The sequence below is a fragment of the Electrona antarctica genome (assembly GCF_951216825.1).
Source record: "Electrona antarctica genome assembly, chromosome: 5".
In the NCBI taxonomy this organism is placed as follows: domain Eukaryota; kingdom Metazoa; phylum Chordata; class Actinopteri; order Myctophiformes; family Myctophidae; genus Electrona; species Electrona antarctica.
This window is the reverse complement of record NC_136810.1, coordinates 55927514-56071692: the sequence shown is the minus strand read 5'-3', so window position 1 is coordinate 56071692 and position 144179 is coordinate 55927514. Positions and strand designations below refer to the sequence as shown.

The following is a 144179-nucleotide window of genomic DNA, read 5'->3' as shown; positions in this document are numbered from 1 at the left end:
CATGAATATGGCCCAGGTTGACTATAGAAGCAGCACCAGGCACCATCATGAATATGGCCCAGGTTGACTATAGAAGCAGCACCAGGCACCATGCATGGATATGGCCCAGGTTGACTATAGAAGCAGCACCAGGCACCATGCATGGATATGGCCCAGGTTGACTATAGAAGCAGCACCAGGCACCATGCATGGATATGGCCCAGGTTGACTATAGAAGAAGCACCATCATGGATATGGCCCAGGTTGACTATAGAAGCAGCACCAGGCACCATGCATGGATATGGCCCAGGTTTCCAGACACTGCTGGAACCACACTGAAATGACTGAAAGACGACTACAATGAATATAATAAGGCCAAGTTTTTAACACAATGTTTAAATGTCATCTGGGACAGCCAACATGTTATGATGTCGGATGAAAGCTGAATTACTACTAACCTTGTGGCCCTCTCCATTGGCCAGGTAGCACTGGCCCAGCATGAAGCGACTGGAGCCCACGTTCATCTGACACCAGGGCTGGATCAGCCTCACATACTCCTAAACACACATCACACACACACACACATTAAACCATTTTGACCACTTCTAAATCCTGACAGTTTTCTGAAAAACCCATGTTTCTATGTCAGTGGTTCTCAAACATTTTCATGTCAAGGACCCCCAAGATTATATGTAATTGGCTTCGACCCCCATCTGAAAATATGTTGTTCCAGGGACCCACCAGAAGCAAAGATTTGAGTTAAAACGTTCGCTCTGAAAGAATATATACGGTATATATATATATATTCAAAGATTTGCGCAACATTTTTCAAAAATAGCAGACCTACTATTAGGTAGATCTGCTATTTTTCAATAGCTAAAGTATAACAGAATGCTTAAAACACCAAAAGGGGTTCCCTCCCAAAATGGGTTAACCCAGTGGTTTTCAACCCTTTTCATATAAAAAGGTCCATAATTTATTCAGGATTTGAGCCACGGACCACCATTTGATGAATTCTATCCTCTCAGATCCAGAGCTTATGATTATTTTGTTGTCGTTTTATAAGATTGTGTCCATATTTAATGCAATGCTGTATTGATGTTTGGTACCATAGGAGAGATAACTGGCAAACGTTGATCAAAATAAAACAAATCTTCATTCTTTAATTGTGTAGACTTCTTATAAATGAAGTAATGCAGATGTTTTAACAATGATTTAACTCTTGGGATGTACAAGCTCACAGCTTGTACATCTGCTATTTCTGTAAAATCTTGAATAATTTAGAATTTCTTTGGCAAATATCTACTCTGATGGGGGTCCCTCCCTGGCACAAAACATTTTCAAATGGGCGTCCTTGGCATAATTTAGAAGGCATTTGTAGAATCCGATTTTAACCCATTCTGGGCGGGAACCCCTTTTGGTGTTTTAAGCATTAGGTATATGCTTTAGCTGTTGAAAAATAGCTGATCTACAAGCTCATAGCGCGCCACCGAGTGGTGCGCTATGAGCTTGTAGATCTGCTATTTTTGAAAAATAGTGAAAATGTGGTGCAAATTTGGAATATATATTCTTTCGGAGCAAAGTTTTGGCTTTTGTAGTATCGTCCTCAGGTCGAAATGGGTTAAACAGTTCACAGGCATACAAACTGTATAGATGGCAAAATATTACATGGCACGGGTCAAATTGTATTTCATGTTTTTGTGCTGGGGTGGGTCAAATGGTCGGTTTGGGCACAGTGAAGAGGCATATATAGAATAGAACATCACGGCTACTGATGGGTAAAATAAAAAAAGCTACAAACACACTTTCAACTTCATCACACAGACAATAGCTAAATTATAACGTAATGTTTAAAACACAACAAAAGGGGTTATTCTTCTATGGACGCTCCAATAAAACTAGGGCTTATGACAGGAGACCAACCTGTAGCTGTGCGTATTGGCAGTTGGCCATCAGACATTCAGGGAACTGGAATCCCGAGTTATTGGGCCAGCTGGGAAGGACCACTGGTTAAGGTTTATATTGTTAATGCAGAACACAACCAATACATCAACTGACAAGCGTGTATAGAATGCTTGAAAGCTGCAAATCCATAACTTTTATGTGTATAAGAAAAAACGGTCCACACGCCTCACTCTTCTCCCTCCTGGCTCCGAAACGATGGAATGAGCTTCCCATTGCAATCAGAACTGCAGACTTCACTCCCAATCTTCCACCGTAGTCTGAAAACTCACCTCTTCACTCTTAGCTGTAGCACTTGCACTAGCCTCGATAATAATGATGAATTGCATTTTTATAGCGCTTTTCCAAGTGCTCAAAGCGCTTTACAGTGGCTCATTCATACATTGGGAGGTGAAGCGGCAAACAGTCGACGCCAGCGTCCTCACTTCCCACATTCACACACCAATGGTGGCGAGCTCACACCGACCCGACTCATTGGAGACAATTTATAGCCTGGCTAATAAGCCAGACTCAAATCACACTGTCGTGTGGTATTTGAGTCTGGAGATGCTGTGTATGGATCTTGTTTCCCGGGGGGCGGGTTCAAACATTTTCTCTTTGACGCAATTGGTTAGAGGTACTGTCAGTCAAAGGTCTCAAGCATTGAATGTCACTGTACCAAAGCCCGCCCATATTGCATACCGTGTCCCGATTGGCCACACCAGTTCTCTGGTGTAGGAAATGGGCGTACAATTGAGCCTCTCCAGACCGTAATCCGCCGGCAGGCAATTTTATTTTGTGCCAACGGCTGATTCGGTCTGGCTTATTAGCCAGGCTAGGCAATGTAGGGTTCAGTGTTTTGTCCAAGGACACTTCGACATGTGGACAGGAGGAGCCGGGATTCGAACCGCCGACCCACGGATCATTGGACGACTTGCTCTACCTCCTGAGCCACAGCCGCCCCAATGACCGAATGACCTTACAGGCGTATGCAAAGGCTAAACTTATGTAACTTAGATAGCATTTTATGTAGACATAGCACTCTATAGTGTATACTCATAGTTTCATTGTACAGATGGTCATCATGGGCTTCTTACGGGCCTATGGGGCAATTCTAAAGACGTGTGGGGACGTGTTGGGCACACATAGTGTTAAAGTGACACTTTACCCTTTTATGTAATATTTCCTGGGGGTCTGTGTGTGTGAAATGTGTGGTTTTTTTTATATAGATATTTTAGATTTTAGCAGTATCCATGATGTCACAGACACTGGTCTCACTTCTTTCCTGGACTACTACTAAAGTTATACATTTCACTGATGCAAAGTGAAAATACACATGAATGCATTTGAAGCCATGGAACGTGACTACAGTGTCACAGTCCACATCGGTACAGTCATTGATGTTGAACAGTGTTGATTTTGTCGACTAAAACTATGACAAAGAATGTTCGTTGACTACCTTTTTTCACGGACGAAAACTAAATGAAAACTAAGCTATGACGACTAAAACTAAGACTAAATATATTGACAATTTCGTCAACAAATAGAAACTAGACTAAAATGTTAGGAAGGGACTAGTGGAGAAGAGATCCAGTCATTTTACACTTGCATGCTGAACATAGCAGATCTACAAGCTCACAACGCAGCTATCTGCAATTTTCAGAAAAGGAAAAAACAGCATCAAGGCCCGCCAAATACGTTTCAGTCGACTAGATCAACTGTAGATTTAGTGGTCGACTACAATCTTGTGATATTTAGTCGACTAAAACTAGACCGACGCTTAAACATTCCAAGGTGACTAAAATGTGACTAAAACTAAATGAAAACTATTCAAGAGACTATGACTAAAAAACTAAAAACCTAAAATGTGCTGTGAAAATCAACAGTGGCGTTGAAGGATACAGGAACTGTGCTAGCAGGTTGACGATGCTGGACACGATGTGGGGCCAGTGGAGCAGGGCGTTGCTCAGAGCCATGGGGCTCTGCTGCTGGCTGTAGATCTGGGAGATGATGGCCTTCCTGGCCACAGTCTGGTAGAAGAGCTCCACCACCGTCTGAGGACTCAGCACTGACGAGGAGGGAGAGAGGAGGGTACAAGCTTGATGGATTTATTGAAACCAGTAGCATTAACTAGGGCATTAAGCAACTAGTCGACTAGTTTACTAGAGCTAAAGTATAACATAATGCTTACAAACACCAAAAGGGGTTCCCGCCCAGAATGCGTTAATGCTAGGGCATTCACTTCTAGTCATTTTTACTAGTTGACTAGTTGCCTAGTTTACTAGTCGACTAGTTGATAAGAAAAAATATATATATATATATTTTTTTTCCCACCGATTTTGTAGGCCTCAAGATCAGGTAAATTATAGTTATAGTCACCAATGTACACAGTTTTTAAATGTACACATTTATTTCAAAATAAATATGTTACATAATAGGTAGTTAAACAACTAGTCGACTAGTAAACTAGGCAACTAGTAAAAATGACTAGAAGTGAATGCCCTAGCATTAACGCATTCTGGGCGGGAACCCCTTTTGGTAAGCATTATGTTGTACTTTAGCTCTTGAAAAATAGCAGATCTACAAAGCGCATAGCGCGGCACCGAGTGCCTATGCGCTATGAGCTTGTAGGTCTGCTATTTTTTGAAAAATTGTGTAAATGTGGTGCAAATCTTTGAATATATATTCTATATATTCATGCTTCTGGGAGTTCCCTGGAACAACATAATTTCAGTTGGGGGTCGGCGGCCAATTACATATACGTTTGGTGCTCCTTGACTGTTTGAGAACCACTGACATATTAGAAACATAAGGTTTTTCAGAAAACTGTCAGGATTTAGAAGACATTTAGTAGAATCGTCCTCAGGTCTGCGCTGTGCGGCGCTTGGGAATCATTTGATTAGTAGATTTGACCCCCAATCCAACCCATTGATGCCGAGTGCCAAGCAGGGAAGCATTGGGTCCCATTTTTACAGTCTTTGGTATGACCCGGCCGGGGATCGAACCCCGACCTCCCAGTTTCAGGGCGGACACTCTAACCACAAGGCCACTGACTGGTCTTAGGTGTGTCCATTACCTACCTGAGCCTGAGGTGGACAGGGCCGGAGAGTCTGACAGCTCCAGGACGGACAGGTGCTGCAGGTTGGCGTCTCTAAAGGAACAAGACAACTTACATTTAACACTTAATCCGGATGCAGGAATTGTGGGAACCTCAATGTTAAATTGTATGCATTAAAAAAAACATCTGTAGTTATCTGTGTGCAGTGTTGTTTTTGGCAGCAAATTTCTATTTTAGTTAGTCAGTGTTTGGAATGAAACATAATTTAGTTTTAGTCATATTTCAGTCACCTGGAATGCATTAGTGTTAGTCTAGTTTTAGTCGACTAAATGTCATAAGATTTTAGTCGACTAAATCTACAGTTGATTTAGACGACTAAAATGTATTTTGGCGGGCCTTGATGCCGTTGTAATGACTGATTTTACACTTGCTGAAAATAGCCGATCTACAAGCTTGCAACGCATTGTGAGCTTGTAGCTATTTTCAGCATGCAACCAAGTGTAAAATTACATGTACTGGATCTCTTATCCACTAGTCCCTTCCTAACATTTTAGTCTAGTTTTTATTTGTTGACTAAAATTGTCAATATATAAATTTTAGTCTTAGTTTTAGTCATCCATCGTAGCTTAGTTTTCATTTGGTTTCCATTTAGTTTTCGTCAGTGAAAAAGGCCAAAAAGGTAGTCGAACATTTTTCGTCATAGTATTAGTGGAGGAAATCAACAGTGTGTGTTCCTACATGGTGTCCATGGGGATGGAGGAGGCGAGGCTTTGGCTGATGTTCTTGAGAAGATGGTAGGAGGAGAGGAGCTGAGAGATGCGAGGGATCTGGTCCTGTTGGAGCTGCAGCAGTTGTGCACCACCTCCCGGGATCATCTGAATACGCACACAGGATTCATAACATGAAATTATGACAATTTGCCTGCATTTACTACTATACTCAACACACTGGCAGAGAACTAACATCATTTGAATAGCCAAGAACTAGAAGTTTTTAGATCCACCAGCCACTGTGGTGTTAGACTAGAAAGGTTTCACAAAAAGCCTTCTGATTTGGTCCCTGACCAAGCATTATGTTATGCTTTAGCTATTGAAAAATAGCAGATCTACAAGCTCATAGCGCGCCACCGAGTGGCGCGCTACGAGCTTGTAGGTCTGCTATTTTTGAAAAATCGAAGAACGACTGACATAGAAACAAAGCTTTTTCAGAAAACTGTCAGGATGTAGAAGACATTTTTACAATCTGATCTCAGGTCAAAATGGGCTAACCAGCAGGCTCTTCTGCCTTGTTCCGCCCTGGTTCCACCTAGTTTATGATGAATTTGCTAAAACATCATCTTTTGGAAAAAACTAAAAACAACCACTATATGCCCAGTCACCATGCTGCACCTGTGATGTTCCTTTTTTACTGACACCAAGTTTAAAATAAGAATTGAATGCACAGAATATCAATATGAAGCAACTGAAAAACATGTTATTTCAATGGTAGTGGATGGAGAGAGAGGATTTTTGTCCAACCACGAAACGGCAACCAATGGGTGCGCAGAGGGGCAGAACCACGGGCGGGACTTGACAAAGGGTGAATTATGATAAATGATAAATAAAGGTGATTTCAGTCTTCTCAGACAACTCTTAGAATGAATTTAGAATATATATGTATTGAACATACATTTTAATTTAGCATATATATGAAGCATAGTTTGGCGTCAGGGCACTGTCTCTATTCATTCCCTGTAGCATTCATAAGATTTTAGTTAAGTTAGAAGCCAAATAGAATTACAGGGAATGAATTAACCCATTTAGACCCGAGGATGATTCTACAAATGTATTCCGAATCATGACAGTTTTCTGAAAAACCCTATGTTTCCATGTCAGTCGTTCTCTAACAGTTTCATGTCGAGGACACCTAAACATATCTGTAATTGGCCGCCGACCCCCATCTGAAAATATGTAGTTCCAGGGACCCCCCCAGAAGCAAAGATTTGAGTTAAAAATGTTCACTCTGAAAGAATATATATATTCAAAGATTTGTGCCACATTTTCACGATTTAAAAAAAAATAGCAGACCTACAAGCTCGTAGCGTGCCACTCGGTGGCGCGCTATGAGCTTGTAGATCTGCTATTTTTCAATAGCAAAATTATAACATAATGTTTAAAACGCCAAAAGGGGTTCCCGCCCAAAATGAATTAAGACCCCAGGGGGATCTAGAAACAGCGCCTCCAGGTGGATGCTGGGGAAGCTTCATGAGCAGCAGGTTGAAACACAACACCAGCGACACACCTCAGCACGGCAGGAGAGAAGCCAGGAATGAGCGAGTAGGCAGATTAGTTTAAATAGAAATTCTGACCAGGCAAAGAATGCATGCGACGACTAGTCACCTGATCAGGTAGGCGCGCTCTTGAGTTGTCTGCCTGAACTTTAACCCATTTTGGGGACGGGAACCCCTTATTGGTGTTTTAAGCATTGTTATACATCAGCTATTGAAAAATAGCAGTTGTACAAGCTTAAAGCTTACGACATGAAAAGTCGGGAAAATGTGGCGCAAATCTTTGAATAAATATTCTTTCAGAGCGAACGTTTTTAACTAAAATCTTTGCTTCTGGGAGGTCCCTGGAACAACATATTTTCAGATGGGGGTCGGCGGCCAATTACATATCATTTTGGGGGTCCTTGACATGAAAATGTTTGAGAACGAGAAACATGGGTTTTTCAAGAAAACTGGATTTAGAAGACATTTGTAGAATTGTCCTCAGATCTAAATGGGTTAATCACATTTGTTAACGTCGGCTGTGCGTGCATGCATGCGTGGGTCTGTCTACGTGCGTGCGTCGGTTGGCCTACTCACGTTGTCTCCCAGGTGGAGGTAGAGTTTCTGAAGGATGAGCAGGTCTCTACAGAACAGAGCTCTGGTCATAGCCATGTGACAGACAGCCTGACAGATGACGCTCACCGCCGTGCTGCTGCCATACAGCTGGGACAGGCTGATCCGAACGTTGTGGCTGCTGTGACCTGCTGCCAGGAGACCAGAGGAGCAGACAGGAGGAAATACAGGTTAAAACGTTGTGGCTGCTGTGACCTGCTGCCAGGAGACCAGAGGAGCAGACAGGAGGAAATACAGGTTAAAACGTTGTGGCTGCTGGGACCTGCTGCCAGGACACCAGAGGAGCAGACAGGAGGAAATACAGGTTAAAACCCTGAACGTTGTGGCTGCTGTGACCTGCTGCCAGGAGACCAGAGGAGCAGACAGGAGGAAATACAGGTTAAAACGTTGTGGCTGCTGTGACCTGCTGCCAGGAGACCAGAGGAGCAGACAGGAGGAAATACAGGTTAAAACGTTGTGGCTGCTGTGACCTGCTGCCAGGAGACCAGAGGAGCAAAGAAAACATCTATGTCACGTTAGCTTTTAACCACTAACTATTTTTGAAGTGGGTTTGATATGAGTTTTTAACTCGTATCTTTGCTTCTGGGGTCCCTGGAACAACATAATATTTTCAAATGGGGATCGGCGGCCAATTACATATAATTGTTGGGGTCCTGTGGTGTAAAAAAAAAATCGATGGACGATAATTCATCGATTCCTTTCGTTTTAGCGATTATTTTCGACAGGGGGGGGCCAGGGCATTCGAACAAGTGGCTAAATATGTATTTATTTTACAAAATTTTACAGCGATTTCTTTATTATTATTTACTATAGTCCTACTAGACCCCAGGAAATTACATCTGGCCACAAAAGGTCGCGGGCCTATTGAATGTGAAGGAGCAGGTGACAAACTGATGATTGAGCCTACGACATGTATTGGAACCCCCTAGTAGTCAGATGTTTGTTCAGACACACGAAAAACACCTATTGTGGCCAGATGTAATTTACTGGGGTCTAGTAGGACTATAGTAAATAAAGAAATCGCCATCATTTTCGGCTATTTTCAGCCACCATGTTCGAATGCTCCCCGCACCCTGTCAAAAATAGCTAAAATCGCTAAAACGAAAGAAGCAGCAAATGAAAAAAAATTTACCTTTTACGTTCTCTAATAACCTAAAACATGAACCTTTGTTGAAAAAAACAAAACAAAGTTGTCCTTTAATGTTCTCTCGGAGTCAGAATCTCTGACCTATTTGGAAATATTTCCCACTGTTGGAATAAAACTTCAAGTACAATCCAACAACCAATATCCTAAAGAAAAAAGCTAATAATTATAATAGTAATAATAATAACACTCTTAATGGCAGATTAGGTACCTGGTGGTAGGGGCCCCTCCCCGGCACCCTCCGTGTCCGTCTCTAGGTCCATCTGGCTCGCCAGGACGAACATGGCCGACACCGGGTTCCGAACGTTCTGCAGTTTGTCCTGGATGTCACTTATCACGTTGTCACTGTAGAGACATTAACCCATTTAGGCCTGACGTCGAAATTAAAAAAACGTTCGCTCTGAAAGAATATATATTCAAAGATTTGTGCCGCATTTTCATGATTTTTCAATAGCTAAACTGTAACACGTTGGCTTTGTTAACACATTAGCAGGCAGGCCAGGCAGAGCCCACTTGAACACAGATTATCTAACTTTTTCCCCTTTTAAAATTTGACCCACAATTTTGCAGCCCATTTGTTCACCCAGTGTCAATTATCTAATGTAAGTCTGGGCGCTACACTTCCTCTACCAACCTGCTGGGGGGCAGAGGACTGATCTCATGCTTCCTTCTATGCATGAGGAGTCCAAGCTGCTTCTTGTCACCTGACAGGGGAGAGTTTCACCGGCAGGACGTAACGCGTGGAAGGAACACGTTATTCCGACCAGTTCCTTTCCCCTCCATCAGGCACACCTTCTAGCTGTGAGGCGACAGCAGATGATCTACCTTTTGATTTGTGCAAATTGAGCTTACATCCGATTTCTAACAAGATCAGCCAAAAATGCTATGGGTTAAAAGTAAAACTCCACGCGGCTTTTAACCCATTTCGGGCGGGAATCCCTTTTGGTGTTAGCATTATGTTATGCTTTAGCTATTGAAAAATAGCAGATCTACAAGCTCATAGCGCGCCACCGAGTGGCGCGCTACGAGCTTGTAGGTCTGCTATTTTTGAAAAATCGAAGAACCACTGACATAGAAACATAGCTTTTTCAGAAAACTGTCAGGATGTAGAAGACATTTTTAGAATCTGATCTCAGGTCAAAATGGGTTAAATTGCTTCCGTCTCCCCATCCCAAACCCTATTGGTCAAGGTTGGTGCGTCAATCCCTACATACTGACTTGTCAGTGGCCAGCAGGTTGTCCAGGACCAGCTCCGCAGCCCTCTCAGGAGACTGCAGATGTTCCAGGGCTTGTTCCATCTCGTAGGCCATGTCTCCGGTCACGGCGTCGCTCAGCAGACGCAGGCACTGCACCAGCTGCACCACGTCGTGGCCCAGCTCTGCATCTAGGGGGTCAGGACAGGACAGGAGACACAGGAGGGTGTGAGGAACGTGGTTGTAGAATGGATTCGTTGGACAGAAGTATTACAACAAAACTTAAGTGGTAATTTTTCAGCACCAGCCCAATGGTGACTGGTTAAGCTATTAAGAGTTACCTTCAGTTATGGGAGTGTCGTCCTCTGAGAAGAGATACTTGTCGTTGGAGAGGTACAGGTGGTCCACCGCAAAACATGGCAAGAGGAAGGACACGAAACCCTGCAACAAACACCAGTAGAAGACATGTAGCTGATCCAGACGACAACGTCCGTGTCACTCGTCTGAAAGGACCTTCATGCAGTGCCATTTACAGTGATGAATAATTAACACTTTCGGGGCCTTAGATTAATCTATCCATCCTATCTAGGCTGCCAGGATTGATCCATTGCCTTTGGAGCATAACGCCGAGCAGCTTTGATCGACGAAAATCCCATGGTTTGTTGTTGAAGAGAAAACCAGCCGTTCACTTGAACTGAACTCATTTTCCCTTAGCAGCCCAGAGCATGGCTTGATTTCCAATTTCGTCATCATAACGCGACGGCCTCGTCACCAGGTCCGCGACAAATCCTCCCTTTCTTTTTAATTATTAAAAAACAGCGAATTAAACGCATTAAAGGAGCATTCAGTGATTTGGGTGATTTGGAAAACCACCCAGTCCGCCCCGGTAACAAAATGTGCACATGCACGCTCTACAGTGGGGGGAAGTGCAACAGGCCAACAGCATGTGCACCAAGGCCCGCCCCCACTCGATCATGATTGGAGGAAGGCCCCACTCATCCTGATTGGATGAAGGTTTTGCCACCCGCCACCAAAACTGAAACTAGGGTTTTTTGACCCCAGGGGCTCACTGGGGACAGGGAGGAACTCCTTATATGGTCAGCACACTCTATAGTAGGGAGGATTATCCAGAAAAAAATAAAAAATAAGTGATATTTGAATTAAGTCAAATCACTGAATATACCTTTAAACAAATAGCGGGTTTAACGCAGTAGAGCTGTTAACAGGCGAGGTGTCTGGCTCAACAGGAACGAGCCAATGATCTGTTGATTATAGGACCACCTCTTGTCTTCAACCAAACGTACCTTCTTCAGCAGGCAGACCATAGCGGTCTGGGGGCTGACCGTGAGGCCCAGGGGCATGGACAGAGCCTCCTGGTACTGCAGGCAGCAGGCGTAGAAGCGCGACCAGAACTCCACCTGGAGTTGACGGTACTCCTCCTGGGAGAACTCAAACTCGGTCACACTGCTCTGCAGCTGGAAGAAGAAGACACAGAGGGGAGGGTTATGTGCGGTTGTTTTTTTTATATTATAAATATGGTAACAACAACATAATGAATATGTAACGGAGAAGAACAGGACACAGCAGACTAGGCGGTACCTCGTTCTCCACGGCTACGGTGACATCTCTCTTCAGCTTGTCCCAGGACACGTCGATGATTCTCTCTGAGCCTCGTCTGTAGATCTGGAACGCCGGAGTATAGTACATTTAGCCAGGGAGCCACAGGCCCAAAAGCTCAACGGTTAAGGATTAACCAAGTGCCGTACTTTTTATTTGTGTTTTTTCCAGACCCCCAGGAACGTGCCCAGGGGGCCGGGCCGGTTCCGGCATGCCGCCCCGTGTCCGAAACGGTTGAGAAATGACAGTTACGTGCAGGTCCCTCTACTGTACTGTACTGTACTGTACTGTCACTGTACTGTACTGTACTGGCACACCCAAAATCATCATATATACAGTTAATATGTGCGTGTGTGTTAGGTTGCGCACAGGTGGTGAAAAACAACCATGCTGTTTTCATGCTCATACCCAGCCAGCCAGGCAGGCACCCACCCAGCCACCCACACACAAGTCCGTAAGGGAGTGGTTGCACAAATAAAAAGTACGGCATAACATCACAGGTCCCTCTCAAGTTTTTGGTGCTGGCCCGGCTAATTAGTCTGACAGACACAAATAACACACATTCTGCGAGTTCATATGTGTTCTTTTGTGGTTTAGTACAACTTAAAACAAACATAGCCTAAAACATTCTGTTCTTGTCGAACTAGCACCATTGATCCTACAAGTGTGAACATTCTGAAGAGTGAAGAGAATCTTTTAACAATATAGCGTATGATATCTCTTCCACCTCCTGGCGCGGGTCAGAGTGACTCTCTTTACCTGCAGTGCTTTCACGATGGCGGAGGCCGTGAAGCGCAGAGGGGAGAAGAGCACCTCCAGATAAGTCTCCTGAAAAAATAAATTAACCCATTTAGGCCTGACCTCAACATTTTAAAAAAATCTTCTAAATCCTCCAGTTTTCTGAAATAAATATTTTCACGATTTTTCAAAAATAGCAGACCTACAAGCTCATGGCGCGCTATGAGCTTGTAGATCTGCTATTTTTCAATAGCTAAATTATAACAATGTTTAAAACACCAAAAGGGGTTCCCGCCCCAAAACGGGTTAAATACTACAAAACGTGCACAGGCCTGATGGCCGCTTTAAAACACAAACATTTGGTATTTTCTATATTTAAGAGGAAGGCTGAGGGGGCAAGGCTCAGGTGGGATTAGGATCTAGTAGTCCATTAAGGCCCCTTTTCCACCAAAATAACTTGGGTTCTACTAGAACTGGTTCCATTCTAGATTATTGGAACCATGGGTGCTTTCACGGAACCGGTGGCCATGTTTTTATGTTCCAGTTCTGAACCAACTTTTAGGGTTCTGAACTGGTTCAATATTAGGCAGAAAAGAATAACTGAACCGGTTCAACCCTGGTGGTAAAGCGTCCCTAGTGTTAATGGAGCGTCGCAGTACCGCCCCCTTTCATGACGACGCCAGGCCCAGGAAATAATTCCCAATGCATTTTTTACATTGACATTTCAAAAAGTATTTATTTAAAGACCTTTTAAGCGTACAAAGCCAACTCGAGTTGTGACAAATCATGACAACAAACAAATAAAAACAAACAAATAATTACAAAGAAGAAAAACAACAACAAAGTGTTTTTTTCTTCTAATTATTATTATTTGTTCAGCCCAAAACATTGTGTTTATTGTCATGATTTGTCACAACTCGAGTTGGCTTTGTCCGCCGCCCGCGGCGTAAACGTCTTTAAATAAATACTTTTTGAAAAGTCTGAGGAAAATGAACGGGGAATTATTTCCGGGTCTCTCGAGGGGGAGGGACTGTGACGCTCTATAATACTCAGGTTATAACAGTGGAAATAATAGTGGATAACTCATCAGTGGTTACAATGCTTACTGCAAGTCGTTTTCTGAAAAACCTATGTTTCTATGTCAGTGGTGCTCAACCATCTACAAGCTCGTAGCACGGCACTCGGTGTCGCGCTACGAGCTTGTAGATCAGAGCCCAATTGTACATGATGTGGTGGTACCAGGGCTTGCTTACCCTGGGATCTTGGTCCACTCCAATATGGACTTCATCCTCTGGTGGTGGTTGAACAAAGACCTGGTTCCACTGACCTGCTGTGTTACTGAACACACAAACACACTTTGTTATACTTCACTTTACCGTCGTATGTGTGCCAGAAACATCCCAGTGTTAACATTAAAAGCTCATACATGAAAGACTTCTGATGCAGAGAATATTATGCTTGTTTTTAAGAGATGCTCCGGTCGATTGGCCGATTATCACTCCAAATTATGTTATGCTTTAGCTATTGAAAAATAGCAGATCTACAAGCTCATAGCGCGCCACCGAGTGGCGCGCTACGAGCTTGTAGGTCTGCTATTTTTGAAAAATCGAAGAACGACTGACATAGAAACATAGCTTTTTCAGAAAACTGTCAGGATGTAGAAGACATTTCTAGAATCTGATCTCAGGTCAAAATGGGTTAAGTGGTATAAAAGTCAATCGGATATATTAGTATGATATCGTTTTGCGTCTTTGTGACAGGCCTAAACATTCTCCCCTTCCTCCCCCCACACACATATAGGAACAGTTTTGACATAATTTTGGAAATATTAAAATTGTCCCCTCGCGCACAAGGGGGGGTGCATACTTAGTTTAGACTAGTCATCATTGGTTAGACATGGGTTAAGGTTAGGTTTATGTGTGCTGCCCCGTGGGAGGTTAGGGTGAGGGTTTGAGATAGGTTGTAGTTGTAGGACTAATGACTGGTCTAACCAATGACTAGTCTAAACCAAAAACTGTCTAAACCAAGTACTGGACCCGCACAAGGTCGGTATCGGCCCCAAAGAACCTGTTTTTTTAACCTGTCTGAACTCTTAAGTAACAGTTTGGTGGAGTTTAACACACCAACTAGTTTCACATAAGTTTTCAGTCACAGGAAAACATAGAATATATAGATCTTTAACTACCCTGGGACCCCAACACTATTCTTGAAAAACTCGCAATGCCTGGTACAAAATATGTTTATACCGGTATTTCGACTCCCAAGTTCAGACTTACTGTTCGTAGTTGATGTATTTTACCACGGTGGTGTTTGCATCGTCCACCCACAGAGCCCAGATGTCCGTGGAGGTCAAAGCGAAGTCCACCAATGTCTCCTGTTTATAAAGAGACAGACGGTCAGGCAGGATGGGACAACGTGACAACCAGATAAGTGGTTAGGGCACATGGGTACAAAACGGCCTGATCAGCGAGTGTCCACTTTGATACCCGGCCTGTATGTACAAATTTGTCTGGCGTTGCCAGACAAATTTGCTTTTTCCAAACGCTTCCGTCACACAGCCTGGAGAACGGAAGCTCTGATCATGAGCGAGCGATAAAGCGGAAGTGAAGCCTCCTCACCACTTCCGTTTTGTCTTTAGAGTCACGCAGATTTATCCTAAATCAAATAAATCTAAGCATATACAGGTATAGCTTGCTGCTTAGATGGATATTATGGGTTATGGATATATTAACCCATTTTGACCTGAGATCAGATTCTAAAAATGTCTTCTACATCCTGACAGTTTTCGGAAAAAGCTATGTTTCTGTCAGTCGATTTAAAAAAAATAGCAGACCTACAAGCTCGTAGCACGCCACTCGGTGGCGCGCTATGAGCTTGTAGATCTGCTATTTTTCAATAGCTAAAGCATAACATAATGCTAACACCAAAAGGGGTTCCCGCCCAAAATGGGTTAATGGATATATATATTTTATAAGATATTATAAAATATATTTCCGGGAACCGAAATGGCAGCTTCCTTGCTCGGATTACGGGAGGTGCAGTTCCAGACTCTATATAGCATTCAGAGATTGTGGAATAGTTAGTTAGTTAGTTGGCTATACAAGAGTAATGTACAAATGTAACCAAATGGACAGTGGCCGCCTTACCTGCAGTTTGGATTTTGACAGCACATTTAGATTTTAGTTTTAGTCATAGTCTCTTGTCGACGAACATTCGCCGTAGCATTAGTCAACGAAATCAACACAGTACCTGCCCCACAGGTGGTCACGAGTGACAATGTTGGCATTAACGTTCAACCTAACCTTGCCTCACCAGGCTTTCCACCTCGGAGGAAAGCCTGGTCTCTGTTCCAAAAGTGCCGTATGATCCGGTCGGGAGCGGATGATATCGTTACGTCATGTTGTAGTATTGTTTTGTAGTCATCAGGCTGATATCGTTACGTCATGTTGTAGTATTATTTTGTAGTCATCAGGCAGGAACAATCAAACGGAACTTCCTTTTCCCTCACACCGGAAGAATAACAATAAAAGCTCTTGTAGCCTATAGCTTTTATTGAGAAAAATCGGTTTGAGGGAAAAGGAAGTTCCGGAAGAATGCTGACTACAACACAATACTACAACATGACGTAGCGATATCATCCTGATGACTACAAAACAATACTACAACATGACGTAACGATATCATCCTGATGACTACAAAACAATACTACAACATGACGTAGCGATATCATCCTGATGACTACAAAACAATACTACAACATGACGTAACGATATCATCCTGTTGACTAGAAAACAATACTACAACATGACGTAGCGATATCATCCTGATGACTACAAAACAATACTACAACATGACGTAGCGATATCATCCTGATGACTACAAAACAATACTACAACATGACGTAGCGATATCATCCTGATGACTACAAAACAATACTACAACATGACGTAGCGATATCATCCGCTCCCGACCGGTTCATGAACCCGAAATGGAACGGTGCCCAGGCTACATTCGACCTATGCGCGTGCGAGCGATGTATATCCAGGAGGTGTTGAAAACACCGCCCGCTTTGGCGGTCAGGTAGGTATGAAATGGAACAACGGTGTTACCTGCGTGGTGAAGAGCGAGGAGATGTGCTCCAGGCTGCAGCGGTTGTCTGCCCTGGCCAGCTGCAGCACGGTGAACTGTCCTCTGTTTGGCACGGCCAGGTAGACGGCCAGACACAGCTCGGCGCTGGCGTCGCTGAAGGACAGACGCAGCTTGTGGCCCTGACCCGCCACCTGCTTCACCCCTTTACAGGCTGGCATGTACTCCAACATGTCCACCTCCAGGAGACACGCCTGGACCTGCAGGAGAGAATATTACTACAGTTGGAGGCCATCGATATTGTCCTTTTCTTTTTGCTGAGGTTTGCGTGATCTGCGCAAAAGGACAGTTAACCCATTTTGGGCGGGAACCCCTTTTGGTGTTTTAAACATTGTTATAATTTAGCTATTGAAAAATAGCAGATCTACAAGCTCATAGCGCGCCACCGAGTGGCGCGCTACGAGCTTGTAGGTCTGCTATTTTTGAAAAATCGTGAAAATATTTATTTCAGAAAACTGGAGGATTTAGAAGGATTTTTTTTAATTTTGAGGTCAGGCCTAAATGGGTCAAATAATAAGGGACAATATTGGTGGCACCCAACTGTACATGATACTAACCCATTTAGGCCTGGCGTCGAATAAAAATCACACCCGTGTGAACTGAGTGGTGCAACTACACATTTATTGTTATAGTTACTGTACATTAGAACCAGGAAAGCATCTGTGTCGGTGATGTCAGTGACGTCACGTACTAACCATAGCAACCATGCTCACCCGTACAGGCACAAACACACACGGGTACTAACAAAGCCAGTTGTTGGAGTGGTTTGCACCACTCAAGAAAAAACGTCTTCTGAAAGAATATATATTCAAAGATTTGTGCCGCATTTTCACGATTTAAAAAAAATAGCAGACCTACAAGTTCATAGCGCGCCACTCGGTGGCGCGCTATGAGCTTGTAGATCTGCTATTTTTCAATAGCTAAAGCATAACATAATGCTAACACCAAAAGGGGTTCCTTCCCTACCATTTCTTGGTATGAAATCTTATACCCCTAAATCGAACAACACCCATTATTCATTGTATTAGCTGCAGATGGGTTGCTTACGGAGCTGAGCCAGAAGGTAAAGCTCTCAGTCTACCGAGCAATCTTCGTTTCCTACTCTCACCTATGGAGTATGGTCATGAAGTGTGGGTCATGACCGAAAGAATAAGGTTGCGAATACAAGTGGCCGAAATTAGTTTCCTCCGGCGTGTGGCTGGCATCTCCCTTAGAGATATAGGGTGAGAAGTTAAGAGACTCGAAGTAGAGTCGCTGCTTCTTCGCCTGGAAAAGAGCCAGCTTTGGTGGTTCGGGGCATCTGGTTAGGATGCCTCTCGAGCGTCTCCCAAGGGAGGTCCTCGATGCCACCGAGTCCCACTGGGAAGAGACCCCGGGGTGGCCAGAACCAGATGGAGGGATTACATCGACTCACTGGGCCTGGAACGTCTCGAGGTCCCCCAGGTTGAAAGTTACTAATGTTGCTCTGGAGAGGGAAGTCTGGAGCTCTCTGGTGGAGCTGTTGCCCCCGCGACCCGACTACGGATAAGCGGTAGAACATGGATGGATATGGTTGCTTACTAGCCTGCCATGTTTTTACCCTTCAGAGGTGTCTAACCTGGTAGACCCTGACGAATACCTTTTGGTCGAAACGCCTTGGATTTAGGGCTGTGGCGGTATGGGATTTTTATTACCGCGGTTATTGTCGGCCCCCATACCGCCAGTATGGCGATAATTACCGCTGGGTAATTGGGTCGTCCACTCGCAGTTAACAGTCTTTGTATTGAGTTGTGCTTGAAATGTAGGCTACTGTAATTCTGCAAACTGTTAATAAATAGTTCAATCAATCAATCAATACTAGTTTGTGCCGAATCTGGGTTGCACATGGTTTGTTGAACTCCCTCTGGTGTTGCTGGCATATGATTAGACTGACTGAGCCTCACTGTTTATTATGATACACTTTATTTCATATCAACCATATGCACTTAGGCCTAGAACCCAGGGTTAGGGTTAGAACTAGGGTTAGAACCTAGGGCGCCAGAACAGGTTCTTTTTTTTTACCGCGGTAACGAACCCGATACCGCGGTATGCGTTGTATACCGGCGGTATGGCGATATTGCGGTTATTGCACCCAGCCCTACTTGGATTCCCTTCTTTTCTTTTCAAGTCTGCAACTTACAACTTGACAAGCAGTACAACTTGGAGGAAGGATACCCTTTGTCTATATGGTTCTACCTGTATCACCAAAGAGCACCCATCTAAGAGCCACTAACTGATCCCTGCAGGCTAGCGCTTCCATCCCTCTATTTCTAAAGTGTCTAACCTGGTAGTTTTAATATTTAATTATTTTTAATATAATCCTGTTTATTGGTGTGTGTGTGCGCATCGGCCATACCCTGTAGGACCACACACGTAGTTTGTGATCCTGGCAGAGGGCAAAGATGAAGGTGTCGTCCTCGTACTCCCGGGCGGCCAGACTGAGCGCCAGGTCCCCGGGGCTCTGCTCCCCACGCATGGCCGTGGGCATCCAGCCGGCCAGACGCTGCATCACCGTGCTCCTCTTCAGCTCCACCACCGACACGCTCCCTGCAATGAAACCAACGCCACCAAAATGGACAAATATTGTCACAATTGTAACCACGGGGCACCTGCTTTAACCCAATGAGACCCGAGACCAGATTCTACAAATGATTTTTGGGAAAAAAACCTATGTCAGTGGTTCTCAAAAAATGTCAAGAAGAAGCCCCACAATTATATATATATTTGGTCGCCGACCCCCATCTCAAACTATTTTGTTCCAGGGACCCACAGAAGCAAATATTTGAGTTAAAAACCGTGTGAAAGAATATATATTCAAAGATTTGCACACATTTTCACTATGTATTAAAAAAAATCACACCCGTGTGAACTGAGTGGTGTAAGGTCTTAGCCTGTCTGACGTAATGAAATCATGTCTGACGTAATGAAATCACACCCGGGTGAACAGGGTGAACATAGCAACCATGCTCATTTTTTCTGCAAATCATGTCTGACGTAATGAAATCACACCCGGGTGAACAGGGTAGGGTGAACATAGCAACCATGCTCATTTTTTCTGCACAACAAAGCCAGTTGTAGGAGTGGTTTACACCACTCAAAAATCACACCCGTGTGAACTGAGTGGTGTAAGGTCTTAGCCTGTCTGACGTAATGAAATCATGTCTGACGTAATGAAATCACACCCGGGTGAACAGGGTGAACATAGCAAACATGCTCATTTTTTCTGCAAATCATGTCTGACGTAATAATGAAATCACACCCGGGTGAACAGGGTGAACATAGCAACCATGCTCATTTTTTCTGCACAACAAAGCCAGTTGTAGGAGTGGTTTACACCACTCAAAAATAGCAGATCTACAAGCTCGTAGCGCGGCACTCGGTGCCACACTATGAGCTTTTATATCTGCTGTTTTTCAACAGCTAAAGTTTAAAAACAATGGTTAAAGTGGTTATGCATGACGCACAATACATGTCACAGCCTAGCTTCAGTTGAGTTCCTGAATCCCAGCCAGGGTACACTCTTAACCCATTTTAGGCAGGAACCCCTTTTGGTGTTCTAAGCATTACGTTATACTTTAACTATTGAAAAATAGCAGATCTACAAGGTAGGTCTGCTATTTTTGAAAAATCGTGAAAATGTGGCGCAAATCTTTGAACGTATATAAAAGCGAACGTTTTAACTCAACTCAATGCTTCTGAGGGGTTCCTGGAAGAACATATTTTCAGATGGGGGTCGGTGGCCAATTACATATCATTTTTGGGGTTCTTGACATGAAATATGGAGAACCACTGATATAGAAACAGGAGGTATTTCAGAAAACTGTCAGGATTTAGAAGACATTTTTTTTTACGTCAGGCCTAAACGGGTTAAGTCTTACCCTGCAAGTCATGGGGCGGCAGGGTGACGACCAGGATGCCCCCAGCAGGCGAGGCCAGAGCGTACTGGGCGTCTCCCTGGCGACTGAGCCAGGCCGTGGCGGCGCTGGGACTCCCCGTTTGACCGGCCTGGGTGGGGATGACGAAACTGTGGGCCGGGTCCTGCAGGCTCAGCTTGCCCACGTCCGTGAAGATGGACTGCATGTGGCTCTCCGTCACCAGCTCCTAGTTAGTTAGTGGAGGGATTATGGACGGTGGAGGAGGAGAGAAGAAGTTTGAATGTTAGCCTTTTAGTGTTTTTGCCCCACAGGATGGTAGGCTGGCTGTGGCCGCCGCAGACAGACAAAGACAGGCCCCATTGCCACAACTATTGCTCATACAACTACAAATGATTGATTAACCCATTTTGACCTGAGATCAGATTCTAAAAATGTCTTCTACATCCTGACGGTTTTCTGAAAAAGCTATGTTCTTCGATTTTTCAAAAATAGCAGACCTACAAGCTCGTAGCGCGCCACTCGGTGGCGCGCTATGAGCTTGTAGATCTGCTATTTTTCAATAGCTAAAAAGGGTTCCCGCAAAAAAACGTGTGAGTAGAAGTGTGTGTGTGTGTGTGGTTGCCCTGCTGCAGTCAAACTTGCACGAGGAAGGGTCAGATCTTACTGGTTTGCACTACGATTATATTTGCAATCCCATAGTTGGAACGGTGGGGCGTTGCTATAGGAACCGGACCAATGTTACAGAGGGTGCAATCTGTGGTTGCTATGACAATGCATATAGCGTTGCTATAACAACAACACATTCAAACCTGGACTGGAGTCACTGGATCGGGGAACTTTCTACTGTATATAAATACATTACAGGTTTTCAGCGAGCCCACAGTTTCTGCAGGAACTACTTTTCTAGTTATCAACTTGCTGTTGATACTGCACAGCTACGACACACCATTATTAGACATTATATTTTTTTAGAGATAGTTTTTTGGTTTGATTCTGGCAGGACTGGAGGCCAAGAATATTCCCTGGTCTCGGGATCTCTCTAGTCTCTACACCAGTGTTGATTCCATCGACTAAAACTAAGACGAAAAATGTTCGTCGACTACTTTTTTCCACTGAGGAAAACTAAATGGAAACTAAATAAAAACTAATCTTTGATGACTACAACTAAGACTAAATATACTGACAATTTCGTCAACAAATAAAAACCAGACTGAAATGTTAGGAAGAGACTAGTGGACAAGAGATCCAGTATAAGTCATTTTACACTTGGTTGCATGCTGCAAATAGCCGATCTACAAGAACGCGTCGCAGCACGACGTGTTGTGAGTTTGTAGATCGGCTACAGCAAGTGTAAAATCAGCCATTACGACGGCATCAAGGCCCGACAAAATACATTTTAGTCAACTAAACCAACTGTAGATTTAGTCACTAACACTAAGACATTCCAGGTGACTAAAATGTGACTAAAACCACAAAAAAAACCCTACTCAGACAGGAACTCACATTGCGATACATGCGTGTGGGATGAGGCAGCACCAGACGGTGGACGGTCTGGTTGGTGGCGATGAAGACGAGGACATTGTTGGCCGTCTCCTGGATGGACACGCCGCCGGGCAGCACGGTGCACTGGCTGAACTTGACCTTCACGGCGTTGTTTAGCAAGTTTGTGTCCATAGACTGCTCCACCAGCCACACCGTGTCTCCTGACGTGGACCTGAGGATGATGTGGAAACAGAACCGGGATCAAAAACTGCTTCACTCACTGCTTGTTTGTTTGTTGATGTGGGCACGTCAGACATCATTGTTGACAGGTGCGTTACAGATGGCGTGGTAAAATGCATGAGCTCATTAAGTTGAAGGACATTTGCATGTGGTTAATGCTGCCCTTTCGCAAGCTCAAGCACCAAGTGCCGCACTACGAGCTTGTAGATCTGCTATTTTTGAAAAATCGTGAAAATGTGGTGCAAATCTTTGAATATATATTCTTTCAGAGAGAACATTTTTAACTCAAATCTTTGCTTCTGGGAGGTCCCTGGAACAACATATTTACAAATGGGGGCTAATTATATATAATTTTTGGGGTCCTTGACATGAAATATTGAGCACCACTGATATAGAAACATAGGTATTTCAGAAAACTGTCAGGATTTAGAAGATGTTCTTTTTACATTTTGACGTCAGGCCTAAATGTTAAACATCACCAATAGATACAGCACTGCACTGGCGCCATCAACAGCCATAATCAAAACTCTCACCAATGTACAAATCTGTTGCTGGTGACGGACAGCAGTTTACCACTCTCTTCATAGTGAAAACCTCCTGCACTGTCTGGGAACTTGACCCCTCCGGGAAGTGCATTGAGACCTATGGAAAATAGAAAATAATATCAACACATACCCCAAGTCAAAACAAGTGCATGATAACTAACTTAGCAAAAACTGTTTGATGGGTGTAAATAGTTTGTTGTTGTGTATGACACAGCAAGGATACACACAAGATACATTTTAGGGAGACAAAAATAAAAACAATACTTCAAAACTGAAAAGTATAATGAATGCATGCATTTTTATTTTAAAAAGAAAAAAAGAGCACAGTAGGGATATGCAGCATTGCGAACATGACATGCACAAATTAGTGACCCATTTCAACATTGCATTGGAAGTAAATGACAAGCAATATTATTGTATTTGTTTAAATTGAGTGGGAACAGGCGTTGTCGGACTGTACTAACTTAATTTGCATCCCACTTTCCAAATGCATTTTGTGGTTGAACAATCAGAAACACTTTTCAAAGAGATTGTTCCATCTTCCTGCCAGGCGAGTACAGGTGATGGTCCCCTCAGACCCCCATGAGACAAAGGCTTGCATTTGCATTCCTATATGGGTGAGGGTCACACGCGGGCAGAGGAGCTAATCTGCTGCCCACAAATAGTTCTGGTTTGGTGTTTTTCTTCTCTTTTTTTTCCTCAGTTGTATTTTTCAAATTTAGCATTTACCTCTATGGTAAATACTAAATATGCCTCTGAATGTAACGTCGTTTTTAGCAAAGTACATAGACAACTCTCGACCATAACAACATTTACATTGTCAAAGTATCTATTACCAGTATCCATGATTAACAATACCCTAGTAAAAAGTACAAATGTACAGCCAGCTACACAATAATGCTAAAGGAATAACACAAAAAGCCCTGGGGGCTAGTTTCCATTGTGGTTCATTCATGAGGGCTTGTTTCCAAACATAAGGATAAGGCTTGAACCTGACCTAGGAGGAATCATAATAATAGTAATACAATTTAACCTCACTTCTGACAGTGTTTTTGCCCTGATCTCCTCTTTGATTCAGTGACAAGCAGGTAAATACTTAGTCCCTAGGTAAGGGGCTAGTGAAAGGTATTCAGACACAACAATCAGTGCCAGTCTGCCAACTAGCTCACTGGACACTGGAATCATGCCCTGCATCCTTAGCTCTAGCTTAAACTAAAGCATGTTGGCTGGTACACCAGTATCACATACACACTATAATGATGATAATAATACACAGGGAAAAGCATGTAACGACAGCTAACAAATGGCTGTTATTATTATGTGGGACACCCGAGTGAGTGACAGCCTGACAGTACAGGGGATATTAGCATGTTAGCATGTTAGCCCCATTCAGCTCGCATGTGTGTGTGTGTGTGTCACGACCTCACTGCCTCGACTAACAAAACAAACACGCAAAACCTTCTCACAGGAAAACAAGGCCGCGGGGCTGGTGGTAAATGTCATTCGGAAAACCACTTTACCTAGGTTTACAGTTATTTCTCGGAACCGGTGTGGCGTTTCCCTCTCAAATCCACATATCTCTATGAAACTCCGCTCCAACACCGCCGCCATCTTTGCCGCATTGACTTTTGGGATTGACATCATGACGGAGGAGAGCAGCCGCGCGTTACTGGCCTTTCAAACCGTTAAAGAGGCAGGACGAATAATCCCCTCTCTCTCTCTCCCAAACTTTCTCACGTCAAGGACCCCCAATTTGACACTAATTAGCCCGCATTTGACCCCCATTTGAAAGGATATATACTAGTTGTGTAATGTATATTCGTGCGTCTCTAAATGTTTTGATGAATTGAAAATGGTGGGCCCTATTGTAAACAGGTTTAATGCGTTATGGTGTCGTCCACTCACAGTTAACAGTTTTTGTATTGAGTTGTACTTGAAAATGTACTGTAATTCTGTAAACTGTTAATAAATCAATCAATCAATCAATCAATCAATCAATCAATATGCACAATGGATCATATTGATTGATCCATTGTACAAATGGAACCAAATGGACCATTTGGTAACTCTCAGAGAGTTACAGACCCATAAGGGTCCATTTGGTTCCAACTTCCAAATTATCATTTAGCTGGGGACCCCCTGGAACTCCCTCAATTAAGCACCCCTGGGAACCAGTGCATGGTGGGAAAAGGGGTAGTGCAGGGGTCGCCCCTTTTCCATCTCACTGTAAATAACAAACATAATTCATGCTGGTGAAATGGTGATGATTAATATATAAAAGGTATTATCATATTATAATTGTTGAGTTCACTCTGTATATCCATGCAGGACATAATAATAGCATGATGATGCAATTACAAAACATGGGCTACATATGGAAGAAATGTGTTTAATAAAATTAAGGTGAGACATGGTAGGTGAAATCATGATTTTTCTTTTTCTTTTTCTTTTTGCTATTTTGCTTCCTAAACATGTTTTCTTTCAAACTAAAGCAAAATAAACATTCAAAACACAGATTTAGATGTTTATTTTAGTAGTTTATTTTAGCCAATGACAGCTCGTTTTGCTGGGTGAAAATCCACCCTCTCAATTTTCATGATTGGTTGTTGGTACAAAGGAAGTGACCATATTTGGATCAAACCACAGTCAGCTCGAGGTCCAGACCTTTCCAATGATATATGGCATTATATGTTGTTGCCAAGGTTTGGATGAGATATTTTGTCTCAAAATAGTGGCTTCAAATAAAACGTTTTGAAATTTTACAATACAATTCTTTAAAGGCCGTTTACTCAAAATGAGTTTTCCTCATACCTGGGACAAAGAATCTCCACTTCAGTTGCACTCACATACACCAAACTTTCCAGTCTTATTCATAACTATATTCTGCAGATATTTACAGATGGGTTTGTTGATATATCATTCACAGCCTGATTTACATCACATTTTATACATAAAAACATGCCGAAAATTGGGTTTTTTATACCTGTTGACACTATTTTCTGATTTGTGGAGTGATAATTAGAGATATCTAAAATCCCTTCTGTAATTTTCTTTGTCTCTAATATGTCAACAAAATATGAAACAATCATTTTGAACCTGGCTTTATCCGATCTTCAGATTTATCGTCCCGAAATGTATGCAAATTAGCGCATATAATGCCTAGTTTGCATATTTAAACATATCATTTCAGAAAACTTGTAATACAAAAAATCTTAGTTTTAATATAAGTAATCAACTGGAGAAGTGTCATTGTGATAGCTATTAGTTAACTTTTTTTTCCCTATTCACCTACCATGTCTCGTGGATTGTTTACACAGCACTGAAAACACCGTCTCCGTATATGTTTCAGATTTCAGCAGCAGGGAGAGGGAGGGAGGGAGTCAGTCAGATATAAATTAACTGTTAAAAATAACACTTTTCGTGGGGGCGAGTTGGTAAGGGACGCTCAGTTACTCAAATGTTTTTACTCAAGTAAAACTAAAGTATACTGCAATATAGAATACTCCATTACAAGTAAAAATCCGGAATTCAAAATGTAGGCCTAATTGAGTAAAAGTACAAAAGTATCGGTATCAAAATGTACCATAGTCTACCATATGCAGAATGTCTCATTTCACCAGGGTTTCACACACGTATCAAAAATCTTCTGAAAATAGCAGATCCGCTGCTCTTCCCTCGTCAAGCAACACTGCGCCTGAGCGCTCCCCTCCCTTCCACCGTCAGGTTCACGTTCACACCACGAAGTTCGCGAACTGCGATGATCGGCGTCGCCTAGCCATGGTCCATAGGTAGCTCTAATGTCTTTCAGCAAAGGGCATTAGGGCTATGGACCAGAAGCGTCGCCGGCCCGTGGTAACACGAAGCCGAGTTCTCTCGGCCAGTCCACAAAGACGAGTTTTCCAACGTTGCGCGTTTCGTTTTTAAAATGACGCACGGATGACGTTGCAGCAGATCGGCGTCGCCGTGGCAACCGTACCGCGAACTGTTGATGGAACCCTGCGCTGTGATTGGCCAGTTCCAGCTTAAATTCGTTTCCCAAGTTCAACACCTCATTTACACCTTTGACTTCGTCCAACACAGTGCAAAGGGAGACACACAGACAGCTTCAAGGCATCTCAGCAACTCATTGCGGCAGCAACTTTGAACGAAACATGAAGACCGCTGAGTATCTCCATCAGCCGTATCAGGTCCTTGCAACAGGCCCGTCCGTGTCTTACTCCACCCTGGATGAGACGCTGGGGTGGGACATCGCACCCTGCTGGCAGTATTATGACCAGCAGCTGCCACCCAGCGGCTACAACGCGTGGTCTCTTCAGGCCGGCACGGGAGGAGACCATTTAGAAGACCTGTCTATCGCTGCCATCTACGACAGGCTGCTTCACCCCGACGACTCCGGCCCTACTCAGGGGACAATGATGGACCCCATGATGGACCCCTTCCTCTGCACGCCCCGTCCTCAGACGCACACCACCGCACACGGCAGGTGGTCGTCAGCTGGTCCTCAGACGACCGCCGCCGGTGGGTGTAGCGTGATGATGACGACGCCAGCTGCCACAGGAGGAGAGAACGATGACGAAAGAACGGCTTCGTTACTCGAGCTGCTTTTCCCCGATGCCATCCTTCCTCCGGAGGAGACCGCGGCGGCGATGATGGACTTGGACACCGCCACTGCTGAGCATCGTCGTCAGATGGCAGCGACCAGCCCTGGCTCCTCAAGCCTTCCTCCTCCTCCTCCTCCGATGGCCGCCGTCAACAGTCCCAGCTTCATGGGTGTTCCACACGGGACGTTGATGGCCACCCGCAGCAGCTCAGCACTTCTCCAGGAAGCGATGACCACCGGCCGGCTTCCTCAGGTGTTCCCCACCGTGTACAACATCGTCCCCCAGCAGGGGACAGCGATGGCGGCGGATGCGGTGCAAAGAAGCCCCCCGCCCTGGCCGCCCAGCAGCGCGGCAGTGGGTCTACCTCAGAAGGCCGCCACCAGGCGCCGCCGGTACAATGTCACGATGGACGCCGAGCAGAAGAAGGAGCTCCGTCTCCAGCAGAACAAGGTTCAGGCCAGAGTGTCTCGACAGAGGAACAAGGCCTACGTGAAGGACCTAGAGAGCCGCCTCGAGGCGCTGGAGGTGGACAACAAGACGCTGCTGGACAAGCTGCAATACCTGGAGATTGTCTGCCACGTGCGTGGCATTTCTCCTCTGCAATGATCTGTGATAGACCATGGGGTGGGCAACTTTGAAGATGGACTTAAGGCTCATACATAGTCTGGATTTTCGGTGGTTAGGTGACCACCGAACTACAACATGACGTCACAAACCACTGCCACCACTCCAGCCCTTCTCTCTGTTTTTACTCACCACCGCTCAACGTTATTTCAGCTCCGGTGGTCAGCTCACCACCGAAAATCCAGACTATGATTGAGCCTTTAGATGGACACTATATAGTTCCACACTCACTCCAGAGGGCCACATTACTGTCGTATCTAAAATAGCAGATCTACGAGCTCAAAATGCGCTTTGAGCTTGTAGATCTGCTGTTTTGCTATATTTGAATTGAAATCCTGAAAAGTAAAATTTTTGTTTAATTTCAAATGCATTTAGTTATAGTATAACTAAATGCATTTGAAATTAAATAAATATGTTCATAAAGAACATATGTGTATGACTGTTATGCACATGTGTTCTTTAAGAACTGCAAATAAAAAGATATTAGACATAAAAGAGACAATAAAATTGTAATACCAGTCATTAATTAAGCTACTAATTTAGACTGAAGTAATTAAAGCGGGTTATGTTTGCATGTTTGGAACTGTAACAGCCACATGCGGCCGCCACCTTCACTTAATGCGGGTCACATTAAAAACCCATTTTGGGCGGGAACCCCTTTTGGTGTTAGCATTATGATATGCTTTAGCTATTGAAAAATAGCAGACCTACAAGCTCAGCTTGTAGGTCTGCTATTTTTGAAAAATCGAAGAACGACTGACATAGAAACATAGCCTTTTCAGAAAACTTCTGCTGTAGAAGACATTTTTAGAATCTGATCTCAGGTCAAAATGGGTTAAGTGAAGGTGGGGTCCACGTATATAGACTCTACTTCAGATTGTAAATGACTAGACCGGTGCCCGGCTGTAGAGCCGATCAATACCCGTTGTACCCGTGTCAGAGTACCCGTTCCACCCATCTGTCTGTGTCCCTTTTATGCCCATATATGGAGATTTCTCTCCGTGTGCCTTTATTCCTATATATGGAGTTCTGTGTCAGGCATGCCCAAATATGGAGTGTTGTGATGTCAGGCATGCCCAAAATATGGAAGTGTTGTGATGTCATAACAGGCTAGCTCCATATATGGAGCCTGCGGTAGAGGCCTTTTGTGGCGGTTCTGGACAACCGTGGGTCCGACCAACTCGATATCGGGCACTGCACTCCCTGTGGGGGTGTGGAACGCGTGTGTCGAAGTTGAAGTCGGTGGGGCGAACTGTCAGAGTACCCGTTCCACCCATCTGTCTGTGACTGTGTCCCTTTTATGCCCATATTTGGAGATTTCTGTATGTGTCTCTCTGTGTCCCTTTATTCCTATGTATGGAGTTCTGTGTCAGGCATGCCCAAATATGGAGTGGTGTGATGTCAGAACAGGCCAGCTTATGGAGTTCTGTGTGCGCAAATGCCCAAATATGGAGTGGTGTGATGTCAGAACAGGCCAGCGTATGGAGTTCTGTGTGCGCAAATGCCCAAATATGGAGTGTTGTGATGTCAGAACAGGCCAGTTTATGGAGTTCTGTGTGCGCAAATGCCAAAATATGGAGTGGTGTGATGTCAGAACAGGCCAGCTTATGGAGTTCTGTGTCAGCCATGCCCAAATATGGTGTGTTGTGATGTCAGAACAGGCCAGTTTATGGAGTTCTGTGTCAGCCATGCCCAAATATGGTGTGTTGTGATGTCAGAACAGGCCAGCTCCATATGGAGCCTGGGCAGGGGCCTGTCCAGGGCCTTTTGTGGCGGTTCTGCACAACCGTGGGTCCGAACGATTCGACACCAGGCACTGCACTGCGCGTTTGGAACGCGTGCGTCGAATTTGAAGTCGGATTCACGGTTCTCGATTTACGTGGATTACAGCGGTACACATGTACGTACAGACAGAGACGTGGTGCGTAGATATAGATTGTAAATTTTTTTGTATTGTTTTATAATGTTTATTATACACAATTATTATTACACATTGTTGATACATATAGTACATTTATTGTAAATATTGTAGACTATACGTTTATGTTGTAATGTTTATTATTGAATAAACATTTATTTTTATTTTAACGCAGTGAGCACTAACTATAGAAGATGGCCTAAACTGTCTGTCTGTCTGTCTGTGTGTGTCACGCTGTAACACCACCGGCCCGCCACCAGAGGGCGCGGCTGTATCACACACAAAAAACACACGCACACGCACACACACACACACAAAACTTAACTTAAAAAAACTTAACTTAAAACAAAACTTAACTTAAAAAAAAAACTTAAAAAGAAAAAACTTTAAAAAACAAAACTTGAAGAAAACTTTTTAAAAAAAGAACTTAAAAAAAACTTAACTTAAAAAGAAATCTTTAAAAAAAAACACTTAAAAAATTATAATAAAAAAAAGAGAACTTAAAAAAAACCTTAAAAAAGTACGTACTTTATTCTAATTGTTATTGCAATTTACGACTGCGTTGGCTTCCCGCGTTACATATTGTTGTACATACTGTTTTGGATTTGGTCAATACAAAATAAAGAAAACAAGTCATCTGTATTTTATCATGTTCAACTTGTACTTGAAACTATGTTTCTGTATATCTGGGCATGTCATCACATCAAGTTAATCAAATCAAACTTTATTTATAAAGTACATTTACAACAATTGAAATTGACCAAAGTGCAGGGTGTGCAGAGTGAGAACAAAACATCAACAATGAAATTATGCAACAGCAACAAAAGTGCAACAGTATACAACAAACAGATCGAGATCAGGACAGATGTAAACATTAAGTGCGGTTAAAAGAAAGCCAAAGTATAAAAATGCGTTTCAAGAAGGAATTTAAAAGACTTAAAAGTTGGCACTTTTTATAATATAAAAGGGCAGGCTGTTCCACCAGAGCCTATAGGAGCAGCAGCAGCAAAGGCGCGGTCGCCCATACTCCTCCTCACGTCATGAGAGGTGAGCATTCAGAGAAAATAAAACAGATCTATAAGCTCACAACGCATTGCCACACGTTTTGAGCTTGCAGAGTCACTATTTTCAGCAAAGAGATTTAAAGAGGGAAAAAATGAAGGGGGACCAAGTATATACTGTACCTCTTGGGTACAGTATAACAAAATATACAGGGTTTCAGTGGCTACATAATGTCTCATTAATATCACGCATGGTGTTAAAGATGGAGTGCCATGATCTTTAAGTGGTTACATAATGTCTCATTAATATCACGCATGGTGTTAAAGATGGAGTGCCATGATTTTTAAGTGGCTTCATAATGTCTCTTTAATATCACGCATGGTGATAAAGATGGAGTGCCATGATCTTTAAGTGGTTACATAATGTCTCTTTAATATCACGCATGGTGTTAAAGATGGAGTGCCATGATCTTTAAGTGGTTACATAACGTCTCTTTAATATCACGCATGGTGTTAAAGATGGAGTGCCATGATCTTTAAGTGGTTACATAATGTCTCTTTAATATCACGCATGGTGTTAAAGATGGAGTGCCATGATCTTTTCCCACCCTAAAACATGAGCATCAGGTATTATTGTAATATAAGGAGGTAGAACTTTTTCCAATAAGTGTACAGTATTTGTTAAAATCATGCTTTTATGTGGACACGCCCACCAGTTCATTAAGTATGCCTGGTTTGCCTGGTGGGTGGTGATGGGTGGTGATCCACCTGAACTGAAGCCGCACCCACAGCTGTAGTTGTATGATAAAGGTGGAGGGGTTAGGGGAGGGGCTGATAGTGTGATGTCACTATATTACTGTTTATTTCATTGGCCCGTTTGACTGTCAAGGGTTCAGCCTCCAGGAAGAAACCCTAAATACAAAGTGAATACACCATTGCACATAAAAACGACTCCAGGGTGTCTAATGAAGTACTGTCACCTCATAGACACATGAAATACTGGAAAAATACAAAAATCGTGGCACTCCATCTTTAAAGTTTTGATTATTAATTTCTACTGGTAATGAATACCAGTTCAGTTATAATTACACAAAAAACTAAAGACAAAACTACAACAAAAACACATTCCCATCACTGTCGCTAAAGGTATACAAATACTTTCCATGGGTTTCCCTTTCTCCATTGGTTACTTTGATTTAATACAATAAAGACATCTGTTTGGAGAAAATGCAATGAAGTTACAAAAAACTCGTACTATCAGAAGATAGCAAAACCTACTGAGGTACAGGAAACAGGTATCTAGTAAGGAATAGGTTACAGCACCTACTATTATCGTAGTTATGGTCATAATCAAACTAGTGATGGAGTAGAGGGATTTGTTATGATGTTGGCAAAAAACGGAATCCAAAATCCCTATTTTGTCATTGTAGGCAAACATTTTCACAAATAGTGAAAACAGATCAACAAGCTCACAAGAACAGCAAATTTGCAATGCAATGAGTTATGATCTTGTATACATCTTGCTATTTTTCTAAGTGACAGTCTGTATACATACGGTTTGTTGCTAGCAATTAACGATAACTACCCAATTGGAGTTGTAAAACGATGTAATTTCCCATGTCAATATATCAAAAACGTAAAACATTTGAACCATGATTTGAGGGTTTATAAGTAGTTGTAACTCTGGTTACATGCAATAATTCCATATTCTCTCTCTCCTCCACTCTCATCTTGTGTGTGCCACCTGTCAGTCTCCATCACCCTGTACAGCCCAGGTACTCGGGGTAGTTTGCCTTGGTCTTTGCCTGGAGTCCTTGACCTTGGGCTCTATTTTCGTCCATGCTAAACCCCTTATCCCTAAACAGTTGATTTGCTCCATACTCTTGAACGTGTAAAGCCCTTCAAACCTGTAAACATTTAAAAAATACAATGAGAAAGGAAATGATACTAATATTCATTACTTAAAAATCTTATCTTGGCAGATAATGTGGTTTATAATGTCTGACAATATTATCTGGTTTGTCATTTGCACTTATTTTCTGTACGTTAAAAACAATTGTTCAATTCTGTAAATAGAAATGACCATATCAAACATCTATAGTACATAATCGATGGGTAAATGCAACTGCGTATCTTGAGGTCGTTCTATGACTGCACCATTGAGAGCATCCTAACGGGTGGAACCGTCGTGTGGTACGGGAGCTGCACTGTCCGCCAGCAGAGGGCACTACAGAGGGTAGTGAAAGCAGCCCAGCGTATCATTGGAGGTGAGCTTCCCTCCCTCCAGGGAATATACGAAAGCCGATGCGTGGCCAGGGCGAAACGGATTGTTAAAGATGTGCATCATCCCAGCAACAGCCTGTTTGAGCCATCTAGGCGGCCACGGCCAGGCAACCGGTTCCTCAGCCTCGCCAGCCGCACACAGAGACTATGGAACACGTTCTTCTTCTTCTCCGCCATCAGACTCATGAACAGACACTGAACACTACAAGGCCCGGACTATATGGCCATATGTCTAAGGCCTTCTGCATTTTTGCACCTGTGATCTTGCACTTTCAGTAGTTGTGTACTTTAGAGATGTTAGTTTTAACCTGCACTTAGTTCTTTATACAGATTATTTGACACTAGACTGTAGCTGTTGTATGGTCTTTTAACGCACAATGAATTTCACATGCCTTTTACCCTGTAACTGGTATTGTTGACAATAAAGTTGAACCTTGAACCTTGAACTGAAGGTAATACAATTCATTCTGGATCCGGTTCATTTGGATGTTACTGTATGCAACCAGGAACAAGTTATCTATAGTTATGTTTGTCTAATGTCTGTTTTTTTTTTAAATGATATCATTGACTTCTCCTCCCAGCTCTACAACAAACTGAGGGACAAACTGGACGGATACCACAAGCTGGTGGAACAGACAAGCAGACGGAGAATGCCCCCTACCAGGGACGAATAGTTTTCATAATCCTCATGGGGGCCCGTGCCGCCCCATGAGATGCGGCACAAACGGGACGAACCGAGGCGAATATATATTCATGTCCAATTCCTCATGGGGGCCGAGATCCCTGGTCCAATTCCTCATGGGGGCCCTGGCCCCCCGGCCCCCACAGACTCTACGTCACTGCCCCCTACCTACGTGTCCCTGTACAGCGGCTTCTCATGAAGATGCTTTCTTTAGTGACATCGAAAAGGAAAAATTGCAGCAGTATATTTAAAAGGAATGACATTTCAAAAGGTCACTTTATGGAAGGAATCCGTTGCCCTTATTTCAGCTAAGGGGACTCTGCGGATTGAAAGCCTTATCTCATCTGTGCATTATATGGTTTAAAATGTATAAATATTGTCTATGTACACATGGCTAAGAAGTCAAAGGGTGTTTTTACCTCTATAATTATGTATTTTTTGTACTCGTCCGTGACATTTTACAAACAGGGTTGTTGTAAATTGTGCAAAGGCAATTTAAAGGATTTCCTTCCATGTCTGCGTTCATTGAAATGAAGCCTTTTTGCTAGTGTGATGGGTTAGATTGATTTTCTGCAGGTGTGTTCATTTTAGAACACAACCGAATGGCTGTCTTTGATGAGAACTGGAGACTTCTCCAATGAATCGCAAACAGTTATGAAAAAAGGGCCAAAGAGATAAAGCACTGTACAATTGGAGGTTTACTGGAGTATTTCCACTGTACAATTGGAGGTTTACTGGAGTATTTCCACTGTACAATTGGAGGTTTACTGGAGTATTTCCACTGTACAATTGGAGGTTTACTGGAGTATTTCCACATTTCAATGCGTTTACTTCTACTGCACTACATACTTAATTTACTTAACCCATTTAGGCCTGACATCGAAATTAAAAAAATGTCTTCTAAATCATCTGAAATACTTATGTTTCTATGTCAGTGGTTAGCGGTGCTCAATATTTCATGTCAAGAACCCCAAAAATTATATGTATTTGGCTGCCGACCCCCATCTGAAAATATGTTGTTCCAGGGACTTCCCAGAAGCAAAGATTTGAGTTAAAAACGCTCGCTCTGAGAGAATATATATTTCAAATTTGCGCCACATTTTCACGATTTAAAAAAAATAGCAGACCTACAAGCTCGTAGCGCGGCACTCGGTGCCGCGCTATGAGCTTGTAGGTCTGCTATTTTTCAATAGCTAAAGTATAACATAATGCTTAAAACACCAAAATGGGTTAATTAGGCCTTTAAATACCCTGAGGAACATAGGCCATTGGTGAAACTCTTCCATCCTCTGCGGTCTTGTGCTCCGGCTCCAATCCAGTTACAGGTCTTGTGCCCGGCTCCAATCCAGTTACAGGTCTTGTGCTCCGGCTCCAATCCAGTTACAGGTCTTGTGCTCCGGCCCCAATCCAGTTACAGGCCTTGTGCCCGGCTCCAATCCAGTTACAGGTCTTGTGCTCCGGCTCCAATCCAGTTACAGGTCTTGTGCCCGGCTCCAATCCAGTTACAGGTCTTGTGCCCGGCTCCAATCCAGTTACAGGCGTTGTGCTCCGGCTCCAATCCAGTTACAGGTCTTGTGCCCGGCTCCAATCCAGTTACAGGCCTTGTGCCCGGCTCTAATCCAGTTACAGGTCTTGTGCCCGGCTCCAATCCAGTTACAGGTCTTGTGCCCGGCTCCAATCCAGTTACAGGTCTTGTGCCCGGCTCCAATCCAGTTACAGGTCTTGTGCCCGCGGCTCCAATCCAGTTACAGGTCTTGTGCCCGGCTCTAATCCAGTTACAGGTCTTGTGCACGGCTCCAATCCAGTTACAGGTCTTGTGCCCGGCTCCAATCCAGTTACAGGTCTTGTGCCCGGCTCCAATCCAGTTACAGGCCTTGTGCCCGGCTCCAATCCAGTTACAGGCCTCGTGCCTTCATCTCCCGTTCTGTGGTCATTCTCCAGTGGGGTCCGTGGACCCCCAGGGGGTCCTTGAGGGAGTTCCAGGGGGTGCCCAGCAAAATGATAAGTTTGGAACCAAATGGTCCATTTGTACACTCTCAAGAGTTAAATTAACATTGATTTTACAATATAAATTGGGGGTCCCAGAGATAGAAATGCCATTAAATGGGGGGTCCAGCATAGACTAATGCATGTCAAACTGGGGGGTCCTTGAAATTAAACGGGTTGAGAATCACTGCGAGAGCCGTAACAATCTACTCTTATGGAGGTCCCTGGCATATCTTTTCAAATGGGGGTCCGCGGGGCTAATTAGTGTCAATTTGGGGGTCCTCGACATGAAAAAGTTTGGGAACCACTGATCCAAAGTCTTCCTCTCTTCCTCCTGCCTTGTGGGTTCCATGTTAGTGCATGTTTTGTTATACTACAAGTAAGACGCGCGAACGCGGGAAGCGAACGCAGCTCGTAAATTGCAAAAACAACAATTAGAATAAATTACGTAATTTTTTAAGGGTTTTTTTAAGTTATTTATTTTGTTTTTTTTAAGTTAAGTTTTTTTTAAGTTAAGTTTTTTTTAAGTTTTTCCTTTTAAAGTTTTTCCTTTTTAAGTGTTTTTTTTAAGTTAAGTTTTTTTTTAAGTTAAGTTTTTTTTAAGTTAAGTTTTGTGTGTGTGCGTGCGTGCGTGCGTGTGTGTGTGTGTGCGTGCATGTGTGTGTGTGTGTGTGTGTTTTTGTGTGTGATACAGCTGCGTCCTCTGGTGGTGGGCGGGTGGTGTTGCGTGACAGACAGACACACAGACATGATCTGCTGGGTCTCATAGTAAATGCTCACTGCGTTCGCAACTACATTTCAGAGGAAGATATTGTACTTTTACTCCACTAAGTATTTGAAACCCTTCGTAACTACTATACTTGCATTGAAGATTTGGATTATTACAGAACATGCATTAAAACCCATTTAGGCCTGACGTCAAAATAAATAAAAAGTCCTCTGAAAGAATATTATATTCAAATATTTGTGCCACATTGACGATTTTTCAAAAATAGCAGACCTACAAGCTCGTAGCGCGCCACTCGGTGGCGCGCTATGAGCTTGTAGATCTGCTATTTTTCAATAGTTAAAGTATAACATAATGCTTAGTTAAAACACCAAAAGGGGTTCCCGTCCAGAATGGGTTAACCACTACAACTCTATCTATCCTTTGGCGATTTGAAAACAGATCTGCAAGCTCACAACACTCACTTGCAGATCTATTTCAGAATACTTTTATGAGGATTTCTACATTGCAGCTTACTTTACATTACTCAAGTAAAGAAAAAAATAGTGAGTACGTTTTTCACCGCTGCCCAATGTCGAAAGAGCCAGTCGCTGTGCTACTATGAGACCACTTATCTGTCACTGCACTTGATCCTTTAAATTTAGTTTAAAAACCTCATGTTTCTGTATCAGTGGTTCTCAATATTTCACGTCTTGATCCTTTAAATTTAGTTTAAAAACCTCATGTTTCTGTATCAGTGGTTCTCAATATTTCACGTCAAGGACAAGCACTGTACAATTGGAGGTTTACTGGAGTATTTCCACATTTCAATGCGTTTACTTCTACTGAACTACATACTTAATTTACTTAACCCATTTAGGCCTGACATCGAAATTTAAAAAATGTCTTCTAAATCATCTGAAATACTTATGTTTCTATGTCAGTGGTTAGTGGTGCCACAAATTTAGTTTAAAAACCTCATGTTTCTGTATCAGTGGTTCTCAATATTTCACGTCAAGGACCCCCAAAAATATATGTAATTGGCCGCCGAACCCCCATCTGAAAATATGTTGTTTCAGGGACCTCTCAGAAGCAAAGACTTGAGTTAAAAACGTTCGCTCTGAAAGAATATATATACACAAAGATTTGCGCCACATTTTCACAATCTTTTCAAAGCTCATAGCGCGGCACTCGGTGCCGCGCTATGAGCTTGTAGGACTGCTATTTTTCAATAGTTAAAGTACAACATAATGCTTAAAACACCAAAAGGGGTTCCCGCCCAGAATGGGTTAATACATGTCACAATGACTCAGCCATACAATATAGTATATCAGAGTTTATCATTGTGTAAGGGACGTTCGGTAGGCCTGACCTCGAAAATTTTAAAAATGTTTTCTGAAATACCTCATGTTTCTGTATCAGTGGTGCTCAATATTTCATGTCAAGGACCCCAAAAATGATATGTAATTGGCCACCGACCCCCCCATCTGAAAATATGTTTTTCCAGGAACCCCTCAGAAGCAAAGATTTGAGTTAAAAACGTTGGCTCTGAAAGAATATATATTCAAAGATTTGTGCCACATTTTCACGATTTTTCAAAAATAGCAGACCTACAAGCTCTTAGCGCGCCACTCGGTGGCGCGCTATGAGCTTGTAGATCTGCTATTTTTCAATAGCTAAATTATAACAATGTTTAAAACACCAAAAGGGGTTCCCGCCCAAAATGGGTTAAAAGGTTTAGTTCAGATTTTTGGACTTAAAAAAGCTGTAGGAAATACTTTTACCAATACCAGTTAATAAAATGGTTGCAAAGATATTGATTACCTGAGTCGCGTAGTGGGAATTCTGGTCTGGTTTTGGTGAATATGAATGAAGTAGTTCCGGTCATTTGGTGGAGGGCACCGGGGGCCATGCATTAAAACACTAAATTGTCACTTGTACTGTTGACCCATTTCTACCAGTCCCGCCCCCTCGAGAGACCCGGAAAAAAATTCCCCGTTCATTTTCCTCATACTTTTCAGAAAGTATTTATTTAAAGACGTTTACGCCGCGGACAAAGCCAACTCTTGTCGTGACAAGTCATGACAATAAACACAATGTTTTGGGCCAAACAAAAAAAGTAGAAAAAAAACAAACTTCTTTTGTTGTTTTTGTTCTTTGTTTGGTCCAAAATATTGTGTTTGTTGTCATGATTTGTCACGAGTTGGCTTCGTACGACGCTTAAAAGGTCTTTAAATAAATACTTGAAAAATGCATTGGGAATTATTTCCTGGGCCTCGTGTCGTCATGAAAGGGGGCGGGACTGCGACGCAACTTTCGTTAAACATAGAATGCTGTCACGTGGAACTATTTTTTGTGTCAAGTATCACGCCACCAGCAGCAGCACCAAACCGTACCGTACCAAACCATCAGTACAGGCTTAGTAAACAGTTGCCAATTATTAATGGAACGCAGCTCAAAATTTAAAAAGTACTACTCACCAGTCACCACTACTAAGAGTACAAAATAAATACCAACATACCCTTTAGTATGTCCGAAAGCCTAGTTATAGTAGCTTAGCTACTAAATAGTACGTATGATGCATACTAAACGACTATGTAGTATGTCCAAAGCGAAAGCATACCGTTTAGTCTATACCAGAGCCATCTAATAGAAGAGTTACGACATAGAGGGGGCAGAAACAGAGCGCTCGAGCGCTGTTCATGCAGCCTGAACTGAGCCAAAAATGTGAAAAGCTGCCTCATGGTGGCGCTATAACAGGCCGTTCTGGAAAATGCGGGGCAGAGGTTCATCGTTTGCATCCAGGGAGTGTGTGTGCAAAGTTTGGCAACGACCAGGTTAACGGTGCCGGAGATTAGCTGTCCACAGACGGACGGAAGGACGGACGGACACACACACGGACGGAGTGCAAAACATACTCTCCCCATGCCTTCGGCCTGGTAGAAACAATAAAGCCACACATTTTCATTCAGGTCACTCTTTTGACTTAACTAATGAATTATGTCACTTTCAATAGACTAAAGGATAGGACATTTGGGACAAAAATTGTGCCATCAAATGTGATGTTAAAGCTACAATCCAGGACTTATTTTAAATTATCACATTGGTTAACCATTTTGGGCGGGAACCCCTTTCGGTGTTAGCATTATGTTATGCTTTAGCTATTGAAAAATAGCAGATCTACAAGCTCATAGCTTGTAGGCCTGCTATTTTTGAAAAATCGAAGAACGACTGAGATAGAAACATAGCTTTTTCAGAAAACTGTCATTTTCAAACAGACATTTTTAGAATCTGATCTCAGGTCAAAATGGGGATTAGGTATGCCAAAACAACAACTAGTAGAGCTGCAATGGTTGGTGGTGGTTTCTATTACCATTTCATTGGTACACTTAGACCCTGGTGTGGGTAGGTATAGGTCGGACAAGTGGTTTAATCCATTTTGACCTGAGATCAGATTCTAAAAATGTCTTCTACATCCTGACAGTTTTCTGAAAAAGCTATGTTTCTGTCAGTCGTTCTTCGATTCTTCAAAAATAGCAGACCTACAAGCTCGTAGCGCGCCACTCGGTGGCGCGCTATGAGCTTGTAGATCTTCTATTTTTCAATAGCTAAAGCATAACATAATGCTAACACCAAAAGGGGTTCCCGCCCAAAACTGGTTATTAATATCCAAATTTGAAGGGGAACACCGGACTGGACACACTAGACTAGACTCACCGCCATCTTTATTGTCGTTTGGCCTTCGTTGAAATGACCTACCTACCGCCATCGGGAGAGGGAACGTCGTCTCTCAAAACGTCTGGATTGTAACTTAAAGTTGGACTCAGCAGTGTGAACTGAGGGAAAAAAATAATGCGTGCAAGCTAAAAAAAAATGAATGAGGCCAATTTATTAGCAATATTTCTTTTTTTGAAAGTGCAGTAAATCTTGCTTGTGTGTCACCCAATTGCAATCAGTTGTCATACGATTCATACATCCCACTCCTGAGTCCATCTTAAAAAAGAAAAAGAAAAAAAAAAGAAATACTTACAGAAGCACTCGTACAATAAACTGACCTCTAAAAAGGTGGTTGCTCGCTGGACGCGTTTTTCGGAAAACAGACGGCGAAACGCCGCTAGAAATCCCGAAAAAACGCACTGTGTGCAGGGACCTTAAAGGACCACTTCACCACTTTTCAACCCATCTTCATATAATAGGTCCTCACTAATAATCATGAAAAAAAAATGGCACAATTTTTTCCTACTCTGTCTGTGTCTCATAGGAGGGCTGTGGGCAGTTCAGAAACCGTCTTCCAGTGACATCATCGATGGGGAATACAAGATAATAGAAACTGCAGGCTTGCGAAAATGGAAGCCATCGTTCTCACGATAATGAAAATCTAAACATTGTTGTAAAAAAAAAAAAATCTTGTTTAAAAAAAAATCTGCCTAATGATGATGTCACTGGAAGATGGTTTCTAAACTGCCCACAGCCCTCCTATGAGACACAGACTGAGTAGAAAAAAATCGTGCCATTTTATCATGATTATTAGTGAGGACCTATAATATGAAGATGGGTTGAAAAGTGGTGAAGTGGTCCTTTAAATCTTGCATCTCTGAAATCCTCCCGTTTACTTAGCCTAGGTCCCGTCACTACAACCCCCCTCCCCCCAAGGCAGCCTGCTGCATGACACGATAAGAAGTAACTGGGCAATCTCACTAGATAATGAGATAAAAAAAGAAAAAAAGACAGGCCTCTAATCGGGCTAAAGTACAAATAAAAACAGAACAGACATTTATTGTGCCAGAATCTACTGTACATAGTCAGAAACATAATGTAGTGTACCATGTCATCCTTAGATACTGAAATTACAGCAGCATGTAGTGAATCATATATATATAAAAAAAAAAAAGGCTAAATGGAATGCTTTGCTCAGTAATACTGATTTGTACCATATAAGGAGAGGGAATGGGGTGAGGAGGAGGAGGAGGAATGCAGTCCAGTCTTATTAACATAATAAACAAACCCAAAATGCACTGTAGAATGAGTGAAGGAAAAAAAGAGGTATGCAGATATTACCATAGGAATAAATTGGTATATGGCAAGTACCTAGGGTTTACATGTTTTGTTTTTTTCTTTTATCTTTCTTTTTTGGTCTACCTGAACTTTTCCTTTTTACAGGTAACCACACGCAAAAAAAAAAAAAAAAAAAAAGTCTGTTAACTAACTTAAGACTTTTTGTTTTCCCTCCTCGCGGAGTCTCTCGATATTCAGCATCTTTCAAAGTCTCTCCATTATAAGAATATAAAGATGGCATCCCGTTGTGTGCCAATCATGTGTATCGTATTTAGAGGCAAAAGTGTTAATTGGGGAGGGTGGGGGGTTTGCGTAGGTCAAACAGTGCTTTTGGTGGGCAGCTCCGTGCTGTTGTGCCGCGTCTTACGCGACGTGCCGTCGTCCCGCGGCCGCGACATCTGTAGGTTAGACATGGCGGCCGTGCGCTCAATGTCAATGAGTGCGTACAGCTCTGTGCGTCGCGTGGGCGTGCTGGGGTGCAGCGGGGAGGTGGGCGTGCGCGGCGTGTGGGGGTTGCTGCCGTCCGAGGCGGCACCGCCCTTGTTGCTGCTGCCGCCGCCGAGCCCGCTAGCCCCGCCGCAGCCGTCCATCTCCACCTCGATGTAGTTGAGAGTCTTGGCCGGCTCCGCCGCCCCCAGGCTGCCGAACGGCAGCGGCCGGCGGAAGTCGAAGTTGAAGATGGTGGGTCCCTCCGTGCGGCCGCGGCGGGCCGTGTCGGGCCGGTGGGCGCTGAGCGGCGCCGCCGACACGTTCTCCGTGTTCACGTAGTTGTGGGAGGGCTCCAGCGAGGCGGACAGCGGGTGGCTGTAGGAGTGGTGGAGCAGGCTGTGGTGGTGGTGGTGGTGATGGTGGTGGTGGTTGTAGCCGTTCACCGAGGGCGTCTTCAGGCCGCCGCGGCCGTTGTTCTCCGCCTCCTCCTCCGCGCTGGGCTTCCGGGTCTCCCAGACGGGCGGCAGCGCGGGGAGGTTCTCGTAGTCCAGCAGGGCCGTCCGCCGCTGGGCAGAGTTGTTGACATTCTGGACGACGTCGGCGGCGGGCGTGAGGGGGGGCGGGCGGTGGCGCCGGGGAGCCGTGGCCGGGTTGCAGGAGGAGGAGGTCGGGGTGACGGAGGTGGGGGAGGTTCTGGATGACGCAGCAGGGGCAGCGGAGCCGTTGGAGTGTGTGTGGTGGTGGGCCGCCAGTGGCGGCGGCGGCGGCGGCTCGGCCTCCGCCGCCACGGCACTTTGCTGAGCGTCCACGTGGCCGTTAGTCTCTGACCCGGGTTCCCCCCCGGCGCTCTCCTTACCCTCCTCCCCCTCCTCCTCCTCCTCCTCTTCCCCCTCCCCGGGGGGCTGGAGATGCTGCTCCTTCTCCTTGGCCATCAGCTGCCTCTGCACGGGGGTGGGGCCCAGCACGAAGCGCACCCCCTCTGGCTCCATCAGGACCTGGGGCTCCCCCGCCGGCGGCGGCGGCGGCTGCGAGGAGGGCAAGGCCCCCAGGGGCTCAGTGCGGACCCCCCGGGGAGGAGGCGGGGGGGTCGGGGGGCACTGGGACCGGGGAGAGCCGGGGCTCTCCAGAGGTGTGGTGGCCGTCAGCGGGCTGGGCTGATCTTCCAGCAGGCCCGTGGTGTTGACGTAGGTGTGTATCTGCAGAGGTTATTGCAATATATACACGTCATTATTCTTTCAGGTTCTTTATTTGCATGTTCTTTTGACTAACAAATCACATACACAATACTGCTGTTTATTTTCCAAAGCATACCCGCATTTTTTTTAGGGTTTTGAATGTTTTTTTTTCCTGCCTTCAAGGAAGCCAAAATCAACATTAATGACTTAATTTTACTGTATTTTTTTGTTTTCATAGTTGAAGGTACATATTTATTTTAAAAATTGTTCCAGAAGTTCTAACATCTAAGAAGACATATTCATGACTTTGAAGAAATGTTGAGGCAACATAAAAAAAAAAAAAGAACACACCCGTGTGTGGCCAATCACAATTTGCGTCCCCACTTTTGGCTTCAATGTTTGTGTTTACACAGACGCTCAAAGCTGGACATAGGGCGGGCTAGGCGCCCCTCAAAAGAAACACTGAATTTAACTTTGCATTTGATATTACTGCTGCTTTAACCCATTTAAGACATTTCTACAAAATGTCTTCTAAATCAAGACGGTTTTTCAGAAAAAAAACCTGTGTTTCTTTATCAGTGGTGCTCAAACCATTTCATGTCAAGGACTAGAGTTGTTCCGATACCGATACTGGTATCGGGTACTCGGGACGATACCACCCTAAAGTACTCGTACTCGGTATCGGAACCGGGCCCAACACGGCAGCAAAATGCCGTAAACATTATGTTATAATTTAGCTATTGAAAAATAGCAGATCTACAAGCTCATAGCGCGCCACCGAGTGGCGCGCTACGAGCTTGTAGGTCTGCTATTTTTGAAAAGTCGTGAAAATGTGGCGCAAATCTTTGAATATATATTTCAGGGCGAACATTTTTAACTAAAATATTGGCTTCTGGGGGGTCCCTGGAACTACATATTTTGAGATGGGGGGGTCCGTGAGCAAAGTGCCAAAAACAGCTGATCTACAAGCATAAATGACAAGTGTAGAACGGAGAGCCATCGGCATCTATGTTTATATTACACTATCAGATGAATAAATTAACATCTTGATAGTTATAGTTGTCCTTTCTACTCTTAGCAGGAGCACATTAAAAGTATGTATTTTATTTACATCACCAGGTCCAAAAAAAGTACTCCATGAAGTGTAGATTTGTGTCTGTGTATATTCATTATTATATGAATAAATGAGCATTGTAGATCGGCTGTTTTCAGCAAGCGTTAAAACAGCCATTACGACGGCATCAAGGCCCGCCGAAATACATTTTAGTCGACTAAATCAACTGTAGATTTAGTCGACTACAATCCTATGATATTTAATAGACTAAAACTAGACTTAACACCAAGACATTCCAGGTGACTAAAATGTGACTGAAACTAAACGATAACTATTCAAGAGACTAAAAAACAAAAAAATCAAAACGTGCTGCCAAAAACAACTGCTGTGACTGAACAAGTTAATCTGCGTTGTCACTGTGGTCTTACCGCATCGTCGGCCACCAGCAGAGGGTGCGTGGACTCCTCCCCCACCGAGGGGAGGCGGGTGCTGGCCACAGACGGGTGGCGGGTGGAGGGGTGGGACGGGGCCTCGCCCACCGACGGGATCCTGGTCACACCGTTTGGCACCGTGGGCACAGAGTAGCCCATAGCTACACACACACACACACACACACACACACACACACAAGCAGTGATGCAACAGTCATTAATGGAATGTGCACTCTCCTTTCCGCGTGTGTGTGTGTGTATGTGTGTATGTGTGTCTGTGTGTGTGTGTGTGTGTGTGCGTGTGTGTGTGTTTTGCCCGCAGGCGGGTGTACATGTGCTTTCATGTGTGCCTGCAGGAATGTATGTGATGAACTGTTGAAATATGTGGTATGTCTGAGTGTACCCAAGGTAGAAACTCAATCTAGTTTTTTTTCTTTTTTAGGCTAATAACTTTCTAAACTCACCGGCCCTCCCCTTGCACAATTGCCTTTAAATAAAAGCCAAGATGACACGGAAAATTACGGCTTCCAAAGAGGCATGTAGGACAGACAAATTACCCTCCAGACAGACAGACTAATGTACTTGTAATACCACTCTGGTGTACCTGCAGGTGTGTGACTGTAACGATGAATACCTGCAGGTGTGTGTGTGTGTGTGTGTGTGTGTGTGTGTGTGTGTGTGTGTTAGGGCTTTAAGCAACTAGTCGACTATTCAACTAGTTGACCTTGTTGGTACTAGTTGACTAGGGTTTTTTTGTAGGCCTCAAGATCAGCTAGAATGATAGATTACTCACCAATGTACACAGTTTTAAATGTTACAAATCCTACTATAAATGCGCCACGTCTCTGTGTGTATGGTTGTAATGCACGTAACTCGAGAACCGTTTGCCCCAACGACTTCATATTCGACACACGCGTTCCACACCCCCCGCAAGGGAGTGCAGTGCCCGGACTGCCACGGTTCTCCAGAACCACCACAAAAGGCCTCTGGTCAGGCTCTGCCAGTGGGAGTCGACCAACTAGTCGACTAGTAAACTAGGCAACTAGTAAAAATCACTAGAAGTGAAAGCCCTAGTGCGTGTGTGTGTGTGTGTGTTATTGTAAAGTAATGTTATTTTCTTAGTTTAATCAGCAAACATGTATAAACTGTTTGACAGTTTTGTCAGCACTATTATTATTTATTTTTAATATTTGGTTCTGTAAACCAATAGGGTAGGTAATTATAAGCTTTTAGCTTCAGCCTACACATTTTCGGGCCACTCAAGTGTCTGTATAATGTATTATGTATTGTTATACATGTGAAAGACTGAAAGACAACTGAGACTCATTATGGTCTATAAAATCTTAAAGGAAAAATACCCAACATATTTTAAAGGTTACTTCCTGTATGTCAACGAGTCCCATAGCTTGAATACAAGGGCGAGTGTAGCTGATCTTAAACTACCAAACCTAAAGAATAAGGTAGGCGGAAGCTCATTTAAAACGGGGGCGGAGGATTGGAACAAAATCCCAAGGGAAATTAAATTTGCCCAGTCCTTGAACATTTTTTAAAAATATGTTGAAAAACTGGCCGATGGGCAAGCTAGAATAGTGCTGTATTTATCTATTTATTATGTATTTATTGTTTTGTTTAGTGATCTATGATGCTGTCGTTGTAATGTCCTTATTGTGATTTTAGTCAACGCATGTTCTTCCTATACCATATGCTGTATTTATTTATTTGGACCTCAATGGAATTAAGTCTTTGACTTTTTGTGCAATCCTGACAATTCTTTTTTTTAACTGTATCTTGAATATATCAACTAAACTAAAGAAACACACCTGCAGGAGTGTGAGGTGTGTGCGCGGCCTGGTGGTTGGGGTCGATCACAGCCTCCTCCACGACGCTGATGCTGTTGCTGTGCATCACCTCCTGCAGCATGTTGAAGATCTCCTCGGCCCGAGCACACTTGAAGGCAAAGATCCCTACACGAAATAAAACACACACAACAGAGCGGGAATCGATGAGCGAGCAATGAGTACAGGGTCCCACACATCATCATCGGCTTTGTCACCCTCGGTGCTCATTTTGTTGTTGACAATTTTACATAAATATTCGAGGTTTGTTCCTTCGGTGCCTTCATTTATGTACCCCGTCATTTAAATATAATTGAACTAGACTGTAATAACAATATAGCCTTCTGCTCAAAAAAGGCTTATAAGCCTGATTTATACTTTGTAGCACAACAGTGTCACTCACACACGAGTCACGACAAACACGTTGTCACGCAGCAAAAAAAACAGCCAATCTACAAGCCTGCGATGCGACGTGTTGTGAGCTTGTAGATCTGCTATTTACCCATTAAGACCTGGAACGCATCTGTGTCACCTTAGCATTTAACCACAATTTTATACTTTAGCTATTGGAAAAATAGCAGATATACAAGCTCATAGCACGGCTATGAGCTTGTAGATCTCCCATTAAATGTGTGCGAAACTCGCTTTTAACTCAAATATTTGCTTCTGGGGGGGGGTAACCTAACTCCGCCAGATGGGACAGCAGAGAGTACACTGGGTTCTCCCCTCCTGCTCCCATCTGGGAACTCTCAGGCAGACTTGATGCTCCGGCCACCAAACGGCCTGGCCAATCAGCGGCAGCTAGAGGCGGGATCAAGGCATACACAGTAGAGGGCAGCACGGGTCCACCCGGACCCGAATACCCGAGATCCGAACCGAGAACCGAGCCGGGTCGGGTGCAAAATATTGACATGCCGTCGGGGAACGGGTCGGTTCCATTTCAAAGCTGCAGGCCTCGTTTCGGGCATCTGCAATGCAGAATACCCGAAATGCCCGTGCAGGACCCGATTTTTATTATATATTAAACCTTTCAACTTTAAAAATAGGTTTTGAAAATAGACATTATGGTATGCGTGCGTTCAACTGCGTTGTAATGATTATGTTCTAAAATACACGCCTCGAGGATTTGGAAATGGAACGTATCCACTGGTGGTGGGTGTGTCACAGTGTGTGCGCAGCGCGCGCACAGTCACACACAACACGAACAGTAGCTATCATCACCATGGCGGCCCCCTTCTTGAGCGAGGTGAAACGCAAACTACAATCAAACGATTACAGCACGCAATCTCCTAAAGGGAAGTCGGATGTCTGGGACAGTTTTGTTATCATTGTCGACGCGGACGGTAAAAATGTTGGTGCTGCTAAATCTTCACTGAAAAAACACATGAATGGGAAGGCGTGTAAGAAAAAAGAGAGTGCCGGCGAGGGTCAACAACCACAACAACAAAGTGCCATCACGTCTTTTGTTGCTATTCGGAAAGCAATTCCATCCAAAAGAAAAGCTGTCATTCTTGATGACTGCATTAAAGTGTGCGCCAAGGATTTGCGCTGCAAACTGTACTTAACCATGCGACGCATTGCGAGCTTGTAGATCGGCTATTTTCAGCGCTCCTTTGTAGAGGCGGGGGTGATGCTGACGTTCAGTCACAGTGTTCACTTCAGTCTCATAATCACAGTCACGGTGAAAATAAGCATAATATAGGATTGGACACACCACGGGTGTAACGGGTCTTTCGGAACGGGTAGGTTTATTTCGGATCGGATCCTGTTTTTAACGGGTCCGTTTTGGACCGGATCCAAAACTTTCGGGGCCGGGTCCGGGCCGGGTGCGGCCAATTAGAATGTTTTCGGATCCGGATCGGTTCTGTTCTGATATCACCGGGTCCGTTTCGGACCGGGTCCAATTTTATGGACCCGTGCTGCCCTCTAATACACAGTGATGCCTTGATCCAAGCATCAAGTCTGCCTGAGAGTTCCCAGATGGGAGCAGGAGGGGGAGAACCCAGTGTACTCTCTGCTGCCCCATCTGGCGGAGTCAGGTTAGGGGGAGGGGGGGGGGGGGGGGGGGGGTCCCTGGGACAACATATTTTCAGATGGGGGTCAGCGGCCAAATTCATATAATATTTGTGGACGTGAAAAAGTTTAAGCACCACTGATATAGAAATATAAATCTGGGCTCAGGTCTCAATAGGATAAAAAAAAACAAAAAACAAAAAAACACCAGGTTTAAAGTGCCAAAGGGGACAATGAGTGCAGTGCTATCGAACAGTCAGCTAAACCAGAGAGAACACACAGAACCAAGGGTATGGAAACACACCAAGGACAAACCAAACCACACACACGGTCCCGTCTCACTGGAGACCGATAATAATAATCACTGCAACTGCAAGGAAAGAACGCTTCACACCAGTGTTGTTTTGGTCGACTAAAACTAAGACGAAAGAAATGTTCGTCGACTACCTTTTTTGACGAAAACTAAAATGGAAAGTAAATGAAAACTTAAGTTATGATGACTAAAAATAAGACTAAATGTATTGACAATTTCGTCAACAGCTACAAACTAGACTAAAATGTCAGGAAGGGACTAGTGGACCACTATAAGTTATTTTACACTTGGTTGCATGCTGAAAATAGCCGATCTACATTGTGTAAAATGTAAAATCAGCCATTAACGACAGCATCAAGGCCCGCCAAAATACATTTCAGTCGACTTCAGTAGATTTAGTCGACTAAAACCTTGACATTTAGTAGACTAAAACTAGACGCAACACTAAAACATTCCAGGTGACTAAAAACTAAATTAAAACTATATTCAAGAGACAAAATTTGCTGCCAAAAACAACACTGACTTCACACTGGGAGGGGGGGGAAGATAAACACACGACAACACTATAAAAGAAAAATAAGGTAGAATTCCATCCCAGTCCAATGAGAACACACCACAGACACAACCAGCGATGTGTACAGTCAGGGATCAATACTGGATGGCAGCTCAACAGTATTGGGTGGTCATGTTATGAGATGGGGGGGAGCAGTGTTGTTTTCGTCGACTAAAACTAAACAAAAAATGTTCGTCGACTACCTTTTTTCACTGACAAAAAATAAATAGAAACTAAATAAAAACTAAGCTATGATGACTAAAACTAAGACTAAATATATCGACAATTTCGTCAACAAATAAAAACTAGACTAAAATGTTAGGAAGGGACTAGTGGACAAGAGATCCAGTATAAGTCATTTTACACTTGGTTGCATGCTGAAAATAGCCGATCTACAAGCCCACAACGCGTCGCGCTGCGACGCGTTGTGAGCTTGTAGATCGGCTATTTTCAGCAAGTGTAAAAACAGTCATTACGACGGCATCAAGCCCCGCCAAAAGACATTTTAGTCGACTAATTCAACCGTAGATTTAGTCGACTAAAATCTCATGACATTTAGTCGACTAAAACTAGACGAACACTAAAACATTCCAGGTGACTAAAATGTGACTAAAACTAAGTGAAAACTATTTAAAAGACTATGACTAAAACTAAAATCAAATTTTGCTCCCAAAAACAACACTGGGGGGGAGGAAAGGATTGGAACACAGACAGCGTGCCTGAGACTTACCGCACACAAGAACCTACTGAACCCCTTTACAAACCCCCAGCTCTCTCTCTCTCTCTCTCCACCTCATCCTTGAGAAAGCATGGGGTCCAAAAAACAATGGCAAAAAAGGTGTGTCATGGCAGTAGCAGAAAACATGTGATTGGTGATAGATTTTGGCTAGCTCGACAATGCAAAAAAAAAAATCACACCGTTGTTGTTGGGCTAGAAATAAAGTTATTTGAGCAGGTGGGATGTCACAACTACACCGACATCGAATAGTATATGACCAAATCAACAACACAAGTGGAATGTCCGCACACGATGTAGTTCTGCTCCCCATCTTTTTTTATTTCAACCTGAATACAACAACGTTTCGCCCCCTCCGGGCTTTCTCGAGGGATATTTAGGTTGAAATAAAAAAGACGGATTCCACTTTTCATTCAGTCATTTTTTGGGCCCAGCACCGTATTCTGAAACTGGGATGTGCATATCGTTTTCCTTCTTTACAAATCAACAACACACCCACTGAGGAGTGTATATATATAGTGAATGAGACCGCAAAGCTTTTAACATTAGTAAATTAATATGCTATCTCAGTGATGATGGTAAAAATGTTAGGTTTTTTTTACATTTATACACTGATAAATGAGTGAGTGGAGCTGAAACGCAGCAATGTTCCATGCAGTAACCCAGCAAGCCAAATTACGTCATGATGACGTCCTCCGACGTTCAGGACTAAGCCAGATCACAGCCCATATGGGGATGATCTTTATGTCATTTCCAGGACGTCGTCACCAGTTTAAATAATATAGCTTATTCTGGGCCAGATCTGACTAGTTATGATATGACTTAAGTTGATCTGGCCTCGATCAGACTATCTCTGATTCATCCAGGGATGTCTGTCTTAGTGGTCAAATTTATGTTGGTTGAAATCAAGTGATATTCTGGACCAGATCTGACTAGTCTTGGTTTGACTTGATTAGGCCCCAATCGAGACGTCACTAATTCGTCCAGGTCCCGGCCGTGCTTGCTGGGAAACTCACAACAATCAAACCACTTTCAAAAAGAAAGTCTAGTACAAATTGTCATTGTGATGATTGTGAATACCTAGGAGAGGCGACGCTGAAAACAAAATAGGGCTGCAACTATCAATGATTTTCTTAGTGATTATTCCAACGATAACTTTTCCAATTAATAGGCAAAGTGAGTTTAACGTCATTTAATGCAATCAGATAGGACTTTTCTGTTTGGATGTATATGGGGCTGTCAAAGCCAGAAAGTATTTTTAAAGTAGTTTTTTTTGCCACTCAGTGGACGTTCACGCATAACTTCTGGGTATGATGATTTCACGTGCATACCCTCTATTGAATAATCAATTATTTTATGAATTATATATCAACAATCAGTTAACCACCGAATACATTATATAGACATGCAGCAGCATCCACTCTTAAACCCCTAGACTCTGTTTATTACTCATCGATTAGATTTATTAGGGGTGATAGCTAATGGTACTCACCATTGTATCTTATATAACAAGGTTGGATGGTCCTCCCTGACAGAGAGACGAGAACTACATTGGCACCTGTTCTTGTATAAAGCCATGCTTGGAGATTGTCCTAAATACATCTCATCTTTTCTGAAGTGGGACTCTGAGCCCTACCACACCCGATCAAGTAATTACCCCAATTTCAAGGTACCAAAAGTTAACTCTGAACTTAACTTGGTAGATCTGCTTTTACCTTCTGTGGCCCTAATACATGGAATGACCTGCAAACTACATTAAAATTGACCCTTGAGTCGTTTTAAAACCTTGGTCAGCATACAGATCCCCACAATATGTAACTGTTTTTAGATAGTTTTGCATTTTGTCTTAGCTTTTTATTTTTGTAAACCTATGTAATTCACACTTTTGTTTTCCTTTTCCTGATCTTCTGATGTATTGTGATTTTTCTCTATATGATACTGTATTACTGTAGACACAGAAAATGAGTTTAATTACTCAGTGTAATTTAGAGAATAAATATAACTTGAATTAATTATTTTATATACTTCAAACAAACAATGGTTGTGAGCTTGTAGATCGTCCGTTTTCACTTTTTTTCCTTTGACAATTAACCAAAAACAAAAACCATGAACTGTTGCACCCCTAACCACTAAAAAAACACAGTGATTTCCAAAACGTTGAGACATGAACGTACCCTGTCCGGTCTGGCAGCGCCGGCCGCTCTCGAAGGAGAAGAGGTTGGAGTCGTAGCCATAGCGACGCAGGCACAGGTATGGCCACCGGACGTCGTCGCGCCGATGCGTGTGGAGGACCAGCTCGTCCTCCGTCAGCTCCATCACGCCCGAGCCCAGCTCGTTCCCATCGTCATCCACGTTGATCACCTGATGGGACACACACGACGCACACACAATTAATACCGCACTTTAACCCATTTAGGCCTGAGCTCAATTCTACAAAATGTCTGAAAAACCTGTTTCTATGTCAGTGGTGCTCAAAATATTTCATGTCAAGGACCCCAAAAATGTTATATAATTGGCTGCGGACCCCCATCTGAAAATATGTTGTTCCAGGGACCCTCCAGAAGCAAAGATTTGAGTTAAAAACGTTTTGCACTACATTTTCACGATTTTTCAAAAATAGCAGACCTACAAGCTTGTAGCGCGGCACTCGGTGCCACGCTATGAGCTTGTAGATCTGCTATTTTTCAATAGCTAAAGTATAACATAATGCTTAAAACACCAAAAGGGGTTCCCGCCCAAAACGGGTTAAGACCCGAGACCAGATTCTACAAAATGTCTTCTAAATCCTGACCAAGTTTCCTGGAGAAAAAAAAACAAGCTTCTATGTTGCTTCTACTCTGTATGAATCACACGTCGTGACGTGAACTTGAATCCTATTGTTCCGTTTTTTAGGATTGTGGCAAAAATTATATTAAAATGCTCTGAAATGAAAAGAAATCACCCTTTCATTTTGTGGCAGGCAGCCACAATTATAACAGACTGGTGGTACTTGGTAAAAAAACGAATAGAAAGGGGACAAAAAGTGAAGAGGTCGGGTCAAGTTTGCCCGTGGCTTGTTAAGGCTCATTCAAACTCCCCTTTTAGGCGATAAAAGACGTCGTGTTGTATTTTTCGGTGGTTCAGGTTTATCACCTAAAACTGGAGTATCTATGAATAGGCCTTTTAGTTACTCAATTTAATCAGCCACTTTAACAGGTAACCATCATCAGGAGTGCAATTCAATTCAACGACAAATCTTGTGTGCTGTCAATGATGGTGAATTTGGGGAAAGAACCAGCTACTGTAGATGATGGAGGGGGGATATTGTTTCCTGCCCTGGGGATTAAGAGATCAAATTAACCTATTTTAGGCCTGATGTTGAAATTAAAAAAAAGTTTTCAAAATCCTGACAGTTTTCTGAAAAACCTTATGTTTCTGTATCAGTGGTGCTCAATATTTCATGTCAAGGACCCCAAAAATAATATGTAATATGCCTCCGCCCCCCCCCCCCCCCCCCCCCCCCCCATCTGAAAATGTTGTTCCAGGGACATCCCCAGAAGCAAAGATTTGAGTAAAATGTTCACTCTGTAATAATATATATTCAAAGATTTTCACGACTTTTCAAAAATAGCAGACCTACAAGTGCATAGCTTGTAGATCTGCTATTTTTCAATAGCTAAAGTATAACAATGCTTTAAAACACCAAAAGGGGTTCCCGCCCAAAATGGGCTAAATTTTACACACAGAAAGCCATTTTAGTGTGGCCAGGCATAGTGGTTAGAGTACACTTATTTTTTAGACCTGAGATCAGATTAAAAAATATATATATCTTCGAAAATCCTGACAGTGGTGCTCAACTTTTTTCACATCAAGGACCCCCAGAATTATCTGTATTTGACCACGGACCCCCCCCCCATCTGAAAATGTGTTGTTCCAGGGACCTCCCCAGAAGCAAAGATTTGAGTTAAAAAAAACGTTCGCTGTGAAAGAATATACATTCAAAGATTTGCGGCACATTTTCACGATTTAAAAAAAATAGCAGACCTACAAGTTCGTAGCGCGGCACTCGGTGCCGCGCTAAAGTATAACATAATGCCTGAAACACTGAAAGGGGTTCCCGCCCAGAATGGGTTAAACATTACTGAACCACTCTAGTGTTAAGACCAGGGATAGTAGTTAAGCCATTCTGGGCGGGAACCCATTTCTCTTTTAAGTATTATGTTGTACTGTCTGTAGCTGTTGAAAAATAGCAGATCTGCTATTTTTGAAAAATCGTGAAAATGTAGTGCAAATCTTTGAATCGTTGAATATATATTATTACAGAGTGAGCATTTTAACTCAAATCTTTGCTTCTGGGGGAGGTCCCTGGAACAACATTTTCAGATGGGGGGGGGGGGGGGGCGGAGGCATATTACATATAATTTTTGGGGTCCTTGACATGAAATATTGAGAATAATTTCGACGTCAGGCCTAAATGTGTTAACCCATTTAGACCTGAGGACGCATCTGTGTCATATTATAGCTTTTAACCCATTTTGGGCGGGAACCCCTATTGGTGTTTTAACTAAGCATTATGTTATACTTTAGCTATTGAAAAATAGCAGATCTACAAGCTCATAGCGCGCCACCGAGTGGCGCGCTATGAACTTGTAGGTCTGCTATTTTTGAAAAATCGTAAAAATGCGGCACAAATCTTTGAATATATATTCTTTCAGAGCGAACGTTTTTTTTATTTCAACGTCAGGCCTGAATGGGTTAAAGAGTACAGTAAACTATGCCTATGCTGTAACGTGAACAACACATATGATAAAACATGTCATCCCAAAACCCAAAATGCAGGCCTGTCTAAAAAAAAAAGACACAATGTAAAACACACAATGTCGAGCAGATGGCCGTGAATTCACGCGTTACATTCTTGTCGCGTGTGGGGGGGGGGGGGGGGGGGGGGGGGGGTTTAAGGGCTCATCTGAAGCCTTCCCGATCGACCCCCCCCCCCCCCCCCCCCCCAAACAGTTGGGCCGCCGTCCGCAATGATATCAAATCAATGTCATGATGTCATGACAAATCTGAAAGGTGATCTTGTAGTTTTAGGTTTGCGCCATAGAGTAATACAAGGATAGAGACCGAACCGGAGCATTAGCCTCAAATTTGAGGTCCGGGGCTTACGCGCGTGACGTCATGAACGTCCGTCCACCTCCATGAAAGTGCTAGCCTGGCTAATAAGCCAGACTCAAATCACACTGTCGTGTGGTATTTGAGTCTGGAGATGCTGTGTATGGATCTTGTTTCCCAGGGGGCGGGTTCAAACATTTTCTCTTTGACGCAATTGGTCAGAGCTACTGTCAGTCAAAGGTCTCAAGCATTGAACGTCACTGTACCAAAGCCCGCCCCCTTATTGCATACCGTGTCCCGATTGGCCACACCAGTTCTCTGGTGTAGGAAATGGGCGTACAATTGAGCCTCTCCAGGCCATAATCCGCCGGCAGGCAATTTTTTTTTGCCAACGGCTGATTCGGTCTGGCTTATTAGCCAGGCTATGAAAGTGCTGCAATTCCACATTTCGCCAGTAGGTAGTGGCAGCTTAAACGTTGAGATAGCCTTACTGGGGGCTTGGTTTGCGCAGGTTTGACAATGTGTGTTCGAGGTGCTGCGGTTTAGAACAGATTCAGTGTCGAGTGCAACTCCACCCTGCCCATACATCTATACCAGTGGTTCCCAAAGTGGGGTCCGGGGACCCCGCAGGGGTCCTTGAGGGGGTTCCAGTACAAGGGGGTCCACAGCTAAGATAGTTTGGAACCAAATGGACTCTTATGGGTCTGTAACTCTGAGAGTGTACAAATGGAACCAAATGGACCTGATACTTCGATTTTACAATATAAATTGGGGGTCCCCGTGATAGAAATTCCATTATATATATATCGATTAATAAATACCGTAGCCTGATTCAGGTCAATCATTGTTTTCCAATGCCGGGGCGGTTGCGCAAACACCCGCCCGGCAGCACTGTTTAATGCAATTTGTGTGTGTAAGTAAGTATTTTTGTTGACAAAGTTGTACATGTCAAACGTATGTATATCCATAACATAAGCAAGCAGCACGCTAGCAGACAATACACTAGTTCTGTCTTTCAATCGTATTATTATTATTATTATCTTCTTAATTAAATACACTATAGTTTAAGCTCTTCACATGAAACTCTATACCGCCATATGCATACATCTGTCGCGCGACTTATCAAAGCATTAGAAAGTAGCCGGCATTTCTGTGTATCAGATTGTGAAAATATAATAATAATAAAATGATTGAAAGACAGAACTAGTGTATTGTCTGCTAGCATGCTGCTATACTGTTGACTTTTACAACTTTGTCATGAGTAATTCAACAAAATAAAATAAACGTATAACACACACAACTACATTGCATTAAACAGTGCTGCCGGGCGGGTCTTTGCGCAACCGCTCCGGGATTTAGATATAGATAAAATTACTGCCAGAGACGTAAAAACCTTCTCTTGTGGGGGTTCCTTGGCATACGGTATATTTTCTAATGGGGGTCCATGGGCTAATTAGTGTCAATTTGGGGGTCTTTGACGTGAAAGAGTTTGGGAACCGCTACTCTAGCGAGTGCACCCAACCCAATGACTTTGTTTCAGCAGCCCGATACTCCACCAATACACCTCCATCCCACTTTGGTTTATTTTGAAATATTTGTAGAAGGCGTGGCCTGTTTCTCTGGTTACTCTAACATTTTTTATAAGATCTTTTTTTTGGGGGGGGCAGTGGCACTCTTTAACATTTTATCCATTAACCAAAACGACAGGTCAGTTCGCCCTTTTTCTTTTTTTCCCCTTTACAAACCCTACATTTTAGAGAATAGAAAAGCACTATAAACAGTGGCCATGTTGCCACAATGGCTGGTCAAATATAGAATTTTAGTCAGCCACATCCAAAATTAACTAACATTTTGGTTAGGTGGCTGTTGCCAATTCCCACCCCCACACTTTTTTCACAAATGACATTTTAAACACAAAAGAGGGAGTGGAGGGAGTCTAGTTAGGTATTGGGTAAGCGGAATAAGCTGGTTTGGTGGTTGAAAGTTGAAACAAGCAAACCACAGTCATTAGTGAATAATCCTGGGTGTGGGTTGACAAGACTCCCACTCACTATGACGACGATGTTGAGACAGGCAACGGCAGGCACTCACCTTGAATTTGCTTTGATGATTATCTGGGATCGACTCTTTCTCTGGACAGCTTAAACAGCTACCCATGGCTTCTTCAGAGCACCATCAGATGCCTGAAATGTAAACGTTTTTTTTATCAAAATCACACTGATGATCCCAAAGCATTCTGTGGGTGTGTGTGCGCGAGTTAAACAAGAGAAAACATACAGTTTCAACCAATTTTCTATTAGAAAAAGTTATTTCTATAACTTGTTTTTATGAGTGGATATGAAGAGCTTGGTTGATTTTCACTGCATAACAATTCAATTCAATTCGACATAACAGCTGTACAGCATTTTGCCTGCCAAGTAGGTTCATGGCATAAAGCTATTTAATACTCTTTAACAACAGAAATTACTATATGAACGTTGAGTACAAAGTGGTTAAGAGTAGTAATCCTACATATTTTCCCCAATGGTCTTGAATACAATTCAAGCTTTCCCCAAGATCCTCAGTTGTATGCTATTCATTTGACTCATAACAAAAAAAGGTATTTAATGGAGATCTGCTCACCTAAATCCTGCCACCAGTACCCCTGGTTCCATCCTCAGAGGCTGAGGGACACTCATGATTTTTGACCTTTCCCAACATGAACAACAATTCTGTACGGGGGAGGGGAGACAAATCAGAGAGCTGGTAGCCTGTATAAATGATTAGCCAAATGTACACCCAAGCAAGCAGCAGACTCCGGACAAATGTACATCAAGAATTACCCGTTTACTCAAAACAGCCAGCAACAAATAATTTGTCTAAAAACTATTACTGGGAGGTGGATTCATTCAACTTTCAAGTGACCAGTCAGCAAAAGATGCAAACATTTTACGGAGAGAAAATACTTTGCGTTGACGGGTCTGAATGATGACAAAAGGGAGTCAAGGACCAAAGATGCTTACGTTTGTCTCTATGTATACTCATAAGATGGTCTATAATAACTGGCAAACAATCAATCTATGCAATTGAATTTATCTTCAAAATGTTAACCAAAGTGTTTCGCTGTTAGCCAGCTAGGGGTGTTTACCAGTCGTGTAGAAGACAAGATAAATCAGATGAACAACAAAAGTCAGACTCGACTGAGTCGCGCCGGCAGAATGTTATTCAACTTGGGAAAACTCTTGACACATTAACAAAAAATCAATTACTCTTTAAGGACAACTTTGAAACTTGTAAGTATACAAGTAGTGCTAGTGTACCATTCACTGCAGTGAGTGGTACGATAGTGTAATGGCAGCTAGTTAGCACACAGAGCTAATCTATAATCTCGCGTAACCACCAGACTGAAATGTATTGAAAAACGGAGGTCTGGTTGCGCGAGATTACAGCGGCTGGCTGGGGATACACCAACGCATTTAGCTTCTAGCTAAACGTCTGGCAGCCACCATACACATACATGTAAAAAATAATAATACGTGTAATAAGTGAAAACAGTTCTTACCGTTGTGAGGTTGAACGAAAGCATCCAAACTTTATCCCGATATATAAAAAAGACTGTTCAAATTAAAAAACTCCAAAGGTTATTGTGACAAAAACAGCTAGCCCCAGTCAGTCAACCAACCAACCAGCCAGCTAGCCACAGCCAGCTAGCGTTAGCCTGCTACTAGCTAGCTAGCTAGACCAACATATCCTCCATCTTTCCTCTGCGTTCGCTCGAGCGCCAAAAAAAAAACAATCACAACTTATTTCAAAAGGTGCCTAACGTTCACACTACGGGAAACAACGCGACGAAAGACGGCGTAAATCCATCAACGATCCTCCGTGGTCCAATATGTGGAGGAAAAAGTCGGCCGAAGTGCACTTTCCTGTCCGAAAAAAACAATTTTTTTGACTCTGGTCGGGTCGTCTTTTTCTGGTAAGCTAGCTCGCTCGGCTAAATCACTACAACTTGGGCTAAACTTCCGAGAGTTCCAGGCAGCAGGAATCTCCCAATGTGGTGAATGTGATGCTCAGTGCGCAGGCGCGGCGTGGTTTTTTTGGGGATATGATAGGGTAGCTTTTGCCCATAGTGCATATTTTTTTGGTAGACATCTTTTCATCCCCAATATTGAACATTGTGATGTATTTGAATATCATTTGTCTGTCTGTGTGTGTGTGTGACTGTGTGTGTGCAATATATTAGCAGGGAAGTTTGACCACTATCAAAGCCCCTATAGGGTCGCAGTCCCGACCCTGATGAGCGGCCCGGAAGACAATTTCCAATTAATTTTTCCCCATAGACATTTCAGAAAGTATTTATTTAAAGACGTTTACGCCTCGGACAAAGCCAACTCGGATCGTGACAACTCCTGACAACAAAGTGAACAAACACAATTTTCTGGACCGAACAAATAATTATGCTGCATTCACATGGGATCAGGCAAGCGGTAGACCGCAAACCGGAAGTAATTTTAGTGGACGGGAGGGAGCAGGATGGTGAACGGAACAGGACGGCACGGCAGCCCGTCAGCCAGAACCGGTAACGGCAGACGGCATCAATGATGTTAAAATATTTAATCTTTTTACCGTAACGTGCCGGCGTCCAGCAGGCTTTGCCGTTTGCCGTCTACCGCTTGTCTGATTCCATGTGAATGCAGCATTAGAAATAAAGAAGAAAAAAAGATTAGGGTACAACATTTTTGTTGTTTGTTGTTGCAAAAAAAATGTTGGTTGTCATGAGTTGTCACGATCCGAGGCTTAAAAGGTCTTTAAATAAATACTTTCTGAAACGTCTATGGGGAAAATGAATGAGAAATTCTCTTCCGGGCCGCTTGTCGTCATGAAAGGGGGCCGGACTGCGACGCTCTATTTGGGCATTTTCAAAATCTAGAAAAATAGCTAATCTACAAGCTCACAACAAGCGACACACTGTGAGCTTGTAGATCGACTATTATTATTTTCGAGGGGCGCTAGCTCCTCCCATGCCCAGCCTTGTGTGTCTGTTGTGTACCACGGGAATGATTTGATTGGCTGAGCACGGAATGTGATGCATGACGATGTATGATGATAAGAGCACCCCTCACCTCACACAAGTGTGATTTTTTTTTAAATAGGGCTCAAGTGTTTAATATACTGTAACGTTTAGCACCCTGAGCTGGAGTCGAACCCCGGCCTCCAACTCGGTAGACAAAGGCAAGCAACAAGCCGTGCCAAGAGAGCTAGCTCCCTTGGAGGAGCAAGTTACGGCCGGGTCTTTCGCAGGGTCGTTACACTAACCCCCTCCTTTCTGAAGCGCGCCCCCCACGCTTCACTCCTCGAGTCCCTCACGTCCCTCACGCAAGGGCACGCTTCAGCGGTTCTCGACCACTTCTGACACCAATGTAACGTACCCATTTAGGCCTGACGTTGAAATAAAAAAAAAGTCTTCTGAAAGAATATATATTCAAAGATTTGTGCCACATTTTCACGATAGCAGACCTACAAGCCCACCGAGTGGCGTGCTATGAGCTTGTAGATCTGCTATTTTTCAATAGCTAAATAATGCTTAGTTAAAACACCAAAACGGGTTCCCGTCCAGAAGCTGGAGCTGGAGACCCCGACCTCCAACTCAGTAGACAAGGCAAGCAACAAGCCGCGCCAGGGGAGCTAGCTCGCTTGGGGGAGCAAGTTACAGGGTCGTTACGATACATTATGAATTTGTATCAGTATGACATATGTTGCGACAAAACTCACAACGCTGCAACTTGTTGTGTTACGTATACAGATTGGCTATCGTTTTTAAGTTTTGAATTGGGCTTAAGTGGGTAACATACATTTTAATTTGTGTAGTTTAATATAGTATAAAATAAGTTTATTTTTATCGGATTACCTGAACTCTATCTGCGTGACTTTGACCTATTAAAGGGCCTAAAGATTAATATCAATGCAACCTGATTGTAATCATTAAAGGCAAAAGAAAGTTCCCTATGTTTTGGGACACCCAAGGCCTCTCCCAGGGGAGGCATAATGAATGAGTAATAGAAAGTAAATGGTGTGTCAGTCTTTCAATCTCAAAACACATAATTACATGTTTTATCGAAATGACTGCAGATCATGTGTCACAATGTGTCATTTGTAGTAGGTTGATTTATGTTGCAAAAGAACGTCAGCATATATAACAGTCCTATGGCATTGATTGGATTTTTCGGGGGGTGGTTTAATGATTACCATCACACATTCTTTGACAGTGCGTGCTGTGGTCATGTCGGAGAAGGTTGGTATGCATTGCTGATGGATTAAATGCGCATAGACCTGTAACATTTCCACATCCATGATGTTTAATTGCTCACACATTTGACACGGGTAAGTTAGACCAGGGGTTCTCAACCCGTGGGTCGCGACCCCTCGGGGGGTCGCCAAATTATTTTGGGGGGTCCCCAAAATATTAAAAAAAAAAAAAGATTTTTTTTAAAATTTTATTTTCACGATTTTTCAAAAATAGCAGACCTACAAGTTCATAGCGCGCCACTCGGCGCTATGAGCTTGTAGATCTGCTATTTTTCAATAGCTAAATTATAACAATGCTTAAAACATCAAAAGGGGTTCCCGCCCAAAATGGTTTAAGGTTATTGTAGCAGTCAATTTATATTGGGGGTCGGGAGGGGGTGGGGCGGGGGTCCCGAGACGTTGCCAAAGCATTTTCGGGGGTCCCCGGCCAAAAACGTTGAGAACCCCTGAGTTAGACACATGATAAAGTACTAAGTCCTTCACAACATAGGCTTATGGTTAAATTAAAACAAAAAATCCCCCTCATTTCGGTATATTGGCTATACAACGTCTAAAAAATAAATTTCTCATTTAGTCAACAAACGCACTTGAGTCCATTAAAGAAGAATTACTCTCAAGTCGGTAAGAACATGTATTTTAAAGTACTGTATCCACACACAAAATAAATTCACTCTGGGACTTCCTGAAAAGCCTACATAATATAAACCTTCCAGACTGACAGCTGCTAATGATATGTTTGGAACAATGTCTCGGTGCAAGAGCTTGTGATTGCCGTGACATACAGTTTGGTTTGCAGTGTTCTCCTCTGATAGAGACCCAAGATAAACGCGAGCAAAAAATGTATCGTTGCCAGGAAAAATATGCTGACCTCACTGTTAGTCATAATGAATCATCTCTCAACAGAGGCTAAAGATACAACAAAAAAAGAAATGTTTACTGTTACAGAAGTGAATTTGGTTGAAATAACCTCATAATTCCATACCGTGGTCTAAAGACGTGTAGTCTACTACACAAGTCTGCATGTTTTCGGCTGCGAGACCTGTTGTATGTCCGTTTAACATTGCTGGTGGTCGCGCGTTTACTCATTTAAGGTTGGGTTGTTAACCCATTTCGACCTGAGGATGATACTACAAAAGCTCTGAAAGAATATATATTCCAAATTTGCGCCACATTTTCACGATTTTTCAAAAATAGCAGACCTACAAGCTCGTAGCGCGCCACTCGGTGGCGCGCTATGAGCTTGTAGATCTGCTATTTTCCAACAGCTAAAGCATATACCTAATGCTTAAAACACCAGGCGGGGACCCCTTTTGGTCTCATTTGTGCCAAAGCAAATTTATGAACTTTTATGAACCTCATACTTGGCAATAAAGTGTTTCTGTTTCTGATGTAAGCCTAATTTACAGTATTACTCTGTACTAGTACAATGTGTCGCTTGTTGTCGATAAGATCAGTTCTCATCCCCCGGCAAGTGACATATCATGCGATGGGAGTCAAATGAGAATAGGCTTTGAAGAAAGCAGGTTTGGTGTACACACATATATGTATATAGTAGGTTTTCGTCTGTGATTTGACACAGCAATAAGTAATGTGCAAACATCGTCATTTATAATCCACAACAAAACTACAATATCCAAAAGTGGCCATTATAAAATATTCAAGCGGCATATATACAAACACACACACACATTAAATATATACAATTCTTGTGAAATTAACACACTGATATAATTTAATAGCCTAGTTATATACTTATAAAACGTATAATATCTGGCAAAGAAAGGAGGAAAGAAAAATCTAAAATAGTATAAAAATAAAATTGCCATGTCTCCCTGTAGTGCTTAATACAAAAATTAAAGTACAAAGTAATTCCAGTATTTTCTTTTCTCTCCCTCAGTAGTCAATACAATCTTTAACGTCTGGTGTACACCATATCTGTGGGCCCCAAAAAAAAGGAGGGAAGATTAATTATTACCGATACTCCGTTATCTAACTTGAATAGTTAGAACTATTTGAGTCAAGAAATAATGAGTTATAGACTAATTTATTTAACAATATCTTTGCAATGATATGATATAATAACATTATGAATGAAAGAAGATGCATACCTCTTTGGGCGTCCGGGTTCACATTCTCATAAATGGGGCAAAAGAGATTCTCCTGTTCGTTTCGCAGCTTCCTGGCTCGCAGCACGTCTCGCACGCACTGGTGTAGATACGCGTACTGGCACTGGGAAGGACATTAAAACCCATTTAGACCTGACGTCGAACTAAAACAAAAAACGTTCACTCTGAAAAGAATATATATTCAAAGATTTGTGCCGCATTTTCACGATTTAAAAAAAATAGCAGACCTACAAGCTCGTAGCGCGCCACTCGGTGGCGCGCTATGAGCTTGTAGATCTGCTATTTTTCAATAGCTAAAGTATAACATAACGCTTAGTTAAAACACCAAAAGGGGTTTGCCCAGGACGTCCCCACACGTCTTTATAATTACACCCGTAGAAGGCCCAAGACGTCTGGAGACGTCTTTAGGTCCTTTCTAATGATATAAAACACGATCGCTGAAATCCAGTTTTTGGACAGCGGCCGTTGCTAGGCAACGCCTTGCTCAGAGCTCCCGGACAGCAGCCATTCACTTCCTTGTTTACGGCAAGGTAGATGGGATGGAGGTAAGGTCACCGATTTTCGCTATCATGCAATTCCAGGCGGCAGTGTAGTTTGGCACCATGGGAGCCAAACTACACCCAGAGGTTTGGTGGAATGCATTGGAGCCCAGTGACCAGCTCATGAACAAACACTATTTCTGAATAACCGAGACCTTTTGTAAAGTAATCGCTTCTGGAAAATAACAGAAGACATATAATGCATTATTGTCTGCTGTGTTTCTGAACGTGCCAACTATCGTGAGACTGCCCGCCGTTTCCTGTCTGGCAGCCAAATCTTGCGAGACCTCCGAGACTGCTGCTGTTTAGATCCTCAAATAAAATGATGTACTGTGCCCTCTATGCACATCGAAGAGCAAGTGATTAGAAAACAAACTGTGGTATGTCTTCTTTTACGTTCCTGAACCGATTATACGACACAGGTCTCAATGGTTCATAAATAATGTTTGTTATGAGCTGGCCCAGCTTCCTCCATTCACTGCTTTGTATTCATGTAATTTCCGGTGCGAGATTTGGCTCCCATGAAAGTGTCATGGCGCGGCACAGCCAGTCACGTGACCATGCCATTTCCTTCTCTAAACCTCCTTGGTTTACGGGCCAACAAAACTTGCTATAGAGAGTATGCGCGTGACATCATCATCAAACCCGGAAGTTATGCAGGAATGCCTACCGAGTGGCAAAAAACTACTTTCTGGCCTTGACAGCCCATACATCCAAACAGAAAAGTCCTATCTGATTGCATTAAACAACGTTAAACAATGTTAAACTCACTTTGCCTGTTGCTTTGCCACTCGCTTTGCCACTCGATGTGCCATTCACTTTAAGCATGCGCATACCCTCTATTATCTCTAAAGCTACGGCGCTGTCCATGGTGTTGATCAGAACGCAGATGTTCTGTCCTCATTTCTGATGGGGTGCATAGTCTGCATACGTTGGTTAGACATACTAACAGTTAGGGGTGGCCAAATGGAGACATTTTATTAACGGGTTACCGTTAAGGTCTTGACGGTTAATTAACCGTTAAGGAAAAAAATGCGCTATTTTACCCATTAAAAAAAGACAAATACAACAGGGTTTTTTGAGTCCCAGTCTGCCTCGGACGGTGGCATTAGCAGCCACAACGTTATGAAAAAAATGTATTTATCGTGAACACATGCACTGTGATGCACACACTTTCCCAGTAGCCTAAAGGTGTTTCCAGACCACAAAATAGAATGAGCGCGGGTCCATTTAGTTACACTCCCAGTTAAATTACTTATCTAACAGTTTTTGTATTGACTTGTGCTTTCGTTTGAAATGTACCCATTCTACATACTGTGCAATAACAACAATCAATCAATCAATCAATCAATATAAGTATAGTAAATGGGAGATACAGTAGTTGCAGTGCTGTCGTGTAAACAAGTAATTCTGGAAAACAAAATAGTCTGTAGTACAATACTAACTAGCTGCTGATCCAGAGAGAATTTCCCTGCACCTCATGTACACAGAATGACTCTTTTGGAATTGTGTAAAAATTCACATGAACACTAACTCGTGATTGGTCGAAAATAGTTTTTTTCCCCGGAAATCCGGCAGATGTTTGCACAATTCCTACCGCCTCTTCTAGAGATTCTAAACAGACTGCCTCTGGCGTCAGTGACGTGCACCAGGGCAGGAATTTCACGGCGGCCACGGCGGCCATGGCCGTCGTTGCCCCTCTCTTTGGCCGTGTGCCCCTCGAAAAAGTATATGCCCATACGGCCACAGTGGCCGTGGTGCCCCGACCGGCGCCCACAGAAGTTCATTTTACCGTTTATCGCAATTTTCCAGTCATTACGGTAACCAATGTTCCCCTCACGTCCCGCGCAGAACAAATCTGTGTTGTAGTTGTGTTGCCATTTGCAAAGTGGTTTGATTATTTTGCGGTACTTTGCCTTAATAACTACCCCCGCTGCCGCTGGTCGTCATGACGCGCGCATACACACACACACACACACACACACACCCGCACGCCTCCTCGCCACACATACACGCACTGACAGAGTAAACAGAGGGCATTTAGCCCACACGCTGCCTACTAGTGTAGCTAATCTAGCTGTCCGGTCAAACTGCAACTATCACTCAAAACAAAACAATGTTTCCTACAGTTGCGACAGTGTGGCGGTCCTACGTCACATGTATTAACGTTGGTCGGACATGGTCCAGCTGATTTCCTTTTGTCTAATGCGAAACAGCGTGGCTGTCCATACAAGGAGGAGATCTACCGAATCTATCTAGCCCACCAAAACAAACATAAATGTACTTTTGCGTCGCATTATGGATAGCGACAGAAAGACACCATGGATATAATTAAACAATTGTTCCCCTGTGCACAGCACACACTGTCTCCAGGTAAGAACAAAAAACTGATTTGAAGCTGCACTTTCACTTTGTGTTGACTTACTGCAGAGTCCTCAGTCCTGCAGCGGTGCAGCCCCACAATGGAGAAATTATCTTATCTGTCACTAACCTCTCTACAATGCCATGTTATTCAATATATTAGTTTAGCACAAAATATAGGCTTTTCTAAACCAAGCCCTTATTCAAAAGTTATGTAGGCTGTCATTGTATTTTATGTGAATTAACTCACAGTTTAACCCAATGATCCTCAGCCATTTAAATTTCAAGGACCCCCAAATTAAATTTATATTAATTAGCCTAGGGTGACAGCCTGACAGGGTCCTAGGCCATTTCATTATGATTTTCATCTCTGGACTGGGTCCCCAAAACATGTTTACAATATTTTACAACAGTAGCTACTTATATTTTGTTATTTAAAGCTGTGATTATTTATTTAAGAAGCACTGTTCTGAACCAATGTTCATCGGAAAATCATTTTTTAATTGATGGCCTTCATGCCCTGGCACTTGGCCTTGTGCCCTTAAAAAGTTGACCACACTAAAGGCCAAGTGGCCTTGCCCCTAAAAGGATGAAATTCCAGGCCTGACGTGCACACATAGACATCAAACGGGGCTTCAGCCCCTGCCCTTTTACCCGTCTGTAAAACAACTGCCCTCTCCAGACCATGCATGCAGCATTTTCTGTGGTGAAAGAAATGCAAATGCCACTGTTGCCACACTCCTTTCCATGCCATGCCGAAAGGCAGCATTCAGGGTAATTGCTTTTTTTCCCCCGAAGTCTCCTGAACTTGAACACAGTATTTAGCGTTGAACAAATTTGTTTCGAAATCCATGTCGTACACAGCGCATCTCCACTAGCTAAAGAGTGCTGGGTTTGTGCCCCGAAAATAGCTGTTCTGCTCTATTTTTGTCCAAAAGTGCCCTCTTACGGGATTTCAGCCCCTGTACTGCCACCTCTAACACTCTCTGCCAGTGGCGTATCTACAGTAAGGCGAGGGCAGGCGGCCGCCTGTCCAAATCAATTTCTGCCTGGCCAAAAATCCATACACTGAGAAAAAAATCACACCTGTGTGAACGGAGTGGTGCAACTCCCCCCCTTACACCCCCCCCCCCCCCCCCCTCTCTCTCTCTCTCTCTCTCTCTCTCGCTCTCTCTCTCTCTCATTAGCAGGCAACAGTGCAACACTATCTCTCTCTCTCTCTCTCTCTCTCTCTCTCTCTCTCATTAGCAGGCAACAGTGCAACACTATCTCTCTCTCTCTCTCTCTCTCTCTCTCTCTCTCTCTCTCTCTCTCTCTCTCTCTCTCTCTTGTCACACATGAGTCACACACATAGGTTAACACGAGTCACAGACATTGCTGTTCCTTGGGAGTGGTTGCACCACTCAAAAAAAAGAGGACAAAAACCAGACCTGAGAACTATTAGTGGACAGCTGATTGGCCGTTGCGGTAGAGCGTGACCCTCAATCACCCATTGGAATGCAATGCATGCCTTTCAGCCTTTGTATCCTACTGTCTTGTCTGGCAGGTATATCACTTTGTGCTACTGATTGTGCGAGGGGGTGGGGGGGTCTCTGCACGTCCCTGTCTGGCGTTTTAAGATATAGTCTTGATAAACCAATAGTAAGGGCATTTTATCAGGTATTTGACCAATCTGGGAACTAAATCGTTACCAAGACATTTCTTCACCAATGTGTTTCTAAAGGTGTCTAATAACATATACTAAAAGTTTGAAATTCAACTCCTGTGGGAAATTGAGTTATTAGCATAATATGTGACCATACCCTTAACATCCTATATAAGGCAAAAAAAATTCCAAATTTCATCATTCTTTAAGTAGCATGTGACATATGAAACTAGGGGGTTTTCATGATTCTGAATCCATTCCAAGCATTAGTTTTGCACAAAAAACACTCCTTGAGCTAAATTAGGCCATATCCACTTGACCAAATGTGCTGACCTCATCACGTTTGTGAGGCTGTTTTCCTCCCAAGGAGTGTTTTTTGTGCAAAACTAATGCTTGGAATGGATTCAGAATCATGAAAACCCCCTAGTTTCATATGTCACATGCTACTTAAAGAATGATGAAATTTTGACTTTTTTGCCTTATATAGGATGTTATGGGTATGGTCACATATTATGCTAATAACTCAATTTCCCACGGGAGTTGAATTTCAAACTTTTAGTACATGTTATTAGACACCTTTAGAAACACATTGATGAAGACATTTCTTGGTAACGATTTAGTTCCCAGATTTTGATAGATTTCTCTTACTACAACTAACCTCTGTCTGCACCATGTGTGAGCGGTGGAGGCGCAGGTCAAAGATGGCCCCGTAGAGGTCCACGGTGTCCTTGGTGTCCAGCTGCTGCAGCACCCTGTCCAAGACTATGAAGGTCCCTGTGCGTCCCACTCCAGCACTGGAGACGGAGCCAGGGAGGACAGACAAGACAGACAGACAGACAGGGCAGATTTTGGCAGCACATTTTAGATTTTAGTTTAGTCATAGTCTTTGGAATAAAACTTTTTTTTTTATAAAACATTTTACTTTTTAGTCACATTTTAGACACCTGAAATGTTTTAGTGTTGTAGTCTAGTTTTAGTCGACTAAATAGCATACGATTTCAGCATTTATGATCTAAAATGCATTTTGGCGAGCCTTGATGGCGTCATAATGGCTGATTGTACAATTGCTGAAAATAGCAGATCTACAAGCTTACGTGAGCTTGTAGATCTGCTATTTTCAGCATGCAACCAAGCATATACAATGACTTGTCTTTTAGTTCTACTGGATCTCTTGTCCACTAATCCCTCCCTATAGTTTTAATATTTGACGAAATTGTCAATATATTTAGTCTTGGTTTTAGTCATCTCATCATAGCTTAGTTTTTATTTTGTTTTTATTCCGTTTTCTCCAGTGAAAAAAGGTAATAGTTGTAGTCGACAAAATCAACACTGAAACAGGGTTTCACTACAACGTGTTCTGCATTTTCTTTTTAATTAATTCATTGATTCATTGAACACTTACATTAGTCGCAAATGTAAACAGCACGTGGTACAGTAAGACGTTTGGCCAGGAAAAGATAACAAAAAAGTCCCGGGGACTTGTTTCCATTGTGTCAACATAGCATAAGAAATAAATAACACATTAATGGATGCCATCAACAAATGCAAACACTTTTTTACAAAGGAGAAAGAGGAAAAAACGCTGGCAGTGAATGACAAAATGACCTTTGACTATTATAAATATCAATAGCGTTGAAGTTAATCCCTAAAAGAGATTATACACATCAGCATACAGAGTGAATGTGAGCGGTGAGGCCTCGTCAATAGACCACCAATCAGTGCAGTGTGAGAGAGTAAAGGTAAAGTCATAGTTCAACTTGTCACTTGACAGGGGGGTGCGTACGCTTTTCCTGACATGTCAATAGTCTGACATGTGGAAAAACGACCGGATTTAAGGTTGGCGAACGAACATGCGTTAAGGTTGGCTACCGGATTAAGGTTGGGGAACATGCGTTAACCTATTTAGGCCTGACGTCGAAATTTTAAAAGTTTTCTGAAATACCACATGTTTCTGTATCAGTGGTGCTCAATATTTCATGTCAAGGACCCCAAAAATTATATGTAATTGGCCACCGACCCCCCCATCTGAAAATATGGGGGTTGTTCCAGGAACCCCTCAGAAGCAGAGATTTGAGTTAAAAACGTTCACTCTGAAAGAATATATTCAAAGATTTGTGCCACATTTTCACGATTTTTCAAAAATAGCAGACCTACAAGCTCATAGCGCGCCACTCGGTGGCGCGCTATGAGCTTGTAGATCTGCTATTTTTCAATAGCATAATTATAACATAATGTTTAAAACACCAAATGGGGTTCCCGCCCAAAATGGGTTAAGGTTGGCGTGCTTGCGGATATGGTTAGGATTAGGGTTTGAGGTAGGTTGTCGCTGTCGGACCAATGACTGGTCGGAACTTAGTACTGCACCCACTTGACAGTTGACACAGCATAGCACAACTTGACATTGATAATAATGACTAAATTGGGGAGGTTTTCTTTCCAGAATTTCGGGGCGGGGCCTTGTGATTCTGTGAAGGCGAGGAGGCTTGTATGGTGCACACTGAGGCTCATAGGGGGTTGTGGGTAATGTAGGCTGTTGCCAGATGTCAGTCCTTCGTATTGGGACGTGTGTTAGCTGCCGTTCGCGCCATGTTTTACCCCCTACATAGAACTCAGATGTCACCAGACTTATTGGTAGGCAGAGATCTGGCTACAAGAGTGATGAACTCAAGCTTGCAGCATCGTGAAGAAACTCTATACCACTTCACAGAAAATTGCGATTGCTAATTTGAGCACAAGTAAGACGCGCGAACGCGGGAAGCGAACACAGCTCGTAAATTGCAATAACAATTAGAATAAATTACGTACTTTTTAAGGGTTTTTTTAAGTTCTCTTTTTTAAGTTACGTTTTTTTAAGTTACGTTTTTTTTTTTAAGTTATTTTTTAGTGTGTGTATGTGTGCGTGCATGTGTGTGTTTTTATTTTTAAGTTTTCTTTAAGTTCTTTTTTGTAAGTTTTTTCTTTTTAAGTTTTTTTTTAAGTTAAGTTTTTTTTTTAAGTTAATTTGTGTGTGTGTGTGTTTTGTGTGTGATACAGCTGCGCCCTCTGGTGGCGGGCCGGTGGTGTTACAGCGTGACACAGACAGACAGACAGCCAGTTTAGGCCATCTTCTATAGTTAGTGCTCACTGCGTTCGCAATCACTACGTTCGCAATCACTCTGGCACTGCAGGCTATGACACCTCAAAGAGCATTCTTGTTACCCTACCTGCAGTGGACGACGGAGGGCCCGGAACCGGGGGTTCTGTTGATATAGTCTCTGACGGTGCGGACAAACTGGACCAGGGACTGGGTGGTCTCCGGTACGCCGTGGTCGGGCCACACCGTGTAGTGGAACTGGCGCACCACCCTGGAGTAGCTCAGCTGTTCTTCCTAATAGAACAGTGGTTGAGCAAATTGTTTTGTTTATTAAATCGTAATCTCTTGAATAGTTTTCAATTTAGTCACATTTTAGTCACCTGGAATGTTTTAGTGTTAGTCTAGTTTTAGTCGACTAAATATCGTAAGAATTAGTTAAGTTTAAAACCCATTTTGGGGCGGGAACCCCTTTTGGTGTTAGCATTATGTTATGCTTTAGCTATTGAAAAATAGCAGACCTACAAGCTCATAGCGCGCCACCGAGTGGCGCGCTACGAGCTTGTAGGTCTGCTATTTTTGAAAAATCGAAGAACGACTGACATAGAAACATAGCTTTTTCAGAAAACTGTCAGGATGTAGAAGAAATTTTTTAGAATCTGATCTCAGGTCAAAATGGGTTAAATGTGATGTATCACAGTAATAGGCTGCTGCTATTCTTATAGGGCACATAATGGTATGTACTCAAGTAGACAGACATGCATTAACCGGCATTTGCAAATGGCAATTATGCTTTTTTTTCTTTTGTGCCATGGTTGAAGTCTCAGATCATATGGGTGGGGTTTATTATAACAATCAGGACAAGTCAGATAGCGTGAGGGTGTCACGGAGGACATTCTGCACACGCAGACTTGGCATGGCGTGGCTTTCAAACATTCCCCTGTGACTCCGTTCACGTCGTTTCACCCGCTGCATTGTTTCATTTAATGTGCTGCGGTTTAACCCCACCCACCTTGTTTCTCAAGCAAATTAAAACAAACACTGCGAACAGATGCTACAAGTAATAACGTGACCTAGTTTTGAGTCTAGAGAGCGGTGGTTCTTCAACCTGTGGTCCGGGGACCACCAGTGGTCCTTGAGGCGGTTTCCAGGTGGTCCCCATGCAGCTAAATGCTGGAGAGCTGGGCCTCACTCACACGGTCGCAACAGATTGCTGTATGCTTGTTGTATACAAAGGGTGTGACACAGCTTGCCCCAATGCATTTCTAATGGGAGTCACATGGTTTGACACAACATTTGTGTTGTATGAGGGGGAGGGGCGCGGTCGAAACACAGCCGAAAGCCATACAACAGCTTGTAGTCCAAAATGTGGACTACAAACCATGTGACTTCCATTGGAAATGCATTGGGGCGGCCATGACACTCACAACATTCATACAACAAGCATGCATCAATGTTTTAAAGGTCTGAGTGAGGCCTTGGTCACCAAATGGACCCTTTAACTCTTGATCAACGAGAACAAAATATTCTTTTAGTTTTGGGTGAGGCTTAAATCTCATCAAATGGTGGTCCGTGGCTCAAATGTCTCGCGACCCCCCGCCCCACCCCGCCCCGCCCCCCTCACAACCACCGATACAAATTGACCGCTACGATAACCTTAACCCATTTAGGCCGGACGTCGAAATAAAAAAAAAACGTCCGCTCTGAAAGAATATATATTCAAAGATTTGTGCAGCATTTTTACGATTTTTCAAAAATAGCAGACCTACAAGCTCGTAGCGCGCCACTCAGTGGCGCGCTACGAGCTTATAGATCTGCTATTTTTCAATAGCCAAAGTATAAAATAATGCTTAGTTAAAACACGAAAAGGGGTTCCCGCCCCAAAATGGGAATAGAGAAAATACATCATAAATAAATACTGAAACCAGATATAATTAAGGAACGTTTATGCACTTAAGAAATTAAGAGTTGTACTATCAACTCTTAATTTCCATTTTCCAGCCATTCAATTGCAAAAAGTAGAGAAAAAAAGATTTTATTTTTCTAATAATCTGGGGACCCCAAAAAATTATTTGGCGACCCCCCAGGTTGAGAAGCCGTGGTGTAGACTAGACTAGAGTATACTTACGCTGCAGATCTTGAACTCTCTGATGGTCCACTCTGGCAGGACAGACTCGGACAGCATCTGGACGATCAGGTCTCCGTAGTACAGAGGGTCCTGGTCAAACGGCCAGTAGTGGTCACACTTCACCTGAAACACACAACATGTACAGGTATGCACAACGTTAGGCAAAAAAGGTCAGTACTCAAAGTACTCCAAAAAAAGTACTCAATTGTTTTACTTAACCCATTCTGGGCGGGTCATACTTTAGCTATTGAAAAATAGCAGATCTACAAGCTCATAGCGCGCCACCGAGTGGCGCGCTACGAGCTTGTAGGTCTGCTATTTTTGAAAAATCGTGAAAATGGGGCGCAAACCTTTATATATTCTTTCAGAGCGAACGTTTTTAACTCAAATCTTTGCTTCTGGGAGGTGGTCCCTGAAACAACATATTTTCAGATGGGGGTCGGTGGCCAATTACATATATTTCTGGGGGTCCTTGACATGAAAGTGTTTGAGAACCACTGACATAGAAACATGGGTTTTTCAAGAAAACTGTCAGGACCACTTCACCACTTTTCAACATCTCTTCATATAATTGGTCCTCACTAATGTTCATGATAAAACACCACCATTTTTTCCTACTCAGTCTGTGTCTCATAGGAGGGCTTTGGGCAGTTCGGACACCCGTCCACCAGTGACATCATCATTAGGCAGATTTTTTTAGGCAGATTTTTTTAAACAAGATTTGTTTTAAATATATTTAGATTTGTATTATTGTGAGAACGATGGCTTCAACTTTTGCATTGCAACTTTTCAGGAAAAGAAAGCCTGCCGTTTCTATTAGCTTGGATTCACCATCGATGATGTCACTGGTGGACGGGTTTCTGAACTGCCCACAGCCTTCCTATGAGACACAGACTGAGTAGGAAAAAATGGTGGTATTTTATCATGAACATTAGTTAGAACCAATTATTGGAAGAGATGTTGAAAAGTGGTGAAGTGGTCCTTTAAGGGATCATATCCAATAAAAGAGCTCCTAAACAGTATCTTTATATAATACCCACCCTGCCTTTCTCCACACACTGGGTCACCATGACGATGTTGTGCACGTTCTGCTCCCACACCATCTTCCAGAAGTCATCCTTGGTCCCTGGCAGAGGGCCCTGGGTGGCGACGTACTCCCTGCGGAAGTTGCTGCCCTGAAACACAACAACATGTTTCACGGTCATGTTTTCAAAAAATGACATTATTTACCATTTAGGCAAAGACGACACCAGCATGTTGTTGGCACGTGGCATGCTACGGCCGAACGGATTGCGGAGCGGTCTTGATACCGGAAGGTCGCCAGTTCAAATCAGCGGTCCGACACGTTAAAATTACCACCGCTGAAGTGCCCTTGAACAAGGCATTGAACCACTACGATGAAATGTTCTATGAGCAGGGCCTGGCTGGAAACAAGTTATTGAGCTTAGCCCAGATACCCTGGGTAAATATAGTAATCATTTCATTTCATGCTACAATGATCCAAGTGCAAGTGCACTTTTAATCTGCTTAATCAATGACCTCTTCCATACAGGAAAGGATTCCAAATAAGCCAGCTGGCTTCTTCCTTTCCTTGCATTGTATTTTTGTTCTTTGATATGTATTGTCTATTTTTGATACTTATGTGCTAAATAAATAAACCTAAACCTAAACCAAAAAAGAGTAGAACTACCATGGGTGGTATTAGGATCGGCCAAGAACAAACATTGCAGAGGTCAAAACAATAGCTCACTGACAATATCTATATCTATATCTATATCCTCTTTTTATTAGAAATGTGAAAACAGTGACCAAGAGGTAATCCTAGGTCATAATGTCTTACTTTGTACATAGATCTTTATATATAATGTCAGACTTTCCCCTGTCCGATCATATCTCCCAATATTCGTTATTCTTCTAATGTTTTGACCTGAGATCAGATTCTAAAAATGTCTTCTACATCCTGACAGTTTTCTGAAAAAGCCATGTTTCTGTGTCAGTCGTTCTTCGATTTTTCAAAAATAGCAGACCTACAAGCTCGTAGCACGCCACTCGGTGGCGCGCTATGAGCTTGTAGATCTGCTTTAGGAAATTACCATTTACCAAAATGGGTTCCCGCCCAAAATGAGGTTAAGCCTTAAAATACATTTGTGAGTCTTTCCAATCCATACAGTATTTAATTCATATTCTCCCAACCACTGGTCCCTTGTCACGATCTATACTTGCAACCATTTATGAGTTCTGTCGGTCCTAATACTTGACAAAAGGTATATGTCAATAAATATTCATCCTTGTCTTAACTCCATTCACACAAGTAAGACGCGCGAACGCGGGAAGCGAACGCAGCTCGTAAATTGCAATAACAACAATTAGAATAAATTACGTACTTTAAGGTTTTTTTTAAGATTTTTTTTTAAGTTACGTTTTTTTTGTAAGTTCTTTTTTTAGTGTGTGTATGTGTGTGTGCGTGTTTTTTTTTTTTTTTTAAGTTTTCTTTAAGTTTTTTCAAAAGGTTTTTTTAAGTTTTAAAAAAAAAAGTTTTTCTTTTTAAAGTTTTTTTTAAGTTAAGTTTTTTTGAAGTTAAGTTTTTAAGTTAAGTTTTTTTAAGTTAAGTTTTGTGTGTGTGTGTGTGTGTGTTTTGTGTGTGATACAGCTGCGCCCTCTGGTGGCGGGCGGTTGGTGTTACAGCGTGACACACAGACACACACACACACACACACAGACAGACAGACAGACATGTTCTGCTAGGTCTCATAGTTAGTGCTCATTGCATTCGCAATAATCTTATGATCAATCTCAGCGGTCACACCTCTCGCCAATAGCCCGGGTTGTGTGACTTGTGTTGTCAGACATACCCCAAAGAATTCGGTCAACCATTAAGGTTCTATAGTCTGATCATTATAATATTTAGATTACTCATGATGAATCATCAAAAACAGATTTAGTGCAAGGTATAAAAAGCATAAAGGCTTTTCATTTTGCATCTGGGGTTCGGTTGTGTAAACACAGTGACATGGAGCTGAATGCACAGTATAAGGGACACTTCACCCTTTTTGCTAAAAGATATATGTTAATGACGTTTAGGAGCTTTAGAACACTTTCCTGGGGGTCTTTATGTGTGTAATATGTGGTTTTAGATATTTAAGATTGTAGCAGTGAGCCCAGTGTCTCTGATGTCATGGACACTGGGCTCACTTACTTCCTGGACTACATGTTGTCTCAGTAAGACAGACCTCCCCTATCCACCTCCCCTATCCACAAGGAGGAGCAGTGCACCAAAGTATTATGGGAATTGTAGTCCAGGAAGTAAGTGAGCCCAGTGTCCATGACATCAGAGACACTGGGCTCACTGCTACAATCTAAAATATCTAAAACCACATATTACACACATAAAGACCCCCAGGAAAGTGTTCTAAAGCTTCTAAACATCATTAACATGTAGTTTTTTGCAAAAAAGGTGAAGTGTCCCTTTAAGTGGCTCGGGGGCTTACAGGAATATAGCTGGCATTGATGTAGTCAGAGCAGGGATCATCGTCGACGTAGGAGAGCTTCACTCGCGTTGAGTCATCTGAAATCGTGGAAACAAAACAAGCCGAGGAGGGTTGAGCAAGACTCTCTCGCCACATAAATACTGGGATGCAATGCTGAGTAATGAGAAGGTTGCAGAACGAGAAGGGGGGGGTGGGGGGGGCGTGGCCTTCGCACAACCACCACGGCGCAATATTCTCTCTCTAATCGCTGCATATTTGTACTCCTTAACCCGTTTAGGCCTGACGTCGACATTTGAAAAAAATGTCTTCAAAATCCTGACCGTTTTCTGTATGTTTCTGTATCAGTGGTGCTCAATATTTCATGTCAAGGACCCAAAAAATGATATGTAATAATATGCCTCCGCCCCCCCATCTGAAAATATGTTGTTCCAGGGACCTCCCCCAGAAGCAAAGATATGAGTTAAAATGTTCACTCTGTAATAACATATACTCAAAGATTTGAGGCACATTTTCATTTCATTTCATTTTCAAAAATAGCAGACCTACAAGCTCATAGCGCGGCACTCGGTGCCGCGCTATGAGCTTGTAGATCTGCTATTTTTCAATAGCTAAAAGTATAACATAATGCTTTTAAATTAAAACACCAAAAGGGGTTCCCCTCCCAGCCCTAAACGGGTTAATGACGTTTGGCCCACTCACAGGGAAGGATGTTGTTGTATCTGTTCTTGCCCCTGTTCTCTGGCAGCAGAGCTGTGTCTAAGGGCTGGTTGCGGCCCACGTCCTTTAGATCCTGTAAAAGGAGTAGCACGAGACGAGACGTTAGGGTTGAAATGTTTTGGGGTTTACAGAGCGAGGCCACGAAAAACAAATCGGTGTTGGTTTCGTAGACGAAAACTAAGACGGAAATTATTCGTCGACTATACCTTTTTCCACCGACGAAAACTACATGGAAACTAAATGAAAACTAAGCTATGATGACTAAAACTAAGACTGAGTGTATTGACAATTTTGTCGACAAATAGAAACTAGACTAAAATGTTAGGAAGGGACTAGTGGACAAGAGATCCAGTATACCGTTAAGTCATTTTACACTTGCTGAAAATAGCTGATCTACAAGCTCACAACGCGTCGCGCTGAGACAGTCATTACAACGGCATCAAGGCCCACCAAAATACATTTTAGTCGACTAAATCAACTGTAGATTCAGTCGACTAAAATCTTATGATATTTAGTCGACTAAAACTAGACTAGACACTAAAACTAAACACTAAAACATTCCAGGTGACTAAAACGTGACTAAAACTATTCAAGAGACTATGACTAAAACTAAAATAAAAATTGCTGCCAAAAACAACGCTGAATAGAATAGAACATTGTCAGTAGGAGCAAAATAAAAAGTGGTAAAATGGCACGGCCATGTTTGGGGGAAAAAAAGGGCTACTGAAGAAATGTTTAATTGTTGGTTGAAAGATTGATAACACTTTTATTGATTGGATACTGAGAGAAATATTGTCAATCATTTTCACAGAATTCTCCACAATATAGTATATTGGAATTTGGAAACAGTAGCTATACCAAAATACGGGTATAAAAAAATGGAAACAGATTTCAGGTTTTTAGAATGAAATCTACTGCCATCTACTGTTCATAGTATGTTTTGCACTGTCTTTTTGAGCTGTGCACACCGCTCTATTAAAGTTCTCAACGGGCCCAAAAATTATGGCCCGGCCCGACCCTACCCTAACTGGGTCGGCCCGAGGCTCGGCCCGACCCTAACAATTACCATAATGTTAAGCCCGAAGCCCGACAAAAGCCCGACAGAAAAAAAAGAGAGAAAGAAAAAGCAGCGCGACGCGTTGTGAGCTTGTAGATCGGCGTTGCGGCGCAGCGGCGCCGTGTCTCAGTGTGAAAGTGAGAACGGAGATCAACGGATTTATCGAAATAAAGGATGTATGTAACTCACGTTAGAATAGGCTATTAATGTTCCATAACTTCCATTTCCAATCATTCTAATGGATTCCATACAGTGGTGGTGGTGACTGACTGGTGAGTAGGCTAAACACGAATAGCAGCTGCAGCTCCCTCCCTTAGTTTCCTCTGAAGTGAAGTTGCTATACGTGTAGCGTGTAGTTATATATCAGTCACCATGGATCGTTTGGTGACGTTGATTAATAATTAGGTTTTATTTATCGCAGCCAGCTGGGTTAACGAGACTCAGTGCAACATGACGAAAACCTGACGCTTCTTCAGCTGTGATAATCCGATTGATTTGATAAAATATTGAAGCATATGGCAACTTGGCAAGTTAACTGGTGGTTAGTACTGTAGCTCGTTTGGTGCGCAAACCAGAGGGAAACCAGCGGTAGCAAGCAAGTCTCACACCGTTCACTGTTCTCTCTACTGTACTGCCTGCGCGCAGTGCAGGACTGCGGGGCAGGCTGCAATTGCTGCTCTGGCCTCGTACACACATGCCGGACGGACATGATCTGTTCTGTCTGTGTTCATGGCCGCCTCAAGCTCAATGCTTTTCCAATGGAAGTCACGTGGTTTGACATGTGTGTAAGAGGCCTCTGAGTCTGAAATGCCAGTGCGATGCGACCCCCGTCTCCAGTCCTCCTCCTGTCACAAGTGAATCGACTAGCGCAGCCCTCTTCATAATAAATACATACAGTACAACACAATAACATTACACAAATAACAGAATTGCTATTTTTATTATAATAACTCTCTTTTAAAAAAAGAAAGAAAAAAGAACAAAATCGCGGAAAATCACCGAGCCCGAGGCTCGGCCCGGCCCGACTAATTAGCATAATTGTTTGGGCCCGGCCCGGCCCGAAAACGTCGGGTCGGGCCGGGCCTGGTCGGGCCTGGTCGGGTTCGGGCAGAGTTTGAGAACTTTACGCTCTATTGACTGGTGTCGTGTGTCCCTAATGTGTCTATGTCCCCATGTATGTCTGTTTGGGGTATGAACTGCAATACCGCTGGGTGACCTAAAGTGGCACTGTTGAGCTAACCTGACTCCGCCAGATGGGGCAGCAGAGAGTACACTGGGTTCCCCCCTCCTGCTCCCATCTGGGAACTCTCAGGCAGACTTGATGCCCGGCCACAAAACGGCCTGGCCAATCAGCAGCAGCTAGAAGCTAGAAGCTGCTGCTAGAAGCTGCTAGAAGCTGCTGCTGATTGGCCAGGCCGCTTTGTGGCCGGGCATCAAGTCTGCCTGAGAGTTCCCAGATGGGAGCAGGAGGGGGGAACCCAGTGTACTCTCTGCTGCCCCATCTGGCGGAGTCAGGTTACTGTTGAGCAGCCTACAGGCCCATTCACACTGAGCATCCCAACTATAACAATAAAAGTATAGTTAGCACCGCTCAGTTCACACGGGTGTCTGAATAATTACTGTAAAGTTAAGCAACAGAAAACATGCTGTAGTCCCAGGCAGTGTTGATTTTGTCGACTAATACCATGACAAAAAATGTTTGTTGACTGAGGAGAACTAAATGGAAATTGATTTAGTCGACTAAAATGTATTTGGGCAGGCCTTGATTTTGGCAGGCCTTAATTTTACACTTGCTGAAAATAGCAGATCTACAAGCTCACAACGCGTCGCGCTGCGACACGTTGTGAGCTTGTAGATCGGCTATTATCAGCATGCAACCATGTGTAAAATGACTCATACTGGATCTCTTCTCCACTAGTCCCTCCCTAATATTTTAGTCCAGTTTTTATTTGTTGACGAAATTGTTGGTATATTTAGTCTTGGTTTTAGTCATCGTAGCTTGGTTTTCATTTAGTTTTAATTTCGTTTTTTGTCAGTGAAAAAAGGTAGTCGACGAACATAGTTCGTCTTAGTTTTAGTCGACGAAATCAGCACTGGTTTGGAGATCTGTTGGGAATTGATTACATGACACAGTCACCCGTGCGGCCGACCAGTCTCAATGTTTGTAAACAAATAATTGGTCAATACAGTGCAACAGGTGTAACTAACCTCATACTCTTCTGACAGAAGGTAGTTGGAGTCGGCCTGTAGTTTGGTGTAGTGGGACTCAAAGTGCATGATCTTGATGGGACTGTAGTTTATAGACAAACATTGACATCTTAAGCATTTTGCATAGACATTCTCAGACAAAGAATATTAGATTCACTGTACATCCCCAGCAATATAATCTTATCTTATCAGAGAAACAGCCAGACAACGCAGCTGTGAGTCCTCAAAGGATCCTCAAACCAAATGAATGACAGTAATAGAAAGAAACAGGAGAGTCCTGTGAATACAGTACCTTGAAATGCGACGATTGCTGGGGGAGAAAAAAAGGAAAGGCAGGCATTCGTTACCAAACACAAAAGACAATTGTCCCTAGTTAATACAAGTAAGACGCGCGAACGCGGGAAGCGAACGCAGCTCGTAAATTGCAAAAACAACAATTAGAATAAATTAAGTTAAGTTTTTTTTTAAGTTAAGTTTTTTTTAAGTTTTTCCTTTCTAAGTTTTTTTTTTTTTTTAAGTTAAGTTTTTTTTTAAGTTAAGTTTTTTTTAAGTTTTTCCTTTTAAAGTTTTTCCTTTTTAAGTTATTTTTTTTTTTAAGTTAAGTTTTTTAAGTTTTTCCTTTTAAAGTTTTTCCTTTTTAAGTTTTTTTTTTTTTTAAGTTAATTATTTTTTTAAGTTAAGTTTTTCCTTTTTAAGTTGTCTTTTTAAGTTAAGTTTTTTTTGAAGTTAAGTTTTTTTTAAGTTAAGTTTTGTGTGTGTGTGTGCGCGTGCGCGCGTGCGTGCGTGTGTGTGTGTGTGTGCGCGTGCATGTGTGTTTTTGTGTGTGATACAGCTGCGCCCTCTGGTGGTGGGCGGGTGGTGTTACAGCGTGACACACACACACAGACAGGATCTGCTGGGTCTCATAGTAAATGCTCACTGCGTTCGCAACTATGTAATAAAAAATAACATCTCTCTTTGAATATGAATGATAATTTAATTGCAGTCAGAATCAGAATCTTTTTAAAGCATTTACACTCTGCTGTGGCGTTTTAGCAGTAAAGACCTCTTTAGATTGATCAAACTAGACCGGTACCCGGCTGTAGAGCACCGAGTCGGTAACGATGGAAGTTGGAGATCCATGCTCCACCCGGCTATGCAATACCCGTTGTTGTACCCGTGTCAGAGTACCCGTTCCACCCATCTGTCTGTGTCCCTATTATGTCCATATATGGAGATTTCTGTATCTGTCTGTATCTGTATCGGTGTTCAAGGTTCAACTTTATTGTCAGCAATACCAGTTACAGGGTAAAAGGCACGTGAAATTCATTGTGCGTTAAAAGACCATACAACAGCTACAGTCTAGTGTCAAATAATCTGTGTAAAAGAACTAAATGCAAGTTAAAGCTATCATCTCTAAAACAACTACTGAAAGTGCAAGATCTCAGGTGCAAAAATGCAGAAGGCCTTAGACATATGGCCATATAGTCCGGGCCTTGTAGTGTTCAGTGTCTGTTCATGAGTCTGATGGCGGAGAAGAAGAATGTGTTCCATAGTCTCTGTGTGCGGCTGGCGGTGTCCCTTTATTCCTACAGCTATTGAAAAATAGCAGATCTACAAGCTCATAGCGCGCCAGCGAGTGGCGCGCTACGAGCTTGTAGGTCTGCTATTTTTTTAAAATCGTGAAAATATTTATTTCAGAAAACTGGAGGATTTAGAAGGATTTTTAAAAATTTTGAGGTCAGGCCTAAATGGGTCAAATGATAAGGGACAATATCGGTGGCACCCAACTGTATATATGGAGTTCTGTGTCAGGCATGCCCAAATATGAAGTGTTGTGTATGTCAGAACAGGCCAGCTCCATATATGGAGATATTAGGGGTGATCAGGAGGTCCAGAGCCCCGGGCAAGAGGCCTTTTGTGCTGGTTCTAATCTGGACAACCCGGCTATTCCGACCGGACTCTAGAGTTCTAGAGTTACGTGGATTACAGACGACACGTACTGTACGCACGCACGCACGAACGCACGCACTTGGTGCATTTATAGATAGATAAGCGTGCGTTCCACTCACCCCCTCGGCCCTGCGTGGACTCCTGAGACGGGCCTCTCTCTCCTCATGCTCATCCTCACCGCTGGCCTCTCCTGCACACTGCTGGACAAACACAGGACAAAAATGTACTTGAATAAAGTACAAAAGTATTGGCATCAAAATGTACTTAAAAGTACCAAAAGTAGAAAGTACTCACAAGGCAGAATGTCCCATTTCCCAAGTTTTCAAATGTACAAAAAATATTTTGAAAATAGCAGATCTACAATGCTCACAATGCGACGTACTGCCTTTAAATAGCCAGTATGACGATGGAATGAGTGTGTGATTGGATGAAGTTGAATCATGTGAATGAGAGCGTGATGCTGAGGTCGGCCCAATTAACGGCCGGCAGCGACTTCCCTGAGTTTCCTGACTGAACTTGCTCAATTAATACACAACTCACACTTTACGGGTCTTCTGTCTGCAGATGAGAAGCGCGGAGACTCCCACCATCATGGCGATGAGGAACATGCCCGCACTGACACCTTCGATCACACCGCTCAAAGGTTCTGTGGAAGAGCGAGAGGGACATGCTGTATGCATTTACAGGTAAGTACCTGTTAACACCTTGGAGGCCCGGAACTATTTAATCCATTTCATCCATGTGCCCATCATTTGTAGCGCACGGACCACTTTTACCGGCGCACCGGAAGCTGGTGTGCATGTCTGTGTAGCAGCTAACAATAGCCACACCACTCTAGAGTCGATCGACAACAACGGGAGGTTGGACCGTGGAAGGCCGTCAAACACAGGATCTTTTTTCAGAATTAGACGGGATGATTTAGATCGGGAGTTATGATCGTTTTAAGATTTTCGTTTTCGGCAGCTAAACAGGCAGGGGAGATTTTCGATGACGTGTCACTTTTTGACACGTCATCGGATCGGGCAACACGCGCTCCAAGGCTCTAGAGCGATGCGAACGGTTTTGTTATCATTAATCTCCGTCCTATTTATCAATCTCCGTGTTGGGCACTTGACCATGACCTTGAACTTGGACGGAGAACTCCGCCCTGGGCCTCCAAGGTGTTAATAGTAGGCAAGTAACGATTCACTCAACTCACGATACGATTCGTATCACGATATGATTTTTCACGATATTTTAAACAAAAAATATTTTCCAGAAAAATTACCGGTTTTTTTATTTGATATAATTTATCTTCCCCCCTGAGCTTTTTTCACTTTTTTATTTATTTAACTACATTGCAAAAGAAGTAGCATTGCTTTTGACAGTGCAGAAACATAATTGCCTTCCTTGATGAGCATCAACGACCATCATACTGGGCACAGTCACAGCTCCCCTCTACAGTGCTCTACTACTGAAAGTGACTCTCATTTCTCTCCAAAAGCACTTGAATATGATGGAATATGACTAAAGCTCACACCATAATTCACTAGCCCCCCTAACATTTTTTATTTTTTATTTCAATAAGTTGATTCATATCGTCGGGATTAATATTGATATATATCGATATACGATATATCGTTACATGCCTAGTTAATAGTAATACATTCACACCGCTCAAAGGTTCTGTGGAAGAGAGAGAGAGTGACATGCTGTATACAGCTAAGTACCTGTTAATATTCCCTCCCGTCACCATAGGCGGTAACAGGGAGGCCAGTGCCAGTGAAATGCGGAGGCCGACACGGAAGTGATTGTCCTCCATTGCCGCAGCACACCAGGGTCGCTCGCGGCTGTGTTCTGCCGATCGGACTGCTATTATGGTTAGCGCGACCTGGAATTAATGTTAATATAACATCATCCTCACCAGCCTCGGTGACCACAGGGAGGGACAGGTATGTGTCGGTGTAGAGGGGGGACATGTTGCCATGGTGATCCTCGTCATCAAACAGCTGGGTAAAGGCACGCACGCTGAGCCTGAGCATGGAGACAGAACAGCCACGTTTGATGCTTCAGCTTAAAATTATAGAATGAATTATAGAAACGTGTTTTTTTCCCTCTCTCTCAAGCACAGCTCTGGTACGTCAGGCATGCGGTTGTTGCGGCATTAATGAAAAAGTGTGAAATTATTACACTCGTGAAAATATTCAATAACCACCTGTCGAACGTCTGTCAGGACTACAAGATATACAATTATGTTTTAGCTGTCAACAGAATACAGATTATGTACTGTATCATATTATTTACGGATCAGCTGTGACAAAGCATATCTCCTATGTGCTCCACTGTGTGTGTGCGTGTGTGTGTGTGTGTGTGTGTGTGTGTGTGCGCGTGCGTGCGTGCATGCGTACGTGTGTGCGTGGAGCAGAGGAGGCTATGCGCGTTAGAAATGGTGCATTTATATTGTCTTAGTTTTAGTCATCGTCAACGTTTTCATCAGTGAAAAAAGGTAGTCGACGAACATTTTTCGTCCATAGTATTCGTCGACGAAATCAACACCGCTCCACACTATACCTGTATGCAGTCTTGGGTTTGAGCGGTCCATCGCAGAACGGGTTTGAGACGTCCCACCACCTCACTCTGTCCACAGAGTCCAGCTCCATGTCTCTGTCCTGCTGGGGGTGTCTGTTGTGGTCACAGGCCCCTCCCAGGCTGTCCATGCCCGTGCCCAGGCTGATCTCGTAGCTCTGGCTGCCGGGGGCGTCCGGGCCCTCGGCACACTGGCTCTGGAAGTAGCTGGTCTGGTAGGCCTTGACGGAGGAGTTGGACCTGTAGTCCAGGTACGAGGGGAGCGGGTGGTGCTGCTCCGGTTGGACATTCTCCACGTCTTTAAGTAAAAAGTGTCAAAAAGAATAGGGGGTGAGACGTGAGATTTTAAACCCATTTAAGCCTGACGTCAAAAATGTAAAAATGTCTTCAAAATCCTGACAGTTTTCTGAAAAACCTTATGTTTATTTATCAGTGGTGCTCAATATTTCACGTCAAGGACCCCAAAAATGATCTGTAATTGGCCTCCGACCCCCATCTGAAAATATGTTGTTTCAGGAACCCCCCCAGAAGCAAAGATTTGAGTTAAAAACGTATATATATTCCAAATTTGTGCCACATTTTCACAACTTTTCAAAAATTGCAGACCTACAAGCTCGTGGCGCTCCGCTCGTGGCGCGCTACGAGCTTGTAGATCTGCTATTTTTCAATAGCTAAATTATAACGATGTTTAAAACACCAAAAGGGGTTCCCGCCCAAAATGGGTTAATTCCAAGATTCATGGTAATTTTACTGTGTCCAATGTCCCATGTATGTCCCTGCGTGTGCGTGCGTGCGTGTGTGTGTGTGTGCACGCGTGCGCACGTGTGTGTGTGTATACCATCCATGCCTACCCTCTGCCTCTTTGACCACCACGGTGAAGAACTTGACCGCTCCGTTGACGTCGCTGAACCAACTGCAGTTGAACTTGAAGAAGATGGAGGACTTGGTTACCATGGCGGCCCTGTCGCTGACCCGCAGGGGTGGGAGAGGCGGGCCTATAGAAATGGAATAATGACACTAGTTGCTAGTAGCTGTATAGTACTCATCAGAATCATTAACTCAGAATCATTTACGCATATCATTACATTTGCATATTTGTTTTTGTCATCATTTCCAAAACTTTTTGTACCAAAAAAAAGGTAAGGGATAGTGAGTATATTATCGGTAGAAGGATGTTGAGGTTGGAACTGCCACGCAGGAGGCCTAGAGAGGAAGACCAAAGAGAAGACTTTTTGGACGTAGTGAAAGAGGACATGGAGTTAGTTGGTGTGAGAGAAGAGGAGGCAGAGGACAGGGTGAGATGATGGAGGCAGATGATTCGCTGTGGCGACAGAGGACAGGGTGAGATGACGGAGGCAGATGATTCGCTGTGGCGACGCCTGAAGGGAAAAGAAGAAGATATAGAGACAGTATTGCTGATCACTCACGGTCAATCATGGTGACCACGCTGTCCTGGGAGGCCTCGCTGGTCATGCTGTCGGAGATGGCCTTCACGGAGATGGTGTAGCGCCGGTGGGGCTCCAGCTGGGTGATGAGGTAGACTTTGGCGTCGCGGCCCGTGAGGCGCGAGTACACCAGCGTCCCGGAGTCCTGCAATGGCGCCAGTCATATAGTCATATAGTCTTTGGAATAAAACTCATATTTTAGTCATGTGAAATGTTTTAGCGTTAAGTCTAGTTTTAGTCGACTAAATATCACGTGATTTTAGTCCACTAAATCTACAGTTGATTTAGTCGACTGAAATGTATTTCGGCGGGCCTTGATGCCGTCGAAATGGCAGATTTTACGCTTGAATGCTGAAAATAGCCGATCGCTGCGACGTGTTGTGAGCTTAACAATTTAGCCTAGTTTTTATTTGCTGATCAAATTGACAATATATTTAGTCTACTTTTAGTCACTAGAGCGGTGCCCGTGGGGCCTCTACAGCGGTACTGGCCTACTTGGAACGATAAAAGTTGGAAATGCATGCCCCACCCAGATATTACGTCTGTGTCCCTTTTATGCCCATATATGGAGTTCTTTGTCAGGCATGCCCAAATATGGAGTCTATGCAGACGGAAGAATGATGTCAGCTCCATATATGGACCCTGGGCAGGGGCGCTGTCCAGAGCCCGGGCCGAGGCCTTTTTGGGGCGGTTCCAGACAACCGTGGGTCCGACCGACTCGACACCGGGGCACTGCACCCCCTGCGGTGGTGTGGGACGCGAGTCGAATTTGAAGTCGTTGGTGGCGAACGGTTCCCGAGTTACGAGGATTACAGACAGACAGACAGACTTACAGACAGACGTACAGAGACTTGGTGCATTTATACATAGATAGATTATGGCTTAATTGTTATTTAGTTCTTATTTAGTTGTCCTTTATGGTAAATGGTAAATGGTGCATTTATATGGCGCCTTTATCCAAGGCGCTTTACATAGATTGTGCATTACATTCACCCATTCACACACACAATCATACACCGACAGTGGCAGAAACCATGCAAGGCACCAACCAGCACATCAGGAGCAATTAGGGGTTCAGTGTCTTGCTCAAGGACACTTCGACACTAACTCTGGGGGAGCCCGGGTTCGAACTGGCAACCTTGCGGTTACCATCCAGCCACTCTACCCCTGAGCCACCGCCGCCGCTCCTCAGTGAAAAAGGGTAGTCGACGAACATTTGTTTTAGTTTTTTAGTTCTATAGTTGATGAACTCAACAGTACCTGGCGAAGGCACTCGATGGTGTAGGAGTCGTAGTCGGCCTCTGGCGAGCCCCAGGAGCAGGAGATGGACGTGGAGCTCTGAGGACGGCAGTGGAGGCTGTGGACTCGCTCTGGCTCTGGAGGAGGAGGAAGAAGAAGAAGCAGGAGGTATAATATTAGAGATGGAGATGAGGAGGGTTTACAGAGATTACAGGAGGTATATTAGAGATGGAGATGAGGAGGGTTTACAGAGATTACAGGAGGTATATTAGAGATGGAGATGAGGAGGGTTTACAGAGATTACAGGAGGTATAATAGAGATGGAGATGAGGAGGGTTGACAGAGATTACAGGAGGTATATTAGAGATGGAGATGAGGAGGGCTGACAGAGATTACAGGAGGTATAATAATAGAGATGGAGATGAGGAGGGTTTACAGAGATTACAGGAGGTATAATAATAGAGATGGAGATGAGGAGGGTTGACAGAGATTACAAGAGGTATAATAATAGAGATGGAGATGAGGAGGGTTTACAGAGATTACAGGAGGTATATTAGAGATGGAGATGAGGAGGGTTTACAGAGATTACAGGAGGTATATTAGAGATGGAGATGAGGAGGGTTTACAGAGATTACAGGAGGTATATTAGAGATGGAGATGAGGAGGCCTTACAGAGATTACAGGAGGTATATTAGAGATGGAGATGAGGAGGGTTTACAGAGATTACAGGAGGTATAATATTAGAGATGGAGATGAGGAGGGTTTACAGAGATTACAGGAGGTATATTAGAGATGGAGATGAGGAGGGTTTACAGAGATTACAGGAGGTATATTAGAGATGGAGATGAGGAGGCCTTACAGAGATTACAGGAGGTATAATATTAGAGATGGAGATGAGGAGGGTTTACAGAGATTACAGGAGGTATATTAGAGATGGAGATGAGGAGGGTTTACAGAGATTACAGGAGGTATAATAGAGATGGAGATGAGGAGGGTTTACAGAGATTACAGGAGGTATATTAGAGATGGAGATGAGGAGGGTTTACAGAGATTACAGGAGGTATAATATTAGAGATGGAGATGAGGAGGGCTGGCAGAGATTACAGGAGGTATATTAGAGATGGAGATGAGGAGGGTTTACAGAGATTACAGGAGGTATATTAGAGATGGAGATGAGAAGGGTTGACAGAGATTACAGGAGGTATATTAGAGATGGAGATGAGGAGGCCTTACAGAGATTACAGGAGGTATAATAGAGATGGAGATGAGGAGGGTTGACAGAGATTACAGGAGGTATAATAGAGGTGGAGATGATGAGGGTTTACAGAGATTACAGGAGGTCTATTAGAGATGGAGATGAGGAGGGTTTACAGAGATTACAGGAGGTATATTGGAGATGGAGATGAGGAGGGTTTACAGAGATTACAGGAGGTATAATATTAGAGATGGAGATGAGGAGGGTTTACAGAGATTACAGGAGGTATATTAGAGATGGAGATGAGGAGGGTTTACAGAGATTACAGGAGGTATAATATTAGAGATGGAGATGAGGAGGGCTGGCAGAGATTACAGGAGGTATATTAGAGATGGAGATGAGGAGGGTTTACAGAGATTACAGGAGGTATATTAGAGATGGAGATGAGAAGGGTTGACAGAGATTACAGGAGGTATATTAGAGATGGAGATGAGGAGGCCTTACAGAGATTACAGGAGGTATAATAGAGATGGAGATGAGGAGGGTTGACAGAGATTACAGGAGGTATAATAGAGGTGGAGATGATGAGGGTTTACAGAGATTACAGGAGGTCTATTAGAGATGGAGATGAGGAGGGTTTACAGAGATTACAGGAGGTATATTGGAGATGGAGATGAGGAGGGTTTACAGAGATTACAGGAGGTATAATATTAGAGATGGAGGAGGGTTTACAGAGATTACAGGAGGTATAATATTAGAGGTGGAGATGAGGAGGGCTGACAGAGATTACAGGAGGTATATTAGAGATGGAGATGAGGAGGGTTTACAGAGATTACAGGAGGTATATTAGAGATGGAGATGAGGAGGGTTGACAGAGATTACAGGAGGTATATTAGAGATGGAGATGAGGAGGCCTTACAGAGATTACAGGAGGTATAATAGAGATGGAGATGAGGAGGGTTTACAGAGATTACAGGAGGTATATTAGAGATGGAGATGAGGAGGGTTGACAGAGATTACAGGAGGTATATTAGAGATGGAGATGAGGAGGCCTTACAGAGATTACAGGAGGTATAATAGAGATGGAGATGAGGAGGCCTTACAGAGATTACAGGAGGTATATTATAGATGGAGATGAGGAGGCCTGACAGAGATTACAGGAGGTATAATATTAGAGATGGAGATGAGGAGGGTTGACAGAGATTACAGGAGGTATAATAGAGATGGAGATGAGGAGGGTTTACAGAGATTACAGGAGGTATAATAGAGATGGAGATGAGGAGGGTTTACAGAGATTACAGGAGGTATAATAGAGATGGAGATGAGGAGGGTTTACAGAGATTACAGGGGGTATAATAGAGATGGAGATGAGGAGGGTTTACAGAGATTACAGGAGGTATAATAGAGATGGAGATGAGGAGGGTTTACAGAGATTACAGGAGGTATAATATTAGAGATGGAGATGAGGAGGGTTTACAGAGATTACAGGAGGTATAATATTAGAGATGGAGATGAGGAGGGTTTACAGAGATTACAGGAGGTATAATATTAGAGATGGAGATGAGGAGGCTTTACAAAGATTACATGAGGTATATTAGAGACGGAGATGAGGAGGGTTTACAGAGATTACAGGAGGTCTATTAGAGATGGAGATGAGGAGGGTTTACAGAGATTACAGGAGGTATATTAGAGATGGAGATGAGGAGGGTTTACAGAGATTACAGGTGGTATATTAGAGATGGAGATGAGGAGGGTTTACAGAGATTACAGGAGGTCTATTAGAGATGGAGATGAGGAGGGTTTACAGAGATTACAGGAGGTATATTGGAGATGGAGATGAGGAGGGTTTACAGAGATTCTATCACAGCTATTATTAGACCAGTGGTTCCCAAACTTTATTAGCTCGAGACCCAAAAGAGAAATGAGATGTTTGCCCCGGGCTTCGCGCCGCATTAGATCCGCTGTAGATCGGCTATTTTCACTACTTCTTAAACATTTCTTTTCAAATTCACGGAATTTCTTAGATTTTTCTTTTATTTCTGCATGAAATTACAGAAAAGAATCATTTCATGCAGAAATAAAAGAAAAATCTAAGAAATTCCCAAAAAGGGGGGAAGCCCTTGGCCCGCATGTTCCACTGATGCATGCATGAAGGATATACCTACTGGTACGGATGCTCTTCTGGATGGGCAGGCTGTAGGTCGTTGGAACCTCCGCCACTGTGGCTCCTCTGCTGACCGTGCGCAGGCTGAAGCTGTAGAGCCGCCCGGGGTACATGCCCTTCAGGATGCGACTGCCCGAGGCGCGCGTGTGGTAGGGGTCGATGACGGACAGCTGGTCGCGGGGAGCCCACTGCAGGTCAAAGTCGTCGTAGTCGGAGCCCACGGGGCCGTTCCAGGTGACCTCCAGGGAGGTGTTGGTCACCGCGCCGAAGGAGAAGGACGTGGGGGGTCTGGGGGCTGCACGGTGGGGGAATAACACCTGTAAGTCAGTGGTTCTCAAAGTGGGGTCCTGGGGACCCACCAGGGGTTCTTGAGGGAGTTCCAGGGGGTCCCCAGCTAAATGATAGATAGTATACCGGTAGTTCGGAACCGAATGGACCCTTATGGGTCTGTAACTCAGTTCCATTTGTACACTCTCAGGGTTAAATTAACATTGGTTTTACAATATAAATTGGGGGTCCCAGAGATAGAAATGCCATTAAATGGGGGGCTGCCTAATGCATGTCAAACTGGGGGTCCTTGAAATTGAAATGGTTGAGAATCACTGCTAGAGCCGTAAAAATCTTCTCTTATGGGGTGGTCGTCCCTGGCACATCTCTTCAAATGGGGGTCCGCAGGCTAATAAGTGTCAATTTGGGGGTCCTTGAAATCAAAAAGTTTGAGAACCACTGACTTAAATAGCCTTTGTGTTAGGCCAAACTAGTCAAATTAGCATGATGCAGTTATTTTATGAATGGCAACCCAAACGCTTATTACCAGCAGTGTTGATTTTTCGTCGACTAAAACTAAGACGACAAGAGATCCAGTAAGTCATTTTACACTTGGTTGCATGCTGAAAATAGCCGATCTACAAGCTCACAACGGGCGGGCTTGTCGTAAAATCAGCTATTGGGCTTTGACGTAAAATCAGCCATTACGACGGCATCAAGGCCCGCCAAAACACATTTTAGTCGACTAAATCAACCGTAGATTCAGTCGACTAAAATCGCATGACATTTAGTCGACTAAAACTAGACTAACACTAAAACATTCCAGGTGACTAAAATGTAACTAAAAACTAAAAATTAAAATTATTCAAAAAGACTATGACTTAAAAAACTAAACTCAAAAATGTTTGCTGGCCAAAAACAACAACCCGCTGATGATTACCCGTCCTGCCCGCCACGTGGGCCCTGTTGGCGAGCTCTCCGCTGCGGCTCAGCATCACGGCGTGGTAGAGGCGGCCGGGGACCAGGCCGGAGAAGGTGAACCGCGTCAGCTCCGTGGCCAGCCGCTCCTCGGCCTGCTGCTTGCCGTCGGGGTCGTACAGGGACAGCAGGTAGCCGCTCAGCTCCCCGGCCGGGCGCTCCCAGCTCAGCGTCAGACACTCGGACTGGTTGGAGGAGCTGTGCGCCTGCAGGGAGGTCACCGCTGCCGGGACTGCATGGTGGACGGTAGGGCATTAAGCAACTAGTCAACTAGTTTACTAGTCGACTAGTAAATCCACTAGTCTACCTTGTTGGTACTAGTTGACTAGTTGATAAGAATATTCAAGTTTTTTTTTTTTTTTTTTTCCTGATTTTGTAGGCCTCAAGATCAGGTAGATTATAGTTATAGTCACCAATGTATACAGTCTTTAAATGTACAAATATTTATTTCCAAAAAATAATAGGTAGTTAAACAACTAGTCAACTAGTAAACTAGGCAACTAGTCAACTAGTAAAAATGACTAGAAGTGAAGGCCCTAGTGGACGGTGGTACAGACAGAGTTATATAGTAAGAGAGTGGCGACACTATAGCGTTGACTCCCATTGTAACAATGGAATGCGGAAGTGCTCATCGTATCTCAATGGGATAGTTCCAGCCATTGGAGCAATGTTTGGAACTATAGCCCTATAGGCACCCGCTTTGCGGCGAGATCAAAGTGTGTCACTACTCTACACTCTGGGTACAGAGATAATGGTTACTACTAGGGATCAGTTTAGACTTTGTCCATTTCTAAATGGTAAATAATGATTGTATATAGCGCCTTTATCCAAGGCCGCTTTACATAGATTGTGCATTACATTCACCCATTCACACACCGATTACAGGGGAGACCATGCAAGGCACCAACCAGCACATCGGGAGCAATTTGGGGGTTCAGTGTCTTGCTCAAGGACACTTCGACACTAACTCTGGGGGAGCCCGGGTTCGAACTGGCAACCTTGTGGTTGCCATCCGGCCACTCTACCCCTGAGCCACCGCCGCCCCACCAGTGCTGACTTTGTCGACTGATACTATGACAAAAATAAATTTGTTGACTACCTTTTTTTCACTGACGAAAACTAAATGGAAAATAAATAACTGAGCTATGATGACTAAAACTAAGACTAAATATGTAAATTTCGTCAACAAATAAAAACTAGACTAAAATGTTAGGAAGGGACTAGTGGACAAGAGATCCAGTATAAGTCATTTTACACTTGGTTGCATGCTGAAAATAGCAGATCTACAAGTTTGTATTATCTCCTATTTTCAGCAAATGTAAAATCAGCCATTACGACGGCATCAAGGCCCGCCAAAATACATATTAGTCGACTAAATCAACTGTAGATTTAGTCAACTAAAATCTTTCGATATTTACTCTAAAACCAGAATAAAACTAAACATTCCGGGTGACTAAAATGCGACTAAAACTAAATTAAAACTATTCCAAGAGACTATAATGACTAAAACAAAAAAAATCAAAATGTTGCCGTCAAAGTGTCGAGCTTTACTCGAGGCTGCAGTCCTCCTCCTCACCTGTCCTGGCCCAGATGGCCGAGTCGTTGGTCTGGTCTCCGCTGCGCGTCAACACCACCAGCCTGTAGGGGGCGCCAGGCCTGAGGCCCTGGAAGGAGCAGTCCCTGCTGGCGGCCTGGCCGCTCCGGCGGTCCGTCAGCGCGTCCGCCCCGTCGTACAGGTAGATGTCGTAGGCCTCGAAGTCGCCCTCCGGTGGCGCCCAGCGGAAGGACAGGCCCGTGGTGGTGTTGCTCTTGATGGAGAGGTCGGTGACGGCGGCGGGCCCTGACATGAGTCACAGAAGATGATGATGGGTCTTACGGACGCATTTTAGAAGGTCTCAGATATAGGTGGATATATAGTTCTACCCTGCAGTGCACCCCTGCTATGCTCATGTAACTTATTTCATCTAAACCTTATGCACATAATGTTTGGATGGATATAGGCTATGTGTAAATATGTAGATAATCACAATTTGTGTCCTCACCTTCGTCTTGTTTACACAAACACTCAAAGCTGGCCATTCATTGTCAATGGCATTCAATGTTAGTGTTAGGACAATGTTTGTGTTTGCACACACACACACCCTCAAAGCTGGACATAGGAGGGGCTATAGCGCCCCTCAAAAAAAAAGGAAGAGTTTTTGGGCATACAGGGTTTCAAACCACGAATAACAGACAACACCGATAATGGTGGATATATTCTTACGAGTGCGAGCGTCCGCGCTGACCCCCAGGCTGCAGACACCTCCGCTGGTGGTGTGGACCTGCACGCGGTACTTCTTGCCCGGGGTGAGGCCGTCGAAGCGGTGCCGCGTCTGCCCCGAGGCCTGGGAGGAGTTGGCCACCAGGACGCCCCTCTCGTCCAATAGCTGCAGTCCGTAGCCGTCGGCCACGCCCAGGGCCTCCTGCCAGCTGGCCTGGAGGCTGCAGGTGCTGTGACGGTTGTCCACCTGCAGCGCCGTCACCGTGGAGGGGACTGGGGGCAGAGGAGCAGGCCGCTAGTTATTTAACCCATTTTGACCTGAGATCAGATTCTAAAAATGTCTTCTACATCCTGACAGTTTTCTGAAAAAGCTATGTTTCTGTCAGTGGTTCTTCGATTTTTCAAAAATAGCAGACCTACAAGCTTGTAGCGCGCCACTCGGTGGCGCGCTAGAAGCTTGTAGATCTGCTATTTTTCAATAGCTAAAGCATAACATAATGCTAACACCAAAAAGGGTTCCCGCCCAAAATGGGTTAACTGTGTGTGTGTGCGTGCGTGCGTTGAGAGGACTGGAGTAGAGGAGGTCGCGCTCTTTAGAAATGGTGCATGTATATATATAGGGCATAGCAGTGGGCATAGTTTTCTGGTTCCACTGAAAAATCGGCCATTCATTTTTCCCCATACAGATCTACAAAAATATTTATATAAATAGTTTTAACTAAGCCTAGATGGTGAATCCTGACCATAAAACCTTTGATCTGTGAAAAAATTAAAATAAAAACCGCTAAACAAAGGGTATTTATTAAATGTACTTAATGTAGTATATCATATCATTAAATATTCAATATATTTTTTATAAAACCACGCCCACTGCTGTCAAGGCACTTACAATCCATGTAAAGCGTGTAAATCCATGTAGGACTCGTACACAACATCTTGCTCAGAGACGAGCGCTGAGCGGAGCGCAGCCTGGAGACCAGAGCCGTTTAGAGAGAGAGAGTGACGACAACATACCGTTCAGTGACTCATGAAGCTCCGTGAATAAACAGTGAACGGGGTTGTCGCAACTCTCTCATCTACACGGCGCTGCCTCCGACAGAAAGACAGGCGAACATTTTTGAGCATGACAAACAGAGTAGACCCGATTGAATGGGAAACACACATTGTGTACTGTAACAAACGCCGACACGGTTGTATGTTGTGCGTTATGGACCGGTGCCACCACACATTAACATGCCCCCCCACCCCCCAAAAAATAAGTGCCAAAGCCAACTGCAGGGCAACAAAAAATATTAGCAACCCTATTTTCTATATCTAACATCATCATCTGCTAATGATGATGATGTGTGCTGCTGTGCACAGCCTACCTCCTCCATGACTGCTTCTACTTAATCTCCAGGTTAGTTTTGTAGCTTTCATTTTTATTTTGTATGTATTGTGTAATGTGTCATAAAAACAACATAAAGATTTATTAACAGTTAAAACTGGCAGAATTATTATAGATTTCATATAGCCACACATGAAATATGTATGTAGTATGAATGTAGAGCATTTTTTTTAATTCAAATTTATTTTGCTAGCTTTAGTTATAATAATAATTTCTTCTTCGTTTTCTACATGAATATAACCACATTATAACCATATAAGATGAAATGGGAGTTAAATGCTGCAATTTGTAAAAATGGCAAAATATGACTCTTAAAAGTCGCTGAAGTGGGACTCATCAAATGTCCCTGGGACTCATCTAAAAGACCATCCCTGCATCCCGGGACTCATTACATTGAAAACCTATTTACATCACTGTTGTGCATTAAACCATGCAAGGCACCAACATGCACATCGGGAGCAATTAAGGGGTTCAGAGTCTTGCACTTCGACACTAACTCTGGGGGAGCCCGGGATCAAACTGGGAACCTTACGGTTCCCAATCGGTCTGCTTTAACTGTGTGCGCGCATGCGCACGCGTGCGTGTGTGTGTGTGTGCGCCTGTGCGGTGTGCGCGCGAGACGCATGCGCATACGTGCAATACGTGTCATTCCGAGCTGGGCTCTCACCTGTGCGTCCGCTGGCTGTATTGTTGTTGGTCAGCTCTCCGCTCAGGGACTGAATGGTGACGGTGTAGAGCTGGCCCGGCTGCAGGGAGCCGAAGCTCAGCTCGTTGTCGTGCTTGCGGACGGGCTTGACGTCCAGCCTGCGGCTGTCCTTGTACAGAGACACAGAGTATCTGTCCAGGTCGCCCTGGCCTGGAGTCCAGCTGATCTTCAGACTGTCACTCAGGCCGCCGTTGCTGACGTGGATGTTCTTCACCTTGCTGGGCACTGATGGGCGTCGAGGAGGACGACACATCAGAGTCAGACACATTTCACATTTTGGGTATTTATGTAGAACAGTGGTTCTCAACCAGTAACCAAATGGACCCTTATAGATCTTTAACTCTTGAGAGTGTAAAATGAAACCAATGAAATCCATTTGGTTTCATTTTACTCTCTCAAGAGTTACATTATTGTTAAAGGTATATTCAGTGATTTCACTTAATTCAAATATCACTTCTTTTTTTTGTGTTTTGTTGTGATAATCCTCCCTACTATAGAGTGTGCTGACCATATAAGGAGTTCCTCCCTGTCCCCAGTTAACCCCTGGGAACAAAAAACCTCAGGGTTCGTTTTTGGCTAGGTGGCCCAGCCTTCATCCAATCAGGATAGAGATTGCCATCCGCCATCCGCCAATCATGATCGAGCGGGGGGCGGGCCTTGGTGTGCTGTTGGCCTGTTGCGTGTCCCTCCACTGTAGTGCATGCATGTGCATTGTGCACATGTTATTACCAGTGTTGTTCAAGTTACTTTTAAAAAGTAAAGAGTTATAGTTATAGTTACTTATCTAAAAAAGTAACTTTTTTTAGATAAGTTACTTTACTTTAATTTATGAAAGTAACTTGAAAAGTTACTTTACTTTACTTTAAAAAATAATAATATAAAAAACGATTTAAAAGAAGGTTTTTTGTTCTGTCGCACAGTAAGAGAAAAGACAACTCCCTCCTAACATTATGAAATGTAGTGGAACAATAAAACATGTTCAGAAATGTTGACAGGCATTGTAGCCTCAACTTGCCTTCAAAACAAATGGTGCTGTGCAAATTTGCAATATTAATAAAATTTGCAAATTAATAATAATCAAATAAAAAATGAGTCCATATAGGCATATCTGCAGTGGTAGAGAGATATTCTAATTCATCAAATGTATTTTTGAGCTCATCTTCCATTTTAGAATATTCACTGTTCAGGTATTTGGAAAATGTATTTCTGCACATTGGCCCTGCTTTCACTAGTATTTTGCTGACCAGTGCTCTGAAAGGAACAGACTCCACTGTTGAGGGGAAGCATTTCCTCAACAACATACCTGGCAAGTGGCAATCATTTTGTCAAGTTGACTCTTGGTGACATGCCTCTGTGGCGATTTAAAATCGATCTTTGTCTGTTTTGGTGATGTGAGGCAGCCTAGCTCATGGACTGATTGTCTCCACCAGGCCGAAGGCATGGGGAGAGAGTATGTTTTGCACTCCGTCCGCCCGTCCGTGTGTCCGTGTGTCCGTGTGTCCGTCCGTGTGTCCGTCCGTCTGTGAACAGCTAATCTCCGGCACCGTTAACCCGGTCGATGCCAAATTTTGCACACGCACTCCCTGGATGCCAACGATGAACCTCTGCCCCAAAAATCCCAGAACGGCCTATTATAGCGCCACCAGGAGGCCGCTTTGTGCAAAACAAGTTTTTGGACAGTACACCTACAGATTTTGTCCAAACATCACGCAAATTGGTACACAGTCTCTCTAGAGCCATTCAACGAAACGGGTCTTTCAGATTTCTCAGACTCCATCCTGATTGGCTAAGATTGGCTTCCAAAGTTTGCAGGAGTGCTCAGTTTCAAACAAAATGCTGCAAATACACATCGTCGGATTTCCGTGAAATTGCGCACGCACATTCCCACTAGGCCGAGGAATAAATGCCACGTGAACATTTTCAACTCAGCCTCATGGTGGCGCTATAACTGGCCGAAAAGTGTTTTTACCTCCAACTGCACAGATTTGTGGATAACTTTGTATGCCAACTCCCTAGAGGCCAAGGAAAAACATTTGCCTGGAATTTTTCACATCTGCTCTTTATAGCGCCACCAGGAGGCCCACATATGTAAAACACATTTTCTAATATTACTCCTTCAGATGTTATCCAAATTTCACGCAAATCGGAATCAGGAGTAGCCCGCTTTGTACCCGTTTTGTACAAAACTACTCGACGCAGCGTCCGATTGTGGTGAAACTGTGCATGCATATTCCCACTAGGCTGAGGAAGAAATGCCACTTGACAGTTTTCAAATCAGCCTCATGGTGGCGCTACAACAGGCCAAGCCGTGTCACACACACACACACACACACACACACACACACACACACACACACACACACACACACACACACACACACACACACACACACACACACACACACACACACTTATATTACTCCTAAACATTTTGCCAAACATCACACACACTCCTATCCTCCTGGTGGAGACCTGTGCCCAGAAGGGCACTTTTTCTAGTTTAAGATGCTTTCTTAGATTTGCATTGTGGACAATGCTTTCTGTCCGCCACATAATTAGCATTTTCACCTCAATGCTTTTCTCGGGGGGAGAGGGCAGCCCTATCACTGTGCCCGGGGAGGTGGCCACGGGTCCCCGTTAGCATGCAACGGTGTGCAAGGCTAACGCACGGCTAACGTCAGGCACTGTGCTGCGCAGGAGGGACGCAGCAGTAATAATAAAGGCAGTACGGGGAATCGAATCACACACAGCGGGGACACTCCATGGCATGTTAAAACATTTCCTTGACCCGCAAGTACTCAAATAATGCTTGTATTTCCAACCCACAAAGCATCCGATCTCGCTGTCATCCGCATTTGCCATTGTAGCGTGTGGTAATAATGTTCGTTCAACCGGCGTTTTCTGTGTATGCGTTACGAGGGTTTGTGTGTCTATGTTTAGAACTATTTATCACAGCCATACGAAAGACCCGCCCTACTCTGTCAGACTGTCTCTGATTGGCTTACCCTGAAATCTGTCCCTACGTTAGCCAATCAATGACCTCTTCTGCGACGTGCTTTGTTCATCATGTTAGAGTGGTCTCAGAGGCTAGTATGAGAGCACACTGTCAACAGAGTACAACACAGAGAGTGCTCTCTCAGCACAGAGACGAGACGCGCCTGTATGACAGATAGACTCACGGGCACGGCGCTGCATGGGGAGACTTTTCACTCGGATCACATAAGTTAACATAACGCTATAACGCGGGTAACGCTCGCACAATAACTATAAGGCCGTTATGGAATGGGGAAATGTAAAGCCTTAGGTTACAAGTTACTGCAAAAAGTAGCGCCGTTAGGTAACGTAACGTGATGTAAGGGCGTTAGTTACAACAGGGGTTCTCAACGTTTTTGGCCGGGGACCCCCGAAAATGCTTTGTCAACGTCTCGGGACCCCCGCCCCGCCCCCTCCCGACCCCCAATATAAATTGACTGCTACAATAACCTTAAACCATTTTGGGCGGGAACCCCTTTTGGTGTTTTAAGCATTGTTATAATTTAGCTATTTAAAAATAGCAGATCTACAAGCTCATAGCGCGCCACCGAGTGGCGCGCTACGAGCTTGTAGGTCTGCTATTTTTTTTAAATCGTGAAAAAAAAATTAAAATCTTTTTTTTTTTTTTTTATAATTTGGGGACCCCCTAAAATAATTTGGCGACCCCCCGAGGGGTCGCGACCCACGGGTTGAGAACCCCTGAGTTACAACACTGTTTGTTACCGGGGGAGACCGGGGGGTTTTCCAAATCACCCAAATCACTGAATGCTCCTTTAAAGATCTGCATTACTTGATTTACAAGAAGTCTACACAATTAGAGAATGTGGAAGAATTGTTATTTTGATCAACATTTGCCTATATACCACATCAACACAGCATGGAATTGTGGACAAGATCTTATCCAACGATAAGAAAATAATTCTTTTAGTTTTGGGCCTGTGAGGCTATATCACATCAAATGGTGGTTCCGTGGCTCAAATGCCAAATAAATAATGGACCTTGATATGAAAAAGATTGAAAACCACTGATATAGAGTGACTGACTGACTAAAATTGCCATCCTAGGACTTTAAGCAACTAGTTGACTATTCAACTAGTCGACTAGTAAATCCACTAGTCCAGGGGTTCTCAACCCGTGGGTCGCGACCCCTCGGGGGGTCGCCAAATTATTTTAGGGGGTCCCCAAATTATTTAAAAAAAAAAAAAAAAAAAAAAGATTTTTCAAAAATAGCAGACCTACAAGCTCGTAGCACGCCACTCGGTGGCGCGCTATGAGCTTGTAGATCTGCTATTTTTCAATAGCTAAATTATAACAATGCTTAAAACACCAAAAGGGGTTCCCGCCCAAAATGGTTTAAGGTTATTGTAGCAGTCAATTTATATTGGGGGTCGGGAGGGGGCGGGGCGGGGGTCCCGAGACGTTGCCAAAGCATTTTCGGGGGTCCCCGGCCAAAAACGTTGAGAACCCCTGCACTAGTCGACCTTGTTGACTATAGTTGATGAGAAACACCGTTTTTGTAGGCCTCAGCTAGAATGCTATATTATAGTCACCAATGTACACAGTTTTTAAATGTACAAATATTAAAAAATATATATATATTATTTACATAATAGGTAGTTAAACAAATAGTCGACTAGAACAGGGGTTCCTAAACTTTTTTGGACCAGGTACCCCTTTTGGGGTAGACATTTTTCCAGGTACCCCCTCATCTGAAGCGGCCGCAGAAACCTTTCAAGTGTCCTGAGTCTTTTTGTTGTTTCTGCAGCATGCGTCCTGCTGTTACTGTTTGTCCTAATCGAATGGTTGAATCGAACCATGAGAATCGGCCTACTAGTCCGTCTGGTTGCTATCGTATAGCCGTAGCTTATGCGTGATGTACGATTTCCAAACCACAAACCTGTACGCACGGTTTGGCGAGAAAATGTTTTAGATAAACAAGAAGCCATTTTCAATGGAGGGAGTCAGGGAGACTTTAAGTTATTTTAAAAATGACTACATATAGGTTTGAGTCCCGATCCTGACGACCTTTGCTGCGTGCCATTCCCTGTGTCTCTCTCTCTGACACCGCTACAAAGTTGGAACGTTAATCATGAATTGAGTGGGCAAAACTATACCTATATTAAATTGTTTATAGGATCAATATAAGTAAATTAATATAATGATAACCCTTCCACAGTAGTATCTTTTTCATATTTTCTATTTTTTGCACATTTTTCTATATAAAGCCTCATTTGCAGATTTAAACATTTAAAATGTGTAATACAATAAATCATTGTCTTCGTGTAAGTAATCAACTGGGGAAGTTTCATGGTGATAACAATTTAATATAGGTATGGTTTTCATAATTTACGTTGCAATTTTGGAGCTCTGGCTCATGGACTAAGAACCAAAAATAACTGAACCGGTTCCCATTGGGAACCAACCGGTGGAAAGGGGGTCTCTGTGTTTTCTGTCTCTCTCTCTCTCCACTATGTCCAATCAATAAGAACTTAGAATAGCCCAAAAAATATCTTACAAAAAAATAAACAAAAAGGGTTTTACCTGTACGACCCTCGATGAACTTGGCGTTGTGGTTGGGCCCGCTGACGGTGGACACCTGGATCTTGTAGAGGCGTCCGGGGGTGAGGGAGGTGACGGTGCACTGGCCCATGTCGCTGCCCCGCGGGACGGGCGGGAACACCTTCATGTCGTTGAACAGCACCTGCACCTCGTAGTGGTCCACGTCTCCCGGGGCGGGGGCCCACGCCACGCGGAGGTCCTCCGTCCCCTGGCCGGCCAGAGACAGGGCCCTCACTGCAGCCGGAACTACACACAGGACGGGAACCCCTTTTTGGTGTTAGCATTATGTTATGCTTTAGCTATTGAAAAATAGCAGATCTACAAGCTCATAGCGCGCCACCGAGTGGCGCGCTACGAGCTTGTAGGTCTGCTATTTTTGAAAAATCGAAGAACGACTGACATAGAAACATGGCTTTTTCAGAAAACTGTCAGGATGTAGAAGACATTTTTAGAATCTGATCTCAGGTCAAAATGGGTTAATAAAGGTTGTTCTCTCAGTGGGGGGGTATTATCGGTGCGTTCACACGATACGGTCAGATGCAAACATGTAAGTCTATACCGTTCCATTTGTCAATGAATTGTAGCCGAGCTGGGTTCAACTTCCAGATGCAAAGCTACAAAGCTATTTTTTTTTGTTTAATTCCCCCTCACCGCTCTTTTTTTCCCTCCACCCTGTTCTGGCCGACAGAAACTCGAAACGTCTTCTTCTAGTCTCCGTTTCTATTGTTTCCAATGCGTATAAATAATGTCTAGGTCCAAAACAGTGTTTTTTACTTTTTCACTGATGAAAACTAAATGGAAACTAAATGAAAACTAAGCTATTATGACTAAAACTAAGCTAAATGTATTGACAATCTCATCAACAGATAGAAACTAGACTAAAATGTTAGGAAGGGACTAGTGGACAAGAGATCCAGTATAAGTCATTTTACACTTGGTTGCATGCTGAAAATAGCAGATCTACAAGTTCACAACGCTATAGCTTTATTGCAGCATATGACAACTGACAGTACACCCTAGAACTTTGAATGTATATGCACAGAAATTTCAAGTGCTGACTAAGGTCACTTACATGTCCGTCCGTCGGTAGAGACACTGGTCTCGTATTTGCCGCTCCAGGTGCTGACCACCACGGTGTAGAGCCTGCCGGGGACCAGGCCGTTGAACACACACTCGTTCTGCGTCCTCAGCACAGTCTTGTTCTGGTGGAAGACGTTGTGCTTGATGACCACCTGGTAGAAGTCGAAGTCGCCGGCCGCGTGGCGCCAGTACACCTTCAGGTAGTCGTCGCGGGCGGCGTGCGTGGCGTGTGGGTTCTGGACACCGGACGGCTCTGGGGACGGATGGAGAGACGTTTAACGCAGTAGAACTGATGTTAGGCGAAATGTTGGCGAAAGGGCCTTTCTGTGTGGAGTTTGCATGTTCTCCCCGTGTCCCCTAGGGTAGGTACCCTCACAAAAAACATGCAGTAATCCTGGTCTCTAAACTGCCTCCCCCTGGCCAGCCGGGGCGCCTGATGGAGGGGAAAGGAACTGGTTGGAATAACGTGTTCCTTCCACGCGCTACGTCCAACCAGTCAAGTGTAAAGGAGCAACTTGGACACTCAGGCATGAAAGAAGCATGAGTTCAAGTCCGTTGCTCTCCCCATGTCCCCCATATATGGGGACTAGGTTGGCGGAGGGTGTGTAGAGCCCAGGATCACATTAGATAATTGACACAGGGGTGAAAAATGGGTTATAAAATCGTGGGATAAAAATTATAAAAAAAAGAAAAATAACTAATTTTCGTGTCCATAGCAACTCAAGAGCCAGACGACCAAAACAGCAGTCGGAAATGAATAACATGTCCATGGCTATGACAATAATGCTAACTAAACATGTACAAATATGGAATAGCACATGCAATTCCACACAATTACTTATATAGGGCCCGATTCACTAAGCCGTTTACAGCCATATTTTGGCTCTAAAGGAATTTTCCAAACTTCCCACGTTGGTAGTCTGTTTTTCTTTTGTCAGTGAATAATGCGGAGGGCCGCTCTTTCTCAGGTCTGCTCGGATGCAGACTTACATGGGACCCAAGCTTGCTGTATGATGCCTTATTCCAGGGGTTCTCAACGTTTTTGGCCGGGGACCCCCGGAAATGCTTTGGCAATGTCTCGGGACCCCCGCCCCGCCCCCTCCCGACCCCCAATATAAATTGACTGCTACAATAACCTTAAACCATTTTGGGCGGGAACCCCTTTTGGTGTTTTAAGCATTGTTATAATTTAGCTATTGAAAAATAGCAGATCTACAAGCTCATAGCGCGCCACCGAGTGGCGCGCTACGAGCTTGTAGGTCTGCTATTTTTGAAAAATCGTGAAAATAAAAGTTTAAAAAAAAAAAAAAAAATGAAAATAATTTGGGGACCCCCTAAAATAATTTGGCGACCCCCCGAGGGGTCGCGACCCACAGGTTGAGAACCCCTGCCTTATTCTACACTACTAACGTGGGAAGTTTGGAAAATTACTTTGCACCCAAAATATGGGTGTAAACAGCTTAGGGCCTGTACAGACGAGGACGTATTCGGTGTTTCTGGGGCAAGTAATTAGCCGATCTACCCTTTTTGTCACACGGAGACGGCGTTATGGGGGACTTTAACGGCTAATTTTGAAACTACCTTCCAGAGTGGGAAAGTTTGGAGACGCGACTTTCACGTCTCCGTGTGTACAGCGAATGCCGCCTAATTTGCTGAAACGGTGATGTCATAGTCCCCTCGCCCCTCCAAACTAACCAGTGTTAATGGTTTATTTCACCATAACCACTTACATATAAGTATCACAGCTATTTTATATTTGCACATAATGTCTATAAATCTCTTCTCCAAAAATAGCCGATCTGCAGCCCGCACGCATGCAAACCGTTGTTGAGATTGAGCAGGCATGCACGAGAGAGGAGTTGTGTGTGAGGAGCTGATCACAGATAGAGGGAAAGTGTTATATTTGGCCTATTATTTATGCTATATATTATTGACCGTGTCGCAGTCACAGTCACAGAGAGAGAGAGAGAGAGAGAGAGAGAGATGCTGCGTGTTAAAAAATAGAAGGGGCGCGCTCTCTCGCTCTCTCTCTCTCTCTCTCTCTCTCTCTCTCTCACACTTACTTTGTGCTTGCTGCTGTTTTCAGAAGAATTAATCCAAGGTTTGTCATATATTATGGTTTAGTAGGCATACACTTTAGCTGGTCAGTCAGTGTGTGCAGACTCAGAGAGAGAAGCAGCACTGCTCTGCTCATTAAATTGATATGACGCATATGCGCATCTGATCAAGATAATTAGTTATTTGGCAACACCTGTGTGAAATACCAACGCTTTCATATAGCCTTTAGAATAAGCTTTTTCTTTTTTTTGTGGCCATCTACAGGCCAGCCATGTGTACTGCATCTTTATCTTGAAAACGAAGCAGTTTACCGGTCTCGAGTGGACGTCGTACATAATTAACATAACCGCAATGTAGACGCAGTAAAGTTTTATATCGTTCACAAAACTTAGGCGGGGAACAGCCCGCGACGTCCTCGTGAAGGCAGCCCCTTAGTGAATCGGGAATCCCAGAGTGTTATAAATTCCACACAAAGTACTCCATTGTCATTCCAGCAGCAACAACAATAACTTTTAGTTTAATATAGCTCTTCACGTGCATAAATACATACATAGACATAAAAAGCAGAGTCAGCAAACGGTCTACTTTCCAATATAACATGGTCAAATATGTGACTCTACTGGCTCGCAGACTGATACTGTTTATTTTTCATTTAAAAAAGAAAAATGTCTGTAATTCAGTTTATATACAACAACGCGTTGGGAAAGTTTGAGAGCAAGAGTGTCTGTCCTGTTGTCTTTGTTTGTCTGTTAACATCTGTCACTGTTTAACTGTTTTTAGTTTTTTCTTGTTTATCACATTTATATACCTTTTTTATATTTGTATTTGGAACATTTACACTGCATGTCACTATTATTTGTTTTGTTTTATATGACTTAATTATACCCATTATCTGTCAATGATATTCTGAAGTTATGTCATATACAAAATGCCTAATAAAAACAGTATTAAAAAAAAAAAGAAGCAGAGTCAGCGAGAGGAGCAGATACTGTACAATGTGTTAAAAAGCAGAGAGAGCGGCCCGGACGGTTAGCTCAACCGTCTGAGCACCTAGGCTGCCAAGCCAGCCGGACGGCGTGCCGCGGGTTCGACTCCCGAGCCCCGACGTCCTTAGCCACGTATCACTCCCCATCTCTCTCCCCCTTTTCCTGTCTAATTACTGTACCCTATCAATAAAGGCAAAACGAAGAAAAGAAAAAAAATGCCACGAGTGAGCGAGAGGAGGAGAAGGCGATACTGTACATACGTGTGCGTGCCTGGACCGTGGTGGTGTTCTCGTAGCCGCCGCTGCGGGAGGTGATGGAGATGTTGTAGAGGCGTCCCGGGACCAGGAGGTTGAAGCCACACTCTGGGCTGGCCGACTTGGACATGACGGACTGCTGGACCGTCTTCTCCCGGTCCCTCAGGGTCACCAGGTAGCTGTCCACCTCGCCCACCGCCGGCCGCCATGACATGCTGAGGAAGTCCATGCGCCCGTTGTTGCTGACCGTCACCTCGCCGACGGCAGCGGGAACTTAATTGGGAGGAGAAAAGGGGAAGAAAGAGAGAATAAAAAAAAAGATTTGATGAAGGGAAAAACTCACACTATAGCTGGTTGTTTCTTTTGTTTGTCGTGTTCTTACTTGGATTAGCAAACATATTTATAAATTGTTTTTCAGTTTTGTTAAATCAAATTTGAATTATACTCGTTGATTCGTTTTGATATTTGATTTTTTTTTTAAATGGGGGTAGGCAAAATAAGCTTTAGCTTCAGCCTATACCTTTTTGGACCGTTTCGAAAGTGCCTTATTGATATGTACTGTACTACACCGTTTGTCAAACAAATGGACCGAAATAAACTAAACTAAACTAAAGGTGGCCTTACACTAGCCGATAATCGGGCATTTTTGACGCTCGGGGGGTGCCCGACCGCTCAAAGCGCGATCGGGATCGGCCCGATCAACATCAAGAATGTTTGATATTTGCTCTGCCCCGCTCCGATTATCCTGTAGTGTGTGGTGCTTATCAGATTTCAGATTGAAAAAAATCGGCTAGTGTAAGGCCACCTTAAATAATCTCGGCAGGCTAGGGAGCATCATGAATTACTTATCCATGCTTACTTCTTGACGTTTATCACGTAAAAGCTGCTGGTGATTTACAAAATCTATGAAACGTATTTTCCACAAAAAGCAAAGTGCTCTAGTTGGAACTCAACAATGTACAGCGGAACCATCCGAACCGTTCCTTTTCCCCAGCAGGAAGTCTTTGATGAACGGACCTTGACTATTTGACTGGTTTTGACTTCCTGAAAATTCCAGGCAAATTCCTGTTACGTCAGATAAGAGGGCAAGGTTTTTCAACAATATCCTCTTGTCAGTTTCAGATACAAAGAGCTGTTTACAGTCCGTCAGTCATCGTGTTTTGGAGGACACCGAGGGGTGAGGACAGTGGCGTGCACAGACATTTAGAGGGGCAGGTGCTCAAGTGGAAAAAAGGGCACCTTGTGCAGCGCGTGGAACCGGCCGGTTGCCTTAACCCATTTTGGGCGGGAACCCCTTTTCTCTCTACGTCGTCCTCAGACGAGCCTTCCATCGGTGTTTCCAGTCATCTCGGTTCTCCATACATCTGGCCAGCTCCTTTGTGCTTTCCGCGCCAGTATCTTTCTTTAGTACGTCCACGTAGGTAGGTGTGGGACGTCCTCTCGATCTTCTCTCGATTTTGGTGTTAGCATTATGTTATGCTTTAGCTATTTAAAAATAGCAGATCTACAAGCTCATGGCGTGCTACGAGCTTGTAGGTCTGCTATTTTTGAAAAATCGAAGAACGACTGACATAGAAACAGCTTTTTCAGAAAACTGTCATTTTCAAACAGACATTTTTAGAATCTGATCTCAGGTCAAAAGAGATTTTGGGACCTAAATAATATATTAGAAGCTTTTTATCAAGAATTGATCAATATCACCATGGTCCAAATACTGTACAAGTGTACTGTACACTACAAAAACAAAAGTGCCCTTTTTCAAAAGGGCACATTGCCAAAAGGGCAGAGGGTGCTCTAGCACCCCCTAGTGTCTATCTGTGCACGCCGCTGGGTGAGGATGAGTGCCAGAGAGAATTGACATTCTCAGACTTCATTCTATTGTGATCCTCCAACAACCCGAGGACAGGAATGTGTTTGCATTCTTTCTTTAAACATCGAAATAACATTGAAAAAAAGAGGGGACGAACATTAGTGTATCAACACCTAAGACCCGTAATGTGTACATATCCATGAACACGTGAACTTACTTACACACACACTTGTGATTGTGTTATGCAGTTCAATTCTTTTTCTGTTTATGCTGAAGCATTTTTTGCTAAATGTCTGCCTATTATCATCAGTGACGTGTCCAAACCAGTGTTGTTTTTGGCGGCTCATTTCGATTTTAGTTTTAGTCGTAGTCTCTTGAATAGCTTTCATTTAGTTTTAGTCACATTTTATTCACCTGGAATGTTTTAGTGTTTAGTCTAGTTTTAGTCGACTAAATATCATAAGATTTTAGTCGACAAAATCTACAGTCGATTTAGTCGACTAAAATGTCATTTGTCGGTCCTTGATGCCATCATAATGACTGATTTTACACTTGCTGAAAATAGCCGATCTACAAGCTCACAACGCGTCGCGCTGCGACGCGTTGTGAGCTTGTAGATCTGCTATTTTCAGCATGCAACCAAGCGTAAAATGACTTATACTGGATCTCTTGTCCACTAGTCCCTTCCTAACATTTTAGTCTAGTTTCTATCTGTTGACGAAATTGTCAATATATTTAGTCTTAGTTTTAGTCATTATAGCTTCGTTTTCATTTAGTTTCCATTTATTTTTCGTCTTAGTTTTAGTCGACAAAAACAACACTGGTACTCCAAACTGTTTTGACTGGGGTGCAGTGTTGTTTCCGTCGACTAAAACTAAGACGAAAAATGTTCGTCGACTACATTTTTTCACTGACAAAGACTAAATGGAAACTAAATGAAAACTAAGCTACTGTATGGTGACTAAAACTAAGACTAAATATACTGACAATTTCATCAACAAATAAAAACTAGACTAAAATGTTAGGAAGGGACTAGTGGACAAGAGATCCAGTATAAGTCATTTTACCCGTGGTTGCTTGCTGAAAATATTTTCAGCAAGTGTAAAATCAGCCATTACGACAGCATCAAGGCCCGCCAAAGCACATTTTAGTCGACAAAATCAACTGTACATTTAGTCGACTAAAACTAGACTAACACTAAATTAAAACTATTCAAGAGACTATGACTAAAACTAAAATCAAAACTGCTGCCAAAAACAACACCGCTGGGGTGTGCGTGTGTGCCTGTGTGCGGCACCGAGTGGCGCGCTACGAGCTTGTAGGTCTGCTATTTTTGAAAAATAGTGAAAATGTGGTGCAAATCTTTGAATATATATTCTTTCAGAGCGAACATTTTCGACTCAAATCTTTGCTTCTGGGGTGTCCCTGGAACAACATATTTTCAGATGGGGGTGGGCGGCCAATTACATGTAGTTTTTGGGGTCTATGCCATGAAAAACTTTGAGAACCACTGACATAGAAACATAGGGTTTTTCTGAAAACTGTCACCGGACAGTTGAGTGAGTACTTTTCCCACCCCACCCACTCCGCCTCACCAGTGCGTCCCTCCGCCACCGTCTGCCTGGAGGTGTGTCCGGACCTGACCGTGGTCACCACCACCTTGTAGAGGGCGCCGGGCCGCAGGGCGTGGAAGCCCAGGCCGGTGGCGTCGGCCGCCACGCTCTCGTTCTTGATGACGCTGCTGTCGCGCACCAGCAGCACGCGGTACGAGTCCAGCTCGCCGGCCGCCCGCTCCCACCGCGTCTGGAGGCTGTCCGTGGTCCCGCCGTTGGACACCTGCAGCCCGGTCACCTGGGCTGGAGCTGGAAGAGAGGGACAGACGGAGAGCAGAGACATTTTGTGGCGGGAAACCCTTTTGGTGTTTTAAAGCATTATGTTATACTTTAGCTATTGGAAAATAGCAGATCTACAAGCTCATAGCGCGGCACCGAGTGCCGCGCTATGAGCTTGTAGGTCTGCTATTTTTGAAAAATCGTGAAAATGTGCCTCAAATCTTTGAATATATATTATTATTACAGAGTGAACATTTTAACTCAAATCTTTGCTTCTGGGGAGGTCCCTGGAACAACATATTTTCAGATGGGGGGGGCAGAGGCATATTACATATAATGTTTGGGGTCCTTGACATGAAATATGGAGCACCACTGATACAGAAACATAAGGTTTTTCAGAAAACTGTCAGGATTTTGAAGAAATCTTTTTAAATTTCGACGTCAGGCCTAAATGGGTTAAGACAAAAAGTAGTCACAGAAGTGACACAGATGACAAACTCATCTGTGTCACTTTAGCTTTTAACCACTTCATAACCATTATTTTATACTTTAGCTATTGGAGAAAAAAAATAGCACATATACAAGCTCGTACAAGCTTGTAGATCTGCTATTTTTGAAAAATCATGAAAATATGTGCAAATCTTGGAATATATATTCTGTCACAGCAAATGTTTTTAACTCAAATCTTTGCTTCTGGGGGGTCCCTGGAACAACATACTTTCAGATGGGGGTCGGCGGCCAAATACAGATCATTTTTGGGGTCCTTGACATGAAAAGGTGTGAGCACAACTGATTGTAGGCCTAATAAAATACAAGCACGCACATCCGCTAACTAAACGCCAGGTGCCTGGCCGAGGTAAATAATAGAAGAAAAAAGATAAGGTCCGCACACTGAAGTAAGCTCCAAAGCTTAACAGATTTATTTAAGGTTCCCCCATTTGAAAAGATATGCCAGGGACCCCCCATAAGAGAAGATTTTACCTAACCTGTTTAATTTCAAGGACCTCCAGTTTGACATGCATTAGTCTACGGACCCCCATTTAATGGCATTTCTATCTCTGGGACCCCCGATTTATATTGTAAAATCAATGTTAATGTAACTCTGAGTGTACAAATGGAACCAAAAGGACCCATTTGGTTCCATTTGTACACTCTCTGAGTTACAGACCCAAAAGGGTCCATTTGGTTCCAAACTATAATTTACCTGGGGACCCCCTGGAACTCCCTCAAGGACCCCTGGGGGTCCCCGAACCCCACTTTTGGAACCACTGCCATAGTGGACATGACGTTTCGAGCCTCACGGCTCTTCATCAGACCACTGATATAGAAACATAAAGTTTTTTCAGAAAACTGTCGTGATTTAGAAGAAGACATCTTGTAGAATCCGGTCTCAGGGTCTCAATGGCTTATAAAACACTGACATTGTTCAAAGAAAATCACGGGGGGGGCAAAACAAAATGTTAAAAACAACTCACTGGTCTGTCCAGACACGGACGCCGAGCTGCTCTGGTTGCCGCTGTTGGTCGTCACGGTGACCGCGTAGCGACGTCCCGGCGTGAGGACGTTGAACGTGCACTCCCTGGCCTCCCAGGGCAGGCTCTTCTGACCGACGATGACGACCGCGGCCGACGGAGGCTCCGTCTGCTGTCTCAGCACCACCGTGTAGCCGTCCCACACCCCCACGGGTCGACTCCACAGGACGCTCAGGGTGGTCTCGTCACTGTGACGCACCACGAGCTGCTGGACAGACCGGGGAGCTGCATGTATATGGGGAGGAGGTGGGTTTTCAAATATCAGCTTCTCCACCGATCTTGATCTTTTTTTTGAGGGGCGCTATAGCCCCCTCCTACAGTATATACAAGTTTAACCCATTTAGGCCTGACGTCGAAAAAAAAAAAAAAACGTTCGCTCTGAAAGAATATATATTCAAAGATGTGTGCCGCATTTTTACGATTTTTCAAAAATAGCAGACCTACAAGCTTGTAGCGCGCCACTCGGTGACGCGCTATGAGCTTGTATATCTGCTATTTTCCAATAGCTAAAGTATAACATAATGCTTAGTTAAAACACCAAAAGGGGTTCCAGCCCAGTTTGTTTTTAGTCGCGCGACGAGCTTGTAGGTCTGCTATTTTTGATTTTTTTTTAAAAATGTGGCCCAAATATTTGAATATATTCTTTCAGAGCGAATGTTTTTAACTCAAATCTTTGCTTCTGGGGAGGTCCATGGAACAACATTATTTCCAGATGGGTCTCGGCGGCCAATTACATATAATTCTGGGATATAATTCTGACATGTAGAATCGGTCTCGGGTCGAAATGGTTTAAATAAGTTAAGAGAACCATTTCCAAAATCAACGTTTGTAGAAAGAAACAATAAAAGCAATAATAATAATAATATGTCTCTCACCGAGTCTTCCCTGGCAGTGTGCAGCGTTTCCCAGGGGTCCACTCTGTACGGTGACCTCTGCCCTGTAGGGCCTGCCCGGCACCAGGCCCAGGCCCGGCCGCGCCACGAACTGTCGGGCCGGTTTGCCCAGGGTCTCGTTCACCAGCGCCACCGAGCCGTTCCACAACACCAAGCCGTAGTTCTCCCACTCGCCTCTAGGGGGAGACCAGGTCACTCTCAGGGCCCTGCCGTCACTGAGAGCCACCATGGAGAGCTTAGACACCTGGTCTGGGACTGGAGACACATTTGACAGAGAGGAGGGGGGGTAGAACAGAGTGAGGTTCTGATGAAACCCAGAGAAAATAATTAATCATCAATTATGTTTTATGATATACTTTAGCTATTGAAAAATAGCAGATCTACAAGCTCATAGCGCGGCACCGAGTGCCGCGCAACGAGCTTGTAGGTCTGCTATTTTTGAATGTAGGTCTGCATATTTTTGAATGTGGCGCAAATCTTTGAATATATATTCTTTCAGAGCGAACAAATCTTTGCTTCTGGGGGGGGTCCCTTCAACAACATATTTTGAGATGGGGGGTCGGAGGCCAAATAGATATGATTCTAGGGGTCCTTGACATGAAAAAGGTTGAGAACCACTGACATAGAAACATGGGTTTTTCTGTCAGGATTTAGAAGACATTTTGTAAAATCGTCGTCAGGTCTAAAACATTTGAGTACTTTTTGCCACCGATGTCAAGGGTACAACATTCACCTGTCCTGCCGCTGGTCCTGGCCTCCGTGGTCTTCCCGGCCACCACGGTGCCGACAGAGAGCCGGTAGGTGCGTCCGGGTGTCAGACCCTGGAAGAGCACCTGGGTGGCGTTGGGGGTCAGCCGGCGCTCCAGGGGGGCGGAGGTGGAGGTGGAGCCCTGCAGCGCTGACAGGGTGACCCTGTAGTGGTCCACCCCTCCCCTGGCCGCATCCCAGCTGGCTCTCAGAGAGTCCACGGTGCCATTGTTGTCCAGTCGCAGGTCTGATACCGCTGCCGGAGCTGGCAAGGAAGAAATTAAAACACTTTAAAGGACCTATAACATCAAATTCAACTTTTTCAAAAAAAGAAATGTGTTTTTGAGCTCCTCTGTGTATTTTCTATCCCCACAAATATGCAATTTTGAACAATCAGGATTTCTCTTCATCTGCTTTTATGGAAATTGCTCTCAGAAACGGCTCAACTGATTTGGTCGTAGTTGTGATGTCACCAATGTCACCCTACTTTGTTTAATTCCTCCCTCTCTTCAGTCTTCAGTTCCAAATTTGCATTTTCCAAGCTGGCATGGAATGGAAACAAGCCTGCAGGGTTTATCTAGCATCAGTATTATAATGACTAAAATATTAATTAAGTTGCATATCAGCGCCCCCACCACCTCAGGACATTGTGGTACTGCAGCTAAAACAGCTTCAGAAGCAAAAAAGAAATGCCATGGACTGGTTATATCAGAGTGGTGAAAATAGGTGTGAGGGACATAGACAATATATTAAATATTAAATTCATGTTATAGCTGCTTTCGATCTGGGCCTTGTTTCTTCAGGTCGCGTGTTTTCTTTGGAACTTCACTACTGGAGTATTTTGTGTGTGGCACAAAATTGGGAACGAGCATTGTCTCCGTTGGGTTTACATTCTTGGAAAGGAGCCAGCTTAGGTGGTTGGTTAGGATGCCTCTCGGGCGTCTCTCTAGGGAGGTCCTCGACGCATGTCCCACTGGGAGGAGACCCCGGGGCAGACCAAGGCGCAGTTGGAGGAAACACATCAACTCACTGGCCTTGGGACGTCTCGGAATCCCCCAGGAGGAAGTCACTAATGTTGCTCTGGAGAGGGAAGTCTGGAGCACTCTGGTGGAGCTGTTGCCCCCGCGACCCTACTACGGATAAGCGGTTGAAGATGGATGGGTTTACATTCACTGACTAAAGGCCCCTACACACAAAACTGACTTGTCCTGAATAATAGGGATTCTCCGATCAGGTTTTTTAGGACCGATACCGATCACCAATTGTTTTTCTCATGATCGGCCGATACCGATCGTAAGGGGAAAATTTGAATATTTCCAAAAGTATTGGTAAAAACTATTGGTTATTATGTAAAAAAAAAAAAAGAACACGTCAAAACTGTTTCTGTGTGTGTGGGGAGGAAGGGGAGAATGTTTACGCCTGTCACAAAGATGCAAAAAGAATATTATCTGATTGACTTTTATAAATGGTATATATGACGGTTTCTCTACTGAATACTACAGAATTGGGAGATCAGTTGGTTCAGACGTGGGTGAAAGGTGTTAAAAACACTCAACCCAGGACGACGCCCACTGGCCCAGCGGTCCAGGCGCATGCACCACATATATATAGGCTCTGGCCTGACAGCGTGTCGCGAGTTCGAGTCCCGTTCATGACGACTTTTTGCTGCATGTCTCTCCCGCGGGCTCTCCCTCCCTCTTTCCTGTCCGTCTTCACTGTAACTATCAATAAAAGGGCCCAGGCGGTGGCGTAACCGTCTGGGCACCCGACTGGTAATCCAGTCGCAGTGTGCCGCGGGTTCGACTCCCGAGCCCGACACGGCCTTTACTGCATGTCTTCCCCCATCTCTCTCCCGTTTCCTGTCAGCCTACTGTCTGTCCCTTCAAAAAACCAATAAAAGGCGTAAGCCGCAAAAAAATATCAAAAAAAAAAAAAAAAAAAACTATCAATAAAAGGCACAAAAAGCCAAAAACACTCAAGTAAAATAAATCACTCGACGTGATCAACATGGTGTGTCACAGCCTTAAACATGTCACACTGCTCACTGTCATTTCCTAATAGACTCAGACTTGAATCTACCTCATCTCGTGAGCGGATTTATTGCGTTGAAACGAGGCGGGGGGAGTGTGTGTGTGTGTGTGTGTGTGTGTGTGTGTGTGTGTGTGTGTGTGTGTGTGTGTGTGTGGGGTGGGGGGGTAGTGGTTAGGAGGGGTGCTGTTCATCAGTCAGCCAGCTGCAGACAGAGGAAGGGTGTGGAGAACAGAGCAAAAATACGCAGGAAACAACGACAGAGAGTGACGCTGTGTGTGTGTGTGTGTGTGTGTGTGCGTGCGTGCGTGCGTGCGTGCGTGCGTGCGTGCGTGCGTGCGTGCGTGCGTGTGTGTTGGAAAGTAAAACAAAGCCGCTCTGAAGTGAGTCAATTGTGTTGAGAAATCATTAACAAAGAAGGGTCCCGCACACTGTCAGAAAACTTGCCAGAAATGTTGCTCTTTATTCAACGTTTCGGTCTATTCGACCTTCATCAGGACAGACATTGTCTGTCCTGATGAAGGTCGAATAGACCGAAACGTTGAATAAAGAGCAACATTTCTGGCAAGTTTTCTGACAGTGTGCGGGACCCTTCTTTGTTTTTCAAAGATACCTTTTTAAGTATACTTTATTGCCCTACGCACCTGTCAATAGCCTTGAGGTGTGCATCGGCCTTTTGCTAAGAGAAATCATTAACCACATGAACCCTATAACCTCCATTATTCTAGGCATGTCATCATGACATGCGAAGATTTGGCAAAAATAGGCGAACATACGCAGATCAATTATATTTAGCAAAGCTATTTGCTACTTGATTACTGTAACCTTTTGTTACAGTAATCAAGTCAATTTAGTTTACTTCTCAAAGTGGGGTCCGGGGACCCCCAGGGGTCCTTGAGTGAGTTCCAGGTGGTCCCTAGCTAAATGATAGTTTGGAACCAAATGGACCATTAAAGGTATATTCAGTGATTTCACTTAATTCAAATATCACTTCTTTTTTCTTATTTTTTGGATAATCCTCCCTACTATAAAGTGTGCTGACCATATAAGGAGTTCCTCCCTGTCCCCAGTGAGCCCCTGGGGTCAAAAAACCCTAGTTTTGGTTTGGGCTTTGGGTGGCAAAGCCTTCATCCAATCAGGATGAGAGGGGCCTTCCTCCAATCATGATCGCGTGGGGCGGGCATTGGTGCACGTGCTGTTGGTCTGTTGTACTTCCCCCACTGTAGAGCGTGTGCATGTGCACATCTTGTTACCGGGTGGACCAGGTTTTTTTCCAAATCACCCAAATCACTGAATGCTCCTTTAAAGGTGTGTAACTCAGAGAGTGTAAAAATTGAACCGTACACTCTCAGAGTTAAATTAACATTGATTTTACAATATAAATGAGTCTCAGAGATACAAATGCCAATAAATGGGGGTCCGTAGACGAATGAATGTCAAACTGGGGGTCCTTGAAATTAAATGGGTTGAGAATCACTGCTAGAGCCGTAAAAAAAATCGTCTCTTATGGGGGGGTCCCTGGAATATCTCTTCAAATTGGGGCCCCCCCGCAGGGCTAATTACCGTCAATTTGGGGGTCACTTTGACATGAAAACAGTTTTGGAACCACTGGCCTATATACGGTACCTGTGACGGCCTGTCTGGACACAGAGCTCTGCAGGCCCGCGGCCTCGTTGACCACGGTGACGGTGTACAGGGTCCCGGGAAGCAGGTGGCCGAGCGTGGCCGAGGTGGTGCCGTTCTCCAGGGTCAGGTTCCTCACCACCCCCGCGGAGCCCTCCTCCTGGTCCCTCAGCAGGACCCTCAGCAGCTCACTCCGGCCCGGGCCCGCCCGCCAGGAAACGCTGAGGTTGCTGCCGGAAGAGGAGGCCCACACCTGGAGGCCGCTGACGGAGGACGGTGCTGGAGGAGGAGCAGAGATTGGATTAGGCAGGGGTCGACAACAGTGGTGGAGAAAGTACTCAATTGTTTTACTTAAGTAAAAGTACCAATACCGCAATTTAGAACTACTTCGTTACAAGTAAAAGTACGGAATTGAAAATGTACTTGAGTAAAAGTACAAAAGTATCAGCATCAAAATGTACTTAAAGTACTAAAAGTAAAAGTATTCATATTGCAGAATGTCCCTGGGCCATTTCACAACTTCAAAATGTGTACAAAATCTATTGAAAAATAGCCGATCTACAAGCTCACAATGCGTCGTGTTGCGACGCATGTAGATCGATTGTAGATCGGCTTTTTTCAAATGACCGAAATGTATAAGTGGTTAATGTATGTTTTCTAATCAAAAATAAAATCGCCAAAGTAACTAGTAACTAAAGTTTTCAAATAATTGTAGTGAAGTAAAAGGCTGGAAATTGGGAACACTCAAGTAAAGTACAAATACCTCAAAATTGTACTTAAGTACAGTACTTAAGTAAAAGTAATAAAGTACTTAGTTACTTTCCACCACTGGTTGACACTAGGAGGCACTTGCCCCGTCGGGCAAGAGCAGGTCATGTTCTACTTGCCCCAAAGGTCATGCCCACTTGCCTGAAAAGTAAATCATCCAATATAATATGATAGATCAAATTTGTAATTACAGTTCAATTTAACACTGTGCGATAAAAGATGTCGCACCTACATTTTTATGCCAAATACCTACAATGAATATAACTATGGGTTCACACTTATTATTATTTTTTTTAAATGTTTTTTTTGCGGCTTTCGCCTTTATTTTATATTTTGTTATAGAGGGACAGACAGTAGGCTGACAGGAAATGGGGGAGAGAGATGGGGGGAAGACATGCAGTAAAGGCCGTCGGGATCAGGAGTCGAGCCCGCGGCACACTGCCAGATTCGGACTACCGGCCAACGTGCCTGGACCGCTGAGCCACGGCCCAGGCCTCACACTTGTTATTTTATATTTAGTGAAAACAGCACATTAGGTGCTGATCTTATTTTACATTCCACGGACCAGAAGACGGGGCACTCTGGCCACGTTCAGGTGTTTAGACAGATATCTCTAGACGCAACCTGACAGCAAACTCTATCTGCCCGAAAGTTTTATTTACCTGCCAGGGGCAGGTGGGCAACCCTTAGTGTCAATGCCTGATTACATTACATTACATTACATTAGACTGCTGTTTTTTCCACGGTATAGCCTGTGTAAAAGTACAATACTTACTTAATAATGATGTTATATTAACTATATTAACTGAAAATTGTTGCGAACAGTGTGCGTGCGTGCGTGCGTGCGTGCGTGCGTGCGTGCGTGCGTGCGTGCGTGCGTGCGTGCATATATATATATACACACCGGTATAGCATATAACATCAAAATAATTAGATATTATATAGTGTGTAAACACCCACAGAAGTACGCCTTTCTTCACATGACATTAACTATCGCCGGCAGTTCTGATGTTTTGCAATATTTTCTCATATGTGTGTGACTGTAAACAATCTAAAAAGGAAGTACTCCGATAAAGTGGGGTCAGTGTACTCGAGAGGGTTTGCCCTGATGCACATGATGTAAACACTGTAGATTCCCACACAGACACCTGTACTGAAAACAATGCAGGTTACTGTAGTGCAAGTCACAGTAATTGTTTTTTCTGCATGCAGCGTATGTATGTGCGAGCATCCTGTGTACATGAAGAGCATCCTGGTCACGTATGTTCACTGGAGAACTGAACCCCAAAAGATATTCATACACTGACCTTGACATGACCGGTGTGCTCATTTTGTGTGCATGTGCGTGTGCGTGCATGTCAGTGTTTAGTGTCTCTTGAATAGTTTTCATTTAGTTTTAGTCACATTTTAGTCACCTGGAATGTCTTAGTGTTTTAGTCGACTAAATGTCATAAGATTTTAGTCGACTAAATCTACAGTTGATTTAGTCGACTAAAATGTATTTTGGCGGGTCTCGATGCCGTCGTAATGACTGTTTTTACACTTGATGAAAATAGCCGATCTACAAGCTCACAACGCGTTGCAGCGCGACGCGTTGTGAGCTTGTAGATCTGCTACTTTCAGCATGCAACCAAGTGTAAAATGACTCATACTGGATCTCTTGTCCACTAGAACCTTCCTAACATTTTAGTCTAGTTTTTATTTGTTGACGAAATTGACAATACATTTAGTCTCAGTTTTAGCTTAGCTATAGCTTAGTTTTCATTTAGTTTCCATTTAGTTTTCGTCAGTGAAAAAAGGCAGTCGACGAACAATTTTCGTCTTAGTTTTAGTCGACGAAATCAACACTGGTGCATGTGCGTGCGTGCGGGAACTACTAGTTCACAGTTTCACACACACATATTCGTTTTGGAGTGTAGGGCAGTGTGTGAGGGATTACCAAGGGTGAGCCAGAAAATAGCAGCCTAGCGGGACACTGCCAAAAGGCATCAAGAACTGCCAGCCTGCAGCAAACTGGTGCTCTGGGAACCAACACACGGGCGTCGATCACGAGGACGTCCCACGCTAACATACAGTACGTGGATGTACTCGAGAGCGACGCAGGAGCGCAAAGTAAGTACCAGCGAACTGGCCAGATGTTATGGAGAACCGGGATGACTGGAAATGACGATGGAGGGCTCGTCTGAGGACGACCTAGAGCAGGGGTTCTCAACCTTTTTTGCCTGGAGACCCCCGGAAATGCTTTGGCCATGTCTCACGACCCCCGCCCGCCCCCCCCCCCCCCCCCCCCCCACCACCAATACAAACTGACTGCAAAAATAACCTTAATAGTAGAGAAAATTAATAAATGAATGAATAAATGAATACTGAAACCAGATATAATCATTAAGGAAAGTTTATGCATGCACTGTGTACTATGTAAACTCTTAATTTCCATTTTCCAGTCATTCAGTTGCAAAAAAAAGTTTATTTATTTATTTATTTTTTAAGGACCACCCAAAATAATTTGGCGACCCCCCGATGGGTCGCGACCCACGGACTGAGACCCCCTGACCTAGAGTAGGGCAACCCAATAGCCGAATGGTTTGGGAGTGCACCAGTGTACCACATATAGGCCTAAAAGGCCTGACAGCCAGTCCCAGGTTCAATTCCCGGCGCCGGCAGGACCATTTTGCTGCCTGGCTGTCACTCCCCAGAGCTCTCTCTCTCCCTGGTTCCTGTCTCTCTCCACTGACTATCAGGCAGAAAGGCACCCCATGAATTTGAAGTAACAAAAAGTGAATCCAGTTAATCTTCAATCCCTAATTAAAGGTATATTCAGTGATTTTACTTAATTCAAATATCACTTATTTTTTATTTTTTTCTGGATAATCCTCCCTACTATAGAGTGTGCTGACCATATAAGGAGTTCCTCCCTGTACCCAGTGAGCCCCTGGGGTCAAAAAACCCTAGTTTCAGTTTTGGTGGCGGGTGGCAAAGCCTTCATCCAATCAGGATGAGAGGGGCCTTCCTCCAATCATGATCGACTGGGGGCGGGCCTTGGTGCACATGCTGTTGGCCTGTTGCACTTCCCCCCACTGTAGAGCGTACATGTGCACATTTTGTTACCGGGGCGGACTGGGTGGTTTTCCAAATCACCCAAATCACTGAATGCTCCTTTAATTAAAACTGGTAATGCCACTTTATCTGCAGTTAAATGTATATATTTATTTAACATAAAAAAAAAAAAAGTCAAATCAACTTAGAATAGTTCAGGTATAGGCCCGGACGGCTAGGCTAGTGTAGCGGTCCGGACACTTAGGCTTCTAACTCCCGTTCCCGACGACCTGTGCTGCATGTCACTCCCCATCTCTCTCTCTCCCCATTTCCTGTCAGTCTACTTACTGTTCACTATCAATGAAGGCAGAAAAAAAGCCAAAAAATATGTCTTAACCCATTGAGACCTGGAACGCATCCATGTCACGTTAGCGTTTAACCACATTAACCATTAACCCATTTTGGGGCGGGAACCCCTTTTGGTGTTTTAAACATTATGTTATAATTTAGCTATTGAAAAATAGCAGATCTACAAGTTCATAGCGCGCCACCGAGTGGCGCGCTATGAACTTGTAGGTCTGCTATTTTTGAAAAATCGTTAAAATGTGCCTCAAATCTTTCCGAAAATTGTCATGCTTTAGAAAACTTTTTTTTTTTTAATTTCGACGTCAGGCCTGAATGGGTTAACAAATAAAAAACTGAAGAACCACGATGGACAGACAAACAGACTGACAGACAGACAGACAGACAGACAGACAGACAAACAGACTGACAGACAGACAGACAAACAGACTGACTCTCACCTGTGGCTGCCGTGGCCTGAACCGGGGGGGCACTCTTGTTCCCAGCGGTCGCCACCAGCTGAAGGGTGTAGAGGGACCCTGGGGTGAGAGCCGTGAAGCCCGACTGGGGAGCGGCGCTGCCCATGATGCGAGTGCTGCTGCTGGCGCCGGTGCCGGCGTCCTCCAAGGTGAGCTCATACCAGTCCACATGTCCACGGGACGCGGGCCAGAAGACCCGCAGGCCAGAGGTACCGGTGGTCGGAACCTGGGAGGAGGCCTCGTCGTAACGGGCCTTGACCTGCGCCTGGTCCGGTTGGACATCGAGCCAGGCTGGGGCCACTGGATCTATACGGTGGAGAGAGTAGCACATTAAATTTAGGGTTCATCTAGCTGTTTGAACCCTAGTCTGACTAGATTACTATATACTTGATCCAACAGGAGTAACAGCTGAGCCTAACCCACTTGGTCCAAGATTGACATATAGAAGGAGGTGGAGTTCCGAATTCATTTATTGGTTCCATGGATTTAGTGATATTAACATCATCCTTCATACCAAATACTCATGAACGCCATTACCATCTCAGCAGGATTATGCGTGCGTGCGTGCGTGCGTGCGTGCGTGCGTGCGTGCGTGCGTGCGTGCGTGCGTGCGTGCGTGCGTGCGTATCCTGTCATTGTGCTCTAACAGAAGGCCAGCGATGCAGGAGCTCGATAAGATTGTTTTGGTTGCTTTAAAAGAATGCAGCGTTTTCACTTGGAGAGACCCGCATGCGTCTCAAATGAGAGTTTGTTCGTTCGCCTGCTCAGGAAACAGTCGAAAGAAACCAGTCAAAATGGAGCTAAGAGAGCTAGGACGGGATGGGAGGTAGTGGGGGGGCGGGGGGGTGGTCAAACCTCCCACTGCTCAGGCCGCACTACGACCTTTACTTAATAACGGCTTCCTCCCCAAGGGCCCTTCCTTGCTTCCCAAGGAATACTACTGGCAGATCGACAAAACACCAAGGACATTGACAATGAGATAAGTGACAACAATGCCACAAAACGCCAGGATCTCATTGTAAAGATTGCAAGACCACTCAGTCTGAGATCTGCGGTGATTCTAATGAAATGGCCTCAAAAGCCAACGCATTCAAACAAATACTGTTTTACAGTGGTTCTCAACCAGTGGTCCGGGGACCACCAGTGGTCCTTGAGGGGGTTCCAGGTGGTCCCCCGGCGAAATGATGGAAAGTCGGTAACCAAATGGACCCGTTATCACTGTGCAAAAAGCATGGAATACGGATGTGTATATTACAGGAAACTCCCGTTAAACTTTCCAACAAACTCCCGGTAAACTCCCGAATTGTACCATCACACCTGTATATTACCGTATATTACTGTATATGCCCGCTAAACTTGAGGTTTAGTGCATATACTAGTGCCCATAATTGCCCGTTAACTCCTCTTTTCACACAGTGATAGATACATGTAAGTGTAAAATGAAACCAAATGGGGTCCATTTGGTTTCATTTTACACCCTCAAGAGTACATTTTTTTTTTTAGAAATCTGCATTACTAAATTTACAAGACGTCTACACAATTAGAGAATGTAGAAGAATGGATTTTGATCAACGTTTGCCGGTTATCTCCTATATGGTACCACAAAAAATCGTATCCAACGACGATAACAACATTATTCTTTAGTTTTGGCTCTGCGAGGCTAAATCTCATCTCAAATGGTGGTCCGTGGCTCAGATGCTGAATAAAATAATGGGCCTTGATATGAAATGGGTTGAAAGCCACTGGTCTACAAACATTATCTATACTGTAGCTGTTCTAGCTGCCATAAACATCATCACATCGTTTCCCCCCCCCATTAGAGAAGCGAACAATGACCTGGCAATAACTACAAAACACAAATGTGTCATTTTGCACCATCCTAGACTCACTTCAACAATCTCTATAGGGGCGATTTCAAACCTACTTGGAAATGGACAAAGTTATTTCTCTCTCTCTCTCTCTCTCTCTCTCTCTCTCTCTCTCTCTCTCGATCTAATCAAACAAACAGCATGAGGCCCCTTGTATCCGCTCGTACAGAGAAACAATACAAGGCGGGAAGCAGCTAGACGGGGTGAGGAGGGAAGGGTATAGGAGCTCAACACAAACACTTAACATTAGATGGTCGTACACATTGTTCTTGAATTCTCTCTTTTCTCTTTTTTCTTTTTTTTTGAGAAGCAACATCACAAACTGTATCTCAACCTCTCCCTCTCTCTCTCTCTGTGTCTCTCTCTCTCTCTCTCTCTTCCCCACAAACGTTTTCTGGCAAGGCTTTGGTCTTGGCAGCTGACTGAGGTTACGGCCTTGACAATGTACAAAAGGATGTACAGAGGACGATTTAATGAAAAGGGAGCAGGAGGCTTTAGTTGTGTTGGCACACTATGAGTCGCGCATGTGTCGACGTGACACACACACACACACACACACACACACACACACACACACACACACACACACATACATACACATTCACTTTGATGTTTCATCTCAGAAAATACAATGCATTCTAATAAACACATGCAGGACTCAGGTCTGTAAAAGAGAACATGAACTTGGCTTCAGTTACACTTTCCATGTTTAAGTAAAAGTATAATATCTTATTTTATTTTTATAGCTTGACCAATAATTATGAATACACATATTAAGTTCATACACTTTTGCCCTCTATTGAACAGAATATACAGGTATGATAGCCTATATTATATTTCACACGCAAAGATTAATAAAGTTTTATCAAATGTGAAAAAATAGTTCATATAGGATCAGTAAGCTATAGGCCTATAGTCAGACGAAGCATTCATTGAAAATCATATATTAGCCTGTTATAATCACTTCAGATAATATAATAATAATAATACACTAATTAATACATAATAATACATTAATAATTAACATAGACACATTTACATAACGATTTTCATCCTCAAGCTAGAATTTTGTCTTTCTGTTTTATCAAGGGCAATGTGTAGCCTGTCGAGCTATACCATTTTCACACTAGTTTGAATAACTTTATTCTCATATTTAATATGAATCAATCACAAATCGAAATATTTAATTTAATTTGCTTATCTGGGCTTGCAAGTTGCACTGTTGCTCTAAGTTCCATGTAAATCCGATATATTAATACCAGCGAAAAGTCGGATTTACATGGATTTACAAATTTTACATGCATGGATTATCCATGGATTTACAAGATTTACAAGATACACGTGTCCGGACACGTGTATTGCATATAACATCTTGGCGGTGCAGCTACACTAAAAGTTTACATAGAACGAAAATAGATGACAGATCTTTTTCGATATTATTATTATTCAAAACATTTCTAATATAAAATATAGTCCTCGACCGGACCGGTTCAAATTAAAAGGTCGGGAACAAAACGAACAGAATCCGAGAGAGACTCGATCACTCACCTGTGCGCACTGATATGTTGGCTCGCTCTCCATCCTTTCTGGAGATCACCCCCATGCGGTGCAGAGTCCCGGGATCCAGACCGAGGATTTCGCAGACATAATTATTCTCATCATAGGATCCATTCTGTTGACAGTCTGCCACACCATCATCCTCCTCCTCCTCAGACCGAGTATTGTCATGATGGTGAAACACCGTGAAGTTGCAGCCTTCGCCAGCGGTGGTCAATTTGACGACAATAGAATCCGAGTTGGCGTTGATTTCTGTCACGTTGACTGAGCACAGCTTGGCAGCTTCTGTCGTCTGTATCTGAAAAAATGACAGGCAAGTAAACACAATGTGAACGCATTCTTATTATTAATGTGTGCTGCAGAATAGGCTACTGCAGACCTCACCTCGAAAAAACTCCACAGTAAACCAAGTATCAAATAACGTGTTGCGCATTCCAGCATCGCGGTCGTTGATTTAAATCGGTCCGTTCGGTTACAAAGTTGGTTGTCATAACTTAACTATAAGTTCCTGCAAAAGCTAAGATGGTGCCTCCAAGCTGCATGTCACAGAGCCCCAGGTCCCACAACTAACAACTAAACTAACAACTACATAGCCTGGTAAAGTTCTCCCCTCAACTCAACAACCTCTTCAATCCAAATGCAGAGAGAGACAGGTGCCTATAATAACAGCTGATCGAAGCTAACTGCTTGTTAATTAACGACCAATTATCCACCCTCTTAAAAAAAAACCTCAGTGGAAATAATCAAAATGGTATATCCTAGCTTTAATTGACAGCGTGTATCAGCCCGCAGACCTTTCTCTAAGGGATCTATCCTATCTTAAACTTTCACTAAACTCTCGAACAGAGACAGGCATGTATGCAGTCTCTCTACCCTCGCCTAGGCACCCCACCATGAATGCACCCCACCCTGCTTTCCTTCCTGCCTGCCTTGGACTTTCTCTGAGGACCTTTAGCCGATCAAACATGAACCAATTAGGCCCTGCATGAGCTATTGTTATAGACAGAGCAGTATATATATGAGTTATGATTTTCCCTATTTTCCATCGGAAATAGGAAACGGCCTTAATTCCTGGGCCAAAGAACATGCACTCTAATAATAGCACATGATGAACATTTTGTCTCACTGAGAAAAGAATACCCTTCCATTCAAAACCCAAGAAGATCCAAGGTTGCAAAGCCAATTTTCAAATTATTTAATTTCTGTGAAGTAGGCTATATAACTATAGGGATTTTTCCAATTCCCCACCAAAGTAACTCAAGTTAATAAGCCTGCATTTTTTACAAATAAATAGCTATGTTGCAAAATGACTTTAAATCTAGACGTTTCCATCAGACTTTGAGAGTGCAGAAGTATTTCATTGTATCATGTAATACAGTGGTTCCCAAACTTTTTCATGTCAAGGACCCCCAAATTGACACTAATCAGCCCGAGGACCCCCATTTGAAAAGATAAGAGAAGATTTTTACGGCTCTAGCAGTGATTCTCAACCCTCAGTTTGACATGCATTAGTCTACGGACCCCCATTTAATAGCATTTCTATCTCTGGGACCCCCAATTTATATTGTAAAATCAATGCTAATTTAAGAGCGTACAATTGTACATTTGTACACTCTCAGAGTTACAGACCCATAAGGGTCCATTTGGTTCCAAATTATCATTTAGCTGGGGACCCCCTGGAAGTCCCTCAAGTACCCCTGGGGGTCCCTGGACCCCACTTTGGGAACCACTGATGTAATATACACAACAACAATCTTGAACTTGAGCTTCTGAATAACGGCACAAGAAGAACATTACGAATGACCTCCACATTACATCAACATGACCATGGACTCAATAATCTAGATATACATTTGCCTTTTCTGCTTTTCTCCGATATGATAATAATTGAATGCTTCCATACTTAAAGGACCACTTCACCACTTTTCAACCTATCTTCATAAAATAGCACAATGTGTTTCTACTCAGTCTGTGTCTCATAGGAGGGCTGTGGGCAGTTCAGAAACCCGTCCACCAGTGACATCATCGTTAGACAGATATTTTTTTAAACAAGATTTTTTTACAAAAATGTTTAGATTTGTATTATCGTGAGAACGATGGCTTCCATTTTCGCATTGCAACTTTTCAGGACTAGAAAGCTTGCAGTTTTTATTAGCTTGGATTCCCCATCGATGATGTCACATGGTGGACGGGTTTCTGAATTGCCCACAGCCCTCCTATGAGACACAGACTGAGTAGAAACAAATTGTGCCATTTTCTCACGATTATTAGAGAGGACCTATTATATGAAGACAGGTTGACAAGTGGTGAAGTGGTCCTTGCCACCATAATATAGACAGCGCTCTATTTCACTTGGAAAACCTCTTCCGTTTCCGTGTCCCCAAAATCATTAACGAGAATCGGCTATAGCTAATGTGATCATCGTCTATTTAACCCATTTTGGGCGGGAACCCCTTTTGGTGTTTTAAACATTATGTTATAATTTAGCTATTGAAAAATAGCAGATCTACAAGCTCATAGCGCGCCACCGAGTGGCGCTACGAGCTTGTAGGTCTGCTATTTTTGAAAAATCGTGAAAATATTTATTTCAGAAAACTGGAGGATTTAGAAGAATTTTTCAGAACTTAACCAGAAGCATTCATATTTTAACCGCGCTGTAGCGACGATTTAGTATTGAGCTCCGCTGCTCCTATCGGTGTGTTGTTCAATCCGCCTCAATGTGAGCAGCAATTTGGAGAAAAACGTCTGTAAAGGTCGGTGGCCCCAGCATTGTGCAGGACGCCATCTTGGGGAGGGCAAAACACAGCGAGCTAAGCATTGCCTATAGCAGGGGTGCCCACACATTTTAGACTTGAGAGCTACTTTCAAAATGACCAGCTCAACCAGATCTATACCCACCAAAAAATATATTATCCCATTGCTGAAAATAGTTACATATTAGGCAAACACACTTGGAATGGGAAATAGAGGGGGTAAATGGAATTGGTAGAGTTTTTTTTATATAACTTTGTAATACTGATGTTTGTGCGAATATTTTTGCAATTTTTGATTGCAGATAGTACATCTGTCAAGTATCATTGAGCATGTTCCTATACTGCAGTCATGGGCAGAAGTGAAAGCGCTTTTGGAGGTGTGCTTTTGGAGGTGGCCCCTCAGCATGCAATTCCAACTTAGGGATGGTTGGATGTTGCATTTGTGATATACTGGTATGGCATTTTGCAACAAACAGTGTAGAATAGCTCCCCATATGGGTGGAAGGGAAATCGCTTTTGGGGCCAATCAGACTGTTCATGATTTGAGGTATTTTTTTGCAAAACGTTTTAGCCAATCGTAGCCAATCAGAATGGAAAACAAAAGGTCTGACTGATACATCTTAATCATGACTCCGGTCACCAGAGAGAATGTGTATCGATTTACGAGTTGTGTGAGCATTGGACAAAATCTGTAGGAGTAATAACAAAAAGTCTAATTTGAAGGATGGTAGATGGTGAACACACGCACACGCACACAAACACACACACGCACGCACGCACGCACGCACACACGCACGCACGCACACACACACACACACACACACACACACACACACACACACACACACACACACACACACACACACACACACAATCATTATAGCATGCTGCCAACATGTTACAGCTAACCTTTGGAGTTGTAGAAGACACTTTTCAAATGCTACAATTTGTGCAAACTCCAGTGGATAGGCTTTACAGCACCAAGTAAATTAAATGACCACTTCAACCATATTATAAGTTGTCCACAGCTCGCCTCTAAGACACAGAGCAAAGGTATAAGGAGAAAAGAATGGTCAAGTGTTCCAATAATATAAGCAATATCACAACTTACCAATTGGGTGGTGGTCGGTTCTGGAGTTGTAGTAGTTGTAGTTGTAGTTGGAAATGTAGTTGGAGCTGTAGTTGTGGTTGTAGTTGTGGTTGTAGTTGGAGAAGTAGTCGTAGTTGGAGCTGTAGTTGTGGCTGTAGTTGTGGCCGTAGTTGTGGTTGGAAATATAGTTGTAGTTGGAAATGTAGTTGGAGAAGTAGTCGTAGTTGGAGCTGTAGTTGTGGCCGTAGTTGTGGTTGGAAATATAGTTGTAGTTGGAAATGTAGTTGGAGAAGTAGTCATAGTTGGAGCTGTAGTTGTGGCCGTAGTTGTGGTTGGAAATATAGTTGTAGTTGGAAATGTAGTTGGAGAAGTAGTCGTAGTTGGAGCTGTAGTTGTGGCCGTAGTTGTGGTTGGAAATATAGTTGTAGTTGGAAATGTAGTTGGAGAAGTAGTCGTAGTTGGAGCTGTAGTTGTGGCTGTAGTTGTGGCCGTAGTTGGAGATGTAGTCGTAGTTGGAGCTGTAGTTGTGGCCGTAGTTGGAGATGTAGTCGTAGTTGGCGATGTAGTTGTGGCTGTAGTTGTGGCCGTAGTTGTGGTTGGAAATATAGTTGTAGTTGGATATGTAGTTGAACTTGGATATGTAGTTGGAGATGTGGTTTTTGTTTTAGTGGGAGATGTAATTGCATATGTAGTTGGATATGTAGTTCTACTTGGATATGTAGTTCTACTTGGATATGTAGTTCTACTTGGATATGTAGTTGGGGATGTGGTTTTTGTTTTAGTGGGAGATGTAATTGCATATGTAGTTGGATATGTAGTTCTACTTGGATATGTAGTTCTACTTGGATATGTAGTTCTACTTGGATATGTAGTTCTACTTGGATATGTAGTTGGGGATGTACTTGTACTTGGAGAAGTTAGATATGTGGCTGTAGTTTGAGCAACTGTTGTAGGAAGTGTTGTGGTCGTTGTTGTGGGTTGTATTGTGGTAGTTGTACTGGCCGTTTTGGCTTCGGTGCTGATGGTGGATCGTGGAGCGCTGTTTGCAGTCTGATCGGTTGTCATAGTAGTGGATATGGTTGTGCTTGTACTGGGTGTGGGACTGGTAGGTGTGGTGGAATAAGTAGTGGGAATGGCTACGGCGGTGGTAGGTGTGATTTCTCTCGTGGCGGTTGCATCTGTGGTGGTAGGTGTGATTTCCCTCGTGGCGGTTGCACCTGGGGTAATAGTGGATGTGTTGGTGGTGGAGATAAAGGACGTGATCATGGGAGTGGTGGGTGGAACCGTGGAAGCTGTGGTTGTTGACTTTGGGGTAATTGTGGTTGGTTCTGTGCTGGTAGACGTTGCGGCATTTGGAAGTGCGGGACTTTGTGCCGAGGTACTCTGTGCAACTGTATACGCTGTAGATGGGATTACGGCAGTTGTGGAAGTGGTTGTTGATGTGGTGGGTGTAGCTTGAGGGCTTGTTGTCGGTGGGTCGACCTCCACCGTCAAAGGCTCACGAGGAGTTGTAGAGGGAGCTGGGGTTGTTGGCTGAACTGTGGTCATCGTGGGAGGGACATACATTGTTCTAGATGTGACCCTGTCGTCCGAAGTCAAATATGCCATATGTGTGGTGGCAGAGTTTGACTCACTACTCGAAGCAGATAGATCAACAGAGTTTGACTCACTACTCGAAGCAGATAGATCAACAGAGGTTGACTCACTACTCGAAGCAGATAGATCAACAGAGGTTGATGAGCCGACAGTGCCGGTCGCTTTCGTATCAGACATTTCCATGACCTCAGAAGTAACTAGTGAATCTGTCTTGTCACTTTCATGATGGGGCACAGAGGAAACCGTAAAGGAAACCACATTCACATCGGTGGGTGAATTTGACACCGGCGTAGCATCTCCAGCAGAGAAGGTGGAGACGTCTCGGAGTACGGCCGGTGTCTCGGCCAGCAGGGTCCCCGGTTCAAGTTTGTGTCCGGTCGAAATGCTTACGGAATCCTCCGTAGACGAGTCAGTGGAGCTGCCGGACGAGACAGTATGAGACAGAGCTGAGCTGGACCAGACGGCGTGGCTGCTGTTCAAAGCCGATAGCTCGGTGACAGAGGTCGAGCCGTTCGGAACGAAATCGGACGTCGCTGTCCTTCTAGTCCGCGTTTTAACGATCTCATTTATAAAAGTTGCGGTGTTGTTCGGACTAGTTGTCTGGTCCTGTGACGTGGATGCTTGTTGCGGTGTCCCGAGGGTCTCTACTGTGTTTGACATCTGTTCGTCAGTGTCGGTAATGGCAGGAGTTCTCATGTCAGGGTCGGTGCTGGTGGTGAACCTCAGGGGATTATGGGTGGATGAATACGATGTCGTTGAAGAGGGCGTTGTTTCTAGAAAAGAAAGGGAAATGCATATATGAATGAGAGAAATCATACAGGAAACACAGGAAAAACAAAGGATGACTTTGTATGTCAAACGTCTCACTTCAAATAAGTGTTATCAAATGTGTATAACCCATTTTGACCTGAGATCAGATTCTAAAAATGTCTTCTACATCCTGACAGTTTTCTGAAAAAGCTATGTTTCTATGTCAGTCGTTCTTCGATTTTTCAAAAATAGCAGACCTACAAGCTCTTAGCGCGCCACTCGGTGGCGCGCTATGAGCTTGTAGATCTGCTATTTTTCAATAGCTAAAGCATAACATAATGCTAACACCAAAAGGGGTTCCCGCCCAAAATGGGATAAGCTGCAACACCATCGATGGCGTTGTCATTCTACCAATCTTGCATTGAAGTTTTGTATTCATCTGTTTTGAAAGGCTGCAAACAGAAATGAATATATTGTTTAGAAAGTCCGGGGTTTATTTTATTCCTGTGGTATAGCCATTACAGGATTTTAAAATGATGTTCGAGTCACTAGGAAAGACAGGGAAGAAACGTGTTGTTGTTAGCGTGTGTTGAAATGAAACCCAAATGTGTGTTGCCCTGGCCTAGAGCAGGGGTGGGCAACTTTGACGATGGAGAGGGCCACTATATTTCCACACTCACTCCAGAGGGCCACGTTGCATATTACTGTCGTAGCAAAAATAGCCGATCTACAAGCTCAAAACGCTTGTAGATCAGCTATTTTTGCTATATTTTAATTGAAATACTGAATTATTTTTTGCTTTTTTAAAATTAGAAACTTGAAAAGTAACCTTTTTATTGATTTTCAAATGGATTTAGTTTTAGTTATGAACTAAATACAAATTGTACACAAAAAGACAATACTACTAATACTAGTCGTTAAGTATATTTAAAGCAAATCATTTTGGAAGTCAGGTTTGGAATTGCAACAGCTGAAATCAATACTATATCAGTACCCCTGCCCTAGAGTTAACAGTGAGATGCGTTGAGAAGCACGTACTGTGGTGTGTCCTTATTCGAAGTGTCCTGTGTGTCCACAAAATGTTTTCACACAGCAGGAAATCCTGTCCTGTCCTGTATTACACAATTCTATTCTATTTTATTCTATATTCTGATCTGTTCTTCTTTCTAACATACCGTATAGTCTCATGGATGAGTTGAAAGTGAGACTAGTGTACACAATAAAATCCAGAAATAATGTCCTCCAGAGTGACTCTGAGAAAATTGAGAAAATTGAATTTTGGGTACATTTTCACACTCTCACACAGGCTGAAATGAAGACTCTTACTTGTGGAGTCTTGAAGTGTGTGTATTGTTTCACTAACATGACATGTCAACACCTTCTGTCAAACTGTTGGCAAACCTCTGGACCAAAAGGGCTCTCTTTTCAGTCACCTTTTGTGACCAACTTTGGCAGGAAGAACACTGCTGACGTTTTTCCTGTCTGAGTGAGTGGGCCGATAGGGCACCGACAACGGCGTGCAAGGAAGTAGAACCAAGAATGTCATCCTCTGCTGTGTAAACCCCAAAGATGACTGAGAATGTCATCCTCTGCTGTGTAAACCCCAAAGATGACTGAGAATGTCATCCTCTGCTGTGTAAACCCCAAAGATGACTGAGAATGTCATCCTCTGCTGTGTGTAATGTAAACCCAAAGATAGACTTAGATAGCATTTGATACAGACGTATAGCATGTTATGTACACAGCACTTTCTATGTCAGTCGTTCTTCGATTTAAAAAAAATAGCAGACCTACAAGCTCATAGCGCGCCACTCGGTGGCGCGCTATGAGCTTGTAGATCTGCTATTTTTCAATAGCTAAAGCATAACATAATGCTAACACCAAAGATGACTGAGAATGTCATCCTCATGCTGTGTAATGTAAACCCAAAGATAGACTTAGATAGCATTTGATACAGACTTAAAGCATGTTATGTAGACAGCACTAGAATTGCATTGTATGTAGTCATAGCACGTCATAGTACATATGTATAGCATAGTATAGTATATATGTATAGTTTATATGAATAGTTTCATTATGATATTCCACTGTTACGTTCTTAGCTTACGCACGTTTCATGATAAATGCTTTTTATATATGTGATGTATTCCCATGCTTTTTTGTTCTTGCTTAATGTAAATCGCTCTGGATTAAGAGCGTCTGCTAAATGCCTAAATTATACATTGTAAATTGTAAAGATATTGCGAGCATTCAACAGTCCACAGAGGCTAAATAGTGGCAGTGATTTCATTCTTCAGTCATCTGTCAATTTGAATTTGAATAATTATTGTTATTGTTTAAAGCCTAAAAGGCATACAATAGTAGGCCATATAAACAGTGCATTGCCCCCCCAGATTGAATGTTGTGCCCCTCCAGTCCAGATCGACCATGCTGTAGTACCCTACCGTACCAATATTTGAATGTTTTACAAATGTTAAATCTATACGTTATCCATGATTATTGTAAATATATACATGAACGGGTAGTGCACCTATACAGTCAGAGTGCGGTGGTCACATGAAGAGTAGAAATATTTATAATACATGTTCAAATTAATTGAAATAGTTAATAGAAATACAAGGTAATATATGCTTGCAGAAGACATTATAATGCTCAACATATTTGTATTTCTTTGTTTGTTGTTGGTGCTGCTTATTGTAGCCTTTTTCAAGCATCACTTTGTTAATAGGCGACAATTTGTTATACATAGGGGGGGGTTGAAAAATGAAGTGCACCCTTTGGAGAAAAAAGTATGCCCCCCTGCTGATTTGTGCCTGGAGACAGCACTAAAGGTACTGGGTCGCACACAGTGTGGCAAGAGTGAGTTTTATCTCTTTTATTGTATCTTTACATGTCACACAAGAGACAAACGTTTCGGCTATCCGACATGATACCATAAAAGAGGAAAACCTCACCATGCCACTGTGTCCTTTTCATCTAAGAAGAAGATAGATACAGGATAGCACACCAGAAGTCAGAGCGTGGTTTTGGTTACAAGAAAGGTCATTTATTGATACAATTAGGCCTATACACTATAACTGCATGTTGGCCCATGCATGCTCACCTAATCTGAGTTCCCAGAAGTTTGAATGCTCACCTCAACAAAAACAACAGCAGCACACACACACACGCACGCACACACACACACACACACGCACGCACGCACACACACATATACACACACACACACACACGCACACCCTGACATCATCACCATACTCACTCACACTATAAGCTCACCTGTGCTCGGACACAGAGACCTCATGACGTATCTCTTCCCCCCAGAACCAGAAGAAGGATCCCCGTCGGCGTCGTAGTACAAGCCGGTCCAGTTGGAGTACCGGGGGTCTCCGCGGACCACCAGCCGGACCCCTTGCTTCTTCAGGTACATGTGCGCCTCCGCCAGGCCGAACGTGCCCCGCGCGTCGTAACAGCGCCACGCGGGCGCCTCCGAGCACTCGTCCACCAGCGACACGAGGCGCGCGTGGCGCGGCAGCGAGCTGCTGGGCTCCGGCGCCCACAGGCACCGGGAGGTCGGCGCGTGGAGCAGCCTGCCGCCGCCCGTCCACCGCCACTGCTGCGCCGGGTTGGCGGCGTCGCAGCGTCCGAGGATGACGGTGGCTTTGTGGGTCGACAGGCACAGTTTCTTCGGCGTGTGCATGATGAGGAACCCCGCTGGAGATAAGAGACAGACCCGGACGGGGATTCCCCCTAGAATTAACTTTCTTTTGACAGCTTTAATATCCCCTTGCAATAGGCCTATACAGTACATAAATACACTATACATAAACTGGACATGGCATAAAATTGTCATTCGATATTCTTTAACGAATGTATAATTTAAAATTATAGTGTGAGAATAATTTAAATGCACAGAAAATAAGAGAAAAACGAATCGTTGGCTGTCATTGCCAATACATTTTGGCATTATTTAAATATAGGTCTGATGTTCACAGTTTGCTAATATAAGAATATATAGCTATAGCTTTAAATCAGAACATCATTTTACGCATAATGGTAATTGTTTCATTTCATTTAAGTGAGTTTAAAAAAGCCTAGAAACATATTCATATAGCCTCGTGATAATCAAGTTAAACAAACGTGTTAGCTAAATAACAGATTTTAAATTGGGCTATATTAATTTGATAACCAGAAGACTATAGGCTACTTATACATTATTGGCCAAACCGCGTGTGTATACAAGTTCAACCCATAACACAAGGATGAACACAGAAGTCATATATAACACCCTCGTTCAGATTATTTACGAAAATGTACAGACTATTAGCTGGCTAGCCCACTAATGATATACTGACACCACTTCCAGCACTTCACACTTGTAGCTATACTTACACGTAGAGGCGAGGAGTCGCAGAAGCATAAATACAACAAAATATAAAGGTTCCATTTCTCTTTGGGTACAGTTTTCATGCGTCTCCTCCAGTCCTAGACATTGTTCAGATAAGCAGAGACTATAGTGTAGTAGAAGCGGTTGAAGGGAAGTGCGTCTTGTGCGGGGAGGAAAAAGTCAGTGACCAGCGCTTCCTTCGGCTCTATTGTTTTGGTCGGTTTCATAGTTAAAGCTGTTCAGTCGGTCAGTGTGCTGCTCGACGACATGGAAATGCGCCTCTTTCGGAAATACCAGAGTACATCCCAGATGTTCTCTGCAGTGCTCTGATGAACCTGCTGCACTGCACAAATTAGACCTGATATATCTCAGCCAGTGTCAATTTAAGTGTATGGGCTGGCTAAACGATTTGGGTTCCATACAACAATAATAATAAGCACCACCTGATGATGGGGAGGTATAATTTGTATAGGTTATACTCTTTTCATATACTAAACCAATAAAGAGGAATACAATGACAAGACAGAAACGTAATTGTTGAACTTTGTTTTATTATATAGGAAAAAGCAGTCACTTTATGGAGAATTGTATAGCCTATACTTGACAATTTGACATGCCATATTTCTGAATATGTGTAGGCTACAGTATTGGGACAATAAACATATTCTGATATAAACCATACCAGGTATATAAGGGTAGCCCAATATATTTACATCAATTTCAACTATACACATAATAATAGAACATTTTAAAGTTATGTCAAACAGTCACAGAGGCTAATCATTGTATGTATGTCACTTCAAAACTAAGTTATAAAGCAAGCTGTAATATACCTGTCTATATTAGGACTCAGCGACAATAGCCAGAAAGAAATGCTATGACACAGTAGCTGTGACAAAAAGTTCCAGCCGAAAAGCAGCATTCTCATCATCATCATTTTTCGACCGCGGTCGTGATCATGGATTTCACAATGCCATGCCAGACTTTCCGGTCCTTCATTGCCATCCCCAGTTCCTGCTTACTGATGCATGTGTCCCTAGCGATGACATCAGGGAACTACAGTTTTCTACCTCTGCATGGTCTTCTTTGAGGCAGGATTCCAGAGAAGAAGGGAAGATATAACCTCATTGTCTATCACTGTGTTCTTCTGGATCGGACTAGTGAAGAAACACGGGGAAGGTTGCCGTATATTAGATCAGTCGATGGGTGGCTCTTCCAAGACAGATTTTGCGCTCTCATTAGAAGGCGGGTGTAGGCCCAGGCGGTGGCGTAACCGTCTGGGCACCCGACTGGTAATCCAGTCGCAGTGTGCCGCGGGTTCGACTCCCGAGCCCGACACGGCCTTTACTGCATGTCTTCCCCCATCTCTCTCCCGTTTCCTGTCAGCCTACTGTCTGTCCCTTCAAAAAACCAATAAAAGGCGTAAGCCGCAAAAAATATCTTAAAAAAAAAAAAAGAAGGCGGGTGTAAGTGCCATCCAACCGTTTCTCTAATTTCTTTGAAAGTGTCCAACTGTCCATGTTTCGGAGCCATAGCGTAGAATCGTCTCAACGCAGCATTCTAGGAGATCTTCAGAGGAGATCTTCTGAGGAAGAGACACAAAGAAAAGACAGTATTAACCATTGTTACTAACTACTGTACACATACAGCATAGGCCTACAATCCTTATGGCTCCATTCCCACACTGCAATAAGTATTGGATTCTCGAGATGTTGGCTATGGCAAAATCCAAATTCCTTGTATTGTATAATGATATGGCTTTGGGTTAATACATAATATCCTCCCAGTGCAGTGGGTTCACGGAGGTTACAACAAGGACCTGTGTGTAACAATAACCACCATGCAGTCAGCGTTTCCCCGTTTGATTGTAAATTAAATGCCTGTGGGTTGGCAAGGAACGTTTTGCCAGAAAAACAACTGAGGTCATTTGAACATTGACCGTTATGAACTTTTGCAGGAGAACAACGTTTCAGCCCAGCTCACACTGAACTCACACTGACTGGCTCTTGTGTCGTTTAATGCAGGGGTTCTCAACGTTTTTGGCCGGGGACCCCCGGAAATGCTTTGGCAATGTCTCGGGACCCCCGCCCCGCCCCCTCCCGACCCCCAATATAAATTGACTGCTACAATAACCTTAAACCATTTTGAGCGGGAACCCCTTTTGGTGTTTTAAGCATTGTTATAATTTAGCTATTGAAAAATAGCAGATCTCCAAGCTCGTAGCGCGCCACCAGTGGTGCGCTACGAGCTTGTAGGTCTGCTATTTTTGAAAAATCGTGATTTTTTTTTTTTTTTTTTTAAATCTTTTTTTTAAAAATAATAATTTGGGGACCCCCTAAAATAATTTGGCGACCCCCCGAGGGGTCGCGACCCACGGGTTGAGAACCCCTGGTTTAATAAACTGTACATGCATGGATACATGAGAATAATAGCTTAAAAAAAAATGAATAATAGCTATATGACCATGCAGGGTTCATTTTGAGAATAACTATAGGGGACATGATGAAACTGACAACACGTTGCCACATTTTGACAAATTCTGACAAGTAAAAAAACAAACACGTCAGGCTTAATGTGGTTACATTACATAGCCTACATCTTTAATAAAAAAAATGATATTATCAAACATAAATATCGAACAAATCAGACATTTCCCAAAAGGAAATATACAGGTATAAGTTCTCCTTAATTCGTGCCTGTGCACCCTTGGCCTTAAATGCCAATAGGAGGAGGAGGTAACTTGTCGCTTCTTGTATGAATTAATTTACAACTATTTTTGTAATTGTTATGAATTCTAATGCTATGTGTTGTTATGTGATTCAATCATGTCTGCCTGTTATGCTTTGCTGTACACCAAATTTCCTTTCGGGGACAAACAACTGAACCTGAATTTGCAGTATTTCAGCCTGACCATGAAGCAGAGATAAAACATGAACGATAATGACAAGAAGGGGGTGTATCAAAAGTTCAAAACACGTATTGTGGGTTAGGGTTATATATAGGGGTGAGGTCTCACACAAAGAAAATCAAATTCAATTAACACCTAAAAGTTGGGAGAATTTGTTGTTTGACACAAGTATGTTAATTGTTAAATTAAATTGAGTTTTGTTAACCCATTTTGGGCGGGAACCCCTCAAATCTTTGCTTCTGAGGGGTCCCTGGAACAACATATTTTCTCAGATGGGCGGCGGAGGCATATTACATATAATTTTTGGGGTCCTTGACATGAAATATTGAGCACCACTGATACAGAATTTTTTTTTTATTTCGACGTCAGGCCTAAATGGGTTAATTTGAAGGTTAAAGTCCATACTATTTGCCACATACATTGCTGTATGTGAGATTTGTTCTCCGCATTTCACCCATCTCTTGGAGCAGTGAGCCGCCGCGCTCGGGAATCATTTGTAGTTGATCTAACCCTTGATGCTGGGAGCCAAGCAGCAGGGAAGCATTGGGTCCCATTTTTGCAGTCTTTGGTATATGATCCGGCCCAGGGATCGAATCCTGACTTCCCAGTTTCTGGGCGCGGACACACTAACCACAAGTCGACTGATAGCTGGATACCTCGATCCCTTCCCTCCCCACTAGTTACCACCAAGAGAATCAATTGCACATGCACGTGTTCCTGGCCTCCAAAGAAACGCACTCCTTTTTCCTCCTCTTATTTTCAGGATTACCGGTTCCTCTCTGCGGGACAGCGCGCTCGGCTAAACTACACCCCCCCCACCCCACCCCTTCATCTCCATCTCAGCCTCTCTCCCTGCGACCTCCCATCCTCTTCTCCTCACATCCTGTCGTATATAACAGGCAAGAGGTGTGTGTGTGTGTGTGTGTGTGTGTGTGCGTGCGTGCGTGCGTGCGTGCGTGCGTGCGTGCGTGTGTGCGTGCGCGCGCCCGCGTGTGTGTGTGTGTGTGTGCAGGGACGTGCTCACATAGCCATCAAAGGGGGCTTCAGCCCCTGCCCTTTTACCCGTCTGTAAAACAACTGCCCTTTCCAGACCACAAATGCAGCATTTACTACATGGTGAAAGAAATGCAAATGCTATTCCTTTCCATGCCATGCCGGAAGGCAGCATTAAGGAGAATTGCTTTTTTTCCAAAGTCTCCTGAACTTGAACACAGTATTTTGCGTTGAACAGATTTGTTTTGAAATCCATGTCGTTACACACCGCATCTCCACTAGCTAAAGAGTGTTGGGTTGCGTCCCGAAAATAGCTGATCTACAAGCTCTCAACGTGTCGCAGCGCGACACGTTGTGAGCTTGTAGATCTGCTATTTTCGCAACTTTTGTCCAAAAGTGCCCTCTTACGGGATTTCAGCCCCTGCCTCTCTAACGCTCTCTGCACGTCCCTGTGTGTGTGTGTGTGTGTGTGTGTGTGTGTGTGTGTGTGTGCGTGCGTGCGTGCGTGCGTGCGTGCGTGCGCATGTTCTCCACCCTTTCAACATCCTCCCTCTTCAACTTCCGCACCCACTGTACTGCTGTTATCCGTCAGTTCACACACACAGCAGGCAAAACCTGCTAGAGAGTCCATTAGTGGTCTGATGATTAATCAAAGGGTTTGGTCATGGTGTATACAGTACAAGTACAGTACACCCCCTGCCTGGACATGATGCTAGTATGTGTCGCAGGGACTGTCTTGCCCCCAATCCCTATAGGCAAAAAGGTGCACTGCAGCACACCGGACCTTGTGAGGTGCCAGCCAACGGGAAAGATACTGAATGAAACAAATTAGGGATGCACCGAAAGGGAAATTCTTTTGCCGAAACCGAATACCGAATATAGGAAACAGTTGGCCGAATACCGAATATCCGAATATGATTAATATTATATATGGTTTTTTTCTTACCATTGCTGTCATGGCCGTACCTTAAAGCTACCTGATTTATGGCAAAAGAAATGGTTATGGCAAAAATTAACTTAAATAATAATCACTATTATGGGTCCATAAAACATTTATTCAGGTCTTTTGAATGCATTAATTGCATACACTATTCGGTGATATATTTTCTGCCTATATTAGGGCCGAAACCGAATAGACCGAAAATGCATTTTTAGCCATTTTCTGCCGAATATTTTCTGCGGCCGAATATTCGGTGCATCACTAAAACAAATGTATAGCCGCACACTCGTAGCTGCCAATTGCCACACGTTTATTGAGGACACAGAGGAGGAGAAACCAACGTTTCGGACAGGTATACTGCCTTCTTCAGGGTATGGAAGCCTATCATTCTACTACTGTATATCCATTGATGCTGAGTGCCAAGACCCTGCCCAGGAATCAATCCAATCTCACAGCATACACTCAAACCACAAGGCAAAGTATAATGTCTTCTAGATATGAGCGATATTAAATACTGAACTTGAGGACATGCAGTGTTTTGGAAATATTAACCCTTCAAATTAAGGTAATCAAAACTCATGCATCTGATCTTAGATGATGCCTCCAAGAGGTTTTGAAAATAAATCTGAGGGGGGAAAAAAACTGTGGTGGCGAAAAGGCATATAAACACTATGGTATTGATTAATTTAATGTAGCCTAGTAGATGATACTTAACACTCTAATTACCACCTGTTCTTCACTGACAAACTCATTAGAGACTGCCGACTCATGTAAACCTATTTCAAACTGTGAGTTAACTATAGAATAGAGTCCATTTAAGGAATGACCATCTCTTGTTACTCCTGAAACTGTACACTCCTGAAAGTATAAAATATGTGTGGGACATGTGTGTGGGGAGGGCTGGGGGAAGCTCTGGAGGGAGACACTAGTCTCTCTCCGGTGTGATGACATATACAATAAAATAATGGAGTTCGAATCCTGATGGTTGAGTCCTGCTTCTTCCTGATGTTGTTTACTTACTAATAGTAATATCAAAAGCTGCCAGAACAAAACCTTCTATATATACTGTCTATATACTGTCTCTTCTAAGCTATTTAGGCGGCATATAGGCGACTTAGTTGTCCGGGATCCCTGGTGTTCTATACTTGGTCCCCTTGTTTTTCCCTCTACACCGCTTGCTGAAAAGAACCAATATGCGAGCATCTATACAAGTTTCTGTATTATGAGTTATGACATGCCCAGAATAGCGACGTTTATGTTCATGTTCTCGAGATTTTAACAGCCTTCAGTTAAATCAAATCAAAACATGATTTATTTCAGCATTTTCAGCAATATATCGTGTGCGGACATTCCATATTTTTCTTCATTTAGTAGCATTTTCAGCAAGCCCACATTATTCTCTCATTTCATTTGAATGTACGTCCTGGGCATGACGTTAAAACTGTTCCGTTCGAGAGGACCGGCGACCCTCGAATGTAAACAGCCACGAAAGGAAACTATGGAACTAACTAACTCATTTGAATGTGTTTTCGTACATCGTTCTTGAAGAGATATTATACTTTATAATATCATAACACGATTACAGCGCATCAACAAGGCAAAGAATAATAATAACGGCAATGGATTCCGAACAAAGTGGACCACCCCTGGATTTTCCATGAGTATGTCTGAGCATCATTCATTTTTGTCAGCCGTGTGTGTGTGTGTGTGTGTGTGTGTGTGTGTGCGTGTGCGTGTGCATGCGCGTGCGTGCGTGCGTGTGTGTGTGTGTGTGTGTGTGTGTGTGTGTGTGTGATGATGATCTCTCCTCTCCTCCTTTTTCCTGCCTGTCTTGCTAAGGTCCCCAGTGTCCAACTAGGGTTTCCCCAGCATCCCTGCATATCTGTATCCTCACCGAGCCGCGGTATACAGCCCACGTTGAGACCGGTACGCAGTTAACTTTAACCCATTTTGGACTGAGGTCGATTAAAAAATAAGGCTTCTAAATCCTAAATTTCTTCTGAAAAACCCATGTTCCTATGTCAGTGGTGCTCAACCTTTTTCATGTCAAGGACCCCCAGAATTATCTCTATTGGGCCACAGACCCCCATCTCAAAATATGTAGTTCCAGGGACCCCCCCAGAAGCCAATATTATAGTTAAAAATGTTTGCTCTGAAATTTGCGCCACATTTTCACGACTTTAAAAAAAATAGCAGACCTACAAGCTCATAGCGCGCCACTCGGTGGCGCGCTATGAGCTTGTAGATCTGCTATTTTTCAATAGCTAAAGCATAACATAATGCTAACACCAAAAGGGGTTTCCGCTCAAAATGGGTTAAACTGTGACACCAAGTTAAAAACAACACACAGAACAATCGGTAATGAACACAGAACCAAACTCAAAGAGACTTCATAATGACTTTATAATGACAAATTTGAACCCAGTGCAGTCTGCCAACACTTTCAAAACTACCCAGTGAAATTGAGTGTTAACTCAAGTCAGACTTGATCGGCTTCAGATTCAAAGTAAATAAGTCATCTTTTTGACACGATTATCCTGTGCAGTAAAAAAACAAAAACTTTAAAAGAAAGTGCAGTTTGAAATGGAAGACCTCGGTTCCTTTTTATTGTTGGGAAATATCCCTGAAGAGTTTCTAATACATGATAAATATTTAATCAAGTAAGAAAGCAACAAGTAAGAAAGCGATCACACAACGCTGGTACCAACAGGACCCACCAACGAAAGAACATTGGATGGACATTACTGAGGAACTGTATGTCATGGAAAAACTAACATTGATACTTAGACTACAACAGGATAAGTTCTATAAAAAGTGGGAAAAGTGGGATATCTTCTTCCAGCCTATCGATAATGTATGAGGAATTCAAATAATGTATCTTGTAATATGAAAAATGCAGCCTTTTTTTGTTATGTTTCCTTTTTTGTCCCTTGCTTTGTTTGTTTTTTCTTTTTTTATCGTCTGTTTTTTTTCCTTGTTTTTTTTCTTTCATGTTTTGTTTTGTCTTTGTCTTTTTATCAATAAAAATGAAGTGAAAAAAAAGAAGAAAGAAATGGAAGACCTCGGAGGATTGCTGTCCTTGTAGGGCCAGGTCCATGTGAAAGAATAATCGTATTATTAACCCATTTTGGCCTGATATCGAAAAATAAATCTGAAAAACCTCATGTTTCTA

At 43.4% G+C, this 144179-nt stretch overlaps 3 protein-coding genes across 8 annotated transcripts in view; all 3 read right to left on the bottom strand.

Moving 5' to 3' along the window:
* Positions 1–24530, bottom strand: part of nup160 (nucleoporin 160) — a 41161-nt gene extending 16631 nt beyond the window's left edge. For 2 of the 4 annotated variants that reach the window (XM_079500450.1, XM_079500448.1), the window contains exons 1-20: positions 24378–24530; positions 22846–22954; positions 22094–22304; positions 20594–20816; positions 19072–19262; positions 16661–16897; positions 14828–14925; positions 13805–13889; positions 12573–12641; positions 11796–11879; positions 11501–11671; positions 10538–10637; positions 10222–10387; positions 9215–9348; positions 7824–7990; positions 5717–5853; positions 5001–5071; positions 3823–3988; positions 1903–1972; positions 438–536 (exon numbers count right to left, since the gene is read on the bottom strand). In XM_079500450.1, coding sequence (XP_079356576.1) covers positions 438–536; positions 1903–1972; positions 3823–3988; positions 5001–5071; positions 5717–5853; positions 7824–7990; positions 9215–9348; positions 10222–10387; positions 10538–10637; positions 11501–11671; positions 11796–11879; positions 12573–12641; positions 13805–13889; positions 14828–14925; positions 16661–16897; positions 19072–19262; positions 20594–20816; positions 22094–22304; positions 22846–22954; positions 24378–24501 — 2712 coding nt within the window. In that variant the 5' untranslated portion in view covers positions 24502–24530. The remainder of the gene's footprint in view (positions 1–437; positions 537–1902; positions 1973–3822; positions 3989–5000; positions 5072–5716; positions 5854–7823; positions 7991–9214; positions 9349–10221; positions 10388–10537; positions 10638–11500; positions 11672–11795; positions 11880–12572; positions 12642–13804; positions 13890–14827; positions 14926–16660; positions 16898–19071; positions 19263–20593; positions 20817–22093; positions 22305–22845; positions 22955–24377) is intronic. The other 2 variants (XM_079500451.1, XM_079500449.1) reach the window with 1 other exon arrangement.
* A 16888-nt stretch (positions 24531–41418) lies between these two features.
* LOC306923072 (fibroblast growth factor receptor substrate 2-like) lies at positions 41419–59382 on the bottom strand. Its single transcript, XM_079501072.1, has 7 exons — positions 58885–59382; positions 57966–58054; positions 57435–57526; positions 52427–52613; positions 46623–46766; positions 44800–44963; positions 41419–43338 (listed from the first exon to the last, which is right to left on the bottom strand). Exons 3-7 carry the CDS (start codon positions 57498–57500, stop codon positions 42031–42033), a joined length of 1869 nt encoding a protein of 622 aa, XP_079357198.1. The 5' UTR covers positions 57501–57526; positions 57966–58054; positions 58885–59382; the 3' UTR covers positions 41419–42030.
* Positions 59383–62835: 3453 nt separating this feature from the next.
* Positions 62836–129586, bottom strand: ptprbl (protein tyrosine phosphatase receptor type B, like). 3 transcript variants are annotated; one of them, XM_079500445.1, is made up of 33 exons: positions 125975–126401; positions 125582–125888; positions 122148–122471; positions 117544–117819; positions 113876–114154; positions 113125–113397; positions 112193–112474; positions 110481–110747; positions 107082–107348; positions 103770–104030; positions 102680–102943; positions 97067–97330; positions 95016–95285; positions 94329–94592; positions 92715–92984; positions 91509–91802; positions 88170–88285; positions 86892–87054; positions 86316–86459; positions 85450–85762; positions 84803–84912; positions 83440–83545; positions 83019–83099; positions 81260–81277; positions 80968–81049; positions 77685–77775; positions 76986–77062; positions 74538–74672; positions 73498–73620; positions 71503–71666; positions 68958–69093; positions 63737–63857; positions 62836–63563 (listed from the first exon to the last, which is right to left on the bottom strand). In XM_079500445.1, exons 1-33 carry the CDS (start codon positions 126029–126031, stop codon positions 63541–63543), a joined length of 6222 nt encoding a protein of 2073 aa, XP_079356571.1. In that variant the 5' UTR covers positions 126032–126401; the 3' UTR covers positions 62836–63540. The 3 variants fall into 3 exon arrangements, with proteins under 3 accessions (XP_079356571.1, XP_079356573.1, XP_079356572.1); XM_079500447.1 differs by lacking the exon at positions 125975–126401 and adding an exon at positions 129455–129586 and having other exon boundaries at positions 62837–63563; XM_079500446.1 differs by having other exon boundaries at positions 62837–63563; positions 83019–83096.
* Between the last annotated feature and the right edge of the window lie 14593 nt (positions 129587–144179).

Excerpts from the sequence above, each read along its gene's own strand:
- LOC306923072 (XM_079501072.1), bottom strand. The coding sequence starts at position 57,500 with ATGGGTAGCTGTTTAAGCTGTCCAGAGAAAGAGTCGATCCCAGATAAT. Across the intron at positions 52,614-57,434 it reads ATCATCAAAGCAAATTCAAG|GTGATCAACGTGGATGACGA; the intron begins GTGAGTGCCTGC and ends GTGTCCCATCAG. Across the intron at positions 43,339-44,799 it reads TGCTGGTGGCCGACGATGCG|ATACACACCTACGTCAACAC; the intron begins GTAAGACCACAG and ends TAACCTCTGCAG.
- ptprbl (XM_079500445.1), bottom strand. The coding sequence starts at position 126,031 with ATGCTGGAATGCGCAACACGTTATTTGATACTTGGTTTACTGTGGAGT. Across the intron at positions 113,398-113,875 it reads CAGGACCAGCGGCAGGACAG|TCCCAGACCAGGTGTCTAAG; the intron begins GTGAATGTTGTA and ends ATGTGTCTCCAG. Across the intron at positions 84,913-85,449 it reads AAACCCAAGACTGCATACAG|GCTCAGCGTGCGTGCCTTTA; the intron begins GTATAGTGTGGA and ends CTCCATGCTCAG.